The sequence below is a fragment of the Caretta caretta genome, chromosome 8 (assembly GCF_965140235.1).
Source record: "Caretta caretta isolate rCarCar2 chromosome 8, rCarCar1.hap1, whole genome shotgun sequence".
Lineage (NCBI taxonomy): Eukaryota > Metazoa > Chordata > Testudines > Cheloniidae > Caretta > Caretta caretta.
Genome location: NC_134213.1, coordinates 97,997,558 through 98,141,736, shown reverse-complemented (window position 1 = coordinate 98,141,736; position 144,179 = coordinate 97,997,558). Strand labels below are relative to the sequence as shown.

At 42.6% G+C, this 144,179-nt stretch overlaps 2 protein-coding genes across 6 annotated transcripts; one reads left to right on the top strand and one right to left on the bottom strand.

Annotated features, from left to right (window-relative positions):
- Nucleotides 1-90,124: 90,124 nt before the first annotated feature.
- COA7 (cytochrome c oxidase assembly factor 7) lies at nt 90,125-94,401 on the bottom strand. Its single transcript, XM_048862380.2, has 3 exons — nt 94,175-94,401; nt 93,504-93,644; nt 90,125-91,547 (listed from the first exon to the last, which is right to left on the bottom strand). The coding sequence occupies exons 1-3, from the start codon at nt 94,278-94,280 to the stop codon at nt 91,099-91,101; spliced, it is 696 nt and encodes a 231-aa protein (XP_048718337.2). The 5' UTR covers nt 94,281-94,401; the 3' UTR covers nt 90,125-91,098.
- Nucleotides 94,402-94,472: 71 nt separating this feature from the next.
- LOC125640985 (protein zyg-11 homolog B) lies at nt 94,473-141,488 on the top strand. Of its 5 annotated transcripts, XM_048860232.2 has the most exons (16): nt 94,473-94,534; nt 95,704-95,753; nt 96,975-97,111; nt 111,372-111,537; nt 113,607-114,361; nt 119,696-119,836; nt 121,066-121,242; nt 123,717-123,781; nt 124,758-124,857; nt 124,947-124,997; nt 128,194-128,355; nt 128,461-128,508; nt 129,924-130,121; nt 130,224-130,276; nt 131,352-131,449; nt 137,146-141,488. In XM_048860232.2, exons 4-16 carry the CDS (start codon nt 111,525-111,527, stop codon nt 137,346-137,348), a joined length of 2,064 nt encoding a protein of 687 aa, XP_048716189.1. In that variant the 5' UTR covers nt 94,473-94,534; nt 95,704-95,753; nt 96,975-97,111; nt 111,372-111,524; the 3' UTR covers nt 137,349-141,488. The 5 variants fall into 5 exon arrangements, with proteins under 5 accessions (XP_048716189.1, XP_074987942.1, XP_074987941.1 ...); XM_075131841.1 differs by lacking the exons at nt 94,473-94,534; nt 95,704-95,753 and having other exon boundaries at nt 96,897-97,111; XM_048860231.2 differs by lacking the exons at nt 94,473-94,534; nt 95,704-95,753; nt 96,975-97,111 and adding an exon at nt 99,498-99,600.
- Nucleotides 141,489-144,179: the final 2,691 nt, after the last annotated feature.

The following is a 144,179-nucleotide window of genomic DNA, read 5'->3' as shown; positions in this document are numbered from 1 at the left end:
CGGCCAAAACTTTTCAAAATTTCCCACTAACCATATATTCTGTAAAATTTTCATTTTGAAAACACCAGCACAGAGTGTTTCTGAAACAAAATTTATTCCTCCAGTCTCTGGCAGCAGCTGAATGAAATTGACATGACTTCTAGACCAGCTGATGCACCACACAGACTGGGGCAGCTGGCTTACCAAGCTGTGGGAGTGAGGTAACCCAAGAAGCCAGATGGCCTAGGTGTCTGGAAGCCCTGGTTCCTGGCCTGGGGTAGTCCATATAGCAGGGCTGTCCTGGAGTTGTGGACCCTGGAAGCCTGTTCCAGGACTTCCAGGTTGCGAGGGTTCTTAAAGCTTTCAGGCTCACTGCTGCAGAGCTCCAGTAAGAACGGGGAGGCTCCATGGCTTCCAGGCTCCTGGCTCCAGTCCATATGGTGGGCTGCACCAGATCTACTGATCCTGGAAGCCTGTACTCCCCAGCACTCCACCAGGATGGCAGGAAAGGTGGCAGGATAGTAGGCATGTTTCTGATGGAAACAATCAAATCTACCTGTGCTTCATAGAAAGTTCATCCAACCTGAGATATTTCCACAAAAAACATTTAGGGCTCAACATATGGGTTTTGTCAAAAAATTCCCAACCAGGGCTATTTACAGCTCACTGCCAAGTCATGTTTTTCTTTTAAAGAACAAGTATCTTACTACAATTTGTGGCTTGAGAATATAGCTTTACCCTGTACAGTGCAATGGTTCAGAGATAAGTTATACCCTTGGGAGAGGCAGGTATATAAGCACAAATGTACTGAACCACGGCTGCATACCTACAGACCCCACTGATGTAAACTGGGATTTAGTCTGACGCCTTCAGTACTAGGCACTGAACACTAGGATGTGTGAGAGGTAGGATACCATCATGATGGCAACAATATATCGACAGACTAAAGCACAAGCCTCTAACGCTAGAGCTGAAGAAGTAACTGCCCTAGCCTTCAGCAAGCTGGCAGTCTCTTATCTTCACAGAGGTCGGCCACTAGGTCTGAGGACACAACACCTCGCAGGATCAGTCCCAAACCAACTCAGTTCTGGCAGCTGTGTGAGAGTCAAGTCAGAGACAGTCTCACTTTGTCTAAATGAAGGGAAAAACACCACAAGTTCCCTCAGCCTAATCTTCCAGTGAACAGACCAGACCGTGTGAGATTCCTACTGAAAGGGCCCTATCCTCCATGGTGCTGAGTGACCTCAACTCCCATTGACTAGAAGAGTAGCTGAGGGTGGTCCGCTGGCCCTAGCCCTGGATCTGAAGACACCTCCTTTCCCATACTTTGGGAGGGGAAGAAGTTCTGACTCCAAACCCAATCTGGATCCAGTTTTTGGCGCTTGTGCCTATCTCGATAAATGGGCTGTACTACCACTTTAGATCCAAAACTCCTTTACGTTTAGGGTATCACAACTCTGAATCCATTACCCAAGTCTGCAGTGCAAGCCCATCTCTCAGACTAGTAGATGGGAGGGGTAATAAAGCTAAGACTGGGCAAATGGTGCTGCAAAAGCAACACCCCCATTCAGGTGACACAGGGACTAGATATTGCAACCTTGATTTGGCAGACTCAAACCTTGACATGGTCACATCACGTTTCTAGCCAGAAGAACTTGTGCTCTCTCTCATTAGCAGGTGAAGACCAGCCACATGGAAGAGCATCCAGCCACATTGTGGGAGAAGGAGCACATCATACCTTTGCAGATAAAACAGATGTTCACTATTCATGTTGTTCTCTGTCCCTCTTTCCTCTAAATGTGGATGTCAAAGAGCAAAGTCAAATTGGAAATTATTTTCTAGTTGGACTTCAGCTGCTGTGCTGAGAACGTAAAGAGATCTGGATATTATGGAAAGTCCATGTAATTATTAATGGACAATAGTCAGACAGTTTTTTTCTGCACTCAAATTTTGGTGGGTGTTCGGATCTGTGGTTTTGGTTTAGCTCCTCTAAAGAAAACAGCTGATTACTGATAGTGTATTAAGGTGCAGATGCTGAAGTTAAGAGCCCGTCTCTCATGTCACAAAACAGTGGCTTGTTCCACTTGTGAAGCTGACAGGCCAGGTGCCAGCTCACGCCAAGGGCCTCATGTCTCAGGTGGATACTGACAGATACATAGCTGGACTCTTGTGGGTTAATGATAAAATAGGTCTTATAAAGTATTCAACAGAGTCTAAACACTTTCTGATAATTCTGAGTTAATACATGCATTAATCTTACTTGTAATATCTGTATTCCACATGCTAATGTAATGTTTGAGTCAGTGTACTGTGAGCCTCTGTGACCATGTGACTATTTATACAGGAGAGGGACATTAATTATTGTCAAGAGCTGCTCTTCTGCAGAATTCGTTATGCCCTTCATCAAAGAGGAAACCCATTGATCCCAGACAAGCTATCAGTGGATATCACAACTGGAAATGCCTTAAATCTGAACTGTGGAGTAGTCAACAAAAGGACTAAAGATTCTTATTGTTGTTCTGCTCTCTGCCCCATGAAGATGAGTCATGCAAGTGGACTTCTCCCATCTGTTGAGTTTGTAGCTCAGGGCAGATGGTAGGGAGGGAGATAAAAACCCAAACAAAAGAAACTAAGTAGCTCTATGCTGCTTGGACTCTGTGGAGGCATGGGGTGGGGCGTAGGGCAAGGTGGTTCAAAGCATAAGCACGAGATCCCCAGCTGCTTCGTCTGGGTTAGCCCTAAAGGACAAATAGAGCTTGCTGATTATAGAAGCCTGTATTGCTTTTTGAAACCAAAAACGGTAACACGTGCATGTGTCTGTTTGCTTTAACCTTGTAAATAACTCTCTAATTTCCTTTTTCTATTTAATAAATCTTCATATAATAGTTTATTATAGGATTGGCTACAAGTGTTGTGTTTGGTGTGAGACCTACAGTACAATTGACCTGGGATAAGTGACTGGTCCTTTGGGATTAGGATTAACCTGAATATTGCTGTGATTTTTGGTGTAAGGGGCATATGTCACAGAGATACACTCACCTAGGAGGCAAGGCAGACTGGTGTACTCAAAGGGAATGTCTGTGACTCCATATTAAGGCTGTTCAAGTGCCTGATGAGTTTGCCCTTGGTGAAGTTGGTTGGTGAAAACGAAGTTTAGAACTCGTAACCAATTTGGGGTTAGTGTCTGGTGTTTAACAGTCTGCACTGAGGGTGGTACTTTTGCGAGCATTACACCACTGTCGGAATACAATGTTCTTTGTAGGTAGCCAACATGTGGTGGTTCACATTTACCAAGCCGGCAACAATAAATTGTATGAAAAGCCCAAGAGTCCTCAGTGGTAGCAGCAGCATTTCAATAAAGCGATTTTCAGATATTCAGCAAAAGCCGTGACTGTACTGACCAGTCACTTGTGGGGGTGTGCACTCATCCCTTAGCTAGTAAGTTACATGCTCGTTATAGGGCTCTGCAAAAATAAAACAGCCAGGAAGTGTTATATTTGCTGCGTCTCTCTCTCTCGCGCGCGCGCGCGCTCTTTGGAACAACATGCTGAGGCAAAGATTTTCCCGGGATAGAGAAGGCACAAAAATTACATTCAAAATAATATGATGGGTCTATGTCAACTCCAGAAAATAAAAAAGTTTAACAAGTAAAGAAGGTCAAGCCTTGACTCCTCCTCATAGTTGTATTCCTGGTACCTAAGTGATACAAGTTTCCAAAACTCCACAGGTTAGATTTTTAAGTTTAAGCACAGCTTTGAGAAATGGGCACCGCTTAAACGGCAGGTTGCCAGAAGCTGCCCTGGGAGGGCAGCAATAATAATAAAAATAATTAATAGTCAATACAGACTTTACTCAGAACTAGGGGTGTGGCTACACTTCAAGCTGGAGATGTGATTTCCAGCTTGACTAGACATACCCACGCTAGCTCTGATTGAGCTGATGCACTAACAATAGAGTGTAGGCAGGGTGGTGTGAGTGGCTAGCTGTCCTGAATATGTACCTGAGGCATGTACTCAAGGTGACTAGCTCCTCCTACTGCTCACAGCTGCATTCTATCAGAGCTAGCACGGGTATAGCTCCTTGAGCTGGACTTTACCCCTCCAGCTCAAAGTGTAGACATACCCTTAGGGGGAAATTCACCCTTCTAAAGAGGGTCAATGCAAAATAAGGCCTAAGTGGAATGTAAGTGGTGCACACACCTTGCTGGATGAATTTAATCTTGGGGAGAATTACCAGTGAAATCGATGAGCTACATCCTGAAGGGTATCGGGCACCCACAACTATTTCACTGTGATCTAGACATGTAAGGAAAGGCCCAGAGGAGGTGGAGGGAGAGATGGGAAATGGTTGGAGTACATCATCCATGGGGAGCTGGTGCAGGATAGAGAAGCACCATTTTTCTAGACCTGATCGATACATCCGGACATGCAAAAATAAACCAACCCAGGGAAGATAGAGGGCCTAACTCTCCATTACCCTACACATTGTGACAGGTTTCAGAGTAGCAGCCGTGTTAGTCTGTATTCACAAAAAGAAAAGGAGTACTTGTGGCACCTTAGAGACTAACCAATTTATTTGAGCATGAGCTTTCGTGAGCTACAGCTCACTTCATCGGATGCATTCAGTGTCATTTCCACCAATGCAAAGAGGGTGACTGTAAAGTCATGTCAGTGTGATCTGGTTGAGGTGTAGGCTAATAGAGAGTCTGATCCAGAGTCTATGATGGTGCACATGGACTTTATCTCTATGTTGCTGGATGCATTGGGACAGACTTGCCAGATACAATAAAAACTGTTATGCCATTCATTTTCCTGTAGTGTTAGGAAAGCACTGAAAGGAGACTAGAAGAGAAGAGCCAGAGGGACACGTTAAAAAGGAATCTTGAAAGAGGGCATGTGCTGTTCAGCACATACAAATAGGAAAGGGCACAGGTGTGCTATTATGAGCATGTTGTATTGAGCAAAGCAATTTGCAGGGCATATAAAAGGAACACAGAGACTGTAAATGCTGAAGGCAAACATGAAAACAGAGGAACAGAAATGGATCTCTTGCAGAGATTAATGTGTTCAGCAGTGTAAGATTGGATGGAATAGGAGTAGGAACGCAATTCAAATTGCTTCTTGTTATGTGCAGCCAGCATCATAATCTACCACTGTGGTCTATGCTGTCATTCACCTCAAAACTTAAATAAATAAAAATCACCGTTATGATCCAGATTTTAATAAAAGAGATCACATGGCAACATAATCAAATGACCACCTTCAAACAATCCCAGACCTCTGTACTTTTGGATTTGTGCCTGAAATGGGGACAGAATACAAACAGGAAGGTTTTTCTTGTAATAGATCTGGCCTGACTGAAGCCACGAGACATGGAAATCTCTTGAAAAGGCACATGCTCTTGAGATTTCCAGCCCAAAGACATGTAGACAAGTATAGAAAAGTTCCTGAGCTGATAGATCCTGGTTCACACCACTAGTGAAAATGAGTTTGCCCTTATTTGTACACTTCTCAGAAACACCAACCACTTGCCAAGATAGGTGTCATCTAATGCCCAGGGATGCGCTGCCGATGCTTTAACCAGGAGCTCTCACAAAAGGTTTCTCTTTAGCCAGCGTCTACTCTGGGTAATCTGAAGTAGGTAGGGAGCTTGTCATGGGATTCTATTTTAGGACACTTTTTTGAAAATACCTGACACTTGGTGACATCTGGTCAAATCCAAAAGCAAAAATTTGCTCTTCTGTTGCACCTCATGAGCCTCAGGAAAAGAATCTATGGCAGCATCTAGAGAAGCCATGGCAGCCACAAGAACTTTGAGAGACAGGGAAATCAACCACACCCATCCTTCAGTTTCAAGGTGGAATTCTAACCAGGAGCTCTTGAGCACTTCCTACAATACATCACTGCTGATGACAAGAAGCCGGGCTTGGAATAACCAGGTGTGCCTTGGGCTGGACCAAGATGATCTCGCAAAGAGCTGTATGGCAATGTTTGTACAGTACTTGCTTGCAATACATCTGGCCCAAGCCAGTACTGTTTGTCCTTCACTTTCATGAGCACTAAATTAACTTCAGTATTTCAAATCCTCCTGACGCCTGTTTGGAATATTTGACATTAAAATTATCAGTAATTTTTACAGTCCATCAAAATTCTTTTGAAACCTTTCTCTAATACATGTCTTGGCACCGCGGCTTAAATTCTGAATATTTTAACACATTCTGAGGAGACAAATCACATCTGCAGGCTAAGCACCATGTCTAAGATGAAAAGGTTCATACAGTTACTGAACTACATTAGAAGCACTTGACAGAACAAGTACATAGGAGACAGCTGCACTGCGTGTGGTTAAAGGAGTTGCTGGGAGAAAGCACGCAGGAACACACATTGCTGCAGTACACATAAACAGAGAACAATTTACAGTAAACACTGAAAGCAAAATGAATCTAAGAGTTAGATCATTAGTGCTTGTCTGTTATTTTGTTCTAATTAAGGCATAAGTTTAAGTAGTGTTATATCCACTAACAAAAGAAAGACATGATCATAATCATTATCACTTGTTTTAGCTGTTAATACAAGTCTAATTTACCATGAATATTGTTGCTGGATCTTGGGCTTACTTTGTTTTTAAAACACAAGAACATAGGACATGGAAAACAGGAACAAGGTCTAAGAAGCCCATACAGGTTTTCTTTTATGTTACTGGTTTTAAGCAATATTGTTTCTTCCAACCAAATAATTATCTAGATCTCCTCTACAGTGTCCCCAGTTACTGGGAGCTCTGTAAAGCAAAGATCTAAAATTAGACAGTGAGGTTAGACATTATTATGAGCTTTGTTGTTGCTGATGGAGTTGCCACCTGCATACACTGGATATAAATTTAGCCCCAGTCTGTTCCAAGGGATGGAAATGTAGCTTACCTAACCTTTTTGAATACTATAGAATCAGCCACATGGAGCCTCAGCAGCAGCTAAATCTCCCTCTGCTGCAGGGGGTAGGGGGAGCAAGCCTTCAGCCTATCCCTGAGCCCCAAACTCCTTTGGTCATTAAGTACTGCACTTCCACTGAAGTCTAAGAGAGTTAAAGGTGCTCAGCCCCTTGCAAGCTTGAGAAGGAGCCCCATGCACAAGGAAACTCTGCACAACAGTTTAGGATAGGCAGTAACGAAGAATATTGCATCCAACGGAAGCATTGGGGGAACCTAGATAAAGTGTCACAGAATGATGCAATAATTCATTCAACTAAATATGAACTATTGTAATCGGGATATAGTTCCCCACACTGCATTTTGGCTGATACTGGGTGTCATTCTGCTTGCTGTTTAAAGAGCAGGATAGATAAAATATCACTCTGTATATTCCACATTGCAATGGTAGCTGTTTCCTGTGTTGTCTATAGGCCACAGCACTACCATGCATCTGCAACCATGGCTGTTTGTCCCTAATACTTGACTTGCTATGACAATAGCAGTGGTTGGTCTCACCTCACAGGACCGGCCAACTAACTGCAACAAGACAGATTCCTCAGTCCATGCAAGGTGAAAAAGGGAGCTGCTCTCCCCGAAACAGCATCCAGCCCAAGGTAAGCCCTGATTAGAGTCACTGAGCTTTGCTACTGATTGCAGCGGGCTGAGGATTTGGCTCCCATGTAGGCAGGGATATTTTCTACTCTGTGTGCTGGGACTGAAAAACAAAACACTTGAGGACATTCAGTCACTCATCATAGGTCGCAGCTGAACTAATTTTACCTTTCACAACAGCACATTTCAGCAGCAGGAATTAATGATACAGCCTGTTGGCCTCTGATACATTAGACTACAACTGTTCAACATTTCACCAATGAATGGTTGAGCTATATGTTTAAAATGACACAGCAAAAAATAACCCCGGTTGCTGCTTAGAGGCCAGTCACTATTCCATAAATGGGTCCCTTAAAGCTCTGTTTGCAGCATTTTGAAAGTCTTAATTTAAATCCCTAGGAAAATATCCATTTTGATTCATGTTTGAATGAGAGCTATGTAGCTTTGAGCGTGCCACTCAAGATTTAGAACTCAAGGTCAATTTAAGTGTGGTAGAATTGTAAACAGCAAGGGTCTGATTCTGATCTCATTTACACCAGTGTAAATCAGAAATGACTCTATTGAAGTCACTGGAATTATACTGGTATAAAATTGCTGTAAAAAGTGAGGTCAGAATTAGGCCCAAAATCTTGATACCACATTGTGATGTACTGTTTTTTCTAAATTATTAGCTTTTCTGTCTGCTCTCCTTTATTTTCACTAATTATACTTGGGACACTTTCTATTATTTGTATTGTGGCAGAGCCTAGAGTCCTCAATCAGAAACAAGGGGTACTGAAAGCCATTGAACCAAACTGTAAACACTGTATATGATGGAAACCATGCGACAGCACCCCCAGCACTCCTAGTTGTAGCAGCTATGTCAGAGACTAAGGGCTTGTCTTCACTACCGAGCTAAATCGGCATCGATTTAGCGGGTCTAGTGAAGACACGCTCAATCAATGGGAGAGCACTCTCCCATCGATTTCTGTCCTCCACCTCAATGAGAGGCAGAAGTAATGTCAGGGGGAGAGCGCCTCCTGTCAACACAGCATAGTGTGGACCCCGCGGTAAGTATATCAAATCTACATCGACTTGAGTTACACAACTAATGTAACTCGAATTGCGTAGCTTAAATCAGCCACCAGCTGTAGTGTAGACCAGGCCTAAGACTCCACTTTGCTAGGCACTGCATAGATACAGCTTTTCAGCCCTGGCTATCAAAACACTTTACAAAGGTGGGTAAGGTTAGTAAACAACACTGAAATATTACACTGGGAAATATTCTTTATTCTGCTGCAAATTTCCTTCTTGACCTTAGTATAGGTCATAAAGGGTACATCTACCCTGGAATAAAAGACCTGTGGCATGGCCGTGGCTGACCTGGGTCAGCTGACTTGGGCTCAGGCTGCAGGGCTAAAAATTGCTAGGTAGATGTTTGGGGTCGGGCTGGAGCCCAGGCTCTGGGACCCTCCCTTTTGCAGAAATTTTACAGCCCCATAGCCTGAGCCCCACAAGTCTGAGTCAGCTGATCCAGGCCAGCTAGGTGCTTAACTGCTGTGTAGACATTCCCAAAGGGTCAAAATTTCAAAAGCACCTAAGTGACTTAGGTGCCAGGTTTTTAAAAGGTATGTAGGTATATAATGATGCAGATAGTTTCCTAGTGGGATTTTTAAACATTCCTAGATACCTACTACTATTGAAATCACTGGGGTTTAGGCACCTAGGTGCTTTTGAAAATCCCACTAAATGTCTATCTGCATCTTTAAGCACCTAAGTACTTTTCTGTTTCTCTGTTAGGAGCCTCAGAATCACTGAAAATCAGTGAGATTTAGGTTCTTTATGTCTTAGGTTCTCAGTTTTGAAAACAGAACTTAGGCACTTTTGAAAATTTTTGCCCTTAATCTTTCTATGCCACAATTTTCCCATCTGTAAAATGGGAATAAAAATTCACACCCTCACAGGGATGATTTGAAGATAATTTAATGTAAGCGAGGTGCTAAGCATTCCTAAACCAAAATACTTAATTTAAAAAATCTAATTAAAATTGCTAAGAGACAACTATCTAGTTAACTATCACATCATCTACAGACCCCAACCAATTAAAAGCAAGAAAATGTAGCATTCAGAAGCATGTAAATCTTATAGTCGCCACATAATAAACACACACATTATTTGTGAAGTATGAAGAAATACATATTTCATCAGTCCTCAAGGTGGCAAATAAATCTTGAAAATGTGAACCCTAAGAGCTCAAAAACCAGAAGGAAAATAAAGGACACTATATATTTTAATGTCATGATTTTAAGCCAGTCTCAGTGTTTTGGGTAGAATTACTCGTGATTTGTGTGTTTGGGGTTGGTAATAATGTATAAAAATGACACAAGGTGCAAGGCTGTTGGGAGAAAGGTCTGATATCTTGTAAAAGATCCCAGGCGAAACCAAATTAGTCAAAGTGAGTGTTGTTGGCTGCTGTTATTGTCCACTTTCTAAGTGACGTCACTGTATAGAATAAATACAGGTTTTTCTACTGAGCAGAGAACAGGACAGGAAAAGCCATGTTTATTATGTAAATGTAAGAGAACTATAGTGCAGTAATGAGGAAATACTATGTATATACACTGACACTCTTATTGAAATGTTACAGGCTGTTTCACAGCCACATTAACTGGCATCAACCTATCAGTTCATTTCAGTTAATACTGTGCTTAATAGCATCACCGGATGTTCCTTTGGTATCTGCAGCAAAATCTGTATTTTATCCAGTGCTTCCTGAAAACTAGCTTTTTTTTAAATCTGCCAAATACTGAATTTTTGATGTTGTGATAATTACAGCTGCATTCAGCTGTTCACTTCTGGATCTCTCAACATGCCTAATCTGTGTTAAAACTGGCAGAATGAGAAATCCCAAAGCTACTAATTACCGAGGCATGATGATGCTCACATAGATGAACTAAAAACTTCAACAAAAAAACTTCAAAAACAGACTCCAACGAGAGACTGCTGAATTGGAATTAATTTGCAAGCTGTATACAATTAACTTAGGCTTGAATAGAGACTGGGAGTGGATGGGTCATTACACAAAGTAAAACTATTTCCCCATGTTTATTCCCCCCCTCTACCCCCCATTGTTCCTCAGATGTTCTTGTCAACTGCTGGAAATGGCCCACCTTGATTATCACTACAAAAGGTTCCCCTCTTCCCCCCCCCCCCCCCCCCGGCTCTCCTGCTGGTAATAGCTCACTTTAAGTGATCATTCTTGTTACAGTGTGTATGGTAACACCCATTGCTTCATGTTCTCTATCTCCCCACTGTATTTTCCACTGAATGCATCTGATGAAGTGAGCTGTAGCTAACGAAAGCTTATGCTCAAATAAATTTTTTAGTCTCTAAGGTGCCACAAGTACTCCTTTTCTTTTTGCGAATACAGACTAACATGGCTGCTACTTTAAAAACCCATGTTATCCTTGTCTGTATTAGGAATATTTAAATGTATTTTATGCATTGTTCCTGCTCCACTAGTGCTACCAACAGTGGCAGTAATACTGTAGACAGAATACAGGTGTAGACAATACATTGTGTGACAGGGTCAGGCCAGATGGCTACAGGAAAGTGATAGAAGGCAGGTATATTAGCCCCAGGTTAAGTAGGTCCCTTTTCTCTGGATTAGGTAACAGGGAAGGCTCCAGAACAATCAGGAACTTTCTGGAAACAATTAAGGCAGACAGGCTGATTAGAACACCAATCAAGAAGCAGGCAGAATCAATTAAGACAGGCAGGCTAATCAGGGCACCTGGATTTAAAAAGGAGCTCACTTCAGTTTGTGGTGTGTGTGTGAGGAGCTGGGAACAAGAGGTGCAAGAAGCTGAGCATGAGAAGGCTTACTACTGGAAGACTGAGAAGTACAAGCATTATCAGACATCAGGAGGAAGGTCCAGTGGTGAGAATAAAGAAGGTGTTGGGAGGAGGCCATGGGGAAGTAGCCCAGGGAGTTGTAGCTGTCACGCAGCTGTTACAGAAGCCACTGTAGACAGCTGCAATCCACAGGGCCCTGGGCTGGAACCTGGAGTAGAGGGCAGGCCCAGGTTCCCTCCATCCCCCCAACTCCCTACTTGATACCGGAGGAGTTGACCTGGACTGTGGGTTCCACCAGAGGGGAAGGTCTCTGGCCTGTTCCCCGATCCACTAGGTGGATCAGCAGAGACTGTGGGGATTGTTCTTCTTCCTTTTCCCCATGCTGGCCAGTGATGAGGCTAACTGAGTGAACGGCAGATTTGAGCCACAAAAGTGGCCAAACTGAGGGCTGCGGTGAACCTCCTGAGGCGAGCAAATCCGCCAATAAGCGCAGGACCCACCAAGGCAGAGGAGGAACTTTGTCACAATTGATAAGAACTCCTGTGCACCGTCTACCCTACAGCCTTGTGTTGTAGAACATAAGAACGGCCATACTGAGTCAGACCAAAGGTCCATCCAACCCAGTATCCTGTCTACTGACAGTGGCCAATGCCAGGTGCCCCAGAGGGAGTGAACCTTACAGGTAATGATCTAGTGATCTCTCTCCTGCCATCCATCTCCACCCTCTGACAGAGGCTAGGGAAACCATTCCTTACCCATCCTGGCTAATAGCCATTACTGGACTTAATCTTCATGAATTTATCCAGTTCTCTTTTAAACTGCACCCTTAAAGTTGGAGGAGAGGACTCGGGAGTGGTACAGTCAACAGCTGGAAGGCTCTGAGAGCTGTACAGTAGGTTAGTTAGGGGTTTAAGATCACCTTATTCGTGAAAATATTCTCCTTGAACTCAATAGGCCAAGATGCATTTGTCCTTACACCAGTATAAATTCCAGAATCAATTAACTTTGCCTCAGTTTTTAATAAGGCTAATGAAGAGCTTGGGGGTAGTGGCAGGGTGCCTAATGGGAACAAGGATATGGAAGTAGAAATTACCACATCCAAGGTGGAAGTCAAATTCAGACAGCTTAATGGGACTAAATCAGGGGGCCTAGATAATCTCCATGCAAGAATATTAAAGGAATTGGCAGATGAAATTACAAACCCAATAGCAAGGATTTTTAACGAATCTGTAAACTCGTGGGTCATACCCTATGACTGGAGAATTGCTAATATAGTTCCTATTTTTAAGAAAGGGGGGGAAAAAGGTGATCTGGGAAACTATAGGCCTGTTAGTTTGACATCAATTGTATGCAAAGTCCTGGAACAAATTTTGAAGAGAAAATAGTTAAGGACATAGAGGTAAATGGTAATTGGGATAAAATACAACATGGCTTTATAAAAGGTAGATTGTGCCAGACCAATCTGATTTCCTTCTTTGAGAAGATAACTGATTTTTTAGACAAAGGAAATGCAGTAGAGCTAATTATCTGGATTTCCCTAAGGCATTTGATACAGTTCCACATGGGGAAATTATTAGATAAATTGGAGAAGGTGGGGATTAATATAATTGAAAGGTGGATAAGGAACTGTTTAAAGGGGAGACTACAATGGGTCATACTGAAAGGTGAATTGTCAGGCTGGAGGGAGGTTACTATTGGAGTTCCCTAGGGATCGGTCTTGGCACCAATCTTATTTAACATTTTTATTAGTGAACTTGGCACAAGAAGTGGGAGGGCGCTAATAAAATTTGCGGATGACACAAAGTTGGGAGGTATTGCCAATACGGAGGAGGACCGAATATCATACAAGAAGAGCTTGAAAACTGAAGTAAGAAAGTAGAAATGAGATGGAAATGTAATAATGCAAAGTGCAGGGTCTTGCATTTAGGGACTAACAACAAGAATTTTTGCTAGACGCTGGAGACTTCTCGGATGGAAGTGACAGAGGAGGAGAAAGACCTGTGTGTATATGATGTGGCCATGAAAAAGGCTAATGCTGTCCTAGGATGCATCAGGTGAGGTATTTCCAGTAGAGACGGGGAAGTGTTAGTACTGTATTACAAGTCACTTGGGAGACCTCATCTGGAAAACTGTGTGCAGCTCTGGTCTCCAATGTTTAATAAAGATGAATTCAAAATTGAACAAGTGCAGAGAAGGGCTACTAGGATGATCCAAAGAATTGAAAATCTATCTTATGAGAGGAAACTCAAAGAGCTTGGCTTGTTTAGCCTAGCCAAAAGAAGGCTGAGAACAGATATGATTGCTCTCTAGAAGTACATCAGAGGGATAACTACCAGGGAGGGAGAGGAGTTATTTAAGTTAAGCACCAATGTGGACACAAAAACAAATAGATAACGAACTGGCCATCAACAAAAGTTGCCTTGAAATTGGACAAAGGTTTCTAACCATCAGAGAAGTGAAGTTCTGGAACAGTCTTCCAAGGAGAACAGTGGGGGCAAAAAACCTAACTGGCTTCAAGACTAAGCTTGATAAGTTTATGGAGGGGATGGTATGATGGGACTGCCTACAAAGGCATGAAGCTGATCTGCAACTGCTAGCAACAAGTATCTCCAATAGCTAGTGATGGGACACTGGATGGGGAGGGCTCTGAGTTACTACAGAGAATTCTTTCCCAGGTATCTGACTGGTGGATCTTGCTCACATGCTCAGGGTCTAACCGATCACCATATTTGGGGTCAGGATGGAATTTTCTCCCAGGTCAGACTGGCAGAGACCCTGCGGTTTTTTTTGCCTTCCTCTTCAACATGGATAACTTGAAGGTTTAAACTAGTGTAATTGATGGATTTTATGTAACATGAAGTCTTTAAATCATGATGAGAACTACAGTAACTCGGCCAGAGGTTAAGGGGCTATTACAGGAGTGGGTGAGTGAGGTTCTGTGGCCCGTGTTGTGCAGGAGGTCAGACAAGATGATCATGATGGTCCCTTCTGACCGTAAAGTCTATGAGTCTAACAGGATTTGGCACCTCTAGTCAAATATATTTTCAATATTTTCTCAGAAGAAAAGAGTCCTACAAGGTTAAAGGAAGACTATATTTATCCCATGCCAGCTGTTTATAGGCCAATGATTGATTTCTTGGGCCTACAAGCTAATTGGGCTATTTGAGTGAAATGAATTTTCTCTTGCTGGGTACCCCTGAGGGAGGACATTGCTGACACCTGAAAAGTATAGCATGAGTCTAGTTTTATGGCCAGATTTTTTAAAACCTGGCTTCCCTTTATGTGCCAGCAGTTTGCAGGCGTAATTAATATTACCTAACTGTCTGAAGTGCCTGGTTGCGTCTTCATATGAGCAGATTCCACTGACTTCTATAGAATCACAGCGATGTGACAGGAGAGTCAAGCCCTTGTAAGGATAAGGCCTTTTCCTGTTGCCATACTGTAAGGCCTTTGTCTGCAGCCATATTAGCAGAGCAGCAGCCACTAGCTAAGAAGCAGGAAGTCACATCCTCACATTCCAGATAAATTACTTTAAAACAATGTAATATCAGGCTAGTAAGAAGGAGATCCTGTCCTAATAGCACCCACTTTCACCAGATAAAGAAACAGATCTTAAGATGAGTAAAGAAAACTTAGTTTGATAGCATTCTGTCTGGCCAGAAATCACTTACCAATAGTTATGGTATGAAATCCTCATTTCTCTATTGTTTGTCATTGTGGTCCCCACTTCTCTATTGTTTGTTTAATCTGTCTGGTTCTTTGATTGTTTCTGTCTGTTACGTAATTAATTTTGCTAGGTGTAAATTAATTGAGGTGGCGGGGAAGTCGTAACTCAAGTGTTCCATCTCCAGTTCCGCTGTGGCCAGTCTCTGATGCTGAAGAAGGAGGAAAAAAACAATAACCAATACAACTGGCCAGTTGAGCAATGGGGGGCAAAAAGTCCTTCCTGACCTCTTGGGGTGACTGGCTGAAGTCCTGAAGGATGACATTTCTTCCCCTTTTTTCCATCCCTACTTCCAAAACCTTGGTTCACTTCATACTTCTCACCTGGACTACTCTAACCTCCATCTCCTCCTCCTCCTCCTCACTCTTCAGTAGATTCAATATCCAGCAGCTGAAATAAACCTTCCTGTTCCATTTCTGTGACCATGTCAAAATCCCCTACCCCCAGTCACTGTCACTTTCTTCATAACGTTCAACCTCCACATCTTGATTTTTTAGGGTGCTGCACAGCTTTGCTCCCTTTATTTCCATTTGCCTCCACTGACAACCTGTGTTATGTCATTGCTCCTTTTGTCTCCTCCTCCTTCATACCCCCAACTTTCACATCTTGTTTCATCATGCACCCGAAGCCTGGGATAACATCTTTTTCTGTGTGATAAGCCTTGTCATGCTTCTTCTTTCTTTCACCTTGCTTTCCGTGGTTGGTTTCCATGCCAATCCTGTTTGCTCCATTTCTCTTCATTTACCTCAGATCCTACTTATGAAATTCACAGTCTGTCGGATTCCCTGGCACCATTTTTATTTGTGTTAACCTTAGTCCCTTCTTTCCCTCCCCTGTTCCTTTGTGTCTTCTCATGTTTGTCTAGTTTAGACTGTAAGCGCTTCAGGTCAGGACCCTTATCTCTGTGAAGTACCATGTGAAGTTATGGCACTACACATGTATATTATAACAATCATGAATACTCTGAATGGATTGCTGCATGTCTTCTGTTATTTATTCCCACTGCCTCAATGGGGTTCTCTTATTAAAGTTATGCCTCTGGTCCTCTGAAAGATGAATTAAAGAGAACCATTTAATATTAGTAGATCAAATTATATCTGTGAGAAGAGAGTTAGCAGAATGACAGGACTCATTATTTTAGCTCTTTCTGACTTGGGATAAATTTTTATTTTTTCAGCAGTATTCCATACACCACTTTGTTTCCCTCAGCTCTTGTTACCCTGAAAATCAGCATCTGGGTTGCCACCATCTTGAGCCCTTATGTCATAATTTACCCCTATGCAAACGCTGTCACTCTGGTTTAGTAGCATTTGACACCCACTTTGCCAAGGTATAAATGAAGACACACAGGGACAGGGCAGTGGAGAATTGGTCCCATAAAGTGTAATTTTCCTCCATAAAATACTGTTGGTAATTTTTGCTTTTATAATCTCTCTTCCTCTATCACAACCTTGAAGTTTGCTGCTGAGGAAAAGGTTGGGGAATTAACATACTTAGCTTCATGCTTCACAGGTGCTTCCTCTTCTGGATGTGACAGGCCAAATTCTGCTCTGACTTACCCTTGTGCAGCCACCTGGATATCAGTGGGTTGGCAGCTGTGCAAGGGACAGCAGAATTTGGCCTGATGTGTATGGTGGTCTGCTCTAATCCCAGCATACATTTCTGGCTTGTATTTTAACAAAACTCATCAGCAATCCAGGCAGTGATGATGAACTTTGAAAAGAGATATTTTAAATTTTCATCTTGTGGTTACCTGTCAGCGGTTTAGTCATTACAGCATTCTATCTTGAGATCTAGGGTTACTCCTGGTTAACTGCATATGCTAAGGCTTTTGGGCCTTACACCTTGTTTAGCTAAGCTTTTGTCTCACAGGCCTGAGGCCTGTAGGCTTGTTGCTTTACTGCCTTAACTTATGCTTAATCTACTATAGGCTACAGAAGTAAGTTGATGGACTCAGTCCATTTCTTAGTGTAGAAGTAAGCATGTGACAAATACAGAATCAAAACTGACTCTTGTTCGCATTCACAGCAGAGAGGTCAAGGACTAAGTAAGCATAGAGACTGAAGCTCCCTCACATGTGGTCCTAGCAAATCAGAACTCGGATGCATGGATGGAAAGTCAGTGTGGGAGAATTTCATATTGTTGCTGAAAGAAAAGGAGTACTTGTGGCACCTTAGAGACTAACCAATTTATTTGAGCATGAGCTTTCGTGAGCTACAGCTCACTTCATCAGATGTATACCGTGGAAACTGCAGCAGACTTTATATACACACAGAGAATATGAAACAATACCTCCTCCCACCCCACTGTCCTGCTGGTAATAGCTTATCTAAAGTGATCAACAGGTGGGCCATTTCCAGCACAAATCCAGGTTTTCTCACCCTCCACCCCCCCATACAAATTCACTCTCCTGCTGGTGCTAGCCCATCCAAAGTGACAACTCTTTACATAATCAAGTTGGGCTATTTCCTGCATAGATCCAGGTTTTCTCACATCCCCCCACCCCCCATACACACACAAACTCACTCTCCTGCTGGTAATAGCTCATCTAAACTGACCACTCTCCAAGTTTAAATCCAAGTTAAACCAGAACATCTGGGGGGGGGGTAGGAAAAAACAAGAGGAAACAGGCTACCTTGCATAATGACTTAGCCACTCCCAGTCTCTATTTAAGCCTAAATTAATAGTATCCAATTTGCAAATGAATTCCAATTCAGCAGTTTCTCACTGGAGTCTGGATTTGAAGTTTTTTTGTTTTAAGATAGCGACCTTCATGTCTGTATTTGCGTGACCAGAGAGATTGAAGTGTTCTCCGACTGGTTTATGAATGTTATAATTCTTGACATCTGATTTGTGTCCATTTATTCTTTTACGTAGAGACTGTCCAGTTTGACCAATGTACATGGCAGAGGGGCATTGCTGGCACATGATGGCATATATCACATTGGTGGATGTGCAGGTGAACGAGCCTCTGATAGTGTGGCTGATGTTATTAGGCCCTGTGATGGTGTCCCCTGAATAGATATGTGGGCACAATTGGCAACGGGCTTTGTTGGAAGGATAAGTTCCTGGGTTAGTGGTTCTGTTGTGTGGTATGTGGTTGTTGGTGAGTATTTGCTTCAGGTTGCGGGGCTGTCTGTAGGCAAGGACTGGCCTGTCTCCCAAGACTTGTGAGAGTGTTGGGTCATCCTTTAGGATAGGTTGTAGATCCTTAATAATGCGTTGGAGGGGTTTTAGTTGGGGGCTGAAGGTGACCGCTAGTGGCGTTCTGTTATTTTCTTTGTTAGGCCTGTCCTGTAGTAGGTAACTTCTGGGAACTCTTCTGGCTCTATCAATCTGTTTCTTTACTTCTGCAGGTGGGTATTGTAGTTGTAAGAAAGCTTGACAGAGATCTTGTAGGTGTTTGTCTCTGTCTGAGGGGTTGGAGCAAATGCGGTTGTATCACAGAGCTTGGCTGTAGACGATGGATCGTGTGGTGTGGTCAGGGTGAAAGCTGGAGGCATGCAGGTAGGAATAGCGGTCAGTAGGTTTCCGGTATAGGGTGGTGTTTATGTGGCCATTGTTTATTAGCACTGTAGTGTCCAGGAAGTGGATCTCTTGTGTGGACTGGACCAGGCTGAGGTTGGTGGTGGGATGGAAATTGTTGAAATCATGGTGGAATTCCATTGTTGCTGCTGTGGATGAGTAAATTTCAGTCTCTGGTGCTCTCAGCTCAAGTAGAGTGGCATTAGGGACTGCCCCAATAATACTGTAGATGTTAACCCCTTCCTCTCCTCTTCATCATTAAGGGAGGTGAAGTGTATAAAGCATGTATGGAGAAATGTGGCTATGTGCATTTTGCTACTCTTTTTTAATTTAATTAGGTCTCCTCATCTCTTCCATTCTCTCTCCCACACGCTATATCCTTTCTGCCTCTGTTACTACACATTAAAATGCTGCTTTGTGAGGAACCAATAATGCGCACACATTTATCTGCATGAAATATACTCCCAACTATTACCTGTGCCATTAATTAAGTTATATAATAGCAAGATCTTGTTACACCAATGACACAATGTGTAATAAAGAAGGGGGTGATTCAAGGTCATATAATGAAAGGAAGGTCACATATAAGGGAAGCCAATGGAGATGTCATTATTGTAATTATGCAGCATGCATGATATATCGGGGGTTCTCCACTTATTCATCATGTGGTCCACATCGAAATAGAAAGATGGTCTCTTGGATGACTCTCCGCCCTTCAGTGAATGTGTAGACGACCTTCTCTCATTTACTGTGACATAACATCCCTATGGCAATTACAGTAACTACTCAAATACTTTCCTAATGTTACTTTTCCATGTAAGTATTTTTCACTCTTCAGTTCAGTAAATGTTAATCATACTGTCTACTCTTACTCATCATTTCCTGTCCCCTTCCTATCTGTTCTGTTCCTCTCTTCTTCTGATCTCTAGTACTTGCTGTCCTGCCATTTGGTTCCCTTCCATGCTGCCCAATTGCATAGTTCTATTCTCCTTTGCTTCGCTGGGCATCCTGTTCCTGCTGGTAGTTCACAGCTCCGGTCCTATTGATAGAACTGGTCTCTAAGGGTGGCTCCTCTTTCCTTTCCTCTTAAGCAGCTCCCTATACTTTTCTTGTTTCCCATTAGTGTTTTTTTTTTTAAGAGGCCTCCAAATTCTCCTTTGCAACACAGAGACTGGACATCTGTAGAAACTGGAAGGAAGGAGAGACAGCACCATGGATCAGACAGCTTTCAATGGATACCAGCAAATGCTCCATAGACCATGATTTGGGAACTGCTGTAACTATTTTTTACCCTTAAACTAACATGTTGCCATCCCAAATGGCCCTATGACCTTCCAGTCACAACTCTTTGAAAGTATTAGTTGGTATTATAAATATCATAGTAGATAGAAAAAATAGCAGATGGATCGCAGTGGGTTCAAGGAACTTCCCAGGGAATTAACATGACTGAGCATGTGAGGAAAAATATTTAGCTTCTCATTATTTCTGGCTCCTATTTAGAAAGAAACATATTTCTGGCAGTAATACGACTACTACTGAGTACTTAGGTTGCTCTTTGTATCTTCAAAGCTCTGTACAAACATTAACTGACTAATCTCACAGTGTCCCTGCGAAGCAAGCATTGTCACCATTTTACGGATGGAGAAATGGAGCCCCAAAGAGGGGAAGTGCCTTGCTCAAGGCCACACAACAAATCAGTGGCAAAACTGAGATTAGAATGCTAAAGAGCCTGCCTGCCTTCCCAAGATCAATCCAGTAGCCCACACTGCTTCCCAGTACGCCAAGCATCTTCTCAGCAGAACTGGAAGGTCCTGAATCACCTGTGATAAGCCATAGGCAGGGACCGTTCATTCAAGACAGTTTCTAAAGTGACATACACGCCACTGTCACTGTACTAAATAATAAGCAGCAATATGTGGTGTGGCTAATGAACTCCTATTTTGTAAACTCCACCATACATAGCTTTTTAGCTGACATGGAAGCAAAGAGTACAGATTACAGGAAATCACAAGCTGGGACAAGACTCCTGGGACTCTGGTAAGATATAAGGAGTGAAGCAGATTGTGCAAAGGGAAGTCTAATGTGAAATCAAGAATAAGTGGCTAAAGCAAGTGTAAGGCTTCCAGCCAGAGAAAGCTGTGTTGTTGCTTTTCAGTGGGTGGTGTAGAAATTTCCAGTTCTGTTTATCTCTAAAGCAGAAATATCTGATCTCAACCCAGGAGACTGACAATCAACTCTGGGTGATAATTACTGCAATATAACACCACATTATGGATTTAAAAACAAACCAAATGTAGGCATGTCATGGCTGAGATTCACAAAACACACATAATAGGACTGTGCAGAAGGGCAAAAAGAGTCTTTGGTCCCACTTCTCGCAGCCTTCAGCTCCTTTTTTGCAAGTGGCAATGGCCTGTCCCATGGGAGAATTGCTGGCTCCTGGTCTCCAATCAACCCAACCATCCGGGTCAGGTCTACCTTCTTACCAAGGGCCTCTACCAGGCCATAGCCCTCAGACAATTCCTTGCTGGAGGCCAGCTTCTTGCCTTACATGGGTAGGAACACCCTGCTCACTCTCCTGCCGACCAACCCCAACTGGGCTTTCCTCCTTGGTCCCCGAGTTCTTAGTGCAGCCCGTAGGCCTCTTACTCCTCTTGGGCTCAGTCTTTGAAAGCTTCCCCAAATCTGGCTTCACCAGCTTCCTCCTGGTCCAGGCATCCCAGCTTCACGCTTTGGCTCCCCAGCCTCTCCAGCTCCCCATTCCTCAAGCTAGCTCAAGCCCAGCTTTCTGTCCCACATCAGAGCAGATTCTCCATTCTCCTCCCCAGCCAGCCCTTAACTGCTGGGCACTCTCTTCCTCAGTCCCTCCCCCAGACTGCACAGGGGCAGCAGGGTCAAGCTAACTGAACAGGGCTGACAGTCCTTGAAGGAGCAGGCCATGCTGTTATACCATCGTACACTTGGTCTTGGGATTGCCTACAGGGAGTTCTTACATGATGTTTACCGGCACGTAAAGAGGTGCTCACTTCTGTGCGCTTTACCCAGAGACTGTAAACAGGAATCGTAGATATGGTCCTCTACCCTTGTGCAGATGTATGACAAGGGGTATAGCTAATGTCAACCCTTAATTAACGGGGACCTTTTGACTTGAGAAGCTGCCTCTCTCCTCCTACCAAACTGCCGCAATCATAGGCGCCAACTTTGTGGATGCTCTGGGGCTCAAACACCCACAGAAAAAAAATAAGGGGTGCTCAGCACTGATCAGCTGTTTGATGGCTGGCGGGAGGCACTCACAGGAGGTTGAAGAGCAGCGAGTGGCGGGTGTGGTGGGCTTGGTGGGAGGAGGCGGAGGAAGAAGTAGAGTGAGGGCAGGGCCTAGGGGGAGGGGTGGAGCGGGAGCAAGAAGAGGCGCGGTAAGGGTGGGGCCTCGGAGCAGAGCGGCGATGGAGCACCCACCAGGAAAAATAAAAGTCAGCGTCTGTGGCCACAGTTATAATCCGTGGAGGTGTTTGAGCTGAATTCCAACAATTTAAAAGAAAGCAGACTGGAATACAGAATGCTCTGGGAGGGGTCCTTTGCTTTGGCTCACACTTGCTGGTCCAAAAATAGCTTGGGTCTGTTGACCTTCATGGCATACTGATAGGCACATCTGCAGCAGCCTGCGCAAACAGAAGGAGAGGTTAGATCTGTAAGCAAGAGGAGAGTTTTGTGTTGTGTAAGGGGACTGAATGTTGTGGTTGCTATTGAATTGTTTTGACATTGTGCTTGTAACTTGTATTACGGCATCTGGAGCTTTTTAATTTTCTTCTGTACAACCAAATAAGTAAATGTAATAAAAGCAGAAAAGGAAACTTCTTGTATTTAAATCACTGTAAGTGACTGTAGGATTTGCTCTGAATTAATTTTTCTGGCTTCGAGCAAGACAGTTATTAGTTATTTTGGGAGCATCTTCTTTTAACTAAGAATATACTGCATTGCCCTTCATTGATTTTAGTATGTTTCAGGAAAGAATCTGTCTCCATTTCAGCTTTTACATTTTAAGTTGCGTACTTTGGTGTTCTTATGGTTTTTTCATTTTCCCTCCTGCCCCTTTGTCAGACTGCCTGGTGCTTGTGGCATGTTACTCACAATCTGACAGCTGCAATATTTGGACACAGCAGGGGAATGAGACTTTCATTTTTCTTTTGATGGGGAAAAATAGTTAAGCTACAGTGTTTACCGGAAATTCACCCTATCACTCATGTAAGTCTAGAAATAGTAGGTGAGCTGCCAGTTTTAGATGAAAATGTGCTGTAAAAGGTAGGCTTACGATATGGCTTTCAACTGAGCACTTTGTTTTTCAAAATGGCAGCTTTTGAAAATTTGTGTAATTATATTCCAACAGGACTTCACTTTTCCTTTAAGGAAGGCAAAACCTCTTCATGCATATCTGATCATTGACACTTAAAGATTTGCATACAGAGGTAATGGCTGAATTACATTAGATGTTGCATTCTTTGTGCACCCAAAGATCCAATTGACTTCAGTGAGTTTTAAATGCACAGAGACTGCAGGAGGATTAGGCCATTTGATAACCACCAGAGAACTGCTTTCCAAGAAGACCATAATAGAACCTATTCCTTTTCTGCTGACTGAGCAGGAAGCCAGGGATTCCTCTGCCCTCAGAAGAATCCCAGGATGGTGTAGGGGCAAGAAAGAGGCAAGCCAGTACACAATGTGCTCTGCCAATCCTCAGGTGGTAGAGCAGTCCCTAGGGGTCCACTCTAGCTGGTGTAATTTAGAGCAGTCCTTGGCCAGCTCCAGGATTGAAGGAGGTAGAAAAGAGGCTTAGAGACCCCTTCCTGGGTCCTATGCCTAGTACACCTTGAATGGACCAGGAATCTGGCTTGTGAGTTTAAACTATCAGAGCTGGAATTGAATGTGACTATTGATCAAAGACCCTACAAACAAAAGATACAAGGCAATACTTTGGAAGGCAGGTTTCTGATTTATCCTGCTGTGGAAACATGACTACCACTGATGGTCATGGGTGACCCAAGACGGGTGGGCAAAGTTGACTTTAAGCTATCTGTGTACTTCCCACAATCATGGGAGCAACTGGGAGATGTGTGGACGCTGGTGTAAGCTACAGTCACTTATACTATCAGTAAGCGCTTCTTAGGGGCTGCTCCATGAGCTCAGAATCACTGAAGTATAGTCTGCTCTGGCCACACCCTCAGAAAGTTCCCTATACTGGGAAGCTGGAAGGAGGGTGGTGTAAAGCTACCCAGGCTTTAGGCCACATGGAGCTTCCCCTACACAAAGGGAATCCACAGCTGCCCTGTCAAAGGACAAAATGGAGACTGAAGTTCCGACTCTTTACAAAAAAGGTATTCAGTTTAAACAGAACAAAACCAATAAAAAACACACAATTGTAATTCTTCAATAATCAGATTTAAAAGGTGAGAAAAGCTCCAGAAAATGACAAAGTTCCTTTAAACGGATTTTCGGTGGAATTGATGTCCTGTTCACATTACCAATGGTAAATCCCATCTTTCATCACTTCCATTCAGCATTCTCTCAGTTTAAATGGCAGCATTGTGGGAGGTGGCTTTTCTGCTATGTTTTCCCCATGGTGGGTGAGTGTAGGATCCAAGTAGTAAATGAGACCGGTTAATAAAACTTGGGAGTATTTTTTAAAATGTATGTGCGAGTGGGAGAACTTATTTCAGTGCAAATTATGCAGTCACAATACAAAAAAAAACCCTACACAAAATATTTTTATAGAAATGTACAAGGCACTAAAGTGGTCCAAAGTAAGCACTCTACAGGAGTAAAAGTAGGGATTCTGGTTCACAGTTTCTATTTATAAATAAGCCTACTCGAGAATATTTCTAAAGCTGGCAGCTCATTGATCTCACTTGGCAAGTTATTCCATTGCCTAATTAATCTGAAATGTTTCCATACTACTTTTACGTAAGTAAAGCTGTGCCTCATCTGGTGTGTTGGTTAAAAGCAGCCTTCTGCAATGCAAGGCAATTAGCAGCAGCATCAACAAACCCCTCACCGCCCTGTCTGAAATTACTTTGAATCATGCAAGAAACTGGAGAAAGAAAGACACAAAGGTTTGTCTCAGTACTGAGTCTGGCTGAGTCACCATGTTCCCATCATCATTAAAGTGGTTTAGTGGAGGAAGAAAGATACTGTCATGCTACTTATTTCCATTGTCCTTTCCCCCTTTTACATCATATAAATGTAACCCTTCTGCCAGGTGGAGCCAGCAGCAACGAGGGCCGGGTTCAGTATCTAGGGGTTCCTTTCCATTGATACAACACAGAACTGGCTCGAGCCCCCACCCAGTAACCTGGGGAAATTACACACCACCCCTGGGTGCCTCTGAGAGGCAATAGTTCCCTTCTCGCAAGCACAGAGTCTGAGTGTAGAAAAGAAACTTTTAATAAAAGGAGGGAAGTAACTCAGCATTAATTTGGGAAAACACCGCAAAGAGGGTTCATAAACATAAAGCATGAGCAAAAGACCCAGTAGGTTGGGCAGAGTCCTTTTCTTAAGTCCAGCAAGTCAAAAGTGCCTTTCACATGCCCATCCCTTCTCTGCACCCCACTGACAGTTGCTGTCCTTGGTCAGTGCCAACCCAGAGGTGCATCTGCAGAGTTCACCTCCCACCCCGGGTGGTGTAAAGAGGTACCTTACTTGCTCAGCTGCTGGGGCACTTGCTCGCCCCTCTCTGCCAGCCACCCTGCTGGTCACTCACTGGCCGTTCCTGTCGACTGCCTGCTCACTGCTCTTGCCACGCCTCTCCACCGGCTGCCCTGCTGGCTGCTCATCATGCCTTCCGCTGTCACCCTGCTGGCCACCTGCTCACCATGCCTCTCCACCAGCGACCCTGCTGGCTGTGCATCACACCTCTCCACCACACCAACCAACTGTTCACCAGCTGACTGTCAGTCACCTTCTGCTGCCACCTGCCTCTCTACTGTGACCTCTGCACATCAGTCTCTTAGTAATTTTCAGCTCTTTGCAAGGCTGGGCAGAAACATTGCCCCAGCTCCAGTGATTTCAGCTCTCAGGGATTTTTTAAGCGCTTAGCAGGCAGGGCAGAGACACAGTCCTACCACAACTGATTTCACTTTGATTGGGCATTTAACATAACAAATTTCAGAGTAACAGCCGTGTTAGTCTGTATTCGCAAAAAGAAAAGGAGGACTTGTGGCACCTTAGAGACTAACCAATTTATTTGAGCATAAGCTTTTGTGAGCTACAGCTCCGATTAAGTGAGCTGTAGCTCACAAAAGCTTATGCTCAAATAAATTGGTTAGTCTCTAAGGTGCCACAAGTACTCCTTAACATAACAAAGAGGCTCCTCATGAAGCCTATTTAGCTCTATTCTTTAAACAGTGGGGAAAAACAGGTTAAACCAGTCTAGGGAGGCCCCTTGAAGCTGGGCACCCTCCTGGCTAGGGATCCCTGTTCCCACCCCTCTTACTTTCACAGGGCTCTGACTTTTGAGCCCCTGACTTAATGAGATTCTTTCAACTGAGGGTGACAGGTTCAGCACAGTCATTTGGGACAGGTTAAGCACAGTCCTGCTGTCCTGTATTCCTACAATAATCCATCAACATTTGTAACCATAGTTCACTACGCCTGCATTTGGTACTAAGGTGATTTGTACCCAATACCAGCCAAAGTTGATCACTTTTTGCTGAATATGTAAGCAGAGCAGGAGCAAACTGTAACTACATAAACACACCAAAGTCTCTCCCCCTCCCAGCTAGCTGGCAGGGAAGCATTCATTCAGACCCTGCTCACATCAGGAGAGGCGTGGTATATTTATTGACATTTAGCACTCAAAATGTGGCACCTTGAGAGCCCTGATGATCAAAAGTCCTGTCTATGCAGAATAATCACTGCATAGGCAGCAGCTTTCCCTTATATTGTCCAGCTAATTGTCTCAAATCTGACCAGATCTGGGTGTGGGGGAGAGATTTGTAGATTTAAGAGAGAATCTTGTTCTCCATACCAGTTCAATCCTTAGCTTATGCTGAGTTGCCAGTTGTGAAAATAACTTTTTGATGGGACACCTATCCATTGGGAACCAGTTCATTTCATGTGACCATTGGACATTACTTCTTGAATATGTATCATTCTTATGAACTGTGTCCAAAGGCATTTACAAAGCAATGAATTACACAGCAGACATCTGTAGTGCGGTCCCACAGTTGATCACACACAGCTCTGTAGATTAGGGCCTGCTTCTCCACTGCTTTGCACCATGTGTCGTCATGGACACCTGTGCAAAAGGAGTATGGAAATGCTACCCAATCAGACATGTAGTGTTTTATTCCCACTTTGCATAGATATAAATGACCTACTTGTGATGCAAGATGGCGGAGAATTGGGACCGCTCGTTGCTTTAAGCCACAGATTCCAGAGCTCCCAGCTCTCTCACATTTAGAGCTTGTCTACAGGGAATTTTTAAACTGGATCAAATTTGAGTTAATCCTTCTGAAAATGCTTGTGTGTACATGACATAACCCATCACAGTGCACTAACTCTGCATTTGCCACCCACTCTGGAGTACTCTTGCAAAGTGGACCAGGTTTGCTGTGAATCAAATTAGTTCAGCTTATTGTTTGTGTGCATGCAATGGCTGTGCACCACTTTTTGCGTGCCTCCAATGGCTATCCCAGGCTGCTCTGTGGCTGGCCATTACTGACCTGTCTGTTTATTTGTGTGCCCTCCCTTGCTCAAGTGTCAAGTTCCCAGAATGACCACTCCCCCGTTAAAAAACTGCCATGGGGCCAGACTTTGCCCACTTGCTCCTGGTTTTGAGCGTATCAGCACTGCTGCAATATTACTGAGATATCACTCCAGAAGCTCCACAGCTTGCCTCACGCAGCTACCTGGAGCCATGCTGAGACCCTGCATCTCATCACCATCTGGGGAGAAGTGTTGGTGCAGGTAGCTCTTACGGCCGCCCACAACAATAAAGATGTGTGTTTGTGGACATTGCAAAGCAGGTGTCCATGAGGGGTCATGATTGGGACACCAAGTAGTACTGATTAAAGAGCAAGCAGCTCAGAAGGACCTACATTAAAACAAAGGGATGACTATGCCCCAACAGCAGGGCTCCCAGAGGTCATTCCCCTCTGAGAGCCAGCCTCCAGACACCGAGAACAATTATGTCTGGGAGCCCAGATCTTTCGAGCCCTCCACCTCCTTCCCCCAACCCTGATCATTTTGAGCCACATCACTCAACCACAGAATTCCCACAGACAAGAGGCAGAGCCAAGGCCTATCCGCACCTGTGACTTCAGGGTGCACACACACACACACACACACACACACACCCCTCTCTGCACTTTGTTTTGCCCTGAACTGACGCACTTTCCATTCTGGCTTTACTGTTGCTTTAAATGTGTTTCTGAATATTAAAACTAATTGTTTTATTGGTTCCCTTAAAACTGTATTTTCTTACATAACTGATTGTTTCACAATAAAGACCCATTTAAAATTCATCCACTATGAGTCGTTGCTGCATTTATCACAGAAAATCCCTATAATAAAACATATTAGGCAACTTTCCACCTGTGCCACCCGTTTACAAGACAGCAGTACTCACAACCATCCTCCCATGGATTAACAGCTACATGTGCTGACTGCACATTTTCAGGCATTTATGTCTGTAAACCTGCCACAATGGTCAACAGGCCCTTTGAGCACCCAGACCAATATGACTTTCTGATTATAAATTCTGTGCAATGGTGTTAGGGGGGCACAAGTGATAGAACCCGTGTGCTTTCCAACTGCCCTAGTACAATTTGGGAAACCCATGCATGCAAAATCATCAATAATTTTCTGAGCATTACCCAGGGTTAGAACCCAGTGAGATAGTACCTTATGCATGGCATGACAGACACGCATGACAATGGCCCCAACAGTGGATCATCCCATGTGGAATTGGTTGGCTATGGACCGGTAGCATTCTGGGGTGGCCAGCTTCCTGATGGCAATGATGACTTGCTTCTCTACTGGTATGGGGCACTGCATGTTGATTTGTTGTCGCTGCAGCTCTGAGTCATTTCAGTACATATATCCAAAAAAAAAAAAGTAACCTTCCCCATCCTGAAATTGTCTTGCTACTGATGGCCATTCCAAGTCCAAAGAACAATCCTTTCCTACCAATCCATGCTGATCTTTTGAGCCCAGAAACAGCACTGAATAGTGTGAAACTTCTCCAGGCACTCACTGGTCCTCTAATACCAACTGCTTGGTGTCCTCTTCTTCCTCCTCCTCCTCCTGCTACTTCTACCACCACAGAAAGTCCTCTTGCTGCCACAGAATGTCCTCCTGCAACTGCATCAACTGCTCGGTGATGTGACAGGCAAAGCCCAAGGCCGAGTTTGTCTAGCTTGGAGTGCTGAAATACAGCCGAAGTAGCCTCTGTGTATTTATGGTTGCAATCATAGCAGAGCAAAGCACTGTTGGGTCCATGCTGGTGGACAGCAATTTGAAAATGATGCTAGCGCACACACAAAGGAAGCATAGGACTAAGACAGTGAAAACATCGTTTAAAAAAAAAACCAACCCACCACAACCCCCACCCCTCAACACAGCTGGCTTCCTACAATTCACAGTGAAAGCTACCCCAGGATGCACACTGCTCAACAGCAAAGCAAAGGACCATGAGATATCCTCTGAGAACACCATGCCCTCAATTCACAACTGTCAGAGACAGCAGGTCTACAACGCTGGTCCGCAAGGCTCTTCAAAACTAGTAAGCTCCAGCCTGCTACCCAGTGACCTGCTAAATGTCATCAGAATAGGAACTGAACTCTGACAGAGGACTCCAGTCCTGGAATCCAACTGCCAGAGTGATCGGGCTCCTGATTGGTTTACAGCTTCTATACAAATTCAGCACAGGAACAGGAAGTTGTTCATGCAACTGGATTCTCCCTGCTTCAGACTGCTTCCCCTACGATACCTGCTCCTGATAACCTGACCCTGCCCTTCTCCTGACACCTGACTCTCGGTTTGTCCTTTGGCCTGTCTCAGATGCTGACCTCCTGGCATCAGATCCAGTCTGACTCCTGACTCCTGTGCTGACCACTAGGCCAGACCACCCACGTCCCAGTCACGACACAACAAACCATGGCTGTGTGCATACACAATGCAAAGTGAGAGACTGAACAGGCTTTCCACGCATGCTATTGAGTACTTGTGCATTATCTGGTGCACATCAAAAACCTTCAGATTAAACCCCCTGTCTAGACACGCCCACAGTTACATCAGTTCTCTATTGAAGGTCATGTTGTTATTTCTGTCACTGTAACATCCACATATTTTGATATCAGGAATTCAAGTACCTCTGTGTTTCACCTCTGACAGTCACCAAACTGAGATTACTCATGTCTGATGTTTTTTCCAAATGTGGAGTTCAGGAGACAATACATTTTCAGGTGGTTATTTTCTCAATACAAATAATTTTTGCTTGTTTTGACAACCACATTCTGCATTCTGAAAATCCAGAAACTTCAGTGATTTACTGCAGATCTCATTTTGCATGTTTGCTACAATATTCTTATTTTTCAAAGCATAATTTACATTTAAATGAGCAACATGTAAGTCTTTGAAATATTTCTGTTTTACAGCTTCTTTCCTGCAGAGACCTTGCTCCAATTAGAAAAGAAACAAATACTTCATTCAGCAAAACCTAGCACCCATTGAAAGAATTTACAAGTCATCTAATACAAATTGTTAGTTAATGGATATATATCCTTGCATTAGCTTTCTCTTTTGCATCATGTTACAGACAATTAATTTCAGTATTCATCTGGCCTATTTAAGATGTACACGTGCTAATGAAGAGAGAGAATAATTATACGGATTAGTACTTTAAATTTTTAGAGTGCTGTATAAACATTAACTGAATAATCCTCACAAGTGAGAGGTAAGTTAATATTGTCATCCACATTATTTGCCATTCAGGGAAACTAAGGAAGAGAGGTTAAAGGCAATATGAAAAAATAGTGAACTGTTGCCCTTTTTAGCTTTCTTCTGATGTGTAATGAAGATTATAAGTTTGTTTGTTTTTTTAATTCTGCTTGTAGTTTAAATTTAGGAATACCAGGAATCTCAATTCTTGACTTCCCTGTTTTTGTGAGAGGACAAGCCTGTGACATGAGGACCAGGAGCTTCCTCAGAACTTAACTGAAGGGTACGAGAATTGAATATTTAACAAAGAGGGCTTTTCTCCTCAATATTTAAATAAAAAGGGTTTTCACAGTCACAGGACTTGCTGGGCCCCTGACCCCACTCTGGTCTCTGAGTGAACCCTCTCTGGTGTCAGGGTTATCTGGCTAGGCCTTCTCTCTCTTCCCAGCTCAGGGTCAGGCTGGCTGTAGGCTTCTCTCACTCCCCCTCCTCTCCTGCTCTGGGTAGAGCAATCCAAGTCAGACATTGACTCCTCTCCCATCACCCCATTCAGCTTCAGGAGCCTCCCTCATTGGCCCCAAGTTGCCAGGGCTTCCAGCTCCCTTGTACCCCTGCCCCTATCTTCAGCCCAGCTGGGTCTGGGTCTATTGAGGTCTGGTGGCCACCATACCTGAGCTCCCTGGGTAGTGCAGGTGTGGGAGCCACCATACTGGAACTCCCTGGGATGGCTCCAGGAGCTGGAAACTCCAGCAGAGTTACAAATAAAAACCTTGGTGGCCACTGCCAGTTTGATACTGTGTTGGTGCACTATATTTTGTACTTCAGGATATGGTACCACTACTCACCATCCCTGCCCATTTGACGTAGTTCCTTCTGGTATTTCTCATGCATCTTGCTCTTGCACCAGGTAACAGGAAGGATTGTTAAATGTAAAATGTTTATTATCATGAGAATCACCATGCCAAAAAGAAAAAGTATTTTCTCAGTCAGCTGGGAAGAAGAAATAAAATTCATTAAAAGAAGTGGGAAAGGAGATAACTATACACTTTGCACCTACTGTAAGTGTGACTGATGTTTCAATTCATGGTAAAGGTAATGTAATATCACACTGAAACTGCCAAACATAAATCAAACACGATAGAGGTTACAAAATGTTCAAGCATTCAGAGTTTTTTCAAAAGTTCATGTACTGCCCTTGATGACAGAGTTATGGCAGCAGAACTCACCGGAACATTTCATGCTGCTAAGCACAACCTCTCTTATGAAATGTGGATTGCACAGCAAAAGTGAATAGAAGTATTTTCAGCGATTCCAAAATGGCTAAAAGTGTATCCTGTGGAAAAAGTAAATCAAAAGCACTTTGTGAAAAATGTGCTAGCCCCATATTCTGTTTATAAGCATATAGATTACCATAAACAGAATGACATTTATAAGTCGATAGCCACTGATGACTCCGACAAAGGTTCCATGAAATGCTTCCCACTTGTTTTAAGGTATTATCATTATGTTCCAGGCATTCAATATTGTTGATTAGATTTTGATGAAGATGTCATGAAAAAGTCTCAAGAAATCACTACCAATATAGTCAATAGGATTGACGAATGTGGTCTAAAGTTATCGAACTGTCAGCATACACAGAAGATAATGTGAGTGTTAATTATTTTAAATTTAGCAGCATTTTCCAAAATCTGAAAATGACCTTCTTGCTACCAATTATTTAGCTCATGTCATATATGACCATTGGTGCTGAAACTATTTTTTATAGTGGGGGTGCTAAAGACAGAAACCATGTATTTGGGTTGTTATTACTACTTCAAGCCAGGGGGTGTGGCCGCACTCTCAGGACCCCCAGTTCCAGCACCTATGTACACAACAGGACAAGATTTGCGGTGACTAAACTAAAAGTTGATGTAAAAAACCTAGTTTTAAAACTCTACATCCATTTTAGCATTCATTCACTGAGAGTTCAACTGCTTAGAGTTTTACAAATCTGATGGCATATAATACTGCAAAATTCTAAATCATATAGTCACACAGTGGCTGTCACTTGTACCTGATGTTGACCAACTGGTAATGTGTTGAAAAGGCCTTAGTTTTGGAGAAGGAAACGAGAATGAAATTGCCGAATTGTACTATTTCTTCTTGAGCCGTGCTCTAAAAATATTCACGGACAGCATTAAAGCTCTGAAGTCAAACTTGTTCTCAGTAACTTCATTGTTCAAACTTATGTCCAACCTAGACAAGAAACTAGAATGCAGAATAAATGACAAATTTTATGGTTACATTGTGAACTCCAAAATGAAGAATCTCAGTGAAAATGAACAAAAAGCGTGTGTAGCAGGGTGGCTACCCCACTCCTAAAACAGAAGGGGTTAAAAGCAGCCCTGGAGAGGGCTGTGGATGGCTGATTGGGGAAGCAGCCACAGCTGGGCCATGCCCCAATCAGGCCCCAGCTGGCCTATATAAAAAGGCTGTGAGGCAGAGGCCCAAGGAGTCTCTCTCCAGATTGGGAGAGAGCAGGGCCTGGCTGCCTGCTAGCCTGAAAGTGTACTGAGGGTGGTGCTGTGCTGGGGGAAGGAGCAGGCTGAGTGGGGGCTCTCCAGGCTGGCAACTCCCCAGGCTGTAGGGCCTGGTCCAAGGCCCATAGAGGTACTGGGAGGCAGAGGAAGGCAGCAGATCCAAACCTGATGATGAGTGGCCTTTACATGGCAGTCTGCCCCTGGGAGCAGAGGCTTGGTGATGACTGGCAGTAGCCCAGACTGAGGCAAGGTGGGGATAGTGGGTTGGGGTTCCCCAGGAAGGGGAGACTCAGAGGCAGAGTGTGGGGGTACTGCCAGGGGAAGGACCCCAGAGAAAGCGCGGCTCACCAGCCTGCAGAGGGCACTCCAGGCTGGAAAAGAGCTAATTCCCAACGACCAGCAGGAGGCGCTGCAGGGGTGAGTCCACTCCTTTACAGTGTGCAACAGGTTTTCTCCTTTATCAGCGAGCTCAAAAGTGTTTACAAAATGGATATAACCTAACCAAAAATAATATGCCCAGGAAACTGTCTGTTTTATCATTGGAAAAAGTGTTCTTCTGAAGAATTTACAGAAGCTGTTGAACTGTGCAAACTTGATAAAGTTATATGAATAATTTTGTACAATCAAAAGAAGTCATTTTGTCTGCTGAATTCCAAAACCGTACACGTGTTGGAGATAGGTTGAAAATTTTGGTGTAACAAATTCAAGTGGAAGCAGAAGCTTCAAGAATTTGAGAGAAACAAGATTCTTACATACTTTTCATTTCATGTAGCAACGCATACAGGGAAAAAGTATTTCCATTAGTGTACATCATGTGATGAGATGAAAACTCATCTGGAAATGGACACAATGAAAGCAGAACTACAAAGTGACTGGGATTTTGAAGAGACTAAGTGCAAGGACATGCTTCCAGAATTCCTCAATAAGAAGCTGTTAGAAGCTGCCAGGCACACACACACACACACAAAAGTAGACTATAAGTTAAGGTCCGTACGGGCTTTCTAGAAAATATCTTTTTAATTAATTGAGTTTTGTCCTCATTTTTAGAAGTAGTTAAAAAAGGATTTGTCCTCCTTTTTCAGTCACCTATGATGGCCACCCTAAGACTTCAACCCAGCTGCAACATCTGACAGTCATAACCTGTTCACATATGGTTCCCTGGCTCCAGATGGTTCTGCACATAGTTCCCTGGCAGTTTCCTCTTCATTCAGGGTCCTGTCTGCTCCGGGCTTGCCATGTGGCCACCTTTTCCTCAAGTACCAGGTCACTTCCCTGGGCCAGGGTCTTTTGTGGGGTTTCTGACCCCTTTCCCTATTGGCCAGGGGGAGGGGCTGTGCCTGCTGTGTGTGCACTCGAGAGAGTCCTAGGTCAGTGGGGAGGGGGTTGATTAGCAGATTCACCGTATTATGAATAAAAAATTTATTTCCTTTCTCAGTTAATCAGGTGTCACTTCCTTAGATGTCATAAATAATCCTGCTGGTTCTCTATGCATCCATACAGCCTTCCTGGATAGAAAAGAGCTCAATTTCTAATATTCCCTCCATCGTGGCCCCTGCCCCTCCACTTCATTTTTAAACAAGCTTTCAAGCCTTCTTTGTGCATCATAAAGAAGCATCAAAGGGCACAACTCCATTTTTTCCCCTTTCCAGATGACCATTAAGGGCTCAGTCTCCCTAACATTGACATCAATGGGCAAAACTCTCAGTGGAGAGAGCAGAATCAGCCCTAAGTGCTCTGGCTAAACTCATACAGTGAGTCAGTGGAAGAGCCAAGATTAGCATTCCAGGGGTCCATTTACTCCCTGGCAAAAAGAAATGTAATGTACTGTAGTACAGTTGTCTCCAAAGTGGGGTGCGCTTACCCCAGGGGGTGCGCAAGACCATCCCTGGGGGTGCGCAGCAGGAGGAGCCCTGCCGAAGAAGTGCTGCTGGCACACCTGCGGCAGCTCGGCTTCCCTCGCTCCATCTTCGGCGGCAGCTCTACTTTCTTTTTTTTTTTTTGCGCTTCCCTAAAGCTGGCCCTGGGGGTGCGCAATCCAAAAAGTTTGGAGACCACTGCTGTAGTAGGTGGTGTCAGGGTCATTACACAAAGTAAAAACTATTTCCCCATGCTAATTCCTGCCCCTGCACCACTGTTACTCACACCTTCTTGTCAACTGTTTGAAATGGGCCATCCTGATTATCACTACAAAACGTTTTTTTTCTCTCCTGCTGATAATAGCCCACCTTAATTAATTGGTCTCATTACAGTTGGTATGGCAACACCCATTTTTCATGTTCTCTGTGTGTGTGTGTGACTACCTGATCACAGAATATCAGGGTTGGAAGGGACCTCAAGAGATCATCTAGTCCAACCCCTGCTCAAAGCAGGACCAATCCCCAATTTTTGCCCCAGATCCCTAAATGGCCCCCTCAAGGATTGAACTTACAACCCTGGGTTTAGCAGACCAATGTTCAAACCACTGAGCTATCCCTCCCCCCAAAAGGCAATTATCTTAGAATATCAGGGTTGGAAGGCACCTCAGGAGGTCATCTAGTCCAACTCCCTGCTCAAAGCAGGACTAATCCCCAATTTTTGTCCCAGATCCCTAAATGGCCCCCTCAAGGATTGAACTCACAGCCCTGGGTTTAGCAGGCCAATGCTCAAACCACTGAACTATCTCTCCCCTAAAAAATCCCCAATTTTTGCCCTAGATCCCTAAATGGCCCTGTCAAGGATTGAACTCACAAGCCTGGGTTTAGCAGGCCAATGCTCAAACCTCTGAGCTATGTGTGTATATTCCTACTGTATTTTCCACAGCATGTATCTGATGAAGTGGGTTTTAGCCCACGAAAGCTTATGCCCAGATAAATGTGTTAGTCTCTAAGGTGCCACAAGGACTCCTTGTTTTTTTGTTTTTTTCTAATATAATAATCATTTAGGTAAGCTTTCTTCATTCTTTCCTGGAGTCATTACAAAAAAAATGATTCACCTGGTGCCATATGTTTCTAAAATGAAAAAGTGTCTGAGTTCTTATCAAGTTCTTCAGTTATCTCATTTGTACTCATCACAGCTGATTCTCCTCTAGCAAACTGAACTAAAACATAAAATGGTGCTGTCAGCTAGTAAAGACTGAGGCCTGGTCTACTGCTACTTAAGATGATGCAAGTTACGTCGCTCAAGGATGTGAAAAAAAAATCACCCCCCTGAGTGACATAGATTACATCGACCTAATGGGGTGTCTACATTGTGCTATGTCAGCGGGAGACGCTCTCTGCCGACTTAGATTCCGCCTCTTGGGGAGGTGGAGTACTGAAGTCAATGGGAGAGTGCTCTGCCATCAACTTATCATGTCTTCACCAGACCTGCTAAATTGACGCCGCTGCATCTATCGCACTAGCACCAATTTATCATGACAGTGTAGACAAGCCCTCAGAGAGTCACTTTCTTCTAGTACTGAACAAGGAATTTTATTAGAGTAAGAAGCAGCAGTTTTCCTAAAACTATTAGAACTATCTGCTTTGGTGCAGAGCTTCTGCCTAAAACCTTCCCCAACTGCTTTCCTACTCCAGTTTTTAAAAGTCAGTTCACATGTGCTCTCCTCTCCCCTCTCAGTCCCACCCAATTTTGTATGTATCAAAAATCTTTAAAAAGAATTAATCACTGGGAGCTGTGGGAGCCCAACACCTCTGAAAATCAGGCCGATTTGATGCCTAAATATGAATTTAGGTACTTAACTCTGCTTGAAAATGATGTGTAATGTTTGGAAAGTGTGTCGAGAGTCTCAGCTTTAAGATGCTATATAAGTGCAGTTAATGTGAGTATTCTTTTGCTATTAGTATCACAGTTCCTAGTAGGTACCTCATCCATTCACTAAAGCTAGTATGGTACAGTGAATCTACTGAAGTCATATATTTCAGAGAGTTCCACGGCTGGCAGGAGTAGTGTCATCAGGTGCTCTGCTCGCCACAGGAGCGCCTCCTTGTGGTCAGGTCTGGAGATTAGCTCTGCCAATCTGACACCTTTTCCTGCAGGTGTTCATTCTGCATCTCTCAGGACTCAATGGCTTCCTCTTCATGGCTTGGCCCTCTGACCAGGTCATTGTAGTTTTCTCTTTCCCGGGCATGGGGTAGAACCAAAGTGTCTCTGTACCAACTGTTCCAGGCAGTCTTGCAATTTATTCCCCCTCAGTGGTGTACACCTTGCTGCTGTTTCCCTGGACAGCTTCCAACGCTACCTCTACCAAGCTCCTTCTCTACCCTCCTCCAGGTATGCCTTTCCCTCCAGCCCAAGCTCCCTTCTCTCCCTAGCCTCAGGGAGAGAGGCTGCAAGCCTCCTCCCTACAGCCCCTTTCTGCCCTCAGCTACCTGGCTTTACACAAGCCCCATCTGCTCCTGTCCAACTGAGCTTCATCCTTTAATTAGTCCTTGCTGTTCCTGGCTCCTCCTCCAGATGCAGCCTAGGCAGTTAATTGGCTCATGTAGCTACCTTAACCCCTTCAGGGGCTGGTGTGGGGTGAACACCCTATCACAAGCAGAAAATCAACTGAAGCCCATTCAGTGTGGTTAAGGGTTAATCAAGGCTGCCCTTCAATTTCTTGTTCTATGGAAACAAGAAAAATTGACCTATTTTTCTCAGCAGATGATAAACACTGTCTGTTTTATTGTTCTTGCCCTCCAAAACCTTAGGATTTATTTACAGAAAATGTCAAAGTTTATTTCAAAATCCATGAACAATTAAAATACCCAATTTTTATAGCATACTTATCCTTGAGAAACAATCATTCCGTAAACAAATGTTAAAAGCTATGGGCCTTGATGGACACGTGTTCTTTTGACACAGAGGCATTATGTTATAAAAAAATCAATTTTTAAACTACAAACCTAGTGCTGGCCACCTACTGGTGGGGACATTTTTCTGTCTGTACTGCTACAGCTGCAGGAGTATTTGGACACTTTCTAATATTGGAGGAACATGACTGACTATTATTAAGGAAAAAGTGGAAGAAACACCAGTGTCAGGGGAGTCAGGATAGAAGGACTTGTCTTGACTTCAGTGGGATTGCAGACAGTAAGTAAAGGCTGATTTTGGTCCATGGCCTCTTGGACTGAAGGACAGTGTTGTCCTGAAGTTTTAAGGCCTTGTCTACTCCAGGATTTTAGCAACTGGTATACCTGTACCTAGTGTAAACACAATTTATATCTGTGAATGTAATTTGCATCAGTGCAATTTTCCAAGTCAGAATAAGCTGCGGTAGTGGAAATCATGCTGCAACATTGTACATTGTCTGCACTAGGGGTTTGCATCGGTGGAGCTGCACCAGCAGCCAAAATCTCAGTCTAGACAAGCTGATTTGGGGAAAATAGTAGTTACTCACAGGTAACATGGGAGTCACTCAGACAGAGGCTGTGTGAAGCAGTGACCCTAACACAGAAATTAAAGTAATTCTGAAGAGGACTAGGGGTGGTAGGGAGAATAAGATGCAAAACCCACTGGTATTTGGGCAACAGCAGATACTGGTAAGACCAGATACCCTTTGGCTGGAACAGTCTGAAACAATTTGGATAGATCATGATATTTTAGGCTGTCAAGTGTCAAAAAAATGCTGTGTGAATGGAAACAAACAGAAAAGGGGCATGAACACAGCCACAGGGAATTTTCAAATCTGTAAGAAAATTTGTGGAAAAATGTGTGCTGCATTGGCCCAGGTTTTCTGCCAACAAGCCAGACGGGATTGTAGCATTAGTCATGTAGTGGATTTTGTTATTGTTTTTGAAATACTATTTTATTGGCATAAACTAGTCCACAAAATATACACATTTAAGATGCACTATCATAAATGAATGATAAAATCCTGTGAAGAGTGAGAGAAATGAAAAAATGCACAATGAAAATGATCATTTCCCCTAGGCCTGGAAACCATTTCTGAACTCCTATCTGAGAGCTCTTGCAAAAGGATGGATTCAGAGATGAGTAAACTAGCCTAGGAATTATTCCAAAACACCATAGAGCTCATTGCATGTTTACAGAAGTTTAGAGGAACGTTCCAGATTCCCCTGATAAACAGAAATTTGGCATGGAGTTTTGTTAAAATCAGCTTCTCAGAACAACAACCATTTAGTTTGAAAAAGGAATAGAAACCCCAGGTCCATTACACTGGTAAGCAGTATGAGTCTAATCCATCCCTGGACCCTATCAAACTTAGAACACACTACAAATTGCCTTTTATCTTTTAGAGGATAGCCTACAATATCTGTTTTCTCATTTGATGGAGTTTTTGTTTACTTCTATTAAGTGCTTCCTACTGTATCCTCCAGGCAGAAAACAGAGTAATCACTTAAATGATGTCAGCAGGAGTTTCAGTAAAATAAGACAGTCTTCACAAAAGACAAATCCTGTTAATACAGCACAGCATTTCCTTTGATTTCTCAAGGCTTGTGTGCTGCCATTTGTTAAGTTGTCCATTTGACTTGGATCAGTCCAGCTCAGTGTTTCCGAAATCAGAGGAACCACTAACTTCACTAAATTTCTTGTCTTGAAAAAAGTTGCAAAAAACATATTTTGTTAATGATACTTTTTATTTCTATAACTCCTTCAACGTCAAGATCTCAAAGCATTTTGCAAACATTAATGAATTAAATCTCAAAATACCAATGGGAAGCATGTAAATAATATGATCTCCATTTTACAGATAGGGAAACTGAGGCACAGAGAGATCTAAGGACTATTCCAAGGTCACAGAGGAAGTTTGGTGCAAAATCAATAATAGAACCTAGTCTTCTGACACTCAGTCTTGTGCCATAACCACAAAAACATCTTTTAAATCAGAGTCTTAACACGGTGGGAAAGACTAAGTAATTCTGTCCCTCTTCCTTTCAATGGAGATTTTTTCCCTACACTATATGTGCATATATTGATTTCTGTTCTTTGTTAATATTAAGATATATCCCTGCTGCTTTTCTTCTAATTAGGCAATATTGGCTACTTGCATCATTCAGGCATGGTGTTGAGCTAAACAAAAGCCATTGTCTGGATGATGTTTGTTAATTTTGAGGATGCTTATGGGACATCAGTCTATTACATTCTTTTAACATAACCAGAGATCTAATACACTCACCAGGAATACCTCTGTAATCTTTACTTGAAAGGTCAAAAGCAAAAAGCAAACAGGGTCTCAAAGCAACCAAGCAGCAATAAATTCTGGAAATCTTTCCCAATTATTTGCTAAAGCGTACAATAAGGTTTGGATCCTAGGTTAAGAGCCTCAGAAACAGGGGAATTAAATTAATGGTAAGTTATCAGTGTTATATCAAACCTTCTTGGGAGGGCTGATAAAGTCAGAAATGACTTGAACAGGGACAGCCCTAGGTTTTCCAAAATAAGAACTGAGAGATGTCAGGCAGACTCCATAACACAGTAGCACATCTTGGGGAATAGGAAGGTTTGGCAAATTGAGGTGATGATCTTTTCCTTATGAGATTTGGGAGGATTTGGATAACATGAGGGTGTCAGGGCTTGGTGCTAATGAGGTGTTAGAAGCATAGTGTGTCGAATTTCAAAGGCAGAGGCCATTGCAGAGCTCCCACAGAGACAGCAAGGCCCCCAAGTGTGGAAAGGATGGTGGGGACATGGTGAGAGACCAGGCACAGAGAGGCTGTGGGTATGTGCTGGGAAGGGAACTGACACAGCAAGATTTCCAGAAAAGCCATACCCTCTACTGATGAACACTTGGTACCTCCCTAAGGCAAGTCCTAGGCCCAAACTTTGGTGCAACCGGCCTGAACCTTCCTTGAAGTTCAAAAAAATGTAACTGTAACTGAGTCCTTGGTTGTTCCTCCCACAGGGAGTGGGGGGAACCTGACCATACCCAGTTATCTACACTGGATGGTCAAGCCACCAGCCCCACTTCCCTATTATTTCCAAGGGGAACTCTGCCCTTTGTGGACCTCCTTAAGTCTCTCTAGCTGGGGGATCAAAGTAAGTCATAAACTCCCACACCTTCAGGGATACTCCCTCCTTGTGGTACTAGCAAAAAGTCTACAGTGCTGCCAACAATCCAGCTACAACATACTGGGTTTGGGGGAAATCACACTGGCTGGGTCTGTGAGACAGACTCGGCCTGTCTGTCTTACCCTGGGAATCTGCTGTGCTTGCCTCAGCATCAGGGTGAAGGTCTCCTGCCGAGGAGTTCCCTCCATGGCATCAGGAGTCACTCCTGCCATCTGCTGTTTAGAACTAGGACAATCTCTCCCACCCCTAGTGACTGGGGTTTCCTCCCTTTTAAAGGCCTCCTCCCTAGCATGCATGTGTAAAGGGACTGTTGACCCCTTACTAACATTCAGTGGGGGTGTTTTAGTTGCTAGCTCCCAGTACTCAAAGGGGAAGGGTCGATGGGGAATCAGGACCCTGAGACTGACAGCCCTCAGGTACAACGGAGAGAGGCCAATGCTCCAGGTCAGCCTGAATGACAGGGCGGGCAGGCTAATCAGGGAGTCAGGAGGCCAGGGAGGTCCCGTGTTCCGTGTGAGATGGAATTACCTGGGTCAGACGGAGTGGGGCCGAGCTAAGGAGAAAGCAGGGGCCCAAGCTGAGCTGGGGAGCAGAGCTGAGCCAGAGCCAGAGGGACCAGAAAAGCAGCCCAGAGAGAGCAGACCCTGTGCTGGGAGCAGAGCTGCAGCCCCAAAGCCAGAGGCACAGCCCAGAGAGAGCAGACTTGCCCTGGGAGCAGAGCTGCAGCAACCAGAGCCAGAGGGGCCAGAAAAGCAGCCCACGAAGCATGCCAGTGCTGGGAGCAGAGTCACAGAAGCAGCCCGCAGAGCAGACCTATTCTGGGAGCAGAGCTGCAGCAACCAGGGCCAGAGAAGCAGCCCAGGGAGCTGGAGGCAGAGCAGCAGCCGTGCTGAGGTAGAGTGGAGCTGGAGCTAAGACAGAGTGGGGCTGGAGCAGTCCAGAGCCCGGTGTCGTGAGCAGCTGGGGAGAGCGAGGGGGGACCCTGGGCACAGGGAGACGCCTCAGTCAGGAGGCTCTGCAGTCCAGACTTGAAGGGGGATTGGTAACCCTGACAGGGTGGGGGCAACGCTGGGAGGAAGGGCCCTGCTAGCCCACTTCACTGGGGTAGTGCAGAAGCCAGGAAAGTTCCCCACAATAGCGGGACTATTCACCTGCTTACACATGATTGACAGGGTCAGAGGGATGGGGTTAACTTTTCCTCTGGCCCCTTCCTCATCTGTGTGGGGCCTTTACATCCCATCACAGGGTTCATTTTCACAGCTGTCTGAGTATCCTGGGTGTGATAGGCCAAATGCTACTCGAGGGGCCTTTTCTCCCCTATCCCCATTGCTGTTGAAAGATGGGTGTAAGAGGAAGCTTCTCTCTCCTCCTGCTCTGTCTGTAGCAGATAAGGCTCCCATATTGACAATCTGTCCAGTGCTGTCTACTTGACTTTGCTTGGATAAGGGGCCATGGGGAGTGCTTCTGTGATCGCCACTCTGCCTCTATGTACAGAAAGTAAAGAAGATAAGGAGAATGGATATTATTGACTAATTTATTTAGAGTATTGCAGTAGAATTGCATTTTTGGAAAGGGTTTAAATGAGAAGAGTGGCTTGATAGATCAGAATAGAAAAGTTGTTTCATTCATCTATGTATCCATCCATACACACGCAAAACTTAACTGAATCACCAAGATGTCTACACTCCTACTCCTCATGATCTTATTACTGTAGTCCTCATCTTTCCTCAGCCTAGTTCTCTCCCTATTGTTAGTCACCCCCACTTATTGTCTTTCCTATAGTTTACACTGTTAACACTTTTGGGTGCGATCATTTCTTTCTGTTTTCTGTGAAGCACTGAGCATAGTAATAGCTCATCTTAAGTGATCACTCTCCTTACAGTGTGTATAACACCCATTTTTTCATGTTCTGTGTGTATATAAATCTCCTCACTGTATTTTCCACTGAATGCATCCGATGAAGTGAGCTGTAGCTCACGAAAGCTCATGCTCAAATAAATTGGTTAGTGTCTAAGGTGCCACTAGTACTCCTTTTCCTTTTGCAAATACAGACTAACACGGCTGCTACTCTGAAACCTGTCATTATGCAAGGCACTGCATTTAGCCGTATGGAGTGGAAATCTATCAACTTCATGAAAAAACTCGTACAGATACAGACAGACGTCATCTTCCTTTCCAAATGCAAACAGATGGACATCGTACCAAAAGGACTGAAGGTAAAAAATCCATTACAATCTACATACCACACAGACTATGCTGACAGCTTGTGCCACACGCTCTCAAAGAAACTGGGGAACCATCTGATCAATATCCTCTGCAGCAAACAGGGAAAGATTAAGAATGAGCTCTCAAAACTGGATACTCTCTTGAAAAACCAACCTTCCACACAAAATTCCTCGTGGCTGGACTTTACAAAAACTAGACAAGCCATTTACAACACACACTTTGCTTCTCTACAAAAGAAAAAGGACACTAAGCTATCTAAACTACTACATGCCACAAGAGGCCACAGCAATGTTTCTCTTAACCCAGCCAGCAATATTGTCAATCTATCCAACTATACTCTTAGCCCAGCAGAAGAATCTGTCCTATCTCGGGGCCTCTCCTTCTGCCCCTCCACCCCCACGAACATGATACAGTTCTGTGGTGACCTAGAATCCTATTTTCGACGTCTCCGACTCAAGGAATATTTCCAACACACCTCTGAACAACATACTAATCCACAGAGACCTTCCTACCAACACTACAAAAAGAAGGATTCCAGGTGGACTCCTCCTGAGGGTCGAAACAACAGACTGGACTTCTACATAGAGTGCTTCCACCGATGTGCACGGGCTGAAATTGTAGAAAAGCAGCATTGCTTGCCCCATAACCTCAGCCATGCAGAACACAATGCCATCCACAGCGTCAGAAACAACTCTGACATCATAATCAAAAAGGCTGACAAAGGAGGTGCTGTTGTCATCATGAATAGGTTGGAATATGAACAAGAGGCTGCTCGGCAGCTCTCCAACACCACTTTCTACAAGCCATTACCCTCTGATCCCACTGAGGGTTACCAAAAGAAACTACAGCATTTGCTCAAGAAACTCCCTGAAAAAGCACAAGAACAAATCCGCACAGACACACCCTTGGAACCCCAACCTGGGGCATTCTATCTGCTACCCAAGATCCATAAACCTGGAAATCCTGGACGCCCCATCATCTCAGGCATTGGCACCCTGACTATTGTCTGGCTATGTAGACTCCCTCCTCAGGCCCTACACTACCAGCACTCCCAGCTATCTTCAAGACACAAAGGTCGCTATCTTAAAACAAAAAAACTTCAAATCCAGACTCCAGCGAGAAACTGCTGAATTGGAATTCATTTGCAAATTGGATACTATTAATTTAGGCTTAAATAGAGACTGGGAGTGGCTAAGTCATTATGCAAGGTAGCCTGTTTCCTCTTGTTTTTTCCTACCCCCCCCCCCCAGATGTTCTGGTTTAACTTGGATTTAAACTTGGAGAGTGGTCAGTTTAGATGAGCTATTACCAGCAGGAGAGTGAGTTTGTGTGTGTATGGGGGTGGGGGGGATGTGAGAGAACCTGGATTTATGCAGGAAATAGCCCGACTTGATTATGTAAAGAGTTGTCACTTTGGATGGGCTAGCACCAGCAGGAGAGTGAATTTGTGTGGGGGGGTGGAGGGTGAGAAAACCTGGATTTGTGCTGGAAATGGCCCACCTGATGATCACTTTAGATAAGCTATTACCAGCAGGACAGTGGGGTGGGAGGAGGTATTGTTTCATATTCTCTGTGTATATATAAAGTCTGCTGCAGTTTCCACAGTATGCATCTGATGAAGTGAGCTGTAGCTCACGAAAGCTCATGCTCAAATAAATTGGTTAGTCTCTAAGGTGCCACAAGTACTCCTTTTCTTTTTGCGAATACAGACTAACACGGCTGTTACTCTGAAACCTGTCATTATGCAAGGCACTGCATTTAGCCGTATGGAGTGGAAATCTATCAACTGCATGAAAAAACTTGTACAGATACAGACAGACATCATCTTCCTTTCCAAATGCAAACAGATGGACATCATACCAAAAGGACTGAAGGTAAAAAATCCATTACAATCTACATACCACACAGACTATGCTGACAGCTTGTGCCACACGCTCTCAAAGAAACTGCGGAATCACCTGATCAAGATCCTCTACAGCAAACGGAAAGATTAAAAATGAGCTCTCAAAAATGGATACTCTCATAAAAAACCAACCTTCCACACAAACTTCCTCGTGGCTGGATTTTACTAAAACTAGACAAGCCATTTACAACGCACACTTTGCTTCTCTACAAAAGAAAAAGGACACTAAACTTTCTAAACTACTACATGCTACAAGGGGCCACAGCAATGGTTCCCTCAACCCACCTAGCAATATTGTTAACCTATCCAACTATACTCTCAGCCCAGCAGAAGCAGCTGTTCTATCTCGGGGCCTCTCCTTCTGCCCCTCCACCCCCACGAACATGATACAGTTCTGTGGTGACCTAGAATCCTATTTTCGACGTCTCCGACTCAAGGAATATTTCCAAAATACCTCTGAACAACATACTAATCCACAGAGGTCTCCCTACCAACACTACAGAAAGAGGGATTCTAGATGGACTCCTCCTGAAGGTCGAAACAGCAGACTGGACTTCTACATATAGTGCTTCCGCCGACATGCACGGGCTGAAATTGTGGAAAAGCAGCATCACTTGCCCCATAACCTCAGCCATGTGGAACGCAATGCCATCCACAGCCTCAGAAACAACTCTGACATCATAATCAAAAAGGCTGACAAAGGAGGTGCTGTTGTCATCATGAATAGGTCGGAATATGAACAAGAGGCTGCTCGGCAGCTCTCCAACACGAGTTTCTACAAGCCATTACCCTCTGATCCCACTGAGGGTTACCAAAAGCAACTACAGCATTTGCTCAAGAAACTTCCTGAAAAAGCACAAGATCAAATCCGCACAGACACACCCCTGGAACCCCGACCTGGGATATTCTATCTACTACCCAAGATCCATAAACCTGGAAATCCTGGGCGCCCCATCATCTCAGGCAGTGGCACCCTGACAGCAGGATTGTCTGGCTATGTAGACTCCCTCCTCAGGCCCTACGCTACCAGCACTCCCAGCTACCTTCGAGACACCACTGACTTCCTGAGGAAACTTCAATCCATCGGTGATCTTCCTGATAACACCATCCTGGCTACTATGGATGTAGAAGCCCTCTACACCAACATTCCACACAAAGATGGACTACAAGCCGTCAAGAACACTATCCCCGATAATGTCACGGCTAACCTGGTGGCTGAACTTTGTGACTTTGTCCTTACCCATAACTATTTCACATTTGGGGACAATGTATACCTTCAGATCAGCGGCACTGCTATGGGTACCCGCATGGCCCCACAGTATGCCAACATTTTTATGGCTGATTTAGAACAACGCTTCCTCAGCTCTCGTCCCCTAAAGCCCCTACTCTACTTGCGCTATATTGATGACATCTTCATCATCTGGACCCATGGAAAAGAAGCCCTTGAGGAATTCCACCATGATTTCAACAATTTCCATCCCACCACCAACCTCAGCCTGGTCCAGTCCACACAAGAGATCCACTTCCTGGACACTACAGTGCTAATAAACAATGGCCACATAAACACCACCCTATACCGGAAACCTACTGACCGCTATTCCTACCTACATGCCTCCAGCTTTCACCCTGACCACACCACACAATCCATCGTCTACAGCCAAGCTCTGCGATACAACCGCATTTGCTTCAACCCCTCAGACAAACACCTACAAGATCTCTGTCAAGCTTTCTTACAACTACAATACCCACCTGCAGAAGTAAAGAAACAGATTGATAGAGCCAGAAGAGTTCCCAGAAGTTACCTACTACAGGACAGGCCTAACAAAGAAAATAACAGAACGCCACTAGCGGTCACCTTCAGCCCCCAACTAAAACCCCTCCAACGCATTATTAAGGATCTACAACCTATCCTAAAGGATGACCCAACACTCTCACAAGTCTTGGGAGACAGGGCAGTCCTTGCCTACAGACAGCCACGCAACCTGAAGCAAATACTCACCAACAACCACACCATACCACACAACAGAACCACTAACCCAGGAACTTATCCTTGCAACAAAGCCCGTTGCCAATTGTGCCCACATATCTATTCAGGGGACACCATCACAGGGCCTAATAACATCAGCCACACTATCAGAGGCTCGTTCACCTGCACATCCACCAATGTGATATATGCCATCATGTGCCAGCAATGCCCCTCTGCCATGTACATTGGTCAAACTGGACAGTCTCTACGTAAAAGAATAAATGGACACAAATCAGATGTCAAGAATTATAACATTCATAAACCAGTCGGAGAACACTTCAATCTCTCTGGTCACGCAATCACAGACATGAAGGTCGCTATCTTAAAACAAAAAAACTTCAAATCCAGACTCCAGTGAGAAACTGCTGAATTGGAATTCATTTGCAAATTGGATACGATTAATTTAGGCTTAAATAGAGACTGGGAGTGGCTAAGTCATTATGCAAGGTAGCCTATTTCCTCTTGTTTTTTCTTACCCCCCCCCCCTTATGTTCTGGTTTAACTTGGATTTAAACTTGGAGAGTGGTCAGTTTAGATGAGCTATTACCAGCAGGAGAGTGAGTTTGTGTGTGTATGGGGGTGGGGGGGGATGTGAGAAAATCTGGATTTGTGCTGGAAATGGCCCACCTTAATTATCATGCACATTGTAGGGAGAATGGTCACTTTGGATGAGCTATTACCAGCAGGATAGTGAGTTTGTGTGTGTGTTTTTTGGGAGGGGGGTGAGGGGGTGAGAGAACCTGGATTTGTGCAGGAAATGGCCCAACTTGATTATCATGCACATTGTGTAAAGAGTTGTCACTTTGGATGGGCTATCACCAGCAGGAGAGTGAATTTGTGTGGGGGGGTGGAGGGTGAGAAAACCTGGATTTGTGCTGGAAATGGCCCACCTGATGATCACTTTAGATAAGCTATTACCAGCAGGACAGTGGGGTGGGAGGAGGTATTGTTTCATATTCTCTGTGTATATATAAAGTCTGCTGCAGTTTCCACGGTATGCATCTGATGAAGTGAGCTGTAGCTCACGAAAGCTCATGCTCAAATAAATTGGTTAGTCTCTAAGGTGCCACAAGTACTCCTTTTCTTTTTACAATCCATCGGTGATCTTCCTGAAAACACCATCCTGGCCACTATGGATGTAGAAGCCCTCTACACCAACATTCCACGCAAAGATGGACTACAAGCCATCAGGAACAGTATCCCCGATAATGTCACGGCAAACCTGGTGGCTGAACTTTGTGACTTTGTGATTCTGTGGTTGAGAGGGCTGGACAAGACACAGGGACTATGAGGAACAGCAGAGATACTGTGAAAGGTGGATTGGGACAGTGAGGGGAAGTAGGGTGCAGGGGGATGTGGGGGCAGGAGGGAGGCTGAGCCTGGGGATGGTGGTGGGTATGGGGAGCCCCTTTGAACAGCAAGGGGAAGGTAGTGTTGCCAGCTTCCATAAACTGATCGCGAATCATGGGATTTTGGTTCCTGCAGGGGGAGCTCATAGACTCATAGACTTTAAGGTCAGAAGGGACAATTGTGATCATCTAGTCTGACCTCCTGCACATTGCAGACCACAGAATCTCACCCACTCACTCCTGTAATAGACCCCTAACCTCTGGCTGAGTTACTGAAGTCCTCAAATCATGTTTAACAACTTTAAGTTACAGAAAATTCACCATTCACACTAGTTTAAACCTGCAAGTGGCCCGTGCCCCATGCTGCTGGGGAAGGTGGAAAACCCCTACAGTCTCTGCCAATCTGACCTGGGGGAAAGTTCCTTCTTGGCCCCAAATATGGTGATCAGTTAGACCCTGAGCATGTGAGCAAAACCCACCAGGTAGATACCTGGCAAAGAATTCGCTGTAGTAACTCAGAGCCCTCCCCATTTAGTGCCTCATCCGCAGCCATTGGGGATTTTTGCTACCGGTAGTCATCGATGAGCCACATGCCATTGTAGGCAGTCCCATCGTACCATCCCTTCCATCTCCTCCTATGCTGCAATTTTCAGGGATGTTCATGTGGGCGTTGATCTGTGTGAGAGCCTTGGGGCTAAGGGTACAGGCCTTACTTGACACTGAGCACTGCCTTCATACATGGCCCTAGAGCAGAGAGAGGGTCCTGCAGCAGCAGAAGGCAGGAGAGGGGAGAGTCAAGGAAGTGGTGTTTCTGGGACCTAGGCATAGAAGAAACCCCAGGCCATGAAAGGAGGGGAGTTGGGGAAGTAGTGCTTCTGAGACCCAGGTAGAGAAGCCCTGGGCAGCAGGATAGAGGCAGAGAAGTGTTGTTTCTGGGTCAAGATAGTAATAGGAAATGGATGGTAGTTCTCCTGTCTTAAGGATGAGGGGAGGGAAAGTGGAGTCTCCATTTGAGCAGCCAGGGAAAAAACATGAATTTTTGTGTGCGTTAAAGGTTCACTTTTCAACCTGAAATTATCACACACATTGGCAGAGGAAAAGAGGAGAATTAAACAGTCAAAAGATGGACTACAAACATGATTTGATTTTTTTTAATCTCATGATTTTTGGATGTTTTGACTCATGATTTTTGATCTCTTGAGGTTGGCAATACTACTGCCTTGTCTTCATAAGGATTTTGCCTTATGCTCTAAAGTGGCCATTAAGGAGTTAACTGGGTTACTCAGAGTATTATGGGTTGGAGCCATGTGCCACCCCTCCTTTCTTGTGTAGTTCCCCTAATTTGTCTGTTAAGTAGCTTAATAAAGCAGCATGTTCCCAGCCTGCAGTACTGTAATTAGAGTGTGTTTTTGCACTCTGAGCAGCCCCTTATGTCAGTTATCATATGAGCTAATATGAAGAAAACACCCTTTATTTCCCCTAGTAAAGACAAGGCCTTAAATAAGACTCTATTGTGCCCTGCATCCTGTTAATACTCAAGAGATTATCTTTCCAATAACTTCCTCTCTCCTCCTCAAAAAAATCTATTCTATTCCAAGTCAGAACTGAACTAACATAATCACAGAGCCTGCCTCAGTGCCATAAATAGCATTTGAACTAGAAAAAAAAAAGGGGGGGATGGTATGCACCCAGCCATAGTGAGAAATGGGGTAAATTACATAATCCCATGCTCTTCTCTGCTTCCCACATTTTGGTCATTGGCCATGAAAGAATACCACTATATGATTTCTGCTAAAAGCCATACCATGCACAAAACTCCAAACCAATGCAATTACCCAATCAAAGATTTGAGAACCTCAGGTAAGTTTAATATTAAAAATTAATGGCTTCTGCTTTTTGACTGTATCCTTGTAAATTAACAAATGTGCTAAGAATCATTTTTATATAAGTTGTACAGAGATTGTTAATTCTTCGTGGCATTGACACTTGTCAAGGTTCCTTCCCCACTCTGAACTCTAGGGTACAGATGTGGGGACCTGCATGAAAACCTCCTAAGCTTACTTTTACCAGCTTAGGTTAAAACTTCCCCAAGGTACAAACTATTTTACCTTTTGCTCTTGGACTTTCGCTGCCACCACCAAACGTCTAACCGGTATTATATTATTAGGAAAGAGTGCGTTTGGAAACATCTTTCCCTCCCAAATCTTACACACCCTTTCCTGGGGAAGGTTTGATAAAAATCCTCACCAATTTGCTTAGGTGACCACAGACCCAAACCCTTGGATCTTAAGAACAATGAAAAAGCATTCCGTTTCTTAAAAGAAGAATTTTAATAGAAAAAAATGTAAAAAGAATCACCTCTGTAAAATCAGGATGATTTACAGGGTAATTAGATTCAAAACATAGAGAATCCCTCTAGGCAAAACCTTAAGTTACAAAAAGACACAAAAAACAGGAATATCCATTCCATTCAGCACAGCTTATTTCCTCAGCCATTTAAAGAAATCAGAATCTAACGGATCTCTAGCTAGATTACTTACTAAGTTCTAAGACTCCATTCCTGTTCTGTCCCCGGCAAAAGCATCACACAGACAGAGAGAGAGGCTTTGTTTTTTCCTCCCCCCAGCTTTTGAAAGTATCTTGTCTCCTCATTGGTCATTTTGTTCAGGTGCCAGCGAGATTATCCTAGCTTCTTAACCCTTTACAGGTGAAAGGGTTTTTCCTCTGGCCAGGAGGGATTTTAAAGGTGTTTACCCTTCCCTTTATATTTATGACAACACTATAGATCAAACCTGAGATATAATTGGAAGTCTCTGGGACACTACCTAACCAGTGTGACAAATGACATGACCCTCAAATCCTAATACTCTAGGAGGGATTCATATCTGTTCATTCTTCCATCCAAAGTACCCAAACTAGATGTATAGGAAGGTCTTTGGCTTTACAAATTAGTTTAATTTGAATAAAGTGATTCCTGATGAGGTGATTTCTAATACTTTGGTATTGGTATCTGGAGCAATCTTCTTGGACTCAAATGTTCAAATACACCTATTTTTTGTTTGTTTTTTTGTTTTGCTGTCAGAACAGGAAAGTGCCTCCAGATTCCAGGCAGGTTCTCTATATTTCTGTGTATCACCCTCGACGGCTGACCTTTTGAACACTGAATGCATCCGATGAAGTGAGCTGTAGCTCACGAAAGCTTATGCTCAAATAAATTTGTTAGTCTCTAAGGTGACACAAGTACTCCTTTTCTTTTTGCAGATACAGACTACATGGCTGCTACTCTGAAACCTGGCCTTATTGTATACACCAAAAGGGAGCACCTGTTTCCTATGAAACCGATTACCAGGGAAGCACTGACTTCATTTGAGAAAAGGAAATTCTGCATATCAAGGCCAGGCACTTCCACATTCACAACAGGGCTGGTTATTTTCTGTTGTGAAGTTCCATGGACGGGAATCAGGTGTCTTAAATTCCAGCTGCAGCTCATTATTTAGCTAAATAATAGCTAACACTTTTAGCTATTGTTATCCAAGTCTCATTGTCACAGTTATTGGGTGAACTGTACCTCTAACCCCTTCTAGTTCCTGAGCACAGCCCCTCTAGGCGTCAGACATCTAGCTGTCACCTATCTCTTGGGGAGGAATCACATGATTCTCCAACACTCAGACTGGGCCCTGGGTTGCAGATGCCTGTATAGTAACTGTGATTTGCCACAGCTGGTGTCATTTACATCCAGACCCTGCAATTCTGTTCCATTCAGGGCAATGAGAGTAGTAATTGGTGACCAAACAGCCTCCTTAAAGCAAAGTATCATTTATTTAGAACAAAAGTATTTCTGAGAAAACATATCTTTAAAACAATAACAGACTACATGCATGTATAACTTACCAAGTGTTTAACCATCATCCATGTGGAGACTCTGGATGAACTAACTCCCTGTAGCCTGTTCCTCAGAACCTCTCTCAATGTCATATTCTTCCTGTCAGAACTCATGGACAACGTCCTGGACAGACCCTGGCAACTCACTTTCCTTCACAGGAATCAAGCCACTTTTAAACCGTTTATAGTCCTTCGATTTGGTATCTTACAACTCTGGCAAAACAAAGTTAACATCTGGTTGGAGACAGGAGGATCCTTGCATCGAACAGTCTGCCATGTTGTCTTTCACGTGTGTGCGTAGGTGTTCTTATCTGGGAAGCCATTGTCACATTCATGGACAGACACATTGAATACAAGTATTATAGGCATATCATAAATATTCCACTGCCTCCACTGTAAGTTAGATGAATATATTCACACAGAAAATTCTAATAACTCAATATGTAATAACTTCCCCTCATTGACCCAGTCAGCTACAGGGTTCATAAAAAATTGTTACATCTCAGTAATCATAATGCTACACTCCCCTTCTCTAGAGCCACATGAGAGGCCAGAAAGCTTCTCATGGAGGGAGACAATTATACCAATTATACCATTCTAACCCAGAGATACTCTTATTTTCAAAGTGTAATGAATGAAGTGTCTACACAAGTACTCAGCCAATTAAAGTTATATCTCTCCTAGCCCATCTAAGGGCTCTTAGGTTCTTGTTTCCTCATTTGCAGAGGCTGATAAATTGGAATGCCAATGCCATTAAACACTATGCAGCTCTTAGGCAGATCCCCACATTTGCTGGGTAACACTCACTTTCATCTATGACAGGTTTCAGAGTAGCAGCCGTGTTAGTCTGTATTCGCAAAAAGAAAAGGAGTACTTGTGGCACCTTAGAGACTAACAAATTTATTTGAGCATAAGCTTTCGTGAGCTACGATGAAGTGAGCTGTAGCTCACGAAAGCTTATGCTCAGATAAATTTGTTAGTCTCTAAGGTGACACAAGTGCTCCTTTTCACTTTCATCTAGATACTCGCGTAACTGGTTTAAAATTAGACAGAGACACACCAATCCAAGAACAGCAAATGAAAGACAAAGCAGGGCCTCTTACCTGACCTCTGAAAATGCACTGCTTTGTCCCTGTAACAATTAAGAGGCACAGAGTGACTTTCAAGCTGGATAGAACTTTCAAGTGTATCAGGGACAGAAATTAGTTTACCTCACTCTTCCTTACCTTGACCTACAACATTCCTTGCAACACTGGATAAATGATTAAATAGAAATGGGTGTAGTCCCTCCACCCCTTAGGTCTCTTCTTGAGTCTGCTGTGTGAATTCACAGAGCTGAATTTGCCCACACCCCAACTGGTGGAATGCTGAGAAGGAGAAAGCTCCCATTACAACACCATAACCTGCAAGCAGGATAAAGATGATACAGAAAATTATTCACAAAATCAATTATGTGTATGGATAATTATTCTTTATTACACATATCCCCCCAACATACAGACATGATCGTCTTTCCATTGAGGTCAAAATCTGAGAAACTGTCTTTAGTGATTTGTCTCTAAAATGCCCAAATCTCTTTAAAGTGCTTTTTGTGTTCATTCTTTTAATCTCTCTTTACCCCACCCTCACTTTCACTGAAACCCCTTCAACAGACTGTGCAAGTCACTCCTCCCGTGTCCTTAGAGTCCATCCATCCACTTTCAGCAAAAACGTAAGTAAGTGTTATCCCTGGATGATGTACAGTGTGCAAAGGTCAATTAGTCATACACTGGACCCTCGCTAGAACGCGGGATTTGGGATCTATGCCAAGTACCGCATTTTAGCGGGGACCATGTTAAAATGAAATTACTGTATACAGTAAATGTCACATCCATAAAGTATAGAAAACCTTAGAAAATAAATTCCTTGAAGGAAACAATAAACAAGAAAAGAAGGGTTGCTTTATTTGAGCAACATTAAATAAACAAATAAACAAATAAACATTACAATAAACTAGTCTAGTTTTTCTTTAAAAAGTCGGTGAGTTGCATTTGCTTCCTGCTGCTGTGCTGCTTCTGCTTAGCAAACCGCAAAAGACTACGTATCTGCATAATTTTTATAGGCTCAATGTCTTGCGTCTCAAACCATCTCAAAGCAGTCTCTAAGCTGGCTATGGTCGCAGTTGACGTTGGAACGACGTCCACTTCATCTTCCTCTTCTTCTTCCACGGCGAAGGCCAATTCTTCAGCTTCTGGAATGTTGTTTGGTCATACTGCCTGAAGAATTTGGTCATCCGTTAGACTTTCAGCAACAGGACAAAATTCTTCTGCTTCATCATCGCCTCTTACCCAGGACTCAATATTTTGTGGCAGAACAGTTACCCCGAGCCCGGACAGGTGCTGGCACAGCTCCTGCATCCACTCCATGTCTGTTCTTCCAAATTCCTCCTCTGTAAATGCCTCAAAGTCAAATTCCCCATCAGACTATGATCTGCTTTCTTCATTTTCTTCCAGGAGCTGGTGGCCAAACGACTCTCTCTGTCTCACCATCCAACAGCGGTTTATCGTTTCAGTACGTAATTAATTCCAGGAATCGCCGCCAATGTAAAAAAAGTCTTTTATAGTCAACTTCTTCAGAAAAATGGTGACAGACAACTCGCTTTCTATCATTTGTTGTTCCAGGTTCCATCGATAGTGCTGCTTAAAAATGGCAATAACACCTTGATCAAGCGGCTGGATTTTGGAAGTTATGTTTTTAGGTAAGTATTCAACCCACATTTTACCGTCACGGGTTCTGAGTCTTTCAGCTGGAAGATGCACTGGACAGTTGTCTAGCAAAAGAACGGCCTTTTCTTCTAAGCGTTTTGCCCGCAAACGCTTTTGCACAGAAGCAAGTTTGGTGAAGAACCATTGTTCAAAAATCTCTCTTGTCATCCAGGAATTTTTGGAGTTCTTGTACAAAAACGGCAGGCAATTCACATTTACGTGATGAAAGCACCGAAGCATGCGAGACTTTCCAGTGCACAGCGGTTTTAATTTATGCTTGCCTGTTGCATTCACACAAAACAATAAAGTAAAGCAATCTTTTGCCTGTTCATAGCCTTTTTTCTTACGTTCATCTGTTCTGACAGCCAGGGTTTTATCAGGCAACATTTTATAATAAATTCCTGTTTCGTCTGCATTGTAAACCTGTTCCTCTGAGTAAACCTCTGCCTGTAAAATTTCCCTCAGCTTCGCAGGGTACGATTGCGGGGCATCGGAGTCAGCAGAGCGTTTTTCTCCCGAAACTGCAATCTGAGAGGTTCCGTGTCTTTTTCTGAAATCGCCATAGCCAGCCCAAAGTCGCCTTAAAATTGCTGAATTTGCCATTAAGTTGCCGGTCAAATTTTTCCACTTGCATGGCTATAAGCAGACCAGAGATCGGAATGCCTTTCTGATGCTTTTGCACAAACCATGTGTACACCGCAGAATCAAGATCGGCATCATTCGCTAAACAGGCTCGTTTTCTTTGAAGGCCATGCTCTTCATCCAGTTTATGAATGTAAATTCCGAGCTTGTCAGCATTCTTTAGCCATCCACGAAAGGTGGACTCGTTTATGCCAATATCGCAGCTAATCTTTGCCTAGGTTTCGCCATTTCTAAGTCATAGAATCATAGAATATCAGGGTTCGAAGGGACCTCAGGAGGTCATCTAGTCCAACCCCCTGCTCAAAGCAGGACCAATCTCCAACTAAATCATCCCAGCCAGGGCTTTGTCAAGCCTGACCTTAAAAACTTCTAAGGAAGGAGATTCCACCACCTCCCTAGGTAACGCATTCCAGTGTTTCACCACCCTCCTAGTGAAAAAGTTTTTCCTAATATCCAACCTAAACCTCCCCCACTGAAACTTGAGACCATTACTCCTTGTTCTGTCATCTGCTACCACTGAGAACAGTGTAGATCCATCCTCTTTGGAACCCCCTTTCAGGTAGTTGAAAGCAGCTATCAAATCCTCCCTCATTCTTCTCTTCTGCAGACTAAACAATCCCAGTTCCCTCAGCCTCTCCTCATAAGTCATGTGTTCCAGTCCCCTAATCATTTTTGTTGCCTTCCGCTGGACGTTTTCCCATTTTTCCACATCCTTCTTGTAGTGTGGGGCCCAAAAGTGGACATAGTACACAGTACACATTCCCCAATGTCGAATAGAGGGGAACGATCACGTCCCTCGATCTGCTGGCAGTGCCCCTACTTATACATCCCAAAATGCCATTGGCCTTCTTGGCACCAAGGGCACACTGTTGACTCATATCCAGCTTCTCGTCCACTGTAACCCCTAGGTCCTTTTCTGCAGAACTGCTGTCTAGCCATTCGGTCCCTAGTCTGTAGTGGTGCATGGGATTCTTCCGTCCTAAGTGCAGGACTCTGCACTTGTCCTTGTTGAACCTCATCAGATTTCTTTTGGCCCAATCCTCTGTATCCTATCCCTACCCTCCAGAGTATCTACCTCTCCTCTGAGTTTAGTGTCATCTGCAAACTCGCTGAGGGTGCAATCCACACCATCCTCCAGATCATTAATGAAGATATTGAACAAAACCAGACCGAGGACCGACCCTTGGGGCACTCCACTTGATACTGGCTGCCAACTAGACATGGAGCCATTGATCACCACCCGTTGAGCCCGACAATCTAGCCAGCTTTCTGTCCACCTTATCGTCCATCCATCCATCCCATACTTCTTTAACTTACTGGCAAGAATACTGTGGGAGACTGTTTCAAAAGCTTTGCTAAAGTCAAGGAACAACATGTCCACTGCTTTCCCCTCATCCACAGAGCCAGTTATCTCATCATAGAAGGCAATTAGATTAGTCAGGCATGACTTGCCGTTGGTGAATCCATGCTGACTGTTCCTGATCACTTTCCTCTCTTCTAAGTGCTTCAGAATTGATTCCTTGAGGACCTGCTCCATGATTTTTCCAGGGACTGAGGTGAGGCTGACTGGCCTGTAGTTCCCAGGATCCTCCTTCTTCCCTTTTTTAAAGATGGGCACTACATTAGCCTTTTTCCAGTCGTCCAGGACCTCTCCCGATCACCATGAGTTTTCAAAGATAATGGCCAATGGCTCTGCAGTTACATCCGCCAACTCATTTAGCACTCTTGGATGCAGCACATCCGGCCCCATGGACTTGTGCTTGTCCAGATTTTCTAAATAGTCTTGCTTCACAGAGAGCTGGTCACCTCCTCCCCATGCTGTGCTGCCCAGTGCAGCAGTCTGGGAGCTGACCTTGTTCGTGAAGACAGAGGCAAAAAAAGCATGGAGTACATTAGCTTTTTCCACATCCTCTGTCACTAGGTTGCCTCCCTCATTCAGTAAGGGGCCCACACTTTCCTCGACTTTCTTCTTGTTGCTAACATACCTGAAGAAACCCTTCTTGTTACTCTTAACATCTCTTGCTAGCTGCACCTCCAGGTGTGATTTGGCCTTCCTGATTTCACTCCTGCATGCCTGAGCAATATTTTTATACTCTTCCCTGGTCATTTGTCCAATCTTCCACTTCTTGTAAGCTTCTTTTTTGTGTTTAAGATCAGCAAGGATTTCACTGTTAAGCCAAGCTGGTTGCCTGCCATATTTACTATTCTTTGTACACATCGGGATGGTTTGTCCCTGTAACCTCAATAAGGATTCTTTAAAATACAGAAAAAGAAAAGGAGTACTTGTGGCACCTTAGAGACTAACCAATTTATTTGAGCATGAGCTTTCGTGAGCTGTAGCTCACGAAAGCTCATGCTCAAATAAATTGGTTAGTCTCTAAGGTGCCACAAGTACTCCTTTTCTTTTTGCGAATACAGACTAACACGGCTGTTCCTCTGAAACTGTTTAAAATACAGCTAGCTCTCCTGGACTCCTTCCCCCCTCATGTTATTCTCCCAGGGGATCCTGCCCATCAGTTCCCTGAGGTTGTTAAAGTCTGCTTTTCTGAAGTCCAGGGTTCGTATTCTGCTGCTGTCCTTTCTTCCCTGTGTCAGGATCCTGAACTCGACCATCTCATGGTCATTGCTTCCCAGGTTCCTATCCATTTTTGCTTCCCCTACTAATTCTTCCCAATTTGTGAGCAGCAGGTCAAGAAGAGCTCTGCCCCTAGTTGGTTCCTCCAGCACTTGCATCAGGAAATTGTCCCCTACACTTTCCAAAAACTTCCTGGATTGTCTGTGTACCGCTGTATTGCTCTCCCAGCAGATAACAGGGTGATTGAAGTCTCCCATAAGAACCAGAGCCTGCGATCTAGTAACTTCCGTTAGTTGCCGGAAGAAAGCCTCGTCCACCTCATCCCCCTGATCCGGTGGTCTATAGCAGACTCCCACAATGACATCACCCTTGTTGCTCACCCTTTTAAACTTAATCCAGAGACACTCAGGTTTTTCTGCAGTTTCATACCAGAGCTCTGAGCAGTCATACTGCTCTCTTACATACAATGCAACTCCCCCACCTTTTCTGCCCTGCCTGTCCTTCCTGAACAGTTTATATCCATCCATGACAGTACTCCAGTCATGTGAGTTATCCCAACAAATCTCTGTTATTCCAATCACATCATAATTCCTTGACTGTGCCAGGACTTCCAGTACTCCCTGCTTGTTTCCCAGGCTTCTTGCATTTGTATATAGGCACTTGAGATAACTTGCTGTTTGTCCTGCTTTCTTAGTATGAGGCAGGAGCCCTCCCCTTTCACGTTCTCCTGCTCGTGCTTCCTCCTGGTATCCCACGTCCCCACTTACCTCAGGGCTTTAGTCTCCTTCCCTCGGTGAACCTAGTTTAAAGCCCTCCTGTCATAAATATAAAAGGAAGGCTAACCACCTTTAAATCCCTCCTGGCCAGAGGAAAAAACAATTTCACCTGTAAAGGGTTAAGAAGCTAAAGATAACCTCACTGGCACCTGACCAAAATGACCAATGAGGAGACAAGATACTTTCTAAGCTGGAGATGGGGGGAGGGGGGGGAAACAAAGGGTTCTCTCTGTCTGTGTTTTTTTTTTGCCCGGACCAGAGCAGGAATGCAGGTTAGAACTCTTGTAAAGGGCTAATAAGCAATCTACTTAGATATATGTTAGATTCTGTTTTGTTTAAATGGCTGATAAAATAAGTTGTGCTGAATGGAATGTATATTCCTGTTTTTGTGTCTTTTTGTAACTTAAGGTTTTGCCTAGAGGGATTCTCTTTGTTTTGAATCTGATTACCCTGTAAGGTATTTACCATCCTGATTTTACAGAGGTGATTCTTTTACTTTTTCTTCAATTAAAATTCTTCTTTTAAGAACCTGATTGCTTTTTCCTTGTTCTTAAGATCCAAGGGTTTGGGTCTGTGTTCACCTATGCAAATTGGTGAGGGTTTTTTATCAAGCCTTTCCCAGGAAATGGGGTGTAGGGTTTGGGAGGATTTTGGTGGGGGCAGAAGATGTTTCCAAGCAGGCTCTTTCCCTGTTATATATTTATTAGATGCTTGGTGGTGGCAGCAATAAAGTCCAAGGGCAAAAGGTAAAATAGTTTGTACCTTGGGGAAGTTTTAACCTAAGCTGGTAAAAATAAGCTTAGGGGGTTTTTCATGCAGGTCCCCACATCTGTACCCTAGAGTTCAGAGTGGGGAAGGAACCTTGACACCTCCTCACTAGGTTAGCCAGCCTGCTTCCGAAGATGCTCTTCCCTCTCTTTGTTAGGTGGAGCCCATCTCTGCCTAGCATTCCTCCTTCTTGGAACACCATCCCATGGTCAAAGAATCCAAAGCCTTCTCTCCGACACCACCTGTGTAGCCATTCGTTGATTTCCACAATTCGACAGTCTCTATCCAGGCCTTTTCCTTCTACGGGGAGGATGGACGAAAACACCACTTGCGCCTCAAACTCCTTTATCCTTCTTCCCAGAGCCACGTAGTCCGCAGTGATCCGCTCAAGGTCATTCTTGGCAGTATCATTGGTGCCCACGTGGAGAAGCAGGAAGGGGTGGTGATCCGAGGGCTTGATGAGTCTCGGCAGTCTCTCTGTCACATCGTGAATCCTAGCTCCTGGCAAGCAGCAGACTTCTCGATTTTCCCGGTCGGGGCGGCAGATAGATGACTCAGTCCCCCTGAGGAGAGAGTCCCTGACCACCACCACCCGCCTCCTCCTCTTGGGAGTGGTGGTCGTGGAACCCCCATCCCTAGGACAGTGCATCTCATGCCTTCCAATCGGCGGAGTCTCCTTCTGTTCCCTTCCCTCAGATGAATCATCTAGTCCACTCTCCGCATTAGTACCTATGGAGAGAACATGAAAATGGTTGCTTACCTGTGTCTGCACTGCTGGTACATGGACGCTCCCCTTTCTTCTTCTGGAGGTCACATGCTGCCAAATTTCTTCACCATCCTCCTGTCCCCGCTGCGCAGCCTGCTCTAAATCTTCAGAACATTGTGCCCGTAGAAGCATATCCTGACGTCTGTCCAGGAAATCTTCAGTTTCTCTTATGCAACGCAGAGTCGATACTTGTTTCTCCAGACCTTGAACCTTCTCTTCCACTATGGAGACCAGCTTGCACTTTGTACAGACAAAGCCGCTTCTGTCCTGAGGAAGAAAGACAAACATGGCACATCCAGTGCAGGTCACAACAGCTGAATGCTCCCCATCCATATTACCTTCCTTCTACGAGCTTCCTCAGGAGTTGTAGTAACTACTCAGAGAAGCTGGCAAGATGTAAGCCTCAGTGGGCTCTCCCCAGGCGAACTTCCAGGCAAACTCCCTTTGTTAGCCTCTCTGCTGTTCATCGCTCAGCTGGTTCGCAGCTTACTGGCTTTTTATAACAGTCAGGCCCACTCAAGGCTCACCTGGAAAAAAGCACTCCCACTTCACACTTTTCAAACAACCAATCAAGCACACGGTCAAACTGTCAAACTGTCCCCACAACAGTCAGAAGTTGTTCGATAACGTCCAATTTCTCCTGCACCGAGTAAGCCTTCCTTTTGCCCGACCTTTTTGACATCTTTCTAAAGATAAATACAGTACTGTACCTGTAAATTTTTATTACATTACATTTGTATGGCGTTCTAGGCCTATAGGAATAGTCTTAGGGCTTGTCTACGCTACCGCACGGGGTCGATCTAAGATACGCAACTTCAGCTAAGTGAATAGCTGACGCTCTCTCATCGACTGCGCTTGTGCTCCTCGTTCTGGTGGCATACTAGAGTCAACAAGAGAGCGCTAGGCGGTCGATTTATCATGTCTATACTCAAAAAAATTGTACTGTACTTAAATTTGGGATCCATGGCTGTGACCGCGTTATATCCAAATTCACGTTGTATAGATGCGCATTCTAGCAAGGGTCCGGTGTAGTTTAATGCAAAGATCATGCCTAGTTTCATGCATTAATTTCATGCATCCTGGCAACATGCACATAATCTTATTACATTTGCCGGTATGGGATGCATCAGTAGAATGGCTGCTGGACTTTCTTTTTTTTTTTTTAATTCATTCGATGAAAAGAACATGAGTACAGGTGTAGTAACAAAAGTCAATGCAAACAAACAAAACCTTCACTCTTAACATACTGTGAGGATAAATAATATCATGTATGTAAGCCAGAGAAGTAAGAAAGTGAAAGGGAGAGTAGTCAGCATTTTCCAGGTAGCAGACAGAGGATAGAGAAATGTCCCTTGGATTTAACTAAGAAGAAATAATTAGTGACTTTAATAATTTTCAGGGTATTTCTTGCTTCTGATGTAAAATACTTGCTATCATCAATGGATCTTTGGGAGGACAGACATTTGCAAACTGTTCTTTTTAACACTAGTTTCCATTCTGATTGCCCCTGGTTTGTATGGATCTTAAATAGTGTGCACCTTTTCTTCTTCACCTGTGGGGTTTTGTGGAGGGAGGGGAGGTTGTTGTGTATTTGGTTGTCGTGGTAATAGAACCTTGTTGTTGCTATGGCAACTGAGTTAGATTATTAGGGGATAGCCCAGCCAGTTTTGGCTGGTTTTGGTCAGTTCAGTGTGTGGCAATAAATGGCTGCTTTTAAAGGTTACAGCCTGGGCCAGCTCTCGGCACCAGCTAAGGAAGCTGGTGCCTGGGGTGGTGCTGCTGAAGGGGCGGCATTCCGGCTGTTCTTGGGGTGGCACTCCAGCAGCAGCCCTGGCGGCAATTCGATGGTAGCACCTCTCCGTTGTCTCCCGCGGCGGCATATTCGGCAGTTAGGGGTTTTTTTTTGCTGCTTGGGGTGGCAAAAACGTAGAGCTGGCCCTGATTACAGCTCTCTGTGTCTCAAGTGATTTCTTCCTAAAATTGCTGCCCCGAAGGATACAACAGAGGTTACTCCATTTTTCTGTAACTGCTCTTTCCTTTGTGTCTCTGATTTGCACCAGTTCTTCAAGCACTCATTTCTCACCAGCCCATCTCTTCCATTAGCCAGCATTTTCAATTAAGACTTTGCTCACTCTATCTATGCCTGTCTGTGAGAGGGATTTTTTTATGAATTGCTACAAAAGGAAGACAGTTTCTAAGAGCAACACTTAAATTCAGTCAGTCACTCTACATAACTCTTACTTTGTGGGTATTGGAATTGGATGGAAGAAGTTTGAGTGCACTTTTGTATTTTCCTTTGCAATTGATTTTTGGAGCTTGACATATGTATTTTCATAAGTATTTGAAGCTTTGGAGAAAATGTATAAGGAGAGGAGAATGGAAAAACTATTAGAAAGACCTAGCTGTGTGAGAAGAGATCTCTGTCACTGGTCTTTTTCCTCTATACCAGATTCTGCCCCTTGTATTCCACTAAATAATACCTTAAGTCCTACCGAATGTTAGGATGGCAGAATTGGGCCCAGAGTTTGCTCTTTTGCCTTTCAGTTAAGTGAATTTCCAGAGCAGAAAAGACATTAAAAGTTCTCCTGAAATCAGAGTAAGGAACATAGAACGTTTTTTAAATTCTCTCATTTATCAAGCTGTACAGATAAAAAATTAAAAATGAAAACCAACCACTGGTTTGCAAAGTTATCATAAATCTTGTTGTAGTTTAAGATCAGAGAAGTGAAGAAGTAATGTTTATCCTTGACATTTTCACGCACAGTTCTAGAAAGTCTTTATTCAATAGGTAAAAGGAATGAGCAAGTGATTGTTTGTCACAGCAAAGATCTCCTGTTCCCAGGGAGACATTCAATCAAACTGAGCTTCAGCTCTACTTCCCCTAGACTGCAGAAGAATTAATGCAATAATGTTTGCAGCATAAAACTAGACAGGAGCCTATAAAAATCTTGAATCCAGATGAAAAATATTGTATCTAGAAGGGTTTGACATCTGTTGAGTTGTTTAAAAATACTGTTACCTCTTTTGACCAAAGTGGTTAGCCAAAGTTTGGGTTATTTCCATTAGGGGGAGAAATTGAGGATGGAGTCTGGCATCTTTGATTCAATCTTGTTAATTTGCAAAGAGTGTACCAAGTCCTGGTCCTCTGAACACTGCAGGAATCAAACAGCAGGAGAAGGTTTCTTTGCCCACAGCTCAAAGCTTCTTTCAATCAGCACTTGACACAAAAAGTTCTCTCTCCAAGCTTTTCTCAGGGCCATTCTGCCGGTTCCTGTTTAGGCAGTGTCAAGATGTTCAGGTTTATTTTTAACTTCTTTCTCCCACACAGGCACTCAAACAATACGCAGCAAAAACCTTCACCCGAAGAGTTCTAATTCCTGAATGGACTCACATATGTCTTTCTTTTGGGGGGTGACATGTGCCTGTGTTTTAGTTTGAGGCCCCTTTTGTTTCTGATATTTATCCTGAGGAAGGGCAGCTGCAACATTCAACAGTTTCAACAGTAAGGTTTAACCCAGTCTATAATAACACTTACCCAACTTGTCTCCTGGCTGTATGTGCTCCTGTAGAACAGCAGTAGGATTGAGAAGTCTATTACATATTGATTAAGAGACTAGAACTGATTCATGGCAATATCACAAGGTCAGCTGTTCTTGTGAGATCTTTCCTGTCTTAGGCCATATCCCAACCAGATGTGGAAAATTAATTCATTAATGCTCATAAAGTGGAGATCCTCAGGTGGAAGTAACCATACAAGTTCACACTCTTACATGATGAGCTGCTTACGCATATTCCTTCTTCAGGCAAACTCCTATCAACAGGAGTAAGGGCCTCAGGATTTGGGCCATTATTTTTAACGACAAGGATATTGATTATTAATTAGTGATGGGCTTGTACTAAAAACCTAGTTCTGAATATACCAGAGTTTTGGGATAAAGGGAATGGGGCTGGAATCCAAACTCAAATCCAAATTTCACTGCTATCACCTAGCTGTATAAGGTGCTGAACCAACCCTCACCATCTAAGTTTATCATCTGGATCCAAGTTTTGCAACTCAGGCTCAATTGTACTATTATCTGACAGGGTTGTTGTAGCTGTCTGAAGCATTCCCAGAATCCATTAAAGGCTGACAGGTACATTGGGTTGAAGGCTGTCTAAGGTAAAGTGCTCAGGAAGGATAAAAAGTTAGAGTTATCCATATGTGTTCAACAATAAGGATCAAATGTTCTCCTGACCTTATAGTCCAGGAAGCCTTTTATATGCTGCCTTTTTGACATGCTGCTCTACCATTCCAGCAATTTTTTCTGACTTCTAGCATGTGAGGAGCATAGCCTTGGCCATTAGGCCATGCCCCATTGTACCTGGTTTATTTGGGCATACAGTTATAATCATTAAGATAAAGACATCTGGTTTCAGTTCAACAGCAGTTTTAAATACCCTGTCAATTGTGATGCCTCTTTTCTGACCTGAGAGATGAGCATTCCCTAAATACAACCTTGGGGGTCTCCTGATGAAATTGGCAACACCCGCACATACTAGCATCTGTCAGCTCCACTATATACATCCTAGACTGGATCCAGTGAAGCAGAATAATGATTTTTGGTGCAGTGAGTGTGCCTCTCTGCACACACATAGAGATGCTTTTTTAATACATTCATCCCTATTCTTCATAGCCCTGACATCCAGTTTAATCGTGAAGCCTCTACCCAACATAGCCTCTTAGGACAGTAAGATTAATTCTTAAGCCTACCTCAGAAGACTAAATCTTAGGTTCTGATCTACTGGAGTCCACCAAGAATCTGAGTAGGTGGTAACTCACTCTCTCTGATTTGGTACTGAACTGATACACTGGCATAGATGTGAGGAGGTATGTGCAAGTGGAAGTTCTGTCTTTCTGTCGAGTATTAAATCGGCCAGGGCCAGCTTAGGGATGGGTGTGAGAACAGTGTGGTCACATATGGATCCTACCTGCTTGTAGAGACCCCATGGTGACCAAAGTGTCAGAGCTGGGAGCATCAGCAATAAAATACATTTTTCTTTTTTAAACAATAAGACAGCAGGGATGAGAGCATTGTGAAGAGAGAGGTGAGCAACAGTAGATTCCTTATTGGGAAGAGGGGAGGAGGGATTGAAGAAATGCACCCACTGGGCAATTCTTGCATGTCCTTTAAAAATATATAAGACCAGCATTGAAACCAATGTCCTGATGGCTCATTACTGCTGTTATTTAATATCTATACTGGTGCTTTCCAGAGAGGATAAAGTCAAAGCCCCAAAGAATTCTTCTTTAGGTTGTATACAACGTGGTGCAGAGAGAGATGACATCACAGGAGTGAGAGGAGTGAGGCCTGGGCTTACTTTCTCATTTTTGGTCTTGTTTTTTTATTTTAGTATAATTTAGATTTCCTTGAGTTGATGTATGTGGAGGGGTTGAGGGAGGGGCATTGTTCAGAAGCTGTGGAAAGGCCATTAAAGATTGCAGGGTATTGTTTACAAAACTAAGGATGATACCCACACAGTCCTGGCCAAATGGTTATTTTGTGTAATTACATTCAACCTAACTACATTCCCGCCACACTTTCAGTTAGATACAGCACTCCTCATTTCTGATTGACTGGAATATGGGCAGAAGCACTTCACCTTTAGAGAGGAAACTTGGAGCTTATAGTAAGTTATATGTTCACCACTTCATGCTCCGTTAAAATGTGAAGCAAGAGAGAAAGCTGGTCACTGCCAGAGTGCTGTCTTGCGTAAAATATAACTGCCATATATGCTTATATCTATAACAGGCATCTATCTACTGCCAATCATTGCAGTATCTAGGCACATCTTAGCCTATCCACACTTTCACTGGCTATCAGTCAATAGGAGGAATCAATGAGCCTGACTATCTTTTGTTGTGCAGAGTATGCATGGTGGAAAACAGATGTGCTAAACACTGTGCAAGAAAAGTGGAGCCCAGGATACACCCTAATGGGACTGGCGTGACATAGTAGCTGTGACAACAGGAAGTGCATGATTCCAAAATAAAGGATCCGAAGCATTGGCCCCAGAGACATAGGAGCAGTCACATTTGGTTTCTGGGGGCTGTGGAGACCTCATCTGTGATGTCCCATAGTAACCAAGTTTGGTCAGTTGTTTACTGTTTTTGAAATGGATGTTCTTTCAGCTGCTATGAATGGTTGTGATTAGTCACTGTGCCCTCCTACAGGTAAATAGCTATATAGCTATCCTTCAGCCTCATGGCTCAGATGAACATATTCAGAGGGCAGCTAAACACAGCAAAACTGTGCAGGAAGCTGCAGCGCTGGTGGAAAATAACCTGGCCAAGTTTGCAGAGCTGCACAATTCTATATTTTAATAGCAAATAATTTAGTGCCTCAAAATATCCACATGCCCAATTGCAGATAAATGCCCATTGGAGAAAGTGGGTTCACCAATTAAGGGCCATAACAATCTTAATGTTGTGAGTTGGGTGAAACATCATTGAAACTGGTGAGTGTAACAGCCACCCTGGACATAAATGTAAGAAACAATAAGGGCATCAAACCAAGACACTGCCCCAAATGAAGGCCTGCATGTCTGTTCAGGAATATGAATTATATGGGCAAAGGGGTTTTACTGGGTACTGTTTTGAGTAGAGAATGTATATGAAAGAGAGAGTAGAAGGAACATCAAAGAGAAAACACAGGGAAGACAACTGAAAGCCACACAGAGCCTGAACAAGCATTAGGAGCGTGGCCCTGAGAGAAGTCTAGAGAGAGTCTTTCGGCAGAGTGCTGGCTAAAAGAGGCTTGGAGCTGTGAGTAAAGAAACTGTCTCCTGCGGTTTGATTCCTGCTGTGTTCAGCTGAACAGGACTTTGTACATTCTTTGTGAATAAACAGGATAAGTAAACCAAAGATACTGACGCCTTCAATCTCTCCTCCTAACAGAAACAACTTGCAGAGCCCAAACTTTGGCTAACTGCTCCAGTGAAAAGGGGTAAAATAGGGATATCCAGTCCAATGACACAAACTTGCATTTGGTGCCAATTTCAGGCTTTGTCTTGAAATGTGAGTAACACTGTTACTCTTACGCTATGGTAACAAGCGGTCAGCTTTGCTGTTTGTTCCCCAGCCTCATAGAATCATAGAATATCAGGGTTGGAAGGGACATCAGGAGATCATCTTGTCCAACCCCCTGCTCAAAGCAGGACCAATCCCCAATTTTTGGCCCTGTCAAGGTTCCTTCTCCACTCTGAACTCTAGGGTACAGATGTGGGGACCTGCATGAAAGATCCCCTAAGCTTATTCTTACCAGCTTAGGTTAAAAACGTCCCCAAGGTACAAACTTTGCCTTGTCCTTTAACCGTATGCTGCCACCACCAAGCGTTTTAAACAAAGAATAGGGAAAGAGCCCACTTGGAGATGTCTTCCCCCAAAATATCCCCCCAAGCCCTACACCCCCTTTCCTGGGGAAGGCTTGATAAGAATCCTCACCAAATTGTACAGGTGAACACAGACCCAAACCCTTGGATCTTAAGAACAATGAAAAATCAATCAGGTTCTTAAAAGAAGAATTTTAATTAAAGAAAAGGTAAAAGAATCACCTCTGTAAAATCAGGATGGTAAATACCTTACAGGGTAATCAGATTCAAAACATAGAGAATCCCTCTAGGCAAAACCTTAAGTTACAAAAAGACACAAAAACAGGAATATACATTCCATCCAGCACAGCTTATTTTACCAGCCATTAAACAAAAGGAAATCTAACACATTTCTAGCTAGATTACTTACTAACTTTACAGGAGTTGTAAGTCTGCATTCCTGATCTGTTCCCGGCAAAAGCATCCCACTGACAGACCAACCCTTTGTTCCCCCCCTCCAGATTTGAAAGTATCTTGTCCTCTCGTTGGTCATTTTGGGTCAGGTGCCAGCTAGGTTACCTTACCGTCTTAACCCTTTAAAGGTGAAAGGGTTTTGCTTCTGGCCAGGAGAGATTTTATAGCACTGTATACAGAAAGGTGGTTACCCTTCCCTTTATATTTATGACAGCCCCATATCCCTAAATGGTCCCCTCAAGGATTGAACTCACAACCCTGGGTTTAGTAGGCCAATGCTCAAACCACTGAGCTATCCCACCCCCCTCAAAGGTGCTTGATTCACCAGTAATCACCATCCAATTCATTTCAACTGTGGGACCAGTGTATATATGAGCCCATGGAGAACAGAACAAGTTAGAACTGCTGAGTCAAGAGAGCTGCACCTGCTTTTCCCACTATGGCTTGTTCGATTCTGTGCTCTCTTTATTGTCTTTTCTTATGCATGTTTTTAGCAGGACCATTTTTGCTCTAAACATGTCTCCCTTTCCTTTCACCATGTCACCTTTTCTTACAGCCTTTCTACTTATGTACCACCTGAATTTCTGCTCCTGCATGCCACTAACCTTTCATGGGATCATGACAGCACCCTGGTTTCTGGATATTGTCTCCTGCCCTCTTACACATGAAAATAACACGCTTTACCTCCAAATGATCAAGACAAATTTTTTTTTTCCATCCGTATGGATCAAGCCCAACAGCTGTCCCTTCAGCTACACCAGTGAATGGTCAGTCTAGTGCTAACATGAAGGGCAGGTCACAGCATACTCTGCAGACATTTGTTAGATATAATTAGTATCTCTCAACAATTCTTTTGGCTGCCAGATCAGAGCATCCCACTTCTTTTTGTATTAAGGAATTTAAATAATTGTTTTCATTTTTGGAATGAGAATGGTTTGGTCTCCTCTTGAGATCTTTTTCATTTGCTATCAAATGTCCCATGAAGCACCATTTCAAGAAAGTCTTTTCAAAATGACATTTGTTTGCCCTGCTCTTTGCAGTCCTGCCATAGAGCCTGAGTCAGGGACAGTTTAAATTAATATTGTATTGAGGAAACTGAGTGCAGTTCTCTTTCTCTAGTCAAATGTCTGCAGCAAAGTAATGTCCTCCCACATTCATGAAACACAACAAAGGGACCCTGATTCAGAGGGAAAGATGGGGTTTACAATTTCCATGGAAACTTAATAACAGCGTGATGAAAGGATTGACACAGAAGCATGAGGGCAGGCCCATATACTGAGCAATCATTATAGGATCTGAGGAGAATGCTCAGAATACATGCCAGAACATTTGGCAAGATGACAGAATGCTGAAAGTTGGACCACTAATACCACAGTGATGATTCCTGTTTGCTGGTCAGTTCCCCAACTGTGACCTATAAATTCTGTGGCACAGCAAGTCCAAATATTTACACCACGTACGCATATTTTAGAAAAAAATGGACATGATTTATAACTAGAACATACCTATTATTTTATATTCTTTTTTCTTTAAATGCTTTCAGCTGCTGCTTATAGGATGGATATAAACGCTTGAATCCTCCCTCTAATATTAATTCAGTTCTCCACTTTCATCACCACAAACCCCTTCCCACTATGAAGTTCTGGGAAGGCTGATATTTCTACAGCCTTAAAGGCCCAAACCTGCATGATTTATAAATGATAAAGCCAGAAGGGATCATTATGATAATCTAGTTGGATTCTTGCCTAATGCAGACCTTAGGACTTCCCCCGAATTTAATTTCTATTGGAACTAGAGCATATCTTTTAGAAAAACATCCAGTCTTGATTTTAAAAGTCCCAGCAATGGAGAATCCACCACAATGGAGGTGACCCATTGCGGGAGCACACATGGTCACGTGCCACCCCAGATTTCTTGGGCCACCTCTTGCCAAGATGTCCAACAGCGAGGAGGCAGCAGCTCCCCATGGCAGCGGCACTCAGTGTGTGTTCATGCAGTATGGGGAGGGAGGAAGCAGCAGGATGCTGGCTGTGGGCTGAGTTCCCCCACCCTGCTCCGTGGGGTGGCATCTCCTTCCCGGCTGCTGGAGTCTCTGTTTCCCTCTGCTTTCTTTGCAGACCACCTGCTGAGGTGAGTCAGGGGGTGCATCTTCGAGCTTGGGAAGAGGAGCTTCTTAAAGTACAGGTGTTCTCTACAGCCAAGGATCATTGCATCTAGATTGTTTTATAAATTGGTGTGGCGCTCTGGTGCTTGAGGACCTGCACTTGGTATTGTTGGCAAATGCATTGTGTGTAAATGTCAACAAATAAAAACAGTTTTTAAAATAATTTGAACGTTTATCACCCATTGTGATGGGGTGGACTAGGTCCAGAGGCCCCCTGCTGGAGGTCTCATGACCCTGCCACACCCTGCCCCCAAAAAGGGCAATGGAGAGGTCCTCCAAGCTGCCTAGAGTGGCTGTATGGGACCCAGCCAATCAGAAGGGGGTGCAGGGAGCAGCCAATCAGGGTCTAGCATGCTAATATAAGAAGAACTGTAGGGCTACAGTGAGATCAGTTCCTTGTTAGAGCTGTAAGAGAGTGGATGGTATGCCTGGCAGGCTGAGGGAGTTTCAGGACCTCAGACAGAGTGGTGCTGGTAAAGGCTGGGGGAACGTGGAGGTACTCTGGGCTGGTTGCTGGGACTCAACCAGGACAAGGCCCTCAAGTAAGGGTGAAGAATGTGCTGGAGCCATGGGGAAGTGGCCCAGGGAATTGTAGCACTGATGTAGTTTATGTAAAGGGATGTGGCAGATGGCTGCTATCTATAGGGTCCATGGGCTGGGACATGGAGTAGAGGGTGGACCTGGGTTCCCTCCACCAGGAAAGTGGCCTGGATTCTGATACATTCCAGAAAGGGAACTGAACTCTTTTAGTGGCCCAGCTGAAGAGCTGATACCAGAGATGTGAAGAGTCTCCAGGAAGGGGGCTGTGGGGGATGTGGCCCTACACCAGGGCTGGGACTGCTTGATGAGCAGGGACAATTCAAGGGAGCCCAGAAGGGGCTGAGGGGCAATTCAGATTGGGTATAGCAATAGGCCCTGTTGGACTGATTGAGGAGTGAGCCCAGGGATAGGGCTGCAGAAAGAGACTTAAGCCTGGTTGGACTTGTATGCCTGAAGTGGTTTGATTTTTATCTCCAGTACAGACTGTGTGACTTAGCTGGGTCTCTGAAGGCTCACCACAAATGCTGGAGAGACAGTGCAGGCACACACTCAGCCAAGGGGGTACTTGTGAGAGATGAGTGTGTAATGCCAACAGACCCTGGTTGTCAGCAGGCGGGATTGAACTGGGGACCTCTGGAGCTTAGGCATGAGCCTCTACTGCATGACCTAAAAGCCAGCTGGCTGTTAGCTAAGGCTGTAGAGCAGATTCATTTTATCTCTCTCTATGTGGTCTTGGTGCCACTAGATGGGACAGAACACCACATCCAGGAGGTGTGTGAGTTAAAAAGTACACCCATGTAAAACCTAAGTAAAAGAGTTGAGTGCAGATGACCTACTTGGGAATGGGGATAGAACATCCTACAGGAACATGTCCTCAAAGATTTAGGAACATTATTGCTTCTACCTGAGAGCTTAGTCCTACTGTCTTTACTTGGGCAAAACTGTTGATTTCAGTGGGAATTTTACAGGAGTAAAGGCTGCAAGCCACAAAATAAAGTAAGATTCAGTCTTTGCCATACAGAGCTGAACATTTCCACGGTACATATTTATATTGCAGTGCCCAGAGGCCCTGCTCAGGATTGGGCCCTCATTGTGCTAGGCTCTGTAAAACCTGAACGAAGCCTTAGGGCATGATTCTCATTGCATTAAAATGTGTTAAGGCACTACAACTGTTTAAATGGGTGTGAATATAATTCACTGTGCATAATTTACTCAGCCCAGACTAGATAAATGGATGGATAAATAGAGAGGGTACCCCACTATATAATTTCTTCTGTTTGTTTTTATCCAGTCCCCCATTCTTTTCTGACCCCTCAACCTTCAGGTACAGTTTGATCATATTTTTCTCAAACAGCTCTACCATGGACATTCTCCTTTGATTTACATCCATGCAAACTCTTTCACTGTGAGGCAATCACCAGGCTATAGCTGAGGAGGGCAGAATGTGACCCACTGTGTGATTAAAAAGTGAGTAGAGTTGCTTTGCTTTTAATCCTCTTCACAGGCTGAGCAGTGCAGCGTGCTGTGCTTTCCCTTTGCAATTTACAACAAGAAATAGGCATCTGTATTTGCTGCTTTATAATTCAATAATCCATGAATAGAAAGAACATCATAAATCCCCATTGCCAGAAATTCATCTGTCATTCTCAGTAACATGACCAAGTAGATGAGAAGTGTTCCACGCTCCAAAGACTACAAGCAACTTTCTGAAAGAAAATTCCCCAGAGTTGTTATGCTAAAGGTCTACAGTTAGTCTTCCAGGTTATATCTGCTTTCCAGTCTTATACTATCTTGGATTCAGCTTAATGAACAGTTACTGAATCAGAGAAATAAGCGTTGCTCTCATTCTTAAACATCAAAAGACTAGTAAAAGCACCTTATCTTTACCACCATATTCCCCAAGACAACATTGCTGCTTCTGTACATAGTGCCTTCCAAGGAAGGCAAGCCAAGTGTGAAGCTTGGATTTCATCTCTGTGCAATATTGTTGGCTGTTTCCTATTGAGTCAGATGTCTTTGCTTACTGCTGGATACCATTTATTTCCCTTGTTATGTTGCCATTGCAGTGGACAGACTGCACAAGGCTGTTCTGCATTCTGATAAAGGAAGTTGTCTTGGGCTTTCCCAGAGAGCAAAACTTAGTTGACTCTGAAAAGTGTAACTTCCTTGACTAAGCTTCTTAGTTAGGGTGTGATCTCATTAAAGTGCCATAATGTATGTGCTTGACGGGTCTACAGGGAAAAATGGCTAAAATGAAAGCATCTTGGATCCAGTCCTGGAGGTTTGCCTAAGGCGAAACTCCAACTGAAGTAAATGGGAGATTTGCTTGAGTCCAAGATCAAGACCCTTGTTTGTAAATGCACCCCAGAACCACTGTGGAAAGAGAGATAATCAGCTGCAAGATGTGTAATTATTGCTATATTCTAGTTAATGTATCTGTGTATATTGCTTTTCATATCTGCACAGTGTCTAAGGCAGTATCCGTCTGCCTTTGTGTTGCTTATCTACTGTACAAATTTACCTACTGGCTACAGTAAGTCATTTATACAACACAATAAAATAGACCTACAAATACAACACAAAATTATATCTATCCCAAGGACATTCGTTTGACACATTCGTTGGGATATTTTTAGAATAGGGAAAAACATTTATAGAACATTCCGGTTGGTCATTGCAGGGATCCCATTTTCCACATAGTTTATATGGCTGTTTCTTGTCTTATTGACTAGCTTCTCATTTGTGTTATAGTTTAAACCTTCAGTGATTCAGTCTTGGAGCCTGGGTAGATTTGGGAATTTCCATCCCCTTGAGTGGTGAATCTGTTTTGTTAACGGGGCAGTGACAGTCCAACTCTTGCAGTGAGAGTCTAAGGTTCAGAGTTGTGGACCTAGTGGTTAATTTTCTACTTTTATAGGGAGTTGATGATCCAGCTTAGGATGACAAGACCGTGCCAGTATTAGGGGCTTTGTCTTATAGGAAACTATATATCCCTAACCCCCCAACCCTGCCCCAAAAAAGCGTGTCCCAATTTTTCACACTGCTATCTGGTCACCCTAATCCAGGTGCTGTTCTTTTCAATACGTGGTTGCCATTTACATTCCACAAAACCTATTCTTTTTTGTTCATTTCATTGTCCTTCCACCTTAAGAACCAACTAAGTTGGTGGTTTTGCGAAAACTGTACATGTTTTAAGTCTATTTTGCAGACCTACCAATTTAACAAGGTATTCTATGCTTTAACTGATGTTTGAGTCTTCTGTATTTCCAGGCACAACCAGCAACTAAGTACTTTTAGTCTGAAAGACCCCTTGGGTTTTTTTGCTCTGTTCATCTAAAACAAGAAAGAACACAAGTAACGACTCCATGAGAGATTGCATCCTGTACGTCCTCTCCCCCCCTGGATGGTATAATAAAATAAACCCAAAATGGCTGCTTGTCTCAGCAACTTGCAGAGTCCTTAGATTTAAAGGTAAGGTATGCTGCGGGGGGGAAAAAAGGAATAAAAGCTACATGGCTAAATACACCCTAGTGTTATTTGTTTCATTGTGTTAACTTTTCATGTTGCAGAAAGCTTTTACTCTATTATAGCAAAGCATTTTGGGACATTGACATAAAATGTACTCTCAATGTAATTTTTTGAAATATAAGCTTATTCTGTGCCTTTCATATGCACTTCAGTGGCATGACTCCTTAGCTTCCTCTGCTACCAAGCCCTTTATTTTGATGCTCATATGGAATTGGCAAGGTCAAAAAAGAACTTCACCAAAACAAGCTGAAAAACTTACCTCCAGATATAATCTTGCTAAGGTCCATAGTCTATTTGATACACATTTGTGACCTAATGATCGATAGCAGTTTCAGGGGGCAGTGATGCAGCTGGTGTCACTCTAATTTATTCTTAACATGATTGAGGCTAATGTTGTGTATTCAATTAACCGAACAAGTGCAGAATGGGTGAAGTGGCACAATGCAGCAGAGAAGTTATTGCTACTTATCAAGAGCTGTTTGATTATTAGAGGGAAATAAATGATCAGAAGACAACACATCAAAGAAAGATTGTGCATTACTCTACAGTATAAACAGTTTTAATTTTTCTTATCCCATTCAACTTTTACTACTACTACCTCCTGGGCCATGATGTGGCTACCATATCTCCCCACTAATATACTAAATAAATGTCAGAAAAATCATCCAAAGCCAGTTTTTCTTTTGGTGTTTTCTAGGTGGTAAACAGAGATCGGGGGCTTGTAGTTGTAGCCTGGGCTGTAAGACTCTCATATCTGGCTCCCACATTGATATGTTGTATGACCTTGGATGAGTAACTCAATCTCTCAGAACCTTAATTTCCACATCTAGATAATGAAGACAATATTTCCCTTTCAGAAGTGCTCCAAGATTTTTGTAAAGCACTTTGTACTTCTGCCGTGCCTTCCATTCAAGAAACTCAAAGTATTTTATTATTATAAAAGGCTCTAGTGGTGGGAGAGCTGAAAAAAATGAATTTGAATGCTCTAACTGCCTGATCTATCAAGGATCCAGGGAGCAGGAATATGGGAATGTAACCCAGGCTATATCTAATTCATGTAAACACACTCACACGCTCTTGCCATGGCATAGTGTGGATGTAAAGGACTATCTGTTGGAAGAGTCTAGGCCACTGGAACAAGTAATCTATGAACAGTATGCGTAAGTCTGGGGTCCATTCGTACTTGAAAAAATATAGGCCCAATCATGGCATTTGGTGCACGTTCAAGTAGTGGGGCTAGCACTGATGCTCTCCATGGGCAAGTGGTAGATAATGTTTTTCCTTCTGTCATTACAGAGCCAGTGCTCTAGCCTGGGCCTAGAGGTGGCACTGAGATGCTGTCTTTTCGGGTGGGGAGGATGGACATAAAACTGAGCTGACTTTTTGTGGTTATTAGAGAGACTCCTATAAAAAGGGAACATTTTGCAAGACTAGGGCTAGCCTTAATTAAAGTCTGAGCATGATGTAGTTGCCCACTACCTAAATTCTTCTTACTTTCCACTGGATGTGTTTTTCCATTTCCTGTCCTAAACTGTTGTGTATGTGCTTAAATAGTGTTCCACCCTAGAAACACTAGGCTGCACTTCAGTGATAAATGTATTCTGAGTACAGTTTGTATTCAGTTTGTGAAGTGATCTTCAGACCAAAGGACTCCCAACTGATACAGAAATGTACAGGGTTTTCTTTTGATTTCTTTGTTTTAATTTACAGAAAGTCTTAGAAGTTGCTAAATAAAACCTTCTAGGGTACATATTCAGCACCATACTTGAGTTTTCCCATAGGGAAAATGCAGTTCTGGTAGAGAAATTCCACCATACAAGTAAACAATAGAGTATCTATTATTATTAAATCATTCATAAAAATCACCATTTGAAATCACCACTTCAGAATGTTCCTGTAGCAAGGAGGTGTGGCCTCACTCAGGGACCAACATGGAGGGAACACCGCAAGCTGCCGGGTGGGCGGAGCCAGGAGGACCACACCCTGCATAGCAGAAGGGTGGGACAGGAAGGGGAAGTATAAAAGGCCAGCTCAGTTAGGGATAGAGCTGCTGAGGGAGACAGATGTATCTTTACTACTGCTGGAGTGGGATGCTGAGGAGAATTGCGGCTGCCGTGAGGGCTTACATGAGCTTCCTGATGCTGAGGAGCTGCTACCGCTACCCTTGATGGTATATCCCTGGGAGATGGAGGACAACCCCTGAGAGCAGGTATGCCCAAGGGGGTGAGAAGAAGTCCAGGGAAACTAGACAACAGTCTGATTAAGAGCTGGCCTGGTACAAGGACAGGTGGATCCCTGTTGACCCAGTGGCAGGCCACTCTGCCATTGTTAAGGCCCTGGGCTATTACATGGAGTTGGCTAGGCCTGTGGGGGCCCTCCTGCCTGCTACCCCAAGAGTGGCAGTACTCTGCCTCCTTAGTCTAGGAGGCCTGCATCAGCCTGCAAAGTGGTGAGTTAGGATGCAAGACTCTGTGAACCCTGCCTGAGCCCCCTAGACTGTGTTTGGGTGCTGGACCCCTGCCAGAGCCCTAATGACTTGCTGCTCTACTCTGACTGAGGGCTTGGGATCATATATTGCAGGTGCTCTGCCCTAACTGCAAGTCAGAGCCCTGGTAGCTTGCTGCCCCACCCTGCTTGAAGGCTAGGTGTATGAACTACAACAGGCTTCAGAGTAGCAGCCGTGTTAGTCTGTCTTTGCAAAAAGAAAAGGAGTACTTGTGGCACCTTAGAGACTAACCAATTTATTTGAGCATGAGCTTTCGTGAGCTACAGCTCACTTCATCGGATGCATCCGATGAAGTGAGCTGTGAGCTGTAGCTCACGAAAGCTCATGCTCAAATAAATTGGTTAGTCTCTAAGGTGCCACAAGTCCTCCTTTTCTTTGAACTATGACAGCTCTTCCTGACTGCAGGCCAGAGCCCTGACTGTTCACTACCCTGTCCTGCCTGGGGGCTGGGCTTATAAATTTGTACTGCTCTGTCCTGACAGCAGGCTGGAGCCCAGACTGTTTGCAGCCCTACCCTGCTTGAAGGCGGGGCCCATCAAGTACTGCTGATTTCCACCTGTCTTTGTTTTGAGCGTACTCTGGCAGACCAAACTGTGAGGAGGTGTGACCTCCCTGAGAGGTGGATGTGGAGGGATAGCCGTGACCACCTACAGTCCCTCATTCCATATCTCACAGATTTCTTCCCAGTTGATTTGTGGGGGGGGGGGGGGGAGGATATGAAACACTGTGTGGTGAATAAAATGTAGTATTTGGAAGTGGTGAGCACTTGGTAATTCTAATCAGGCTATAGTGGAAGGGAATGACTAACTAGACAACAGATACATTCTGAATGTTAATATAATTACTGTATACTACTGTGTTTGTTTAAAGAGCGGATATGGAAAAAATCAAAGTACTGGACAACTAAAGCTGAGACATGACTTAGGCTTCTAAATTCTGATTTAGAATTAGACCATTAAGTCTTTAAAATCTTTGAAAAATCCATATTCTATTGATTCTGGGAATGTTAGTAATAGTATTAAGACAGACTCTGCAAGATACTAGAGAAATCTATTGTCCATCAACATTTTGAAAAGAACTTCAAAGGGTATCAACTGAGAATGGAAAATACAGTACATTTTATAGAATTAAATGCTTCTGACAATTCATGGCTTCAGAAGCTGTCCATAAAATCTTTAGTCCCTTTATTCCTTCCAAGGTCACTAAAATTAATCAGAAGAATACTAAATCTTAACATATGGGATTGGTACATAATTCTTGATATGTTTACAAAGGACCTGATTCTAGATTGCCTTACTCCTTTGTAGTAATCTACATCTGTGCAAAGTGGTTGTAAAATGGTACAATCCATATAAGCAAATGGGAAGTTCAGCTCTGGGTGTTTTACAGCCTCTTTCCACAGATGTAAACTACCACACAGGGTGCAAAGCCTGGAGCATCAGGCCTGTCACTGCAGTTGGGAATTAAGATATTGGTGTGTTCTTCTACAAGGATATCTATCTAATCTAATTTTTAATTCCTTGATAATGCAAGTAGATCACAACTAAAAGTCAGGCTATTTGTGACTGAATCCTGTCAGAAGACTGAAGACTTGTTGTCTTCAAAGTTTCTTTTAAAACTCATTGACAGTAAAACTTATTTTTAAATTTGAAAAGTCCTATGTTGTAAATAAAGTCTTTTTTTCCACAAGCTATTTTGTAAAGGAACAGCTGCCTTCCACCCAGCTCTGCTGCCCCATGCCCTCTCCTTCCCAGTGACAGGACATGTCACGCTGCTAGTGGCTAGGTCCTTCTGTGACTGCTGAGATACGCATCTACACTCGTTTAACTCCTGGCCAGATTGCTATATGGAAGTCCAGTGATCTGCAGGCAACAGACCCTGCTCCCTCATTTTCTTTTTTCAGCTGTTGCACTTTGTCTAAGGGTAATAGTCTCAAAAGCACCTAAGTGACTTGGTAACCTACATCCCTGTAAGACTTGGACTCCTAAGAGTCTAAACCCCCTTTTCAAAAATGAATGAGGCACTTGAGTCTTTAGAAACTTTGGCAAATCTTAGTTTGTGAGCTCTCTGGCATCATTACTATCAGGGTGTGTGTTTGTACGCTGCCTAGAGCAAGGGGCCCTACTTGAATACTTGGTACATCTGCTATAGAAATAACACTACCCCAGAGAGTGGTTTGTCACCTGATTTTGATGTGAGTGAGCCAAACCGAACCCTTTCTGTATCGGGCCCCATGGGGGAGGTGGCATTTTCCCTACTCTTCCACAAAGGCAGGAAAAGATCTGTCCAGGCAAGTGCCCTCTGTCATTTTACAATGTAAAGACTCAGTCTTCAAACACTGATTAAGACACTTTAGAAATAATGCTGTTTTGGTTGTTCTAATAAACTCTCTCTTAGAACATTTTCCACAACCTCTTACGTGGATTGTGCTCCAGCTTAAAAAAAAAGCACATACAGCCTCATACCTTTCATGTGTACCATCAGTAGGGATGCTTAAAATCCCAAGAAGATAAAATAAATACTGTAGGTGATTTCCCTTACCACCTCCCATCATAATATGGTAAGAAACTAAAATATCCTCAGCAGAGGTTTTGGTGGTGGTGGTTTTTGTTTTGTTTTTTAAACATCATTACAGTAGTTAGTGCAGTTTTACCCAAGACCATATTCTGTTTGAAATGAATCCAGGAGACTTTACTACAGGGCGTAACACAGTGCCAAAGCATTTTACATTTCAGCTCAAGAGCAGTGCTCCATTAACAATCCTCAGGTTTCAGAGCAACAGCCGTGTTAGTCTGTATTCGCAAAAAGAAAAGGAGTACTTGTGGCACCTTAAATTGGTTAGTCCCTAAGGTGCCACAAGTACTCCTTTTCTATTAACAATCCTGTCACAGTTGCTGGAAATGGGAGAATACTTCCTATCAGCACTTCCAGCATCTACAGCCAGGTAGTCACATATTGATTTCATTAATTAGTCTTTATCAGCTCTCCCTTTAAAGTAGATTACTGTGTCACAAAAAAACCCTTGGCTGCCTGCTGAGATAAACAAACTTTTTAAGAGAAAAAGAAAATATTTCAGTAAATTGCCAAGTTTTTTAAATGGATCCCTTTATTCATCAATCTCACAGAGTGTTCTATCAGCTACCTGGTATACTGCTGCAGTACCTTGCATGTTTCCATTCCCTCACAATCCTAAATACACCCAGGCTGTTTTCATTTCACCACACAGACCTTTTATTCTATAGTTCTTTTACAAACAGAACAAGACACAGGCATTTTGCAGCAAGTGCTTTCCACATAGGTCACCCTTAAAGCTCCTCCCAATTGTATTAATATCCTAGAAATTACTACTCAAGTGCTCATAATCCCCCATCAGAAAGTGTTTAATTGCTCCCACCTGAGCCTGCAGCCTTTTCTGTGCTGCAGTAATGTCGGGGATCACCGGGTGCTATACCTAGTACTCTGCACAATCCTCCAACCTAATCTGTTTTTGAAGTTTTTTTTCTTGAATTGCAACTTTTAGGTCTGTAATCAAGTGACCAAAGAGATTGAGGTGTTCTCCGACTGGTTTTTGAATGCTATAATTCTTGACGTCTGATTTGTGTCCATTTATTCTCTTATGTAGAGACTGTCCAGTTTGACCAATGTACATGGCAGAGGGGCATTGCTGGCACATGATAGCATATATCACATTGGTAGATGTGCAGGTGAACGAGCCTCTGATAGTGTGGCTGATGTGATTAGGCCCTTTGATGGTGTCCCCAGAATAGATATGTGGACACAGTTGGCAACGGTCTTTGTTGCAAGGATAGGTTCCTGGGTTAGTGGTTCTGTTGTGTGGTGGATACCATTAACTTAGGCTTGAATAAAGACCGGGACTGGATGGGTCATTACACAAAGTAAAACTATTTCCCCATGTTTATTCCACCCCCTCACCCCCACTGTTCCTCAAACGTTCTTGTCACCTGCTAGAAATGGCCCACCTTGATTATCATAGAATATCAGGGTTGGAAGGGACCCCAGAAGGTCATCTAGTCCAACCCCCTGCTCAAAGCAGGACCAATTCCCAGTTAAATCATCCCAGCCAGGGCTTTGTCAAGCCTGACCTTAAAAACCTCTAAGGAAGGAGATTCTACCACCTCCCTAGGTAACGCATTCCAGTGTTTCACCACCCTCTTAGTGAAAAAGTTTTTCCTAATATCCAATCTAAACCTCCCCCACTGCAACTTGAGACCATTACTCCTCGTTCTGTCATCTGCTACCATTGAGAACAGTCTAGAGCCATCCTCTTTGGAACCCCCTTTCAGGTAGTTGAAAGCAGCTATCAAATCCTCCCTCATTCTTCTCTTCTGCAGACTAAACAATCCCAGCTCCCTCAGCCTCTCCTCATAACTCATGTGTTCCAGACCCCTAATCATTTTTGTTGCCCTTCGCTGGACTCTCTCCAATTTATCCACATCCTTCTTGTAGTGTGGGGCCCAAAACTGGACACAGTACTCCAGATGAGGCCTCACCAATGTCTAATAGAGGGGAATGATCACGTCCCTCAATCTGCTCGCTATGCCCCTACTTATACATCCCAAAATGCCATTGGCCTTCTTGGCAACAAGGGCACACTGCTGACTCATATCCAGCTTCTCATCCACTGTCACCCCTAGGTCCTTTTCCGCAGAACTGCTGCCTAGCCATTCGGCCCCTAGTCTGTAGCGGTGCATTGGATTCTTCCGTCCTAAGTGCAGGACCATCAGCAAATTTGCTGAGAGTGCAATCTACACCATCCTCCAGATCATTTATGAAGATATTGAACAAAACCGGCCCCAGGACCGACCCCTGGGGCACTCCACTTGACACCGGCTGCCAACTAGACATGGAGCCATTGATCACCACCCGTTGAGCCCGACAATCTAGCCAGCTTTCTACCCACCTTATAGTGCATTCATCCAGCCCATACTTCCTTAACTTGCTGACAAGAATACTGTGGGAGACCGTGTCAAAAGCTTTGCTAAAGTCAAGAAACAATACATCCACTGCTTTCCCTTCATCCACAGAACCAGTAATCTCATCATAAAAGGCGATTAGATTAGTCAGGCATGACCTTCCCTTGGTGAATCCATGCTGGCTGTTCCTGATCACTTTCCTCTCATGCAAGTGCTTCAGGATTGATTCTTTGAGGACCTGCTCCATGATTTTTCCAGGGACTGAGGTGAGGCTGACTGGCCTGTAGTTCCCAGGATCCTCCTTCTTCCCTTTTTTAAAGATTGGCACTACATTAGCCTTTTTCCAGTCATCCGGGACTTCCCCCGTTCACCACGAGTTTTCAAAGATAATGGCCAATGGCTCTGCAATCACAGCCGCCAATTCCTTCAGCACTCTCGGATGCAACTCGTCCAGCCCCATGGACTTGTGCACGTCCAGCTTTTCTAAATAGTCCCTAACCACCTCTATCTCCACAGAGGACTGGCCATCTCTTCCCCATTTTGTGATGCCCAGCGCAGCAGTCTGGGAGCTGACCTTGTTAGTGAAGACAGAGGCAAAAAAAAGCATTGAGTACATTAGCTTTTTCCACATCCTCTGTCACTAGGTTGCCTCCCTCATTCAGTAAGGGGCCCACACTTTCCTTGGCTTTTTTCTTGTTGCCAACATACCTGAAGAAACCCTTCTTGTTACTCTTGACATCTCTTGCTAGCTGCAGCTCCAGGTGCGATTTGGCCCTCCTGATATCATTCCTACATGCCCGAGCAATATTTTTATACTCTTCCCTGGTCATATGTCCAACCTTCCGCTTCTTGTAAGCTTCTTTTTTATGTTTAAGATCCGCTAGGATTTCACCATTAAGCCAAGCTGGTCGCCTGCCATATTTACTATTCTTTCGACTCATCGGGATGGTTTGTCCCTGTAACCTCAACAGGGATTCCTTGAAATACAGCCAGCTCTCCTGGACTCCTTTCCCCTTCATGTTCACTACAAAAGGTTTCCTCCCCTGCCCCCCCTCACTCTCCTGCTGGTAATAGCTCACCTTAAGTGATCACTCTCGTTACAGTGTGTATGGTAACGCCCATTGTTTCATGTTCTCTGTGTATAAATCTCCCCACTTGTATTTTCCACTGAATGCATCTGATGAAGTGAGCTGTAGCTCACGAAAGCTTATGCTCAGATAAATTGGTTAGTCTCTAAGATGCCACAAGTCCTCCTTTTCTTTTTGCAAATACAGACTAACACGGCTGCTACTCTGAAATCTGATATGTCAGTTACTCTACCGGTACAAAATCTTAATGGCCTTTGAGACAATTTCTGTCCCAGAAATGCTAAGTTATGTCTTTGTAGTGTCAGATAAAAAGGAAAGATGCAGAAATTTGCCTTGCAGCAGTACAATAAGGACTCCTAGTATCAAAGCTAGGTTGTTAATATAAGCTACGATGTAGTGCAATCATGAAATCCATCAAGAGGACTCTGATCCTAAAAGCTAGGTTGAAGACTGATTCTTATTGATACGCTGACTATACATAAAACCCCTGTGCTGCTGAAATAAAAAATGGACTGAACCATTCTGATGTTATCCCAGGGATGCTCCATGTAAATTGCACACCGATGTGCATCTGTTTTTAAGTTGCTTGTGTGCCTTGAGGAGTAACCACTTTAGCCACTGATTCTGCTAGAAGTGTATATCCGTGAGGCAGCTTCAGTATATGGTTGATGGATAAATAAAGGGTCTGAGCAGCCCATTTTACACGAGCCGGGCCAACCTGCTCATACAAGTGAAGGCGATGATCAGGGCCAACATTTTGTTGTTTGGGCCTGATTCTCCACTGCCTTGAACCTCATATAGTCCCTTATCCTGTACGCTGTGGGTGTAAAACTTTACCAGAGCACTCTACTCTTACATCAGAGGTAGGATTTTACACCTATTTTGTCTGTGCATAAATGATTACGTGAGGTGCAAACCAGTGAAGAATCTGGCCTTGAAGCTTTTGCTCTGCTTACCCTGAAAGAGGGCTTGCTTCTATTTTCTATAGCTGACCCTTAAAATACTAATTACAGTAACACATCTTTCATTTTTGTTAACGATACATTGTAAATTGCTGGAAACTGGACTGGGGTATGTCTACACTATGAAACGACTCCGATTTTACAGAAGTGGATTTTTGGGGTACAGATTGTATAAAGTCAAATGCATTGTCCATGCTAAGCACATTAATTCGGCAGCGTGCGTCCACAGTACCATGGCAAGTGTCAACATTCCAAGCAGTGTACTGTGGGTAGCTATCCCACAGTTCCTGCAGTCCCCACTGCCCATTGGAATTATGGGCTGAGCTCCCAAAGCCTGATTGGCCAAAAATTTGTCATGGGTGATTATGGGTAAATGTCTTCAGTCAACGCTCCCTCCCTCTGAAAGCAATGGCAGACAATCATTTCACTCCCTTTTCCCTGGATTGCCCAAGCAGACGCCATAGCACAGCAAGCATGTAGCCCATTCAGCTCACTGCAGCAGTTATGACCATTGTAAATACCTCCCGCATTATCATGCAGAACCTGAAAAACCAGGCAAAGAAGTGATGGCAGCGCAGTAACAAGAGTGATGAGGACATGGACACCGATTTCTCTAAAACTGCAGTCCCCAGCAATTTGGAGATCATGGTGTTAATGGGGCAGGCTCATGCCATGGAACACCAATTCTGTGCTTGTTTCCCAGGCCCAGAGTGGTGGGACCGCATAGTGTTGCAGGTTTGCGATGATTCCCAGTGGCTCCAAAACTTTTGCATGCATAAGGGCACTTTCATGGAAATTTGACTTGCTTTCCCCTGCCCTGAAGTGCAAGAATACCAAGATGAGAGCAGCCCTCACAGTTGAGAAGTGAGTGGCAATAGCCCTGGGGAAGCTTGCAATGCCAGACAGCTACCAGTCAGTCGGTAATCAATTTGGAGTGGGCAAATCTACTGTGGGGGCTGCTGTGATGCAAGTAATCAACGCAATCATTGAGCTGCTGCTATAAAGATAGTGACTCTGGGAAATGTGCAGGTCATAGTAGATGGCTTTGCTGCAGTGGGATTCCCTAACTGGTGGGGTATAGATGGAACGCATATCCCTATCTTGGGACCGGACCACCAGGGCAGCCAGTACATAAACTGCAAGGGGTACTTTTCAATAGTGCTGCAAGCACTGGTGGATCACAAGGGATGTTTCACCAACATCAGTGTGGCATGGCCAGGAAAGGTTCATGATCCTCACATCTTCAGGAACTCAGGTCTGTTTAACGGCTGCAGGAAGGGATTTACTTCCCAGACCAGAAAATAACTGTTGGGGATGTTGAAATGCCTATAGTTATCCTTGGGGACCCAGCCTACCCTTTAATGCCCTGGCTCATGAAGCCGTACACAGGCACCCTGGACAGTAGTAAGGAGCTGTTCAACTACAGGCTGAGCAAGTGCAAAATGGCAGTAGAGTGCTTTTGGACATTTAAAGGGTTGCTGGCACAGTTTACTGAGCGAGTTTACTGACTCACTCAGACCTCAACGAAACCAATATTCCCATTGTTATTCCTGCTTGCTGTGTGCTCCACAATCTCAGAGTAAGGGGGAGACATTTATGGCAGGGTGGGAGGTTGAGGCAAATCACCTGGCTGCTGAATATGCACAGCCAGACACCAGGGCGATTAGAAGAGCACAGCAGGAAGCGCTGCACATCAGAGAAGCTTTGAAAACCAGTTTCATGGCTGGCCAGGGTACCGTGTGACACTTCTGTTTCTCCTTGATGAAAATCTGCCCCCTTGGTTGACTCTAATTCCCTCTAAGCCGCCTGCCCGCCCCCCTTTGATCACAGCTTGTTTGCAAAGGAAGTAGTTACTATCGTTTAAAAAAACATGTATTCTTTAATAATGGATTATAAAAATAGGGAGAACTCACAAGGTAGCCCGGGTGGGGTGTGGTAGGAGGGAAGGAAAAGGCCACTTCAAAACTTGTTGAATGACAGTCTTCTGTTGCTTGGGCTGTCCACTGGGATGGAGTGGTTGGGTGCCCGGAGCCTCCCCCCCACCCCCAAGTTCTTGGGCATCTGGGTGAGGAGGCTATGGAACTTGGAGGAGGGAAGGCGGTTAAACGGACTGCAGCGACAGTCTGATCCTACTGCCATTCCTGAACCTCCACTAGATGCTGGAGTGTGTCAGTTTGATCCCGCAGTAGCCCCGGCGTTGCATCCTGCCTCCGGTCTGATCCTCCTGCCGCCACCTCTCATCTCGATTGTCCCTCCTTTCCTCGTGTTCGTTGGCCGCTTTCCTGTACTGTGCTATTGTGTCCCTCCACACATTCTGCTGAGCTCTGCACGGAGAATTTCTTTTCAGCCACAGGCAAACAACCCAGTAGGAACGGCCACCTCTGAATGTCCCCTTAACTAAATTTCCCTATTTCAACCAGGTTACCATGAACAATCTCACTCTCCTGAGGATAACAGAGAAATAAAGAACAGATGTTGCTTGAATGCCAGCAAACACCGGGACCATATGCTGCTGGGCTTTGTCATGCAATGATACCAGATTATTTGCTACTAGCGTGGCGTGGGAAAGTGTCCTACCAAAGAGGACAGAATAAGGCTGCTCTCCCCAGAAACCTTCTGCAAAGGCTTTTAGAGTACCTCCAGGAGAACTTCATGGAGATGTCCCTAGAGGATTTCTGCTCCATCCCCAGACACGTTAACAGACTTTTCCAGTAGCTGTACTGGCCATGAATGCATCCCAAGTCCTCAGGGCAAATTAATCATTCAACGCCTGCTTTTAAAACATGTACCTTTTTAAATACAATACACTCACCAGAGGTCCCTTCTCCAGCTTGTTTGGGTTGAGAGGGTATTTCAGTCAGGGTGCTTAAAAAGATCCTGGCTGTCAGGGAGAACGGTGTGCTGTGTGCTCTCCTCAAGCTCGTCGTCCTCATGTTCCCTGTCCACAAAATCCTCAGGCATGGCTGAGTACCCCATCATCAGAGTCCACGGACAGAGGTGGGGTAGTGGTGGTGGGGGGGCCCCCCCCCAAGAATTGCATGCAGCTCAGTGTAGAAGTGGCATGTCTGGGGCTCTGTCCCAGAGCATCCGTTTGATTCTTTGGTTTTCTGGTACGCTTTTCTGAGCTTTTTAAGTTTCACACGGCATTGTGTTGCGTCCCTGCTCTGGCCTCTGTCCATCATGGCCTTGGAGATTTTTTTGAAATGTTTTGGCATTTCAACTTTGGAATGTAGTTCTGATAGTACGGATTTGTCTTCCCCATACAGCAATCGGATCCAGTACCTCCTGTTTGGTCCATGCTGGAGCTCTTTTTCAATTCTGGAACTGCATGGCTACCTGTGCTGATGAGCTCACCTGGCCAAACAGGAAATGAGATTCAAAAGTTCCCGGGGCTTTTCCTGTACACCGGGCCAGTGCATCCAAGTTCAGAGTGCCATCCAGAGTGGTCACAATGGTGCACTGTGGATAGCTCCCGGAGGTCAATACCGTCGAATTGCATCCACGCTAACCCTAATTCGAAACGGCGATGTCTATTTCAGTGCTAATCCCCTTATCGGGGAAGAGTACAGAAATCAATTTTAAGAGCTCTTTATGCTGACAAAAATGGCTTCATTGGGTGGACGAGTGCAGGGTTAATTCAATTTAACGCTACTAAATTTGACAAACTCATAGTGTAGACCAGGCCAAGGAGGCATAACATGCCCCTACTCCAGCGTAAATAAGAATTTTTGACTTGCACTGCCATCTATTGTCACAACGTGCACATTTTATCTGCATCTCTATTATGTGCCTGTGTGGCTTTTTTATTCCTGTATTAAACATCCCCCTTGAAAGGAGTTTGTAATATGGGCCATTCACTTAAAAGTTCAATGAGCCTGGTGACAGACCATTTTAATCAATAAATTCTCTAGCTGATTTAGAACACTGTGAATTATCGCAAGAACGGATTTCATTGCACACATTTGTAATGATGGCAATAAGCCAAATTCATTTTTGGTGTTACTCTATTGACATCCATGCAATTTACTCTAGGGATGAATTTGATTCAGTGTCTTTAACCAAGCCTTAAGGCTCTGAATCCTCAAAATAAATGAGGCAGGGTAAGGGGATTTTTTTTGCTTAATTAGAACCCAATGAGTTAAATTAGCCTGTGCCACTTTCCCTTAAATCTATGCGAATAAAGTCCTGGTTCAGAAGCTGACAGAAAAGCAGGAAATCTATTGCTAATAGGTGGTTGTTTTCTACCCGGAGGGGTGATTTCTGCTTGTGCGTGCATGAGAACCTTATAGTAACCAGTGCATACATGATAAAGGATGGAAAAGTGGCAAAGTAACATCTTTGATTACAAACAGTATAAAAATAAAACAATGACCTATGGCTGTGAGAGAGGATGGTCAGGTATACAAGGCACTAGACTTATACTAAGGAGAGCTGGGTTCAATTTCTGCCTCTACACTGCCTTCCTGTATAATCTTGGTCAAATCACTCAATCTCTTTGCACCCCCATTCTCTATATATACAATGGGGATACTCCTCATGTTCTCATTCTTTCTGTCTTGCTGATTTCGATCGCAAGCTCTTCAAGGAAGAGGCCCCCTCGTACATACATGAAGTCAAGCACCTCACGCAATGGGGCCTTAGTCCTCATTGGGACCTCTAGATACTACAGCAGTACTAATAATAATAATAGCTTGACTGTTTTGTTTAGTAAATCAAAGCCTCCTGAAAACACAGTACATGTAAAGTACAAAATTCCTCAATCCCCAGACAGCACAACTAGTGGGGTTGTGCACTGCGCAGGGCATGGCCTTCCAGCTTGTCCATATGCAGTAAGTTTTGCAGGGCTGGGCAGGCAGCGAGGTGGGGCTTGTAGATCTACCAGCCATTGTCTGAACTAGGCAGGAGCATCAGGAACATTTTGCCAAATGTGACTTATTCAGATTTCTTGTGAGGAAAGTGGCTGTCATCCCATGTCCCGAATTCCTGAAACCTCTGTATTTACATTGCAGTAGCACAATCTCAACTCTGAAGCAGTGTCCTACCACAGCCCATTGGAGTACCCACACATTATAGTCCAGGTGATAAATTAATGGGACGCTTATTTGCATGCTGATTCCGTTCTGTCCTGTTAGCAAGAACAGAGGAAGTGTTCTCCACTCCTAGCATATTTTATTCCCTCAGTTTGTTTTCTTGAAGAGTGAAATAGAATTTTGTACTGTTTTCAGCTTTTAAGAGGCTGTATACCCCACTTGTGAGCCCAAGATCCCAAATGAAAATATTTGTCCCTCGTCACTTTGATTGGGGACAGGGGGGAATTCATTCTGCAGATCATGAAAACTTTACATGAAAAATAAGAAGAAATTTAGGAAGGCAACTAAAGGGAAGCCACTAGCTTGAGGGTGATGGTAGAAGCATGAAGTTAAGTAGAAGAGACTAATGACAGTGAGGATTCGCTCCTGCATTCCTTCTTCAGCCAGGTCCCGCAACCAAATCAAGTGAACAAGGGAGCTGAGTGCATAAGGACCACAAGATCAAATCCTTAGTTAACCTATAGCATTTATGGAACACATGGACATTCAAAAATACAGGATGGGGAACATATCAAGACAGGTAATTTAAGATAGCGTCAGTGCAGAAATTACTATACAATAAACTCTACATTTTATGGGGGACAGATCTGATTTGAAATTGGTACCACTTAAGGGAAATAAAAATGAAATGTAGCTCCGCCATACAAAAAGGCACTATAATACCGATGCCTCGTTTAAATTAAAATGAAGAAAGCATTATGTGGCTTTTTCAACACAAGCGCCCCTTAGTGGTAACATACAGAAACATTCCACCATGGTTTACTGTAGGTTCGTTTTTAATGATAAAAAAATCACATTCTGAAGTCTTTGCTCGGTCAAAAATGCCCAATGACTAATATTCAAGTTTAGCCTGTGTAAGGATTTCTTGATTTGGGCTCATGCACACGCGTACGCACACACACACATTCATGTTTAAAATCAGTCAAATGATGTCCAAGAATTGAATTGTTCAATAAAATAGTGAACCCATCTGAAATAGGCTAAAAACAATTTACACAAAGAATACTTAATGACATTCAGAAGTATCTAGATAAGATTTACTGGACTTTCAAGAAATCAAGATTTATATATGTGCATCTGAGTTTTAAAACTTCACTCATCACCATGTCAGCTAAGTTATATCCCTTTTGTAACCTTGGTAAACAGAGAAGTGCAGCTAAAGAAACTACATTTAGAAGACTAAATAAATACCACCGTCAGTGATCAGTGTATTTCAGCATCAATAGAAGGAGCATGTCCTGTGATACACTGAAAACCTAAACTTGAGAGTGCTTGTCTTTAGAAAAGAGTGCTCAAGAGTATATACATTCTTCTATATAGCATCCCTTAGGGTCCCAGTAATATTATCCAAAGTAGTCTCTAAAATTAGACAGTTTTGCATACTCAAGTTTGAGTAATTATGCACATACAATTTTGTGTGGATGTGGAAGATTGCAGCCACAAGTCAGCACATAAAACTGTGCCTTCAACTTTAAAAGCTGGGTCCTCTGGGCCTTTGAAAATTTGGCCCTAGACGTTTGTTCGCCTGAACAACTGTTCTAAGGGGCCAAGTTTTCAGATAATGGCACACCAGAATTGTACAATCATCAGTTGCACATCCAAAAATTTGCACATGCAAACACACACAGATGCCTCTTTTGTGAGTGCAACAGGTATGGGTTTTTTGTTTGCAGCTAAAGTTTATGCACCATTTAAAAGTGCTGTCCTAGAAGTCTGAATGATTTAAGTGGGTTTACTCCCCAAATGTTAAGGCTCTAGAAGCTTCCTGCTGTTCTTTATGTAGGTCTCTTGCCCTGTTTTTCAGAGCCTCTGCCTTGGCATCATTCTTATCAATTCCATCTCCTAGTTTGTACATTCGACTGGCATTGGCACATGCCCACACATGACCCATGTCACATGCTTTCAAAGAGTACTTCAAAGCTAGGTTCATGTCCTTTGGTATCCCAGGTGCTCCTTGAAGATATATCGCACTAAGATTGAAGCAACTAGGAGCAAAACTGCCATCACATGCTTTACTGTAGTAGTCCCTGGCAAGGACTGGGTCAGGTTTGTCGTCATTTACTTGCCCATCGTGAGCTAAAAGTCCAACGTTGTGGCAAGCATTTATTGATTTCTTCCCACCTTTCTCACAAGACTTCAGAAAACAGTTGTAGGCAGCTTTCAAATCTTGGGTGAGTCCACCTGCAGCCCCCCCAAAAACACAATCAAATACTAGTTTGTGTGAAGAACGTACTATAATTGTGAGGTAGTGAGAAGAACATTTTCTTTCACAAATTTTTGAATACTATTTTGGAAGAATATAACTCAATACAAAGAGAGTTGTAAATGTGGACTACTCTTCAGAGAGTCAAGACCTAGTCTACATTAAACACTATTTGCCAGTATAGCTATACCAGCAAACCCTCCTAGTGTAGATGCAGCTTTTTCCAGCAAAAGGCCTCTGTTGTTGTGATAGTTTATACTCTTTCCCTGAAAGAAATGAGGTATACCAGCCAAAGCATTGTTTGTCAGTATAACTATCTACACTAAATGAAGGAGAAATGTAACCAAATTTATTCTTTCCATATATAGCCAAACCACGTTTATCTAAAGACAACATAATTTAAACAAAATGGGTTTCAGGTAAAAGGAAGACTTAGCCTAAGCATTTGATACAAGGCAGAAAATACGACCATGGTTGACTATAATAGATAAAAAATATATATAAAAATAAAATGGAAGACACCCCTCTTCAGCAAACTAATATTTTTATGTATAAAAATTTAAATCCTCCAACTCCTCCTGTTTTGTAGCCAATTGGTATTAGCATAAATAATTCCAACTATTCCTTAAGGCCTCATCCCGCTCTACTCAAGTCAACTACAGCAGCATAGGACGCTTAATTTCTCAACAAAATGAGTTTCAAGCATATCTCCAAATAATATACACAAAGGAAATGTATACAACTCTCAAAGAGACTATTTGGTTATTTGGAAGAGTAACCAAAACTTGATCTACAGGAAAAATGTTTTCTTTCTTAGAATTCCTAATACAAGATTTCCCCTGCAGTGATAACTGGAGATGTGAGCCATTGAAACAAACTGTAAACCGGTTTCAGAGTAGCAGCCGTGTTAGTCTGTATTCACAAAAAGAAAAGGAGTACTTGTGGCACTTTAGAGACTAACCAATTTATTTGAGCATAAGCTTTTGTGAGCTACAGCTCCGATGAAGTGAGCTGTAGCTCACAAAAGCTTATGCTCAAATAAATTGGTTAGTCTAAGGTGCCACAAGTACTCCTTTTCTTTTTGCAAAACTGTAAGCCCAGTATTGAAGTGGTTTCCAGCATACCCAGGGGTTGCAGCAGCACCCCTAGGTCCAGCACCTATCCCTGAGTTGGCTGGCACAAGCTAGCCACAGGTTTTTCTTTGCTGTGTAGACATACCTTGAGCTTGAGTCAAGACAGAACCCAGAGTTCAAGTTCTATTGCTTTGCAGTGTAGATGCAGCCCCACTGTGCTCATGATCTGGGAGTCTGGCAAAAGCATCCCACAATGTCACAGGCAGATTTTCTTTGTTCTCTGGACAGCCAAGTTTTCCCACACTGCACTATGAACAAAGGGCTACAGCAGCCATATTTTTTGGGGGGAATACTAGGAAGTCTGGAATATCGGTCGCTAGTCTCAGGCCTACACAATTCAGTGCAGATGCTAGAGCCCCAGGTTGGGACCCAGGGTTCAACAATTCCGAACATGAGGGTTACAGACAAGTGTTGACATTCAAGCCTGAGGTTAACAAACCCAGGGTCTCCTAACCTGAGTTCTACTAACCTTCAGCTTACTTTGCGGTGTAGACATATCTAGACAGGCCACCAAAAACATGAACAGCAATGAGAATGACAAGAAATCTGTGCCTCCTAGCATTGAAAGGTTAACACCTAATAAAATGTTAGCTAGAAATCCTGAAGCACCTTGTCACAAGAAGAGAACTAGCTCACAAGAACAGCCTCAACACCAGTGGGGGCTGGGCTCCAATGGGTGCAAAAGGGGCAGGCCTGGGGGGCTAGCCTCCCCAAGCCAGGGGTTCACCCACTGCTCATGCTCAACACTACCCTTTCTTCCAACAGGCAGAAGGCAGGACAGGACCAATAGCTATTTCTCACCTTTCCCAGTTGCATAATAAGCTCCAAGTTTATAGCAGCTCTCACTGTTCTGATTCTTTTCACAGTTTTCTTTTAGCACCTTGGCAGCTGCTTCGAAGTCCTTCTTCACCCCCTCCAAATAATCAGCCAATCGATGGCAACCTGCGAGGAAGACAGGGATTAAACGGTTTACAAACTAGGCTCAGGCTAGGCCATTTGGGTGTTTCACCACAACACAAGAAGGGAAGACGATGGGTCTTTCTAATTTAGCTTGCTTATCCATTTTTAGTCTCATCTTTCTATACTACAAACCCACTGGAAGCTTTAACGTCAGCTCTGAATTCTCCCCCCCCCCATCCCAGTTTCGCCTGTGCAGGGCTGCACCCCGGGGCCTACGCTGCAGGCGCGGACTAACACCAAACACCCTGGCAGCGCTGCTTTGCAAGAGAAACCTCGCAGCTCCCTTTCTGCAAGTAGGGCTGGCTTAAAAGACAGCACCAGGCCCCCGAGCTCCAGGCTCTTCCCAGAGCGGTGGGGCCGAGTGACCTTGGAAGCATCTCGCCACTCGTGCATGAAGGCAGCGGCTAGGAGAGGCCGGGGACCAGGCGCGCCGCCCGCACCCGGGACCAGGCGCGCTGCCCGGGGGCCAGGTGCAGCCTGCAGCCGGGCGCTGCGCCGCGTTGTCCAGTTACCGTCCGGATCGCCCTCCTTGTAGCACTGGTAGCTGTACTCGATGCCCAGGTTCTCCAGGTAGCCCTTCACCTCCTCCTCGTCCTCCAGGTTGACCAGCCCGGCCATCGCCCTTCCACGGGAGGGGCGCCGGGAGAACCGCACCCGGGGCCCCGCTGCAAGGTGACTCGGCCGCCAGCGGAAGCGCCTGTCCCCTCCTGCAGGGCCCGCCCGCACCCGGAAGGGAATAGGTACCGCACACGGCCAGTGGGCGGAGCAGAGCGTCGAAGAATCGGTGCGCGGCGTCAGCCCATTTGCAGAAGCGGAGCGGGCGGGCGGGCGAGGAACGTAGAAGCTGTGGTTGGACCAGCCGCTCCTGGATGGTACCCCTTGCAGGCTACCCCCCCCCTCCCCCCGGCCAGGCCCCAGGGCAGGAGGGCAAGCCAGGGACACGGAGCTCTAGCAGCGGGGCTTTCTAAGCTATTCTCTTTCGCTCTCCTTTTGTCTGATCACTTTCACTTTTTCTCTAAACCTTTTTTTCCCATTCCACCCCTTCTGAAACCAGCCTTGGATCATTTTATTGCTTTAGATGCATCCAGTAAGTTGGCTCAGTAGGTTATGCCTTCTGGTGCTCTTTGCCCAAGAGTCACTGAATTGATCTTACTGAATTACACCTCCGAATATACTTACAGCACAATAATATTTTGCACCCAAAGTTACCCAGGCACTTTACAAATGTTAACTAGTTTTTGAGGTATATTTATATGAAAATGGGGAATATTTCCATTGAAAAGCAAAAGGGCTTGTTTTACTTTCTATTCTCCTGCTTCTTTCTCTTTCTACTTCTCCTGTTTCTTTGGGTAAAATCTATTTTTGAGATACTGTGCTTGCTCTGAGCTGCTTCAACATGACAGTCTCAACAAAATAAGGGGCCAGCTGCACAAGGAAAATGACCCAAACATCTCGTGTTGCTGGCAACCATTTTGAGCAATAGGTCACTTTCCTGGTGCAGTTAAGCCCTTACTTTGTTGAGAATGAGCTCACTTTCTCTTCAACCAGCTTTGAAAATGGCCTAACTACTAGTAGCTGAAACAAACTGTTTACCTGACCTAAAGAAGAGGTCTGTGTAGCTTGAAAACTTGTCCCTTGTAACAACAGAGGTTGGTCCAATAAAATATATTACCTCACCTACCTTGTCTCTCTAATATCCTGGGACCAACATGGCTTTACAACACTGTTACAAAAGGATGAGAGACGCCTGTTGCACCATGGCTCCAGGTCACTTCCCATACTGATATTGACAATGTTTTGGGCATTGCCAAACCCAAATGTTCACTGGTGAGTCAGCCTGCCTCCCCTCCCCAATAAAAAGAGATTGGTTTACAAATTATGAGATTTAAAAAATAATAAATTTGGATTTTGGTTTTTTTGCCTTCTGGGTTTTGAGCCTACAGAGATCATGTTTTCAAGTTGTTCTTTACAGCTATAAGGGCTAGAAACTTAGTTTAAAAAAAATTAAAGCTGAGAATGTTGTGTAATTATGTGATTCCAGGAGCTGGGGCTTTAAGAAAAACATCAAATGTCATGACTTGTGATAAAATGGTGAGTTGGCAACACTTTTTTTTTGTCTATCTGGACTAACAGCTACATAGTGTTCAACACCATTTTAAGGGGAGAAGGGGGTGTTGATAACTACTGTCAGCAACTGTTCATTTTCCAAGTATAGACAAATCTTTAATGCCATCTGAACAACTGCGAATCCTAAATCGTTGGGGGCCCAGGGGCTGCATTGACTGACAAATTGGAAATACAGGGAGTGCGTGAGAAAATAATAATGAATTGGGAAGGGTCTGCAGACAGTTGGAATTGATCTTGAAAAATCCAAAGTAATGTGTCCCAGAATCATGCCCTGCTAGTGTGGGATCTAGAAAAAGAGGACTGAGGAACAACAACAACAAAAATTAATGAAGTAATTTTTTTGTTAAAATATCAGTTATAAAATTCAGTAACACACGCATACAAAAAGGACATGCCTGAAAGAGACACAAACTTATGGAGGCATCAGCTGTCGGTCTCTAGGTATGGTTAAATTTTGCACTTAAAGCAGGGAATGTTCCTATGTCTCGTATGCAGAATATGACACATCCTCCCCAATATTTCAGCACTTTACTCTGAGTACAAACTGAATTTCCTGAAAAATTACAAGTAACTAAATAATTTGAGATTAAATCAATTTTAAAATAGGTCTTTTTAAAATTGTTTGGCAAATTATCTGGCTCTTCCCCCCCCCCCCCATGATCTCAGTAACATTAAAAAATGCAAATTCGTCAAACTTTCTGTATAGATAAAACTCAACCCTTGTACTACATATGAAAAAAATAGGTTGTATGTTAACAGTTATGATTATTTTAGCATTATGATAAGTCTTTAATTACATGATCACATAGTATTTGTCCATTATCTGTAATGTTACATAAACACATTGGTTAAGGTTGAGGTTGTTACATATTGATTAAAATTTGTTTTGCATTTCAATAAATACGTGGTCACAGTTAAGGCACCGAAGGACAATTTTAGCATACTACTTGAGAAATTAAGTACATTCTCTACTAAATAGGTAAATGTGATAATATCCATTACTTAATTCCTTAGAATTCTTTTTTCAAATGACTAATTACATTGATGTGAAAAACCTTAACATTTAAAGAATTAAATGTGTTTGTAAGCAACCTTAACTATAACAGAATTTTTTTGTTTAAATGATACAGAGATTAATTTGGATGCTGTGTTAATATTTGTTTTATTTTTGTATCTGTATTTTAGTTACTGACATCTGTCCTGTTAAGAAAAGAGTGGAGCATGTATCACAGGGTTTGTTTGAAAAAGACTGAGAATAGATTGTGGGAGATGTTGCATGCCTGTATAGAGTGGAAGACTCTGCCTTTGTAAGCTCTAAACAGGTCAGAATGTAATTTCATAATTTTTTCTCTCCAGAAACTCTTCTCTCTTGAGGTGTAACATTAGTATTAGAGGACTGGATGCCTCAGGATATCTAATGAGCTTAAGAGCTCTTTACATGCAGGACACCAGTCTGAATCTAGCACAATTTGGTAGGAATTAGCAGTTGTTTTCATCTAATGGATGTTTGGTGGCCAATGCAATGAGATGAGCTTGGTGGATCTCTGTCTTCTAGCACAATTTGCACTAGCTGGCAGACTCAGCAGAGAGGCCAAGAACTTTATGGCTCACAAGAACTGAATTGCCTGTTATCCCTAGCAAAAACGTGCCCCCAATCAAAATTGAGGCATGCTGATATTTCAGTATGTGCGGAAACCTTGCCTTGCTGCTCTGTAGATAAACAGGTTTCAGAGTAGCATCCGTGTTAGTCTGTATTCGCAAAAAAGAAAAGGAGTACTTGTAGCACCTTAGAGACTAACAAATTTATTTGAGCATAAGCTTTCGTGAGCTGCAGCATCCGATGAAGTGAGCTGTAGCTCACGAAAGCTTATGCTCAAATAAGTTTGTTAGTTTCTTAGGTGCCACAAGTACTCCTTTTCTTTTTGTAGATAAACAGAGGGCTTCATTCACTAGAGCGGCATAAGCTCTAAATCCAGATTTTTTTTATAAAGTTGGAGTTTATGGTAACAAGTAGATTAGTTTTGAATACACAAACTGGATCATTAAATTATTTGAATTTAATTTTGCACCTGGAGCTGCAAAATACTTGGCAGCTATGTACCCCCGCCTTAATCTGAAAATCATGAAACTGATTGGCTAACACTGAGGAACGGAGATGCAGTGAAGCAATAGAATGATTATGAAGGTAGGAAAGCCATGTGAGGCTCACTGATCTTTTGCAGCTTCCTATGGAAAAGGACAGGTTCTCCCCTCCCCCTTCTTCATAGAAGAGAAAAGACTAGAGGTCTAAAGTGGAAGGATTCATGGAGCTCTTGATCCTGAAAAACAGGAGAAAGTGTTACAAGTTTATTATTAGTTACTTTATTATTTATTACAAGAGAAAGGAATTTGTACACAGTAGTTGCATAAGTAACAAAAATAGACTTAAAATCTATAGACTAAAAATAGATAAAATCTCATTTAATAAATAAATTAAAACAGAAATTAGCTTAGATAGTTTAGGGGAATAAATAGCATGACTTACTATGGAATACCATGACTTTTATCAGGAAATTGGGAGTCAAAATTCTTGGTTCTATTCCTGGCTTCACCATATGATCCTGGGCACTCCAGACAACTTCCATGTCTCAATGTCGTCCTTTCAAATACTTATTTGTTAATACTTATTTACCATCTTTACACTGGTGGTGTGATAACTAACAATTTAATGGTCCTTTTTTATAGTCTCTACATAAGCAAAAATTCTATTGGCTTCAGTTAGGATTTTGCCTGCATAAGGACTGCATTGTGGAGGCCAATTGTAAATTTGACATTCTCTAATGAAAGGAAGTATAAATTAATTTAGAAATTTGGGTCTTCTGATTTATTATTTGTTTTTCTGGTTTAGGAATAAATACTGTTCATGTGGCTGTACCTGGAGTAGTCAAGAAGCTTAAATTCAAGCTCTTTATGTTTTCATTTTAGCTGCTTAGGGTGGTATTGTTACACTTTACATTGTGTAAACTGAAATAACTGAGACTGGTGTACTCTGTGCTGACAAGAAATTGTAGTGTACGTCCATGGGAGAGAAGTGTTCACTACCACCTACAACTATGGTCCAAATCTGCTCCCTTTAAAGTCAATTGCAAAGCCCTCATTGACTTCAGTGGAAGTAGGATGAGGCCTTTTACACTAGAGACTTGAAATTACTTTGTGCTGGAGCCTCTGCACAAATACCTGTTCCTGAACTTGATCAGTGACCAGTTCTACCATCAGCAATGCAGAACTGAGAATTTTGTATATCACTTAACGAGATAATTGATTATTTTAATTCTTGGTTTCTTTTTAATAAAACATGCTTACCTGGTCCTTGTCATCCCCATTCCATTTACATGTGTGGTTGTGGGGGATTACTGTTTGAGTTATACCAGTGCACAGGGTCACCCCATAGCTTCTACACACCACTTAATATCACCAGGGGTTCAATAGATGTTAATAAAATAAAATCAGTAATGACACTCAAAGTCCTCCCCAGGGGAAACAGGAAACAATGGTAAGATGGACAGAAAAAGGAGCTCAGTGCACTCCACAACGCTATTATTATTGGCCAGCTTGACGAGATTTTTGTTTAATGGGGCTGATTTTCCAAAGACGCCAGCGGGCCCCCTGGGCGGCTGCGCCCCGACGGCTAACGCGGCCCCTTTAAGGGAGGCGGGAACCGGGCCCGGCCACCCCTCGCCGGCTGAGGCGGATTCACTTCCAGGTCGACGGGGCGGCCCTGTGCCCCGACTCGCTGCTGGGTGACGGAGCCTGGGGACCCGGCGCAGCGATGGTGAGTCCTTCTCTTCCCGCCTCGCAGGGGGTTTGCAGCCCGCCGAGGGCAGGGGTCCCACGCGGGGCTGCCTCCCCCGGGCACAGCCCCTGGTCGGCTTGGCTGAGGTAAATTCCCCTCAGGCTGCCTCGGGGGCAGTTAGAGGCGGGCGGTGAGGCCCCGGCGCTCGCTGCCACCCGGCCAGGCGCGGTACTGACGGCAGATCGCCGCGGCTCCTCGGCGCGGGAGCGGGACAGTCCGCGTCCACTGCGGCCACCAGCCTGGGGAGCGGGTGGTTGGGCAACGAGCTGCTGAGCGGCGTGTTACATAAACAGGGACCGAGGCCGCAGGGGCCGGGCGGCCGGTCCGCGCCGTGTAAGGGCCAATTGTGGGCCCTGGCAGCCGCTCGCCTTGGGAAGCTTCCAAACCAACCCATGTCGGGTGGCCCTTTCAGAACCGCCCCAGGGCTCAGCGGGGCGCGCGACCTGTACCGCGTCACCTGCTGGCCCAGGGGGCGGCCCGGCCCCTTAGACCCGGGTCGCCTGTGCGCCTGCCTTGCGGGGAATATGGTCTGCTGGTATCAGGCACCCTTTTTCTACCAATCCAGCCGTGTCCGCTGTCGGGGTTGTACTGATTTTTAACTAGTTTGGTTTCAGGCGAAACAAAACCCCTGCTCTTAACTGGAATAGTTAAATGTGTACAAAACCTGTGTGTCGATCAGGCCTACCTAATTTAAGGAGCACAAGTTCCCGCAAAAAAAATCAACAGGGGGACTTGTGCTTCTGAGTCACTCATGTATATCACTTAACTTAATGAGATAATTATTTTAATTCTTGGTTTCTTTTTAATAAAACATGCTTACCTGGTCCTTGTCATCCCCATTCCATTTACATGTGTGGTGGTGGGGGATTACTGTTTGAGTTATACCAGTGCACAGGGTCACCCCATAGCTTCTACACACCACTTAATATCACCAGGGGTTCCATAGATGTTAATAAAATAAAATCAGTAATGACACTCAAAGTCCTCCCAAGGGGAAACAGGAAACAATGGTAAGATGGACAGAAAAAGGCAACTGGGCCTGGGTGTTAGCTAAGGCTATAGAGCAGACCCCTTTTAAACCCAGGGTTGTGAGTTCAATCCTTGAGGGGGCCATTTAGGGAACTGGGGCAAAAATTGGGGATTGGTCCTGCTTTGAGCAGGGGGTTGGACTAGATGACCTCCTGAGGTCCCTTCCAACCCTGATATTCTATGTCTACACTGCAAAAAAAGATTCACCAAAAGTAGCCCAAAAGTCTACACTGCATTTTTTATAACCCCACAGCTGTAGCCCAGTGAGCCCAAGTCAGCTGACATGGGCCAGCCATTGATGTTTGTTTGCAGGGTAGATATGCAACCAAATCGGGGACCTCTGGCGCTGAGTGCATAAGCCTCTACAACAGCAGGGGGAGGAGGGATAGCTCAGTGGTTTGAGCATTGGCCTGCTAAACCCAGGGTTGTGAGTTCAATCCTTGAGGGGGCCATTTGGGGCAAAAATTGGGGATTGGTCCTGCTTTGAGCAGGGGGTTAGACTAGATGACCTCCTGAGGTCCCTTCCAACCCTGATATTCTGTGAGCTAAAAGGCAACTGGGCCTGGGTGTTAGCTAAGGCTATAGAGCAGACTCCTTTTATCTTTCTCTTTAAGTGGTCTTGGTGCTACAAGATGGGATAGAACACCACACCCAGAAGGTGTGTGGGTTACAGACTTGTGCTTCTGAGTCACTCATGTCTATATTGCAAAAAAGACTCATCAGGTCCTGGAGCCCAGGCTCCAGTCTGCTCCCAAATGACTACACTGCATTTTTTTATAGCCCCACAGCTCTAGCCCCATGAGCCCAAGTCAGCTGACATGGGCCAGCCATTGATGTTTGATTGCCGGGTAGATACACCTGCAGGGCTTCAGTCTACTCTAACTTTGGCTCACTCTGCGATGCTAGCTTGGGTTGGAGCTTAGGCTGGAGCTCAGTCTCTGAGGGTGTGTTGACACTAGAATAAAAGACCTGTGATTGGCCTGGGTCATCTGACTAAGGCTTGTGGTGCTTGCACTGGAGCTTGGGTTCTGGGACGCTTCCCCCTTGTGGGGTCCCAGTGCGTGGGCTCCAGTCTGAGCCTAAACATCTACAGCCCCGCATCTTGAATCCCACGACTCAAGCTTTTGTAGAGCAGCAACAGCTATACTAATAATAATTAGTGCAAGGGTTCTCAAACTGGGGGGTCAGGACCCCGAGGGGGTCACAAAGTCATTACATGGGGGGTCATGAGCTGTCAACCTCCACCCCAAACCCCACTTGCCTCCAACATTTATAATGGTGTTAAATATATTTAATAGCGTGTTTAATTTATACGGGGGGGGGGGTGTCACACTCAGAGGCTTGCGATGTGAAAGGGATCACCAGTACAAAAGTTTGAGACCCACTGAATTAGTGCTTTACAGATATTTAACAGTAGGATGAGGCATATTCCCTCTGTCACTACTAAAGCATTACAGAGGGAGAGATGGTTGGGAAAGAAATACATTTTGTTTGTTACCTTGTTGTCTTTTTGTAAAGAGTCATGATTCATCCCAGGTGGGAATGACTGTGTTTTTTTTAAAACAAACCCCCAAACTGTACACTTTACTCCTTATATTTAATAAAGTTTAAACATACATTGTTATGTGAAAACATGATGGGGGTGGGGGGAGGAATTGATCCATCTTAGCTGGCAAGGGGGTTGGATATATTTTGTTTCTTAACTTTTTTGCAGGAAGAGTTAAGCTACTATGCAGGAGGTTAGACTGGATAATCCTATTGGTCCTTTCTTGCTTTATAGTCTATGAATCTAAATTCCTATTGCAGTATCATTATTCTTTAGATTTATTGGTTAGTGTCACAGTCTTAATGCTTGTTTGAGCTAGTTTTGTTGTGCACAATTAATCTAAGGAAGTTACACCAGCGTAAGATAAGGCCATGTTTTCTGCCAGCACAGTTATGTAGGTCAGTGGTATGAAAAGGTGTGACACCTGACTGACATAGCTGTGTTGGCAGAAGCCCCTAATGGAGGTGCAGGTTTATTGACAAAAACAGCAGTTTTACTGGTATAGTTTGTTCTGCTCTTGGGGATGTGTGGTGGAATAAGTTACACTAGTAAAAGTGCAGCTTTGCCAGAATACATGCATCCACAATAGGAATGCTTTGTAAGTATAGTATTACAGTATTCTTATATGGGTAAAGATCTCCTGGTGTAGTCATGGACTAAGGGGTGTCTCTAAACTGAAAGTTACATACTTTTTCAGTTTAGTTCCTCCATTTGAAAGAGGTTTAAACTAATTCCCACTTCTCCTAAAAAGTTCCTCTTATTCTGGAATAAGAGTGACCACACAGGGAATTTATACCCATATAATTAGTAAAATTGTCCTGTGTGGAAATCTTACCTTCAACACAAATGTTTATAGACTAGGACGAATGTTTGGGGAGTCTTTACAAATATGTTAATACTTCAAATTAACTGTTAATCAACTAACTGAAGGTAAAAATTAGTGTAGACAAAGAGTTTGGTCTGAGATTTAAAAAAAACAAAAACAAAGTAACCACACTTTTTGCCCTTTAAGAGCAGGTGTTGGAGACTGGAGTGGAAAATGTGGGTGTTGGCCTTGTAAGTCGGTAGAATATGTATTTAGAAGATAGTAAACAGGATTAATTAAGGAAGTAATGAATATAGGTCATATGATGTTTATGGCCATGCTGAGATGTAATTTTTAAGTAGTTCTGAGGAAATTTACCTATTAAATGCTCTGTACATTCAAAACCAATAACAAATTAAACCAGTTACTGACTCTTCTTTCCCTGCCAACCCATCAGGAGTAATACCACTGTCGCATAAAGTTCCTCCCTCTCACCCCATATGTTCTCTCTAGCTCATCATCTTGAAAGCCTGGGAAAACAGATGGGCCTTGCAGAGTGTCCAGAAAGCTAACAGATTCAGGTTCTGTTATACCAAGGTAGGAAACTGGTTCCAAAATTGAGGGTCATTCACTGAAAACACTCTGCCAGCAGCCCACTTACAGTTATACCAGAGGTCTGTCTACTTCATTTCTTCAGCTGCCTGGGTATATCATGTCTGGAGAGCTTAAGTCTTTATAGGCTAAAAGAAACACCCTAGTATTAAAATGATTTGGAGTTTTGGAGGGGGAGTTTTAAAATGCAGTGCATTTTTTACATGAAAATCTAGTTTTTGGGGACTGGGAGTGAGACTGCTTCTAATATCCGTGTAATTTACAGTTAAATATCTTTTAATTAAATCTTCATAAAGAGTAATTTACTTATAATGTTAGGCCTAAGTTGCCAACTCTGCAAAATACAATTAGATCCGTGGTCAATGAACTAATGTACTGTTAAAATGTAGCTCTAGTTCACAATTTCAGATGTATGGTTATACTCTACTTCCCTTTGTTTCTGTGTTAGAAATACAGATCGTTAAGAACGCTTGTTTTAAAATGTTGGGTGACTTTCAGGGCTTGTTTACATGGTGCTTTAGTGCATACTAGCTGGGGTGTAAATTCTAGTTCACACCAGCATTTTGCACACTTACTAGCCCATGTGGATCCTGCTGATGCATGCTGAAAGTTCCCTAGTATACATTGACATGGTATTAAGCCCTCACTTAGGCCTGGTCTACGCTACAAAGTTAGGTTCGGATAAGTACACTTGCATCAACCTAGTTATGCATAACCAATTTATTTCAGCATAAGCTTTCGTGAGCTACAGCTCGCTTCTCACGAAAGCTTATGCTCAAATAAATTGGTTAGTCTCTAAGGTGCCACAAGTACTCCTTTTCTTTTTGCGAATACAGACTAACACGGCTGTTACTCTGAAACTAGTTATGCATGTAGACTCTGCTTTCAGGTGCAACTATGTTCTGATGTGAATGTATCAGGGCACACCTCCTCTCCCACAAGTCCCACATCAAGAGCTCCTAAAGAAACCAAATGTAAGGTCACCTTTAATTTGAAATGGAGAGGAAAAGAACTTCTTCTCTTTTTAGATAGGATGCTCAAGGTCCTCTGTACTTAGCTCTTATTAGGAAGAAAAAAATCTTACTGTTACAGTTATGACTGCTCTTAAATTTTTGACAGTATGGCCATTGAAAACAAAGAAGGGAATACTTGGTTTTTAGTAAATCTGTGTCCTTGGATCAACAGTACTGAATCAAGGTGGTTCTGCTGTGTTGGAAAGTTGGCATTTGTATCTTCTATTTTAAAAAGCACTGTGCTATTTATATTTATAACAAATGATAAACATGGAGCATATCCCCTTCTGTAATGGAGACCAAAACGAAGCAGCAGTCATAGGGCATTTGTGGTCAGAACAAACACATTTTGCTGTCAAAGTTGATATAGGTTTCTCAGAAAGAGTTTAATGGAAAGATAAGGAGCTATCAGTATTCTGGAAAAATCTTCAAAGCTTTTACAGTCGTTCATCAAATAAAAGCTAATTATGCAAAGGCTACTTTTTATTTGTACAGAAGATTTTATTTTTAAATAAGTCTGAGATATGAGGGCTTGGAAAGGAGCAGACGAAGTCATTATTGAGGATAGTGAAGCTAGCTTTTCTGCTGGAATAGGCTACACCAGCCTGACAGAAGATGTCAGATATACTTGTTGGTTTAGTAAACAGTACATAGATGTATGTGATTGTAGTTCACATTCTTCACATTATTTCAGAAGAAATTCAGGAAAAACATGGTTTAAGTTCTTGATAAAGTAATCCTCTTCATTAATTTTAAACTAATACAGGACTTGCTGGATTTAGGATTCTGTAGTTCAAGAATGCAAAGTGGCCCGTTGTAAACTGTCTCTAAATATTGAAACTTTATATGCGGCAAAACATTTTCTTGCTGTAATCAACAACTTATTAGGATAGGGTGGGAAGCAGAAATTTTAAATATTCCTTTTTAAAAAAAATTTATTTTTATCTGTGGAGGTGAGAATTCTTTGCTGCATGTGACAAACCTGCCCAAGAAGCTCAGTTACATGCTTATAATCAGAGGAACTTGGATTGAAGGAGGCATTATGCTTCAGGCTGCCACGTTCATTTGGTTGCTTGTTAGATGCTGAAATCTATGCCGTTTATTTTATTAACTTATAACGTACACTACTAATTAAAATTTAATTTTTCATAGTTTTTCATAGTTATTCATGCTTAAAAAAACTATTAAAATATTCATTCATTGTTTTTAAACAAAAGCTTTTAAAAAGCTAAAGAAAACTATTCTACTTTATAAGGCAAAACTATAGTCACTCTTGGTTGCATCAGTATAATGCTGTTGTGTATCTTGGGTAATAAATATATCACTCTTTCAGATGTACATCACAGAAGACACATGAGGTCTGCTTATCTCTTTGACTGCCTTCCTTGTGACTTTTATGTATATGAACTTGACAGGATGGAAAAGTACTGAGATTGAAGGGACTCTGTCAAGTAGTTTAGATAGATAATTTAAGTGGTGTATACAAAAGTCTAATCACACATTTCAATAAAAATGTTTACGTATATTTCTATATAAAACAGCTTTTGTTCAGATTTAAACAGTCCTAGGCAGTGTTTACAACTTGAACATGACAGCACTATGTTAATGCATGAGAGCTGGAAAGTGAAATTAATTGGAAACAAAAGGAAAACTAGTTCATTTCCATTTTCCAAGTTGAGTGAAATGCAAAAACTTAACAGCATAAATAGAAAAGTAAAATTTTGAAAATTATTTCACTTCTAACTTCATGTGTTCGTAAACACAGGTAAAGACTCTATTACTTTTTAGCAGAAGATCTTGAACATGTCCATGTCCCTTTTAAGGAAAAGGACAGTACATTAGAAGATTAGAAATGCTTCTAGCTCTGATAAAATAGTTATAGGGCATGTCCCCATTGTCACATTACAACAGTAGAGAATTCCAGGAAGAGTCACTTTTTTTCCCCTGACACTTATTGAGGAACTTCATTAGAACACTGAAAACAGTATTGTCCCTAAAACTTTCCCAAGCTCCCTCCCATCTTGCCAGAGATTTACAGAAGCAGTGCAAACAGCCTAATGCCTACCACTATGGGAATCAATGAAGTTCATGAAAGATGTGTGGTGTTACTGGTGTGTGTGTGTGTGTGTGTGTGTGTGTAATTAATCCTAGTTAATGGATATTGTTGGATGCCCTTCTGGCATGAAGAATAAGCATTTTGAATGGAATCAGACTAGAGATGGGCTGAAGTTTTGATATTTTTATTTGAACTTCCCCTAAAATTCAGGGGTGTTTAGATCTAGGGTATTGGTCTGGGCTCATCTCTGATCACAGACTGATTTTTAATCTGCACCCCTATCTTCCCAATTTATTTCAGTTACTGGTCCATCAGCAAAGCCTAATAACATCATTGAACTTTAATCACTGATACACAGAAGTACTTAGCTTTTCTTGCAAAAAGAATGGAAAGGTGCCAAAAGCAATTAATATCACCAATGTTTTGCCTCTGTCAGATGTTGAAGCAGCAAATTACAAGCACTGGAGTTGACATGAGCAAGGGACTTTATATTAAATGGGAGTAGATTTCATATGCTGTTGATATGCTGATTCTTGATTGAAAATCAACAATCCTTATATGCTCTTCAATGTATTAAGTAATTTTAGGATAAAGAGACAATTTCTTCCCCCTCTACTTTTAAAGAGAAGTGATTTTTAATTGATTAGCCAAAATTCTGTTCAGAAGACTTTCAGACATCCTTTATATATCATAAAGAAGCAAAAGAGTCTAGACAACCCATCCCCCCCCCCATATCTTTGAGTACAGATGTAGCCAAAATTTATTGCTTACTGGTGATGTCCAACAAATCTTAGAAGAAAACTAGTTAATTAGCAATAAAGTGCAATAACAATACTTCAAAGCATTTTTGTAAATTCTAAGCATTACAAGTCCCCTGTGAGGCAAGTAAGAATTGTTTTCCTTTTACAGATGGGGAAACTGAGGCAGATAATTTTGAGTTACTAATCAAAGGTAGTAGAGGAAGTTTGTCTGAGTCGGAATTATAATTTGGAGTTTCTGGTGCCCAGCCCTGTGCTTGCAACTCTCAACTGTGTTAAACTAAAATATCTTTTAGCTGACTACATGGGATTGGTTAAAGATGGGACAAAGTATGGTGAAGTTCCTGAAAGTATGCAGTGTTACATGGAACAGTTCGTTTATAAAAAGATACATCTTAATGACTTAACCAAGAGGATTATATGAGGCAGATGAAGTAAGAGAATGGAAGCCACATAAAGTAGGAATAAAAGACAAATATAGCCAGAACATTCAATTTAAAGGCAAAATAACATTGCTTTTGGAGTTCGAGATGTATCAAAAATTGACACCATTATTTTCAAAATACCGTAGGGGAGCATGTACTAGTCACTCAGCATTCTTTGTTGTTAGTGTTGAGAATGATTCATAATGTTTGAGAGTCACTCCTTATGATGATGGAATCTGGTTGATTAAAAACAGTAGGCAGTTATTGGGTACTGGAAGACTGAACAGAAAAACTATATTAAAAGATTAAGATTATGTATTATTAAGAGAAGTTCAGAGCTCATGATTATTCCCTGTCTTGCCGTTTGTACTGATATACCCAAGCATATGTTTTGCAATACCGTAGTACTATGTGCAGGATAAAGATAAAATTAAACAGTTAGGGCTAGTTTGGTTAAGGAAGAGAGAGGGGGTGTGTGTGTGTGTGTGTTGTAAAGAAGGGCCTTGACTAGCGAGTAGAAGGAAGACCTTGAAAATACTGAGTTATAAGGACAGAAGGAATAAAGCAGGGAGAATGTCTGGTTCAAAGAATAACTAATGAGATAAGGGAAAGCTTTTTTAAAGCCTTTGACAACTGGGGTGGCTGCGGATAGTTTTAAATAAGACAAAAAGAATCTGTCTTAAAATGAGTTACCATGACCCTTCCCAACCCACATACCAGCACTGAAGCCTCTGGGAACCAAGGTGCAATGGAAAAACCGTTGGTCAGCAAGAAGGAGGGGAGCAAAGGCCTTGAAAGGAAAGGTAGTTGTAAATCTTATGTGGATTAAGACTGGAAATAAGGGTGAACTGTCTTAAATTGGTTTTTAGCTGAAGTTAGTAACTGGCAATAATATCACTTGTTTGTTGAAGGGTATAAAAGGTAAACTCTTAAAGGGTTCATTGTTAATATCTGCCTGATTATGTTGAAGCCAACAAGTATAGGTCTAAGCATTCCAGGTTTAGCCTGTTTGTAAGTATCTTGATCAAATGCTTATAAACTTTGCTACTGTTTGGATGTAGTAAATTGCTTATTATTTAGGCTTTTTAGGCATGTTTAGCGCAATTGTATAAATACCATTTGGCCTTTGGATTTAATAAAGGAATTTAGGGTTAAATTAATGTCATGGTAATACTCTGCAATAATAATAATAATTCCAATACAAGGTGAAAAAATGTTGGCTATGATTTAAAAGAAGACTATAAAAATTGTCACTTAGTGCCAGCTTTGTACAGTAATGAACAGATCTTCAGTCCTTTTTAATCTTGTACTTAAATACCGTTTGTCATTTATCAGTTTGTTTTAATAGAATGTTGCCCCTTACTTTGAGGTTATTTTAAACTTGCAGCTCTTCATTTCTCATAAGTTTGAAGCAGCGTGGGTTGATTTAAATCCGCAATCAGGAAACCTTGTTTTAAAGCATTTATTTTAATCTCGTTTTGCATTTGTACTTTTTTGTAATTTTCCTAAAGAAAATTTTAGTCTCATTGGTTGGTATAACTATTAAAACATGTTGACTTGCATCTAAATATAGCCTTTACTCTAAATTTTGAATAAATTTTTGCTAATCAGGAGGACACACTAACTGCTTTAATGCGTAGATAGATCTAGCTCCACATACATTATTCAGATTCTTAATTTTTACATTTTTTATCACATTAGGAAATGGTGAATGATGCATTTCTTATTCACTAGATAATTTTCTACTTTTGGTTTGTGTCAAGCTGCATTTGGATGGAAATTGGGATTAAACTAAAAATAAACCAACATTTTAAAAATTATTTGTATTAGTTAAATATAACTGCCTTAAATATGCTGGTTACATAAGAAACAAGTTTGTCAATACATATTTTTCTTTTAGAACAAACTGACTTATAAAACAAAAGTAGTATTAAGTATAATTAGGGAATTATCTGCATCCTTGGGTCAGATTTTCAAAGGTATTTTGGCATCTAATCTCCTTCCAGATTTTAGAATTAGTAGATCTCATTGTCTCCTACCTGGTTTTTATTTATATATTGGAAGAGGAAAACAAGCTTTCCTGCTTTCTCAGATGGCAAGTAGTTTCTCAACTTTGAATGAACTAATCCAAACTAACAAAGTATTCCCTCTGCTGCTAAACTAAAAGTGATGAAGGCAAAAGCTTTTGTACAGAACAGAAATTGAAAGTACATGCATTTGTGAAATGTCAATGTTTGCTCCATTATAAAGATTGAGAATAATATAGATACTTAATGGAGTGCATGAAATTGTGACACATTTATAAAACTTGAGTTGACCTTCACAGTTAAAGATGTTTTCCTCACGAGTTTGTATATATTTAAAAAAGCAACACTGATTAAAAATATGAAGAGAGCTCATTATTGCAGTGTATTATTTTTTGTTATTTATTTAAATGATTTTAAGATTATATGATGTTTAGGCATTAACATTGGTTGTTATAATTTCAAATTTTAAATTTAAACAGATTTATTTATAAAAAGAAAAATATATTTAAATTAAAAATCTGATTTTTTTAAAAATGAATTATTCTGTTTTAATCCACCTTGCTATAAACTAATCAGCACTTCAGATTTGCACTTCAGCAGATGATATACCAGTATCCAACAAAAGCATAGTTTCTACACCAGACTCCCACCATGGTGGGAGCTTGGTGTTTCTTTTGAATATAATGCTTTTTAAATATCCTCTCTTTTGTTTGGAATAGGGGAATGAAAACATACTGCATTATGATGATGTTGCTGTTCCATTAAATTACTGTAGGATCATATTTAATATAGTAACTACATTTAAAAGGATGTTTTTCTTTGGATGCAAAGTGAGAGATTTAATAGTTAAAATTGAATGTATGATAATAGGGCAGGGGTGGCCACCCTGAGCCTGAGAAGGAGCCAGAATTTACCAGTGTGCATTGCCAAAGAGCCACAGTAATATGTCAGCAGCTCCCCTGCTCCCAGTGCCTTCCACCCACCGGCAGCCCCGCGGATCAGTACCTCCTCCTCCCTTCCCCCACCTCCTGATCACCTCCTGTTTCGTGGTGTGCAGGAGGCTCTGGGGGAGAGGGGGACGAGCGAGGGCACGGCAGGCTCAGAGGAGGGTCAGAAAGGGGTGGGATGGGGGCAGGGCCTGTGGCAGAGCCAGGGGTCGAGCAGTGAGCACCCCCTGGCACATTGGAAAGTTGGTGCCTGTAGCTCCAGCCCCGGAGTCGGTGCCTATGCAAGGAGCCGCATATTAACTTCTGAAGAGCCGCATGTGGCTCAAGAGCCACAGGTTGGCCACCCTTGTAATAGGGTGTCCCCTCAGCAGATTTTGTAATGCTACCCTTTCTTTTAGTGATGAGGATTGTGCTAACAAAACACTGACTGGAACCAAAATACTATGTTTATAAATGGCTTGATCATTCATGGCCAATATTTTTGATTTAACTCTAATGTCTCAGTAATTTGGTTGTGTTTTGCTTATGACAGGAGGAGGCATCTCCATATACTTTACTTGATATCTGCTTGAATTTTCTGACTGCTGACCTAGAGAAGTTTTGTACAGAAAGGCAAGATGGAACACTGTGCTTGCAGGAGCCTGGAATATTTCCCCAAGAAGTGGCTGATCGACTGCTGCAGACTATGGCATTTCACGGTAAAATCTTTATTTTGAAGGCAGTAGCTGTAGGTTTTCCACTAAAATATGACATTGCAGCCCCTACTTTATAATCTAGTAGAATCTGGCACTGGAGCCACATGAACCCTCTTCCTTAATCTCCAATGAAGGATTTTTGCTCTTCTGGCTTTGTTACAACTTCTGCTGAATGCATCATAGATGGATAGATAGCTGCCCTCGTGGATAAAATGTCCTTTGTCCCATGTTTATGACCTCAGTTTAATGTTTCTTTTCAATTAGATGTCAGCACTTTTCGCTGGGGTTCTTATTTCTGTCAGTTCATCAGATTCCTTTAATCCTCTCTCTTTCTGGAGATGCTCAGATATTTAATTAGAAAGTTAATAGTATCTTTCATGGAGTAATTAACTGAAGTCTGTCTGTTCCACCCTGCATCTGCATAATTACATCTAAAATCATCTGGCTATAACACCTTCATTCATTTCATTTTACACAGTAAGCAGCGTGCGTAAAATGTATTTCCTTGCTGAAAAGACAAACCAAACCAGGGAATGCACTACGAAAAACTGTCAAAACCATTATTTTCTTCTAACTATATATTAAGTGCAGGTCTAATGGAATGGAACTGAGCTCTTGAAAGCTTCCTGTAAAGCAATAAGCATGCTTCTGGAATTATACAAATAAGAAATCTCTGAACTCCTTCCAATCAGTCAATATATTTCAGGTAATAAGGGCCCTTGAAGTAAACATAATATTTGGGTTATTGTCTCACCAGGGTGTTGCAGGGGACTGTGGCCTTCCGACGTCTGCATATGTAGTTCAAAACTGGATTGTCCTCTTCCTTTTTATTTATTTATTCTTTTTACTGCCATGTTACACTGCACATGCTACCAAATTTGTTGTTCTTTCGCTCCCTCATCTCCCACCATATCCCCCTTCATTTCCCACAGATAATGTCTTTTTCACATTGAATCTCTTTCTGAGCAACTGCTACATTCTGAGCATGAGGAATGCATAAAAGAGCTTTGTTAGCTTTGTTTAGTGTATTGGTCCCACTTACAAAAGTAACAGAGTTCTGCTTTTCTGTTTTGTTTTTTATTTTGTTTAAATAGTTAAAGCAGGTTGGAAACTGGTTTTTAATTTCTAATATCAAACTCCAGGCCTTCCATATGGACCGGCCAGGAAATGGAGGGTGGGAGGAATCTCAAAAAAATGTTTTGAATTTTTGTCAAATTTCTAACCAGTTCTCATAAGTTTGTGGTAGATCCATATAAATGCAGGTTTTAATCTAAAATGTCCATCTCAAACATAATTCAAGGTTTTTTTAAAGACAGGTTAATTACCAGTTGAAATTTTCAGCTTTATACGAAGCAGACTAGGTTTTGTATATGTTGTATTATAACTAGGGGTCTGCTTAAATTACGGCAAAATTACGCATTAACACATCTGTGAAATTTGCTATTTATGCCGTGATCAACTCGTGAAAAATATGTGATTTCTCTGCAGTGTTTCTCAAACTAGGGGCCCAGACCCAAAAGGGGGTCAGTCACAAGCTTGTTAGGGTGTCGCAGTTTTGCCACTCTTACTTCTTCACCACTGCTGGCAGCAGTGCTTCCTGAAGCTGGGTGGCGGGATGGAAATACCATGCCACTCTTACTTCTCCGCTGCTGCTGGCAGGCAGCACTGCCTTCAGAGCTGACCACTTGATCAGCAGTTGCCACTCTCCCACCATCCAGGTCTGAAGGCAGAGTGCAGAGTGGTGGCTGCTGGTAGGGTGTCCAGCTCTGAAGGTAATGCTGCCTGCTAGCAACAGTGGAGAAAGAAGGGTGGCATACCATCCTTACTTCTGTGCTGCGGCAGCACTGCCTTAAGAGCTGGGCAGCCAGAGACCAGATTTCATGGGGGAGACCAGATTTCATGGTCTGTGAGATGATTTTCATGACTGTGCATTTGGTAGACTCCTAATTATAACTACATTGACTGCAAACAGTAAACTGAACCAGTTATTCTTGTTAACCCTTGTCGTTTTTCCCCCATAGGTTTCAAAAAAATCTGTAATATAACATAAACTTATTGCTGTTTTTCAACAGGGCTGCTGAATGATGGAACTGTGGGCATCTTCCGAGGCAACCAGATGCGCTTGAAACGAGCTTGTATCCGGAAAGCAAAAATCTCTGCAGTGGCTTTCCGGAAAGCATTTTGCCATCACAAGCTGGTAGAACTTGATGCTACGGGAGTGAATGCAGATATTACAATCACAGACATCATAAGTGGACTTGGCAGCAATAAATGGATCCAACAAAACCTTCAGTGCCTTGTGCTGAACTCATTAACTCTCTCCTTGGAAGACCCATATGAAAGATGCTTCAGTCAGTTGTCTGGTCTTCGTGCTTTGAGCATTACCAATGTTCTGTTCTACAATGAAGACTTAGCAGATGTTGCATCACTTCCAAGGTTAGAAAGTCTAGATATATCCAATACCTCTGTCACTGACATAACTGCACTCCTCACCTGCAAGGATCAACTTAAGTCTCTGACCATGCACCACCTGAAATGCTTGAAAATGACGACCACACAGATTTTGGATGTTCTAAGAGAACTAAAATATCTGAATCATCTTGATATTTCAGATGACAAACAATTCACATCAGATATAGCACTTCGTTTACTAGAACAGAAAGATATCCTACCTAACCTTGTGTCTTTGGACATTTCTGGAAGAAAGCATGTTACAGATGAAGCTGTAGAAGCATTTATTCAGCAACGGCCAACAATGCAGTTTGTGGGACTGCTAGCTACTGATGCTGGCTACTCAGAATTCCTTACAGGAGAAGGAAACTTAAAGGTTCGACTTTTTAAATTTAAGTCTATTTAAGGTTGTGACAACAAACGTGGTTCTTCCAGAATGAAATTATAGGTTCACCTACCATCATAGTATTTTTATCCATTAATGGCAATTGCTAATAACTGTGGCTTAGGCCTTCATGTAACTGTCCTGGAGCCAAAATTTGGGTCATATTTAGGGTAAAATTGTCTATTTTTCCATACCAGTCAATGAGTCTTGAAGTACTGCTTTAAGATATCAAACCTATCGGAACAGGATGTTAGCAATGGATAGTCTGAAACTATTTATTGGCATAATAAACTCTGGTTCCTCGGCATGACCTTTAGCGTAAAGCATCAATATTTCAGAGCCTGATTCATATTGATGCATTGGCATTTGAATACAGCTTTGAGCAGTTCTACTTAACACAGTAGATGCAATAAAACTTTATATTCAGGAACTGCTTTTGTACTCCAGCTCAACATCTGTTTTTCAGATTGATGTTTCTGCCTGTCACCCGGCCCTTTTATTACATCAGATGTGAGCCTCACCTCTGCCCCCTCTTTTCTGGATAGGGCATCGGCTACCTTGTTCTCAAACCCCTGAATACGTTTAATACACCTGCAAAGCTGCAGTGTAGAATCTGGAGTTGGTTCATTTTGTTCTCTGGAACCATATTAATGGTGAGTGATCCGTTAACAGCCTGAACCACTTGTTGGAAGGATCTGAGCTGTTTTACACCCCACACTATAGCGTAACATTCCTTTTCTATTACCTGGTAATTCTGTTCAGTGAGAGACAGGTTTTTGCTCAGAACTGCAATGGGGTGTTTCTTCCTGGTCTGCATCAGTACATCTCGTAGGCTTGTGTTGGATACATCAATTCAAATACTTTCTTAAAATCTGGACTGGCCAAAATGGGTGTGCATCTCCCTCTTGATCTGTTCCCTCATTGTCCCTGTAGCCCTGTAAGCCCTTCTGTTTACTAGGTGTGCATCACTGGTGTTAATGTGGTGGTCTCTCTGGTAAGTGAAACCAGGTTTGTTAGAAAATACCATTTTTCGACTTTGTAACACAGCCATTACTTCTCTCCTTTTATTTTTTTTACGGGGATTAGCTCTTAATTAATGCTCTCTAAAGGGTTCTCTCCGTTACTTTCAGACATTAAGTCTGAGAGGCAATACTTTGTGTTCCTCATCTGCATAGCATATCATGTTGACTATAGCCTCTCCGTTATGGTGAGCTTTCACTCTGTTAATATGTACAGTTGTGATAAATCCTGACTATAGGGTTTCTGTACTTGATAAGTGAGTTCATTCAGTTTCTCTGTCGCCTCAAAGGGACCTTCCCATGAGAGTATTTCATGCTTTTTGTAGGGGCAAATACCAAAACACCTAGATTAAAGCTCTTTCACTTGTTTTCTTGTCATAGCATGCTTTTTGTATAGCTTGGCTTTCTTCAATATTATGCTGTACCAGCTCCATAATGGTTTTAGCTCTGCCATGAATTTAGGTACAAATTCAGTTATATTGAAATGTCTGCTAATATGTGTGAGCAGCTGATTTTTGTACTGATACCACTTAAGAATAAACAGTAGACACCCACTGTAATTTCCTGTGAGATCAGAACAGTTGTATAACAGTACAGTAAAACTTCTCTATGAAATCTCTTGTGAGGATAAACTGATAACCCTAGGTAATATAGCATGTGAAACAGACATGAAGCTGGACATGAGTTCCAAATGGTGTCGGTTTTTTTACTCGCAAAATGCATCATAGTTTAGTGATAATCAACACTGTATTTTATCAGTAGGGGAAGTAAAAACATGACAACCGCATCTCTCAGAACAGTGTAGTATGAAAGATTATTTCCTGGTCTGGCAGCAAGATATGAGAGATTAGTTTGGCCCAAGCAATATGGTATGCAGAACATTGATTGATTGTGGACTTGTTCACTGTAAACTATTTTAAATAAACACATTAAATGAAAAGTCTCTTGGCAACATGTAGCCCTTCAGATATTCTGAGGTGAATTAACTAAACTTTTTTTTAATGTGTATAACAATTCACCAACTGCAGTCAGTGAACCATTTACTTGCCCATAGGAAACACATGAAGTACCATAGCATATTGCTTATGAATAAAGAGATTTAAAAAGCAATGGCATTAGATAATGGGAGTGCTTGCTGTAACAGGGGTGAAAAAGATACCAGGTGAGCAAGGGAAGTTTTTAAAGGTACTCTCCAAAGCCTAAGTTCTTTTGTCTTGACTGCAAAATAAATAAATAAAAAAGTGTGTTCTTAACCCGAGTTTTATGAACTCATAGAAGTGTAAGACTGGAACGGATCTCAGTAGGTTATCTCGTCCAGTCCCCTTCCTTCAAGGTAGGACTAAGTAATAACTAGACCAGGGGTTCTCAAACTTCATTGCACTGCAACCCCCTTCTGACAACAAAAATTACTACACAACCCAGAAGGGGGGACCAAAACCTGAGCCCGCCCGAGCTCCACTGCCAAAAGCCTGAGCACTGTCATCCAGGCTGAAGCCCTTGGGCTTTAGTTTTGGCCCTGTGCACTGGGTCTCAGGCTTTGGCCCTGGGCAGTGAGGCTCAGGCTTTGGCTTCTGCCTTGGATGGTGGGGCTCGAGCTTCATCCCTGGGCCCCAGCAAGTCTAACTCCAGCCCTGGTGATCCCATTAAATGGGGTCACAACCCACTTTGGGGTCCTGACCCACAGTTTGAGAACCGCTGAACTAAACCATTCCTGACAGGTGTTTGTCTAATCTGCTCTTAAAACCTCCAATGACAGAGATTCCACAACCTTCCGAGGCAATTTGTTCCAGTGCTTAAGTTAATTAACTCAAGGTAAATTCTAGTGAAGGCAATTGTGATTTTTCACACAGTGGATTTGATTGAAATCAAATTGATTTAAATCATGATTTAAATCACTAGTCAGGAAGACTTGATTTAATCATGTTTTGCTACATAAAAATACATTCTTGTTGGTTGTTATAACCTTAATACATATTCTTCACAACTCAGTGATAGATGTAGGTTTCATTTTTAGAAGGTACACACGATACATTTTTAAATAGTGATTTATTTTGAAAACTTTTCAGATTAGTTTTACAGCTACACCTCTACCCCGATATAACATGAATTTGGATATAACGCGGTAAAGCAGCGCTCCGGTGGGGGGCGGGACTGCGCGCTCTGGTGGATCAAAGCAAGTTTGATATAACGCAGTTTCACCTATAACGCGGTAAGATTTTTTGGCTCCCGAGGACAGCGTTATAGCAGGGTAGAGGTGTGTTATCAGAAAATGAATGATTGTTTGGTTATTTCATTTACCAAAGGTAATTGAAGCAGATATTTATGAAGTCATTGGGAGGTGAACTATCTCTAATTCAACAGGTTAATCATTAATATTTGAAGGATTTCCTTGCCATGTTGTATTAGGAGGAAAACATCACCAGACAGTTTAAATTGTTTTATTTAACTAAAACAACAACGTTAGGTATTCTGGATTTTTTTTCTTCAGCAGCAAACATATGCTTTTTTGTTAAAATATTATATGTACCCCGCTTCTCACATTTATCTCCAGACTTCTCCTTGTCCAGATCTATTCCGCCCCCAACTATCTTCTATTCATTGAACTTTTTGAAACTTTGCACTTTTAGAGAGAGGTAAGGGATTGACTCTGTGTACAAATTTGCAGAGGGACAATAGGGCTGAGGTCTGTTATTTCTCACCTCTATATATTTATTTATTTAAAAATATTGTTGCTGTTAATAAGCATGTTACCTCTGGAGACACAAATCCACAGTTTGAGAACTGCAAAACTAAGCATCTCTGGTGGTATCTCCTAGGCTGAGCACTGAGTCCCATTGGGTAGATAGAAAGATTAACCTAAATAATCTATACAGAAGCCTGTAGACCCCCATAAAATTGGGTCCCTAATCCATGAACTATTGGAACTCATTTACAAAACTTTTCTTAAACATTACATGAATATATTGTCTCATACTATAGAATTAGAAGTTATAATCGCTATTCCATGTTGAGATATCTTTGAGCTATAATGTATCTTAATTAAAACTATCTTTAGATAGGTTTTTTCCCTCAAAAAGCATTTTATAAAAAAAAATCCAATTTAAATAAAAACATCCAATTTTTTTTTAAATCATTGATTTTTATCCACCCTAATTTTTCACACGAGTTAGCAAGTTGAGTTAGTGTAGGCTTTAAGAATACATTTCTTTTTTTTTTTTTTTTTTTTTAAGTGAATATAGGACCTATGATACTTCTCGTTAATAGAGTTCTGGGAAGCTATAGCTACTGATTGAACTAATTAGTAACCTGCAAAAAACAGGGAAGCTTTCTCTCATTGGTGTGGCTGAATCAAAGCACCTCCTCCAGCTGAGAAAATTGCATCAAGTATATTGCTTCAGCAGCAGTGTGTGCCCATTTATGACGGATCATGCAGCTGTGAATCTTGCTTATAAGGCAAAAATTGACACAAGCAACATTAGTTGGTTATGGAGTGACACGCCTCCTGCCTGATTGGTTACAGGGAGCTCTAGTCAAAGATTGGATTGAAGCTGAGTTTTGGTTTATACTTAGGGCCTTACCAAATTCACAGCCCTGAAAAATGCGTCACGGACCGTGAAATCTGGTCTCCCCCTGGTCTCCCCCTTTTGTGTACTTTTACCCTATACTATGCAGATTTCACGCGGGAAACCAGCGTTTTTCAAACTGGGATCCTGACCCAAAAGAGGGCTGTGGAGCAGGGTCACAAGGTTATTGTAGGGTGGATGCAGTATTGCCACCCTTACTTCTGTGCCACCTTCAGAGCTGGGTGGCCGGAGAGTGGTGACTGCTGTCCAGGCATCCAGCTCTGAAGGCAGCACCCCGCCAGAAGCAGTGCAGAAGTAAGGGTGGCAGTACCGTACAATGCCACCCTTACTTCCACCCTGCTGCCTTCAGAGTTGGGTCAGGACCCCTACAGTTACAACACCATGAAATTTCAGATTTAAATATCTGAAATCATGAAATTTACGATTTTTTAAAATCCTATGACCATGAAATTGACCAAAATGGACTGCGAATTTGGTAGGGCCCTATTTATACTGTACAATGTTACCTTATTTCAATGGGAAATGTTAAAGTTTGTCTAGTCCTGGGCTACTGCTGGCAGATCATGTACGAGGTAGATGAAATGTTAAAAACACAGGGATTTGGATAAAATGCCACCAGTTTTGGAACAACAGTTTTGCACAATTAAGAAAAATCAAATTCCGAAATACAGTAATGACAGCTTTTAAAAAATGGTAATATAAACTTCTTTGTCTGTTCAAAGGTGTCTGGAGAAGCAAATGAAACTCAAATTTCTGAAGCACTGAAGCGGTACAGTGAGCGGGCATTCTTTGTGAGGGAAGCACTCTTTCATCTATTCAGCCTTACACACATTATGGAAAAAACAAAGCCTGAAATTTTAAAGGTAAAAAAAAAAATACACTTCAGATGAGAAAATCTTGCTCTGTTCTGTAAATTTAACTTCAGATGAACATCTGGAAAGCTTATAATATACTGAAAACTTAGTGTATGTTATGTAGCTTTCTTCTGCCTGTTTAGTTACTTGATTATTGCTTAAGAGGTTTAGTAGAAATCATTAAGCTTTTGTTAATGTTCATGTGAAAATGATTTATGAGGTAATGGTGTGGAAGGTGCAAAATAGTTGATTTTCCTCTGAAAAGAGGGACCAAGCTAATTCAGCAGCAGTATGAATTCATTTTACAAATAAATACTTCTGAATATGGCTTAGAATAGTCTCCTAGTATTGCATTATGACATGCTAACTATTGAACAAGTATTGCTTAAAGATAGGCTATTGAGTTACCTGTAGCATTTATTAGACTAAAAGCCTGTCCCTAGGACACTAGCTTTGTATCATTGGTGCCCCAGAGGTAGTTCAATCTTTATCATTACAATGGAAGGAGAGATCAGAGAGGTTCAGTTTTCTAACAAAAAAGATAATTGATCAACATCGTTCAAGTTAAACAAGTGACTTTAAGAAAACATCATGATTCTTCCACCCCTACTGTGTTAGCAGGAGATATTGCGGCTCGATCATGTTAGTGTCAATTGCAAAGAGAGTTTGGATATTCAATCACCAGCAAAGATTACTCTTCCATTTCCCTGTGTATAAGTATTTGTGACAAGTTTACAAAGCCAAAAACATAACCTGATAAGGGATGGCTATAGGCCTATGGTAGATTGGCAGCCGCCTTGCTGTAGTAGCACTAAGATTACTGTGGTTACTTACAATAGGCCAGTACTGTACCTTTTCTATGCTGCAGACTTTGTCCATCTCATTCCTGCTCGTGAAGGGTGTTTCTGTTTCTATGCAGTGTGTGCAGCAGCTTGGGGTATCAGAACTGCCTCAGAATCTTTTGCAACATGTTGCAACAGCAATCCTTTGAGAGATTGCTGCAACTGGTGCAAAGCACTCTGGGCAATGTAAGTTATCTGCTTTAAATGACTGAGCAAAAGCAGAGAGGCTCTTTCGGGATGCTGAAATGTCCCTCACTGGGTTGCTGAATTGAGTGAGAGGTAGAGAGGAACTGTGGTGCACAAAATCACATCTGCTTCTGGCACCAGTGGATCCAGGGTTGCTCTTCAGTATGTGGATTTGTACGTAATGTGAATATGATTTTTTTTGTCTTTCAGCTTGTGGTTATTGGAATGCGAAATCACCCTCTGAACTTGCCTGTGCAGTTAGCAGCAAGTGCATGTGTGTTTAACTTAACCAAGCAAGATTTAGCAGCAGGCATGCCTGTTCGACTACTGGCTGGTGTCACTCACTTACTCCTTAAGGCCATGGAACATTTTCCAAACCATCAACAGGTAAAAATATTAGGTTTTGTTTTTCTGTGGATTTCTCATCCTAACAGGAGGCCTAATAATAGAAATACAGCCCAGGTGCTGTGAAGTGTTTCTGCTTTCAGAATATTTTAATGTTATGACGTATTGACTGTAAGCTAAATAGAGCCTCAGCTGTCTTGTAAGCTTGCTGGGGGTCTAACCATCCCTGTAGATATTGCAAAACAATAGGAACTTAACAGAGAAGAGGCAAGGTCTTGACTCCACCTCAACGTTGGCTTTGAACAGATATACCCAAATATGTTTGTGTACGGTATGCACACTTGATCTATTGTAACTTGAAAGGCTCATCTTTGTGCCAGTTTTATTCTTAGATTGCAGTTCATTAATATAATCATGATGCATGACCTAACTTGTACCGGTGCAGTTTGATAGTTAACTTAGTAGAGTTAAGGATCTGTGGTTGTACTATTGCTACGAATGGCATCACTGTACAGTGAGATTCCACCTAACAGGCACTAATAGTAGCTGCATTTTCTCACTGATAAACACATGGGCAAGGAATGTCTGGTGCCTTTCTGTCCTTGATCTATGCATTCCCTGGAGTCACTTCCCTGTTAAACTCTCTGCCTCATAGGAGTGCAGTTTGTAGAAGCAATGTTCCTCTAGCATGGCTTTTTTAAAGCCTTTATTTTACTGAAATCAAACTAATCAACAAACTAGGGCAATAAGAGGTAAATAAAAGAATAATGCCTATTGTCATCTCTATCAACCATTGTATGCACAAAACTCAGTAACTGCTAAACATTTCCTCACACAGCAAAAAACAAAGAACCAGAACAGAAAGGAGAGACACAAAACAGGAGAGATACCACCATTAGATATCTGACAGCTATGCCCCAATGATTATCACCATGATATTATCATTATCCAGGCAGGTTTGAGTTAAGTAAAAGTCCAGAACTGATTATGTTGTCCTTTACAAAAACAGCCCTGAAGTTTATGGTAGAGAATTTTGGATATATGGGTGCAACGTCTCTCTACATGTTGTCTGTGGGTTATTGCTCAGTAAAGCATGACTAATGTATTGGAGGAAAGCTTCCCTCCAAAGAGAAATGTGGAAACTTCTTGTGTAGTCCCTAATTACAAAACTCATTTTGGATGATAAGCAGCAAAGTAGCAGCAGGCCTGGCAGGATTTGCTTGTGAGTTGTTTCAAAGAGGTCAAGCTAGTTGAAAGGTGTGGGGGTTATATCACATTCCACAGGCTGTGAGGAATGAATGCCTACCTTTTCCCAAAAGTTAGCAAATGCCTGATATAACGAAAGAGGCTGCCATTCTCAGCAGTATATTTTGGGCAATTCTCAGTCTAAAATGTCAACTTTAAAGACTGTGTACTGGGGGCAAATAAGCCCTGTTTTTAATATCTGGTACAGTGTTTCTCTTCCACCATGGGTCTAGAGCAGTGATAATCAGACTGGCTTTCAAGCCGCAACTGGCTCTTTAATGTGTCTCCTGCGGCTCTTTGTAGCACATGATATTAAAACACTCTCTGATTTAATTATTAACCAGTCAGGATTCTTTTACTATGTTATTAACTAATTAAAATATCAACTTGCACTAAGTTATTAACTTATTTGCTGTGAGAATAATATTTAGTTGATATATATATATTTCTCCTGTCATTCACACTACTGTGGCTCTTTTGGGTAATGTTGATCGCTAATTTGGCTCCTGAACCACTGAGGTCTAGACAGTTTTGATACAGACCTGTTTTTCCAAATATTTTGGGGGTATTTCTTTACCCAAGTCCACTTCCAAAGGTTTTCTAGTATTTTCCTCTGTTGGCAACAAATTAATAATTTTTGTAGTCTGGATTTCAGAGATCATGAATGATTTGCAGATTTCATTAATTGTGATAGGCTAACTGGCCTAGAGTGCTCTGTGTTTTGGGATATAGCTTTGAAGAAAGTTGTGGATTTTTAAAAACTCTTTCTCCCACTTCATTGGACCGTTGAGTTTAATAGTAAGAGGAAGAAATGCTCTAGGTGCAAGACTATAGTACAGCCAATTATATCTTTGTAGCCATGTCTACCTGGCTCTTATTAAGTTGTTGACCCTACCCATTTGAAGGTCAATTATGAATAGTCATTCTAGAAACCTTAATTAACAATAGGAAATTGTCATTGTACAATTTGACACCACTTTCCCCCCAAAAAGCCCTTATACTTTGTATTGGGTAAAGAGACCATGTGAAACTTGACTCCCCAGTATGGTATGGCACATTCTGTAGTGAAGAGGGTGTTGTTGTTATGTAAAGGACTTTGCTTTGTTCTAGAAAAATTATTTGTGTTTTTGATTTGACCCTTCTCTTGTTTAGAAATATAACCATTTACAGTATAGTACATGATCCACCAAACTTCCACAATTCTGGTGTAACAAGGAAGCACTTTGAAATTTTTGTATTTTTCTGCTGAACACTTTTTTGATGTCCTACAGCTGCAGAAGAACTGCCTTCTTTCACTGTGCAGTGACAGGATCCTTCAGGATGTTCCATTTAACAGGTAAATTTAATCCTATTAATTAAAATGGGATGTAGAATAACGTATCAATGGGTTTTGGTTGTTAATTTTTAATCTCCTGGATTGTAGCGTTTATCTTTGAAATATGCTAATTGTTGGCCTAGTCTCAGGAAAAGAGAACCCTGCCATTTTGGAGACCTGATTTTGATTCATAGGGTTAGATTCTGATCTCAGATCCCATAGTAACTCGTGTATACGTGAGAATTTTTTGGGCCCATAATTCACAATTATATGGCTTATGGGTCTGAAAAAATCCTTGTCTAGACAAGGCAAATGACTTCAGTTAAATTACTCTAGCTCTACACTGGAGTAACAGAGATCGGAATTTAATCCCCAGTTTGCTGAATCTCTGGATTTGTGGAAGTGAGTTTTGTCATTTTGCAGTGGTCCCTTTATTTAAAAACTTTGGAAGGCTTTGGAGGGTTTGCATCCAACATGCCTAGGTCAGATGATGAAGGGTAGAGAAAGTGAGGGGTTATCTCTGGTTTTAGGCCAATTCTCCTTCAGCTCTTTACAGAAGAGGACCTTGTGCTTTTATATTAAACTTCTAGTAAAAGAGACACTGGGGGAGCAGATCCTGAAATCTGAGTAATCCCTGTGATCTTGGTCTAATTGAAGATTTTATATTTTCTGTAGCAGGCTGGCAGACTGTAAGCTCTTCATGTTTTCAGTAGATAGATTTCTGTTGGTGGTTTTCCTTGGCTTACCTAAAGGTTGTTGTAAGAGTTGATGTTGAAACTTTTCTGAGTGTTGCTCTGTAAATTTCACTCATTGAGTGGGCTTGAGACTAGCTTTGCCTGCTCTTAATTCCACTGTTCACTTCCACCGTCTTGGGACAAAGCACAGTGCTTCCAATTTCGACTGCCTGGGGGCATCCTGGTCTGATGTGTGGTGTGTATTTTCCTTTTTAAAGGCTTACGTGACTTCTGTTCTGAAAATAAAAACTGTTAACTTTCAGGTTTGAAGCAGCTAAGCTTGTTATGCAGTGGCTGTGTAACCATGAAGATCAAAATATGCAGAGGATGGCAGTGGCTATAATCTCCATTCTAGCTGCAAAGGTACAAGACTTATAAATGTAGAAGTGCTGAAGTATAATTTACTGGGTCCTGATGATTTTTCTGATATTCCCTAATGTTTTTGTTTATAGCTTTCAACTGAGCAAACAGCTCAACTTGGTGCAGAGCTCTTCATTGTTAGGGTAAGTCCAGTGCTGTCTCTTACAAATTGCTACCCTGGATCTCCTATTTTAAATCATTTTGAAATTGGCTACAGTTAGGTGTATTCTATCAAATTAAAAATAAGCAGTTACATTTTACCTTCCGTCAGTACTGCTACCAGGAAAAGATTGGCACTCCAGACTGTCAGGAGGGCACTCGCTCACCATGTTAATGAGGGTGGCCTGTGGGCCCAGTAAATAGAAGCCAAAGTAAATAACTTGATTGTGTCAGGACTTAAATGACTGCAGTATGGATGGAAAACTCAACTCTGACTCAAACTTTTTGTTGTTTGCAATGAAGTTTACCTTGAAAACAAGCTCCCATGGACATGTTTACATTGGCATGCAGGTACAGTACATGGGGCCACTGTGGTGTCAACTGGCTGGAGCAATACACAGAGGTTAAACTAGGTATCTCACATCTTTTAAAAAAGTTTAACATGTTTTTACTGGAGTTTGGAATAAAATTGAGACACAGAACAAACTATCAGAAGTCATTGTTTGTGGGACCTGGTTTCAGGAGCAGTCTGATGGCTTCAGCTCCAGGGCAGTGGAAATACAGATTTCAGACATGTCTCTCTCAATTTCTGGAGAGAGACTATGATGCAAAACACATCTCTGATGGTGCCTTACTTTGGCCAACCAGTATACCAAACTACATTTCCTTAATGTCTGTGCAGGATAGATGTTCAAGTGAAAGCTATTGATCAGTTATAAACCTTAATTGTCTTCAGAATAAATTAGGTGTCTTAGTGGAGTTCATTGCAGAACCAAAAAAGTCAGAATCTTGATCCAGCTTATTTGATGCAAGTCACTAAAAGTAGTGGGTACTAGCTATTAAAACCAAATGGAGGTTTAAATTAGTATTTAATATTTTCCCCTACCAACCTTAGTTTAATGTTTTTCTCTTTTTAAAAATGTACAATAGAATATTTAGGAAAAATTGTCATTGCTTGCAACAATCAAACGGAGGTGGTGGTCTTGTACAGTTGGCCCATAACAATCCTGTAAGAGGTTTAAGAGGTAGAGAGATGGAAAAAAAACAGCCCACAAGCATGTAGGAACAAAGTTAAAAAGGCCAACTTACAAAACAAGATTAAACTAGCTAGGAACATAAAATGTTTTCTTTTTACAAATACATTAAAAGCAAAAGGAAGATCAAGGACAGGTAGGCCCATTACTCAACAAGGAGGGAAAGGCAATAACAGAAAACACAGCAATGAGTGAAGTATTAAATGTCTTTTTTGCCTCCTTTTTCACCAAAAAGGTTAGCAGTGATTGGACATTTAACACAGTGAACATCAGTTTAAATGGGGTAGGATCTGAGGCTAAAATAGGGAAAGAACAAGTTAAGAATTACCTAGACAAATTAGATACCTTAAAGTTGGCAGGACCTGATGAAATACATCCAGAATATTTAAGGAACTGGCTGAAGAGATCTCTGAGCCACTAGTGATTATCTTTGAGAACTCATGGTGGAAGGGAAAGATCCCAGAGGACTGGAAAAGGGAACATATAGTACCTATCTATAAAAAAGGGAATAAGGACAACCCATAGAATTATAGATCAGTCATCTTATCTTTGGTACCAGAAAAGATAATAGAGCAAACAATCAATCAATCAGCTTGTAAGCACCTAGAAGATAATAAGGTGATAAGTGACAGTCAACATAAATTTGTCAAAAAAAAAAAAAAATCATGTCTAACCAACCTAACATACTACTTTTGACAGGGTAGCAGGCCTGGTGGATGAGGGAGGAAAGCAGTAGATGTGAATCTCTACTTCAGTAAGGTTTTTTGATACTGTCTCATAAGCAAACTAGGGAAATATATACCCTAGATGAACCTACTATAAGGTGGATGCACAAGTGGTTGGAAAACTGAACTCCGAGAGTAGTTATTAATGGTCCATGTCAAGCTGGAAGGGCATATTGAGTGGGGGTCCCACAGGGATCTGCCCTGAGTCTGGTACTATTCAATATCTTCATAAATGATTGGATAATGGCATAGAAAGTACACTTACAAAGTTTGTGGACAATACCAAGTGGGGAGGGGTTGCAAGCACTTTGGAGGATAGGATTAGAATTCAAAATGATCTTGGCAAACTGGAAAAATGATCTGAAATAGGATGAAATTCAATAAGGACAAATCCAAAGTACTACTTTTAGGAAGGAATAATCAATTGCATAAATACAAAATGGTAAATGGCTGCTTGGATGGAGTATTGTAGAAAAGGATCTGGGGGTTATAGTGGATCACAAACTAAAATGAGAATCAACAATGTAATACTATTGCCAAAAACGCTAACTTCATTCTGGGATATATTAGCAGAAGTGTTGTAAGCAAGGCATGAAAGGAATTCTTCCAGTCTACTCAGCACTGCTAAGGCTTCCTCTGGAGTATTATGTCCAGTTCTAGGCACCACACTTTAGGAAAGAGCTGAACAAATTTGAAAAAGTCCAGAGAAGAGCAACAAAAATCATTAAGGGTGTAGAAAACATGATCTACAAGGAAAGATTGGAAAAAAAAAAAGGTTTGTTTAGTCTGGAGAAAAGAAGATTGAGGGGGGACATAAGTCTTCGAGTATGTAAAAGGTTGTTACAAAGAGGAGGGTGATAAATTGTTCTCTTTATCCAGTGATGACAGGACAAGAAGCAATGGGCTTAAATTGCAGCAAAGGAAATTTAGGTTAGACATTAGGAAAAACTTCCTAACAGTAAGGATAGTTGAGCACTGGAAAAAATTACCTAAGAGGTTGTGGAATGTCCATCATTGGAGATGTTCTTTCATCATCTAACATGTTCTTTCATTTAAGAACATGTTAGACAAACACGTCAGACAAACACGTCAGTAATGGTCAAGATAATACTTAGTCCTGTCTCAATACAGGGAACTGGACTAGATGACCTATCAAAATCTCTTTCAGTCCTACATTTCTATGATGCTATGAATATACTTGATCTCTTATAAAAGAATACAAGCATGAGGGTGTATAGAAAAATAATTAGTGGAAATATACGGAAAAACTGACTGTGTTAATTGCTAAGTATATTAATCTCCATTCTAATCAGAGATGCAGTTACTTATTGCCCTAGACTGTGCATAAGTAAACAAAGATGATATAGGTATAGCTCACACAACTTCAAAGTTAATTTTCCTTTTTGTTCTTCCTTTTTCAGCAACTTCTACAAATAGTTAAGCAGAAAACAAATCAGAATCTAGTGGATACTACACTCAAGTTTACACTGAGTGCGCTTTGGAATCTCACTGATGAATCTCCAACCACATGTAGGCACTTTATTGAAAATCAAGGGCTAGAACTCTTCATGAGAGTCTTAGAGGTGAGGACTATGGTTTATGCAGTGGATTTCGTTCCTTGGTTCTAAAATTTCAGCATTAACAAACAATTATTTTGTGTCTTACATAAGCTATGCTTCACTTTACAGTCCTTCCCATCTGAGTCATCTATCCAACAGAAAGTTCTTGGCCTTCTGGTAAGAAGAATAGAAAAACTATAAATTTTACAGAAATACCAGTTGTTCTTAATTGTGTCCATATTTAATTTCTGTTTGAGAATTGGCTTAGATCAGGGGAGGGCAAACTACGGCCCACGGTCTGGATCTGGCCCATAAGGGCTTTTCAGGATTGCCAGCCTCTGGCGCAGCGGGGCTAAGGCAGGCTCCCTGTGTGCCCTGGCCCCACGCCGCTCCCGGGAGCGGCTGGCACCATGTCCCAGCAGTCCGAGGGGGTGGGAGAGCAGAGGGCTCCATGCACTGCCCTCACCTGCAGGCACTGCCCCCTGGAGCTCCCATTGGCCGGGAAAGGGGAACTGCGGCCAATGGGAGCTTCGGGGCTGGTACCCGCAGGTGAGGGCAGCACGCGGTGGAGCCGCCTGCCCTACCCCACCCCCAGGAGCCACTGCCAGACATGCTGGCCACTTCCAGGAGTGGCGCAGGGCCAGGGCAGGCATTGCCTTAGTCCCGCTGCGTGCCACTGCCACCCCAGAGCCGCTTGAGGTAAATAGTGCCAGGCTGGAGCCTGGACCCCAAATCCCCCCTGCACCTCAACCCCCTGCCCTGAGCCCCTTCCCGCACCCCACACCTCCTCCTGCACCCCAATGCCCTGCCCTGAGCCCCCTGCTGTATTCCACAGCCCTCCTGCACCCCAACCCCTTGCCCTGAGCCCCTTCCTGCACATTGCACCCCTCCCCACGCTCCCTCCAGCCCCCTGTCCCAGCCCTACATTCATGGCCCTGCATACAATTTCCCCACCCAGATGTGGCCCTCGGGCCAAAAAGTTTGCCCACTCCTGGCTTAGATGGTACACTGTGAATTATACTTTATTTTCTTAACCTTTAATCTTACATATTGGGTTCTTGGGAGCTATGCGTTTGACATCATGATTTTTAAACTACATTGCCAGTGTTTCCAAAGCATGACCTTATGTAGGTGTGGCTATTTAATAGTTATTATGGACAGTCTGAGCCTTCAGGAAAGAGCAGGGAGTAAGTCCTCAAATGACTTCAAGGACTCAAAAGAAGGTTAAAGGTTAAAAGTCAATGGGACTTTAGGGTCCTACATCACTCTGGGTAAATTCTCAAAAGGATCTGTTTAGAAGTTTTTATTGTTTTTTAAAAAAAGAGCGTAAATAACTTAGTGATATATGTCTTAATGGTTTGAGGGAGTCTTTCATGGAAGGGAATGTGTTGAGGTAGGAAGTGAACGCCGTTAACTTTTAGACAAATTCAGAGTAAAATGGGGAAATTTTCAAAGGCAAAATAGATGCCTAGCTCCCATCTATAACTTTGAAATTTGCCTCTACTATCCATACATATGACTGAGTTGACGTTATACGCCCATTAATACATCATTATTTCTATTGATATTTTCTCAATTCTGTTTTTCTACAGAACAATATAGCAGAAGTGAAAGAGCTACATTCTGAGCTAATGTGGAAGGACTTCATAGACCACATCAGTAAACTATTGCACAGTGTTGAGGTAGAAGTCAGTTACTTTGCAGCTGGGATTATTGCTCATTTGATATCTCGAGGAGAGCAGGCCTGGACATTGAGTCACACTCAGAGGACATCTCTTCTTGAACAACTGGTACAGAAATAGCTAAATTTATTCCCTGCTTTTGTGTTATATTAATATTAATTGCCTTTAATTAGCATTAAGAATTACAGCACTTGGTTCTCTATCTTGCAGCACTCAGCCATTTTGAATTGGCCAACGCCAGAGTGTGAGATGGTTGCTTACAGGTAACTACTGCCTTGATTTAAAGTTTGGAACATAGTAACTCTAGCACCCTTCAACTTGCTCTAAAAATTACAGGTCTCTGCCTGAAGCATTGTAGGCTGCCCGCCAAACATTGTCCCTATGAACAAAACCATGCTTCTGGATGGTACCCTCTAGTATCTTACCTTGGACAAGGTGGCTTGGCCTCTGGGAGTGATGGGAGAAATGAGTCAGCCTGGGTCTCCTTTCAGAGGCGGATATAGGGCTGTTCTTTTCCTGTCTCCTCCTACAGCCAGCCTTACCTCTTTAGGTAGACTTTCGGATTAATGTTCAACGGACCATATGAAGAAACTAAACAGCATATTAGCTATTGAGCTACAGTAATATAGGGTGGTATTGTATGCCATAGATTCCTGGGTTTTAAGGCTGGAAGGGACCATTAGATCATCTTGTATGACCTATTCTGTAACACAGGCTAGGTACGCCTGCCTGTAAGTAATATGAGACACCAGATGCTATGGCTTAGAGTAGTGATTTACTGGTAAATAACATATGTAAACTATCTTAAGCACTGGGAATAAAAGTCAAATACTGCATCCAAGACTCTAATACAGTGGTTTTCAAACTGTGGGTCGGGACCCCATTTTAATGGGGTTGCCAAGGCTGGCATTAGACTTGATGGGACCCAGAGCCAAAGTCTGAGCCTCAACACCCGGAGCCCAAGCCCGAGTCCCACTGCCCAGGGCCCGACCCCCACTGCCCAGGGCCAAAGCCAAAGCCCGAGGGCTTCAGCCCTGGATAGCAAGGCTCAGGCTTTGGCCCCCCTGCCTGGCAGTGGAGCTTGGACTTTGGCTTCCCTGTCCTGGGCGGTGGGGCTCGGGCAGGCTCAGGCTTTGGTGTCGCTTCCTGGGGTCATGTAGTAATTTTTGTTGTCAGATGGGGGTTGTGGTGCAATGAAGTTTGAGAATCCCTGCTCTAACATATCACAATTGTCTTTCTTACCTATATCCTTAACTAAATATGTAGTGAAGGTATGGTCTCAGTAGTTATGGTATCCAAATGAATTGCAGAGCATCTGTTTCTGTTTTTTATCTGTAGGTCTTTCAACCCTTTTTTCCCCCTACTTGGTTGCTTCATGACACCTGGGGTTCAGCTGTGGGCTGTGTGGGCCATGCAGCATGTCTGCAGCAAAAACCGTATGTACTAAGATTCAAACTACTTTTAAATTCACCTCTCTTAACATATAGTCTACCAGGATAACTAAAAGAATCTAGAAAGTTCTCATGGTCTTCATCCTTAACTCTGATGGGAAAAGGCATGTTAAGGTTTGGCTTAAAACAGGGGCAGAGACTCTTTTTTAAACTATACTATTTTATCTACATGGATTTTATTTTTGATATGCACATTAATTAAAAACAGATGCATGTTAAACAGATACTTTATTGGGCTTTCTAGAAATGCATTTTGTTCAGAAATTTCAGCAATAAATAAAATACAAAGTTATGGACAACATAAATTATCATTCTATTTAAAGAAGAGCAGAGAGTATAGCAAGCAATAATCTCCTGGGGTTTTGGGGTCATCCTGGTGGTTCTTCGAGTGCTTGTTCATGTCAGTTCCATTCTAGGCGTGTGCGTGCCCATGTGCACAGTCGTTGGAGACTTTTGCCTTAGAGGTATCCAGAGGGTCGGCTGTGGCGCCCCCTGGAGTGCCGCGCTTATGTGGCAGTATATCAGGCGCCACCAACCCTACGCCCTCTCAGTTCCTTCTTACCGCCCATGATGGTTGGTTGAAGTGCCTTGTCTTGCATTGCAAGAGTGTTAGCGGTTCTTTCAGCCCATTATTCTGTCTTCTTTGTGGTTAGTTTTTAGGTACTTTAGTTTGACCATTAAGTTAAGTGTTAGATAGTTTTAGTAGTTAGAGTCCCGACTGGGACTTCGCTGCAGAGCAGGGCATGTCCTGTTCCCCAGGCTTTTAGCCATGTTCAGTGTGTACCAAGCCGATGCCTATCAGTGACCCCCACGATAGCTGTTTGAAGCGTCTGGGGGAATCACACAGAAAAGACAAGTGCAGGATCTGCAAGAACTTTCACCTTTGAACTCAAAAGGATTGGGATAGCCGCTTGAGGGCCCTCCTCATGGAGGCTGCACTTCATCCTGGCTTGGAGCCCTTCCGATTGGAGTCCACGCCGCGTACTTCAGTGTCAGCGTGCAGCACGCTGCCGGCACCAGAACCTGCCTGGCACCGTTCCCCTTCGCCGGTGCCCAAGAAGTGGCTGAAGCCCAAAGGCCCATCAGCATCACAGGACAAGGGGGCTTTGGGCAAAGGATCTGTGCTAGGCCACATGCCCACCCCGGAGCTGCTGTGATCGGACCCCCAAGCCTAGCTAGGGATCCACCTCCAACTCCCGGGAGCAGCAGGGGATCCCGGCCCCTCATAGTGCCACCTGTGCCTGAGGCAGCCCTGGCAATCAAGGACCAAGTAGGCCGGCCAGCACCTCAGATGCCAAGCCAGGCAATGGACCCAGTTAAGTCCCAGACCTCTAAAGGCAAGCCAGTTATGGGACCTCCCTCCGAAGCAATGGAGCATCCCTGGTCCCCAGACTGCAGACATTGATCCCTGTCACCACGGAGTAGGGCTCCAGTGCTGCAGCCTCCATCTCTGGGTAGAAGACCCAGGTCTCTAACATCAAGATTGCCACCTTTGAGACATGTGATGTCCGAGTTGCGACGCCCATCCCTGTAACTGCGGTACCACCAGGTCTCCCGCCAGAGATCACTGCAGTGCAGATCCTCATCACCTAGGCAGTCCCGCTGGCATTGATCCCTCTTGGTGCGGGATCGTTCCTAGTCATGGCACCAGTCTCTGACTCCCTGATACCACTATTCAGGCAGGCACTGTTCCTTGCCCTTTCCTTACCGGTCGCCGACAAGGATCAGCTGACAGACTCAGGTATCTACGGCTCTGCCCTGGTAGCCAGAAGGGCAGTGGTCCAAGATGGAGGGAGAGTTCAGCCCCTCACCTAGGTGGCTGCTCCATTTCGGCTACTGCTCCAGATGGATTTGCTGCCACAAAACCTTGGCACTGTCCTGCACCCAATGCACCCTGGTAACATTGCGCCTGATGGCTTGGCTGCCGCATGGCTAAATGCAGAGGAGCAGGAGTGCTTGGCCAGAGTCCAGTAAGTCTTGCTGGGCAGCAGAAGGCCCTCCACTAGAATGACCTACACAGCCAAGTGGAGGTGGTTTATGTGCTGGTCCTCTAATAAAGGCATTTGGCCTGAGCAGGCTTCACTGCAGTTAATCCTGGACTACCTTCTGCACCTCAAGCTCCAAGGCCTGTCCCTGTCATCCATTAAGGTCCATCTGACTGCTATTTTGGCTTTCCACCTGCCATTAGAAGGCAGGTTGGTTTTCACCTACGGAATGACTGTCAAGGGCCATGAGTGCATCTAACTGCACATCAGGGACCCAGTACCACTGTGGGACCTAAATCTCATGTTATCCCGGCTCATGGCACCCTACCCTGCCCTTCGAGCCTCTGGCTTTCTGTTCTCTCCTCCTCCTTTCTTGGAAGGTCGTGTTCTTGGTTGCAATAACCTTGGCCCGCAGGGTCTCTGAGATTAGGGTACTTACTTTGGACCCGCCCTATACAGCTTTTACAAGGAAAAGGTCCAACTGTGTCTACACTCAGCCTTCCTGCCCAAGGTGGTCTCCCAGTTTCATGTGGGCCAGGACATTTATCTGCCCGTCTTTTTTCGTAAACCCATAAGTTGGAGGAGCAGCGTTGGCTGCATTCCCTAGATATTAGAAGGGTGCTAGCCTTCTACATTGAACAGACCAAGCCATTCCACAAATCTACGCAGCTGTTCGTCGCAGTGACTGACAGAATGAAAGGTCATCTGGTTTCTGCTCAAATCCATTTCTTCTTGGATCACCACCTTCTTTGCTACTGCTAAGACCAGAGAGAGGTGCCACCTCCAGTGAGTGTTGCCGCCTCCTCAACCAGGGCGCAAGCCTCTTCAGCAGCTTTCCTAGCCCAAGTGCCTATCCAGGACATCTGTAGGGCGGCCACCTGGTTGTCTGTCCACATGTTCACGTCCTATTATGCACTTACCCAGCAGGCCCGAGATGATGCTGGCTTTGGTAGAACTGTACTGCAAGCCCGTAGGCTGTGAACTCCAAGCTTACGTCCGAGGATATTTGTGAGTCACCTAGAATGGAATCGACATGAGCAAGCACTCGAAGAAGAAAAAACAGTTACCTACCTTTCGTAACTGTTGTTCTTCGAGATGTGTTGCTCATGTCCATTCCATTACCACCTTTCTGCCCCCCTGTCGGAGTTGCCGGCAAGAAGGAACTGAGAGTATAGGGTTGGCAGCTCCTGAAATACCAACTCATGAGCACAGCACTCAAAGGGGTGCCGCGGCCGACCCTACGGATATTGCTAAGGCAAAAGACTCCGACTGTGCAAGTGGGTGCACACACATCTAGAATGGAATGAGCAACACATCTCGAAGAACAAAAATTACAAAAGGTAGCTAAACATTTTATTCTAATCTCCATTCTGCAATGACTTGCTGTGTAACATGAAGTGGGTTTCTTAATCTCAATGCCCCATTTGAGATCTGATGAAAGGTGCGGTAAGTGAAAAGTATTAATTCCCTTTTAGAGTACCTAAATGCAACATGACTGAACAAATTCACTACTTTCAATGCTCATTGTGTCTATTTCTCATGTGATTTAAGTGCATGTGCCCTCACTACTCTCCATAGTGTATGTGTATAGCAGCTTTCCTCACAGAGATCAATGAGTTACTTTCAGTGCTGGTATGTAATGCCATTGACAGCAATGGTTTTGTGCCTGCTTATATCAGGGCCCAAATCACTTCTTCCACAACAGAAATGCATGTATACAACAGCACACAGTAACGGTGCATAACAGATTACCATGGGAAGGGAAAACTCCATTTCTTAGCTTTTTGGTCATGTGTGTAGTGCTGTATAAATGTTCTGTAGGGATTTTCTTCTAGGGGTATACTGGTCCTAGGTCCAGGGTGACCATTCCCAAATTGAGAGATGAGCTGACAAAGCTGTATTATTGACCAGCCTAAAGATAGTGGAGTGTAGTGGATAGGACACTGTAACCTATGTGGCAACATTAAACTGAAATTGCACAGCAGGGACTCCAGCCTATCCCAAGCCCTTTTCTCCTTTGTGTATTCCCTCTCCCTCCCCTGAATCCCCACTGTCAGATCAGTATAGTGCCTGTTATGTAACTTATTAATTTTGGTATATATGTTATACTGACCTAAATTCTAAATGTTACACGTGCTGTAGATATTTGAATTGACAATGAGTAATGGCCTGATAGAAGTTGTCAGCATAGGGGAAGCTGGAGAAATTGGTAGCTAGGTAACAAACCTTGGAATTACCATACAGGATCAGACCAGTGGTCCACCTGTTCCTCTATGCTGTCTCCAACAGTGTCCAGTATCAAATGCTCCCAGAGGAAGGTGTGAGGATACTCCACGGTAGATAGCTATAGAGTAACATTCTTTTAGGGGAATCTTCCTAATGCATTATTTAGAGATTTCCCTGTGGCCTTAAGCATGATGGTTCAGTTGGGGAAGCATGGGAGCTTTTGGTTATTGATATGCAGGAGGTGGTGGGGCTCTTGGTATTGGGGAGGGGAGGCATTTATTTCCTCGCCAACTCTCTGTTGGGCAAGGACAGAGAACTTTAAGGTTGGGAGGAGTAGGGTTTAAATTCCTGGGGGTGGGAGGTGTTCCCCTTTTGTCATTCCCCCACACACACATTGACAACCCTTGATAAGAACTAGCAGCCCCTCTGAACCATGCTCCAATATCCCACACAACATCCAAAATTGACAACTAAGTGTATTGACTTCATTCTGCTAAATTTGATCAGCAGTGAAATATTTAATGTCCGTGCTTAAATTGTTAACCTCAGTGTCCCCCACTGAGGTAACTGGGGACAGTTCAAACGTCTCCGAGCTGTTATTTGTGGATAGATTTGTTGACAGATATTTGTGGCCAACTATCACTCCATTAAGTTACATTAGGCTTATGATTTGAAAGCTATCTTTACAACCATGAGAGACTTAATTTTCTAAAAATGAAAACTTAGATTCTCAAGCTAAGCTGTGCTCCAGTTTAATTGTGCATTTTTGCATTATACACGTGGCTCGAGATATGATCAGTGCTCCTGTATGTAAGAGTGCTGAAGTCATGTATAGTTGAAATGTGTGTTACATACCTTTTTAAATCAATAATACAAATGGTCAGAAATGTGAAGTTTTGTATCGAGAGGAGGAATGCATTCCTGGCAACTTACACTAGGTACCATTTTTAAAAGTCACATTTATCAATGGTCAGTGCATTGGGTTTCTGTGAAATTTTTTCCTGTTCACTGAATAGGGCAATATTAATATTGTGATATCTCTGATACCATGTCATGCTAACTGATACATACTGCAGTCACCAGTTACAGCAGTTTGTCTGTTTAGGTACTTACTTAGATCACATTGGCATGTGAGTGCCAAAAATATTAGAGTGTATCATTGCAACACAAATGAGAGATAAAAAAGTATTATTCACATTTGATAGGGTGTCACAGGAAGTCAGTGGCAGAGCTGGGAATTGAACCCAGATGATATGAGGCCTAGTCAAAGATCTTAACCACAAGAACCTTCTTTCCTATTACAATAAAATTTTATGGAATGACAATGCAATTTTATAGACACTTTTTCAAATGTCCTAAATATTGACTGGAATAATAGATAGATCAGAGTTAACTCCAACACCTGAGTGTATTTCACAACTGTTTTTCTTCTCTATAGACAGTTAACTTTTTTCTTATATCTCATTTCAGCTGCCAGGTATTGCAACATGTTAATTGAAGAAGGTGGATTGCAGCACTTATACAACATCAAGGAAAATGGCCAAACTGATCCAGATGTCCAGCGAATTGCAATTGCCATTCTAGATAGCTTAGAAAAACATATTGTACGTCATGGGAGACCGCCTCCATGTAAAAAGCAGCCACAAGCCAAGCCTAACCAAACTGAAAGCTGAAGGTATAAGTGTGTAAACCATCCTCTCTGTAATAATCCTTTATCACACGTGTAGTTGGAGTGACTTGTACTACAGTGGTCACCAGTGAAGTTATTTGCTAACAATTGTGGTACTGGATACCACTTGTGGTAACTCTTGGGCAAATGTCTACTTCAATGACAACTTCTAAGGGGATCTATGATCAATGCTTGATCTAGTCATACCTATGGGATTACTGATGACTACAGCAAGGTGGGACTTGAATAGTTTGGAATGCACATCCAAAAACAAACCTCTAGGAATATCTTGTTTTGTGACTTAATTGTGGGACAGAAAGCTTGTTTCATCCATGTCATTGTTGAATATAGAACTGTTTACCAACTCAGTGTTTCAATAGAACTGTCTGCAAGAGTGGTGAATCTCACAATCACAGCTTTAAACAAAAATTCACGCATGCACACATTAAAAACACTGTACCATTTGTAACTAAGGTAACCAGAATGTCCCATTGTTTATGGGCCCTCCATAAGCCCAACTGAGTCTTCAAAACACCTCGTCTTGGGACCTGCAACCTCTGTCCTTTGTCTCTCCAGCACTAGACTGTTGTCTTTTCCAGCTGTTGGCTTCCCTTGACTCATCTATGCTGCCTCAGCACGGTTAGGATGAGCACTGCTTGGGTGCAAATGGGAAACACTGAATTGGCTGCTCTGGAGGAAAGCAGTATAGGTACAGGTGAAAGTGGGGGCAGGGGAAAGCTTGAAATACTAAAAGGATAAACTGAGTTTGAGGTTCAAAACTTAAAACTAAGTTGTTGTTTTTTTTAAAAGAAGTGGTAGGAGAAGGAGGGAGCTCCACATCAGAGCTCAAAATGTTAGTTGAAGTAGAGTAGCCCTTCCCATCACATGGAGGTGCATGTCTTGATGGGAGAACCAAGATATTTGGTCATCTTTTTATAACCGATTATTGATTGCCTTGCCATTTCTTGTACATATTTTGTCAGTATTGTGCAGTGATTTGTATTCCCAATGCATTACACTACAAAATATCACCCAACATCATATATAAGGTCCTTTGTAAATTGCATTGGTGTGCAGAGTGTGAAATTTTACATAAAGCTGTCAATGGTAAAAACGTATTTCTTCCTGTTGTTTGAGTTTAAAAGAGGTGTTGAATGAAATGGAGATTCCACGCATACAGATGCTTGATTAAATACAAGTGATGGAAGCAAGCTACAACGTGAGCTCAAATTCCCTTTATTTCAAAGCATTGTTTATTAATTCTTCTTGTACTGTCAAATGGCTGTCTTCACATCTCCCTGCCAAACAATGGAACAGGATTCTACTGTTGTTGAACTTTACTGGCATTTTAGTTCCAATTCCTGAAGTGAAAATCACTGTACCGTTTACCTTATGGGAAGGGACGGCTGACACAACACCACTTTACTTCACTATAATAGAGTTAACACACCACCTACAATCTGGAATAGTTTCATTACAGTGTGTGTGTTAGAAACATTAACAGACTGCTTTAGTAATGTTACCATTACCACATTGCATAATGCTTTGTTTTGTACAAAGGTATCATCTGGGTAGCTTCATTCCTCTACATACACCTGAATGTATGTAGTTTCCTTGACCCAAAAAGAAGTGAAAATTGTCAGAAATATAAAATTATGGGACTTATTTTTTAAAAAAGTTCCAAAGAATTGTGTTTTATGGGCAGTTACTTTTACCTTTTAGACTAGAGAAGTCTTGACTTCTGCTGTGAAAAGTCCATTGCAGGAAATGGAACACACAATCTACCAATATCAGAGTTTATGGAAACTTCATATCACTTGGTACTGAGAGGTTTTTAAATGAACATATTAACCATCTGGAATGCTGTTTCCCCCCAGTAAGATGGCTATTCTAAACACATTAGATTAAACTATACAAAGTCTATAACGGTATATGACCCAAAATGGAAACTGGGGCACCAGTCTGGCTAGCTAGGACACCACTTCATGAGATTATGGAACAAGGATAATGCAGCCACACAGACCTGTCACTAATGCACTCTTTCATGATCTTTAACATAGCCCATTCCAGGCTACTCTTCAGAAGTCACTGATGGTATATTGATTGTGGAGATGACTACAACACTAAGATGTCTATTTCACTTGTGATATTTGCCATATTATGAATGAATAATCGGTTAATGCCTCTACTCTAACTTAAATGTTTCTGTAAATGTATGAACTGGTGAGGTTACCTTGATTGAAATTAAATGAGATGATTTACAATTAAGTAGTTCAAGCAATCTAAAGAATAGTGAAACTGAATTTTTTGCCCAAAGACTGATTGTTCCTGAGGAAGTGTCTCCTTATTCCAGTATAGATGTTTTATCAGTTTATAAACTACATTCATAAAACAAAACAAAAACATGTTTACCAAAAAATACATTCCTTCTAATAGAGGAACCAGTTCTGGTTTAGCTGACAGCATTCAGCTGTTTTAAGTACCCTTTATTAGAAGCTAAAGGACAAATCATTAGCTTGTCTGCCTATCTAATAGGATTTCATAATATTCTGAAACTGCTGTGATGGGAAGGTGATAGTTATACTTAGCATTTATCCCTAATGCCTTCTCTAACGTGAGATGACGCTTTCTAACTGTTTTAAAAAAGGTTTTGAAAGTTATATAACTTAAATATTCTGCTGTACATGTTTTAAATGAAATGATACAGCTCATGCTATACATTTACCTTGTTTAGTCTGTGAAACTCCTGGTCCAAATTCTGCCTGGAGTTCACATCACTGGTGAGTCAAAACTTATTTTCTGTCACTATTGTGTGAGAGGTTTTTTTGTTGGTTTGTTTTTTTCTTTTTGAAATGTCCAAGTTTAAGTTGAAGAGTAGAATGCAAAGAACTGTGTTTTAAAAACCATCTTTTCCCATAGCTATGATGATTTCCATGGCTTTTCCTTTGCTATCAGTATTTCAGCTGGGCTCCTGCTATGTGACAGTTCTGGGCTGTTAGGATGGTATACAAACAGAGGTAACCTTTTAATTGCACAGCTTTCTCCCTAAAAGCTTTCTGAACAATTTCAGAATGTTACCCCAGCAACGCTTACCAACTACTGTAATTTTCAAGATAAAATGTACTTAAACAGGAAAACTGTTCCATGTGGGAATGGTGTCAGATCTGTCTTCATTCAGAGTTGAGTCGTATAGGAAAACTTCCTTTAATATTCATTGAATGAATGATGTACATTTAGTCTTGTGTCTTTATATGATGCTATTCATTCCTTCTTAAGCATTCTTAAATTATTGGATCAAAGTTAGGCAATGAGAAATGATTGTCAAAAAGAGGGAGACCACTCAACTTCTTCACAAATAACCTGTTACAAAGCCTTTCTGTTTAGTTTTTTGGCACCTTTTTGCAAAGCAAATATATTGTTGCCATATAGCACAATCTGACTAAATGACAGTGCACTAAATCCATTGATGGATTGATAACAAAAAAACAAACCATAGGGATCAGCAGCTCAGATGGTTATTGTATGAGAATTAATTTGTGGAAAATTGAGTTCTCATTCAAATTATGAACAAAGGTGATTATTTTTATTGGCAAAATCTGGCATTTGTGTTAGCAGGTGGCTTATGGTAATAGACAAAGTAATAGAGCAACAGGTCCTTATGCCACAATGGTGTGAATTTCTGAAGAAAGGGGGACATAAATGCAACATGCATTCTGTTGGACAGTGAAAAGAGTAGGACAACACTACTTACTTGTACAAAAGCTTAGGCAAGATTTACCAAGAAACTATAATTGCTTCCCTACGTGTACTACAACCTTTTAAACAGAAAATAGTTTTTTTTTAAACTACATGCTAAGTGTCAAATATCGTCCGCCTTTCTTCTGTTTACACTGTGATACAGCAACATAGTTCTGTAAAATGTGACAAATTGTTCAGTAATTGTAATGGTTGTGTTTTTAAGGTACTTTCAATTATCCAGACACAAAACACTATTTCCCCACAGGGTCCAGATGAGTGGGGCATGTTGCATATGGATTGTAACACAAATTTCTAGCCAGTGCTTTATTTGAGTGTTAATGTTGTATGTTAACTATAGGCTTTGCCTAAATAAATGTGTATGTACACTTTTTTTCTTTTAGAATAATGAATATGTTCCATGCTGTTTGACAGAAATGAGAGAGGCTGCATTGAGCCAAAACGAGTCCGTACAAAATGGACTATATATCTGTTTAAAGGTGTATTATTATTTACTAGTAAAATGATAAACAAGTTGCCACCATCTATGAATGTAGCAGAACGCTTATTTCCCTTTGATAGTGTGACTGTCTTAAAATGAAAAACAAAGTGCATTACAATCTTACATTACGATGTGAGTCAACAACTTTTTTGTTTCCATTAACAGAGTAATAATCTCTGTCAAATCTTTGGACTAGACCAGAAATGTGCTACCTGACCCATTTCCTTCCATAGGGGGAATTTTAGCTAATGTTTCTCTTGCTTTTGTAGAGCTTTTGTGATTTTTTTTTCTGATTTTACTAAATTTGATTCTTCAGGAAAATGGTTCTAGACAAGTAAAACTTTCTGTAAAAGTTCTTTCCATGTTTTCTTATGAACATTGAAGTACACCTCTACCCCGATATAACGCTGTCCTCGGGAGCCAAAAAATCTTACCACATTATAGGTGAAACCGCCTTATATCAAACTTGCTTTGATCCACCGGAGCATGCAGCCCTGCCCCCCCAGATCTCTGCTTTACCGCGTTATATCCGAATTCGTGTTATATCGGGTCACGTTATATCGGGGTAGAGGTGTATCTAAACTGGAGATTGCTCAGTTTCCAACCTTTTAAAAATGATTAAAGCAGAAATGAAAAAAACATGTTTCTTTTGTTCTCACTGTGGTAATATATGAAATAGGATATGGAAAGGAGGTGGGGAAAAATAATTGATACAGATTAAGAAACAGATACTTTACAAACACTAATGAACAGAGTAAGCCCAGTGGACGGTTTGTATTTGGAAATGGGACATATAGCCAGCCTTTCACAGCTTGACTTGTGTGGTTGATCGCAATCAAAGTATTGCTATGTGGTGGCTGGCTCCATGGCCTTTGTGAAATTAATTTTGTGGTCTCAGAACAACTTCCACCCCAGTTTGTCCATTACCAAAAGCCACTGCAACTTGTACTAAATAGCAACGTAAAACTTCAGCTTCTCTACTGAGACTCAGCTGTTGGGAGACTGAATGAAGAACTGTGCTCTGATGTAGGGGAAATGGTCTAGAAGGACAGCCTCCCTCACACTCAAACTTCAGTGATACCTAAAGAATGATGGAGAACTGAGTCCTTCTCAGGATTCCTCACTTTGGGCCTGATTCTAATCTCACAGTAGCTTTGTACATTGATAGGCAGACTGATTTCAGAGGGGCTACTCACTTACCTTAGGGTGACAGCAAAGTCATGCTCTTTGGTCTTCATAATGCTTAAATACTATGATGATGACAGACACAACAGAATCATTATGACAGGTTTCAGAGTAGCAGCCGTGTTGGTCTGTATTCACAAAAAGAAAAGGAGTACTTGTGGCACCTTAGAGACTAACCAATTTATTTGAGCATAAGCTTTCGTGAGCTACAGCTCACTTCATCGGATGCATGAAGTGAGCTGTAGCTCACGAAAGTTTATGCTCAAATAAATTTGTTAGTCTCTAAGGTGCCACAAGTACTCCTTTTCTTTTAACAGAATCATTGTAAAGAGACTGGTCATACTTACTGTGCAAGCCTAATTTCAGATGGTCTTCAATTTTCATAAAGTCATTTAGAATCGATGTTAATATGGACCTCAGACTGGAATCTGTTGGTTTATCCTCTACACCCAGCTGCCCTGGGGGCTGATGCCATAAAAGCCTAAACCAAACATTGCAACAATTGTTTTTCAAGTACAATAACCATATGCTGTAGATCACTGGTTCTCAAACTAGGGAATGGTTTCCAAGGGAGGAGCGGGAATGTGTCAAGGGAGGTCTGAGCTGTGTAGGGTTTTTTGTTTGTTTTTTAAAGAGCTCTGGCTGCCAGCCTTGGGTGGCTGGGGCTTGTGCAGAAAGGCGAGGTGCAGCTGGGAGATGGGGACAGAGGGGACAGCTGGAGCCCTGCTGCTCAGGCTCTCCTTCCCCGCCCTCAGTTCCTCACTTGGAGTTGGTGGGACTCTGGCTGTCAGCCACAGGGTGGCACCAGCAGTGCAGAAGTAAGGGTGGCAATGGGGTGTTATCTGCTATGAAAAGTGATGACATGAAGAGGGAGCCCCAATCAAATAAGTTTGAGAACCACCCCTGCTCCAGATTGTGTGGTTTTTATATATGTCCTTCTCAGATGCCCAAAATATTTAGCTTTTAGTCTGGTGCCCAAAGGTATGCTTATTTTAAGTGTGACTCTGTTCTGCTATGTTTCAGGTAAGTGATTATGGATTTCTTACTCTGTGGATTTGATTCTACTTCTTTATAATGGAGTTTTTCCTTTTTGTAAACTGTTAACTCTAAGGGCTCATAGTAACCTTTTGTTTTACACCAGTCTATGTAGGAGAATTTGAGCCCACTGCATCTACTGTTTGTGTGTAATCAGACTTTTATCTAGTCACTGTGTTGATAAGCTTTTCTTCTTTTTATTCCTATTTAGTCCTCTAGACCTGATACAGCTAAGGTAGAGTGAGCTCAATTCTATTCCCTCATGTGCTTTATCAACAGAATTGTTTAGGAAGTTCCATTTATTTGTACCAGTCCAGGCAACCTCAAGGCAATGAAGATGCATGAGTCACTAAGGGCATAATTTTATCTGTAAAATCT

Excerpts from the sequence above, each read along its gene's own strand:
- LOC125640985 (XM_048860231.2), top strand. Across the intron at positions 121,243-123,716 it reads ATTTTCCAAACCATCAACAG|CTGCAGAAGAACTGCCTTCT; the intron begins GTAAAAATATTA and ends GATGTCCTACAG. Across the intron at positions 130,277-131,351 it reads TGTGAGATGGTTGCTTACAG|GTCTTTCAACCCTTTTTTCC; the intron begins GTAACTACTGCC and ends TTTTATCTGTAG.
- COA7 (XM_048862380.2), bottom strand. The coding sequence starts at position 94,280 with ATGGCCGGGCTGGTCAACCTGGAGGACGAGGAGGAGGTGAAGGGCTAC. Across the intron at positions 93,645-94,174 it reads CAAGGAGGGCGATCCGGACG|GTTGCCATCGATTGGCTGAT; the intron begins GTAACTGGACAA and ends TCTTCCTCGCAG. Across the intron at positions 91,548-93,503 it reads TTATTATGCAACTGGGAAAG|GTGGACTCACCCAAGATTTG; the intron begins GTGAGAAATAGC and ends GGGGGGCTGCAG.